At 44.5% G+C, this 144,179-nt stretch overlaps 3 protein-coding genes across 5 annotated transcripts in view; 2 read left to right on the top strand and 1 right to left on the bottom strand.

The window, feature by feature from the left end:
• The first annotated feature begins 7,000 nt into the window (after positions 1–7,000).
• Positions 7,001–9,693, top strand: LOC112245082 (protein BTG3). Of its 3 annotated transcripts, none has more exons than XM_024413022.1 (5): positions 7,001–7,105; positions 7,786–7,992; positions 8,166–8,303; positions 8,531–8,720; positions 8,823–9,693. In XM_024413022.1, exons 2-5 carry the CDS (start codon positions 7,820–7,822, stop codon positions 9,036–9,038), a joined length of 717 nt encoding a protein of 238 aa, XP_024268790.1. In that variant the 5' UTR covers positions 7,001–7,105; positions 7,786–7,819; the 3' UTR covers positions 9,039–9,693. The 3 variants fall into 3 exon arrangements, with proteins under 3 accessions (XP_024268790.1, XP_024268792.1, XP_024268791.1); XM_024413024.2 differs by lacking the exon at positions 7,001–7,105 and adding an exon at positions 7,381–7,665; XM_024413023.2 differs by lacking the exon at positions 7,001–7,105 and adding an exon at positions 7,381–7,598.
• An 810-nt stretch (positions 9,694–10,503) lies between these two features.
• LOC112245075 (coxsackievirus and adenovirus receptor homolog) lies at positions 10,504–121,393 on the top strand. The gene is made up of 7 exons (XM_024413013.2): positions 10,504–10,685; positions 70,148–70,317; positions 99,451–99,655; positions 116,209–116,364; positions 116,526–116,648; positions 116,799–116,937; positions 119,340–121,393. The coding sequence occupies exons 1-7, from the start codon at positions 10,634–10,636 to the stop codon at positions 119,623–119,625; spliced, it is 1,131 nt and encodes a 376-aa protein (XP_024268781.1). The 5' UTR covers positions 10,504–10,633; the 3' UTR covers positions 119,626–121,393.
• A 20,318-nt stretch (positions 121,394–141,711) lies between these two features.
• LOC112233389 (autism susceptibility gene 2 protein) overlaps positions 141,712–144,179 on the bottom strand; it is a 461,350-nt gene continuing 458,882 nt past the window's right edge. Inside the window, 1 exon segment of the mRNA XM_042309687.1 lies at positions 141,712–144,179. This exon segment is cut by the window's right edge and continues 398 nt beyond it. Coding sequence (XP_042165621.1) covers positions 143,278–144,179 — 902 coding nt within the window. The 3' untranslated portion in view covers positions 141,712–143,277.

A 144,179-nucleotide genomic window follows, 5' to 3' on the forward strand; every position in this document is an offset into this window, starting at 1 on the left:
ATGATCTTTGTCCCCGTGTGCAGTTTCAAACTGTAGTCTGGCTTTTTTATGGCGGTTGTGGAGCAGTGGCTTCTTCCTTGCTGAGCGGCCTTTCAGGTTATGTCGATTATAGGACGCGTTTTACTGTGGATATAGATACTTGTTTCCTCCAGCATCTTCACAAGGTCCTTTGCTGTTGTTCTGGGATTGATTTGCTCTTTTCGCACCAAAGTACATTCATCTCTAGGAGACAGAACGCGGCTCCTTCCTGAGCGGTATGACTGCTGCGTGGTCCCATGGTGTTTTTACTTGCATGCTATTGTTTGTAGAGATGAATGTGGTACCTTCAGGCATTTGGAAATTGCTCCCAAGGATGAACCAGACTTTGTCAAGCAAAGAGGCACTGAGTTTGAAGGTAGGTTTTGAAATACATCCATAGGTACACCTCCAATTGACTCAAATTATGTCAATTAGCCTATCAGAAGCTTCTAAAGCCATGACATTTTCTGGAATTGTCCAAGCTGTTCAAAGGCACAGTCAACTTAGTGAATGTAAACTTCTGACCCACTGGAATTGTGATACAGTGAAATAATCTAAACAATTGTTGGAAAAATTACTTGTTTCATGCACAAAGTAGTCCTAACTCACTTGCCAAAACAGTACTTTGATGAAGCATCTTTGGCAGCAATTAAAGCCTTGAGTCTTCTTGGGTATGACGCTACAAGCTTGGCAAACCTGTATTTGGAGAGTTTCTCCCATTTTATTCTCTGCAGATCCTCTCAAGCTCTGTCAGGTTGGATGGGGAGCTTTGCTGCACAGCTATTTTCATGTCCCTTTAGAGATCTTCGATAAGTGGCCCAGCCACAACCTGGTCTTGAAACCTAAGGACATTCAGAGACTTGTCCTGAAGCCACGCCTGCATTGTCTTGGCTGTGTGCTTAGGCTCGTTGTCCTGTTGGACGGTGAACCTTCACCCCAGTCTGAAATCCTGTGTGCTCTGGAGCAGGTTTTCATCAAGGATCTCTTTGTACTTTGCTAATTTTTCATGGCAGGGACTGGAGACTAGTCAGAATTGAGGCAAAGATGAACAGAGCAAAGTAGAAAGAGATCCTTGATGAAAACCTGCTCCAGAGCACTCAGGACCTCAGACTGGGGAGAAGGTTCACCTTCCAACAGGACAACGACCCTAAGCACAGCCAAGACGACGCAAGAGTGGCTTCGGGACAAGGCTCTGAATGTTCTTGAGTGGCCCATCCAGAGCCCAGACTTGAACTCAATCGAACATCTCTGGAGAGACCTGAAAATAGCTGTGTAGCAATGCTCCCCATTTAACCTGACAGAGCTTGAGAGTATCTGAAGAGAAGAATGGGAGAAACTCCCCAATTACAGTTATGCCAAGCTTATAGCGTCATACCCAAGAAGACTTTCGGCTGTAATCGCTGCAAAGGTGCTTCAAGAAAGTACTGAGAAAAGGGTCTGAATACTTATGTAAATTATATTTCAGTTTAAATTTGAATCATTAGAGAAATCTGAAGTCCTGTCATTGCGGGGTATTGTGTGTAAATTGATGAGAGAAAAAAAGTGATCTATTTTAAAATGAGGCTGTAACCTAACAAAATGTGGAAAAAGTCAAGGGGTCCCAATACTTTCCGAAGGCACTGTATATAAACCCTGGATTGCTGATGCTATGTATTGGCCAATGAGGGGCTTCAAAGCCACCGGTCGGCCATATTGGCACTCCCCAGAAGAGGCAGTCCTCCATAGGAATGTTTCAAGGACAAAATTACATTTTTTTTGTTGTATTGGGGACAGTAACAGTACATTATACTTTAAGGAAAATGTTTTATTTGTAAACTCCCCTTTTCAGGACCCTGTCTTTCAACGATTAATTTGTAAAAATCCAAATAACTTCACAGATCTTCAATGTAAATGGTTTAAACACTGTTTAAACACTGTTTCCCATGCTTGTTCAATGAACCATGAACAATTAATGAACATGCACCTGTGGAACAGTCATTAAGACACTAAACGTTTACAGACAGTAGGCAATTAAGGCCACAGTTAGGACACTAAAGAGGCCTTTCTACTGGCTCTGAAAAACACCAAAAGAAAGATGCCCAGGGTCCCTTCTCATCTGCGTGAACGTGCTTTAGGCATGCTGCAAGGTGGCATGAGGACTGCAGATGTGGCCAGGGCAATAAATTGCAATGTACATACTATGAGAAACCTAAGACAGCACTACAGGGAGACGGGACGCACAGCTGATCGTCCTCACAGTGGCAGACCACGTGTAACAACAACTGCACAGGATCGGTACATCCGAACATCACACCTGCGGGACAGGTACAGGATTGCAACAACAACTGCCCGAGTTACACCAGGAATGCACAATCCCTCCATCAGTGCTTAGACTGTCGGCAATAGGCTGAGAGAGGCTGGACTGAGGGCTTGTAAGGCCTATTGTAAGGCAGGTCTTCACCAGACATCACCGGCAACAATGTTGCCTATGGGCACAAACACACTGGACCAGACAGGACTGGCAAAAAGTGCTCTTCACTGACGAGTCGCGGTTCTGTCTCATCAGGGGTGAGGGTCGGATTCTCGTTTATCGTCGAAGGAAAGAGTGTTACACCAAGGCCTGTACTCTGGAGCAGGATTGATTGGTCTGGGACTGTGTGTCACAGCATCATCGGACTGAACTTGTCATTGCAGGCAATCTCAAAACTGCGTTACAGGGAAGACATCCTCCTCCCTCATGTGGTACCCTTCCTGCAGGCTCATCTTCACATGACCCTCCAGCAAGACAATGCCACCAGCCATACTGATCGTTCTGTGTGTGATTTCCTGCAAGACAGGAATGTAAGTGTTCTGCCATGGCCAGCGAAGAGGCCAGATCTCATTCCCATTGAGCACATCTGGGACCTGTTGGATCAGAGGGTGAGGGCTAGGGCCATTCCCGACAGAAATTTCTGGGAACTTGCAGGTGGGTAACATCTCACAGCAAAAACAGGCAAATCTGGTGCAGTCCATGAGGAGGCGATGCACTGCAGTACTTAATGCAGCTGGTGGCCACAACAGATACTAACTGTTAGTTTTGATTTTGAACCCCCATAAGGGACACATTAATTTATGTTAGTCACATGTCTGTGGAACTTGTTCAGCTTATGTCTGTTGTTGAATCATATGTTCATACAAATATTTACACATGTTAAGTTTGCTGAAAATAAACGCAGTTGACAGTGAGAGGACGTTTCTTTTTTTGTTTAGTTTATGGTTAGCTCACATAAAATTATGTATTAAGGTGTCTGTAAAGGAGTGAATGTGGGTAAACAAATGTGGACAAATGCATTGACAGCTTCCAAAATATTTTTTACAATGCTGGGGGAGTGCCAAGATGGTGTGTAGGCTTCAAAACAACACCCCCAAAATGTAATCTAGTGTATATATAAATGTTTGGATTCTACCACTCTAATTTGATACATACCTGCCAGTGATTTAGATGGAGGTTGATCACCGCCCTGTGGAGAAAGATTGTAACTGTGTTTTGGTTCACAGTGCTCTCTCTCCCTTATTCTTTTTTTGTTTCCGCATTAGCACAGTATACACATGATCACAATTCTAGTTCCAAGACCGCGGCAATTTGAAACATGATTTTTATGCACATCGAACCAGGCCGCGCGCCGTAGTTAAAAAGTTGGTGCTCAGACTTCACATCTGAATTCCGGAAATAGCTAATTATAAGTGTTTGTCAAAATGGAACTTGTCTAATACTTGTTTTGTGTCACCCTGCTGTTTACTTTTTGGGGCGTATTTTGTTATGTGTGATATTTCTATATTGTTTTGTACATTGTTCGTGATGCCCTCTTATTTTGCGTGAATTGAATTCGGAAAACTGAAAGAATGCATCTTAAGAGTTTTCACACAAACGTTATGTACGGACCAAAAAGGAACATGGTCACTGTGGTATAACTTTTAATTTGATTGTAGATTTTCTGCATTTATTGAAAGTCCCATCAGTGGCCTAATTTCAGTGTGTCCATGTAAACAAGATTGATTAGGTTAATCTTTGTTGCAAAGCATGTACACCTTTTTAAAGTATTATATTAATCTGACTATCCACAATCGTATTACTGTGTGCGTGTAACCATGCTCAATGAGCCAGATGTTTCACCGGATGTAAATCTGAAGCTTCCAGTTGGACAGCAAGTCGGAGAAGACCGAGCGAGATGGATTTTGGCCATAGTATGGTGCGCTCGTAAATGTAATGCGTCTATCTACTACAATTTCAGTACACTCTCTTATGAGTGTGCCGGAGCGCAGTATAACTGATGAATTTACTAACGCGCAACACCCCGTTGAATATTACCGGTGTCAGTAAAGGTGCGAAAAAACTTAATGAAATTGTTGGTGCTTAACTGCTGTTGTGAGGTCAAAACGCTCGGATCAACCCTATTCCCCAGCCAGAGCGTTCAGTGTGCGCCCGATGGGCGAACCGCTTTGAATTTACAAATGGACAATCTGACAACGCTCTGAATTTTCGAACGCCCAGAGATCACTCCTAAAACTAAAAAAAATCACTCCTCTTCTGCTAATTCTGTACTTCCGAATCCGACAGAGATGACCGCCTCGCTTCGCGTTCCTAGGAAACTAGGCAGTATTTTGTTTTGTTTTTGTGTTATTTCTTACATTGTTACCCCGTGAAATGTTAGGTTTTATTACATACAGTCGGGAAGAACTTACAAAAAACATTTCGCTACACTCGTATTAACATCTGCTAACCATGTGTATGTGACAAATACATTTGATTTGATTATTCTATGATGTCATGGCGGTCCGCAAACAAACGTTTAAATTGCACACCTACTGTGCTGGAATGTATGATCAATCATGGTGTGCCCAATTCTGTACTAACATGAAAATAAAATCCCTACTAACTTCTACCCCCCTACCCCATTAAACTTGATCTATATCATTCTGAAACACTCCACCCTTAGGATTGTTCAGCATGTCAACAACCATTTAAACAGTAACGTCTGTTAACCCCAATGTCTATTTTGCCGTCTCCACAATAACCTTCAAACTGGCATTTTTGCTTTCCACAACCCGTGTCATTATTGCTAACCTTACCAATAAAAGCGTCCTTTGATACCGCACATTCATGAGCACAAGATTTTTGAACAGGCATTAAAACCATGCCAGGACCATCAGAAGCACGAGTCCCGACAGTAGGATCCACTTACTACAGGTACATCCGCGTAAGCTCCATCAGTCCGCACTGTAGTTCTACCAATCTGTTTTACAGCCTCTGCATATGATACAGCATGACGGATCCTATATCTCTGAGCCTCTGTCTGCACCTGGCATCGACCAAATATTGGACTGTGCTCTCCTCCACAATTACAGCACTTAACCTTTACATTGCTTCCAAACTCACCGTAATCATTATCCCCTCCACACTTGGCACATCTTTCCTTTACACTGAGTGTTGTCAGCTACATGTCCCATGCTTTGGCATTTAAAATACCACAGTGCAAATGGGACAAATTCTCTAACATTGAAACTAAGGAATCCTTTCTGTACTTTTCCCAGCAAAACTTTCTCAAACCTCAGCATCACTGATAAACTTTCACTTCTTTGACCCACTTTCCTACTGATCAACATGTTTTTATTTTATTTGCTTTTGCCCTTGTTGAAGCACCTTTGGCAGTGAATACAGCATTGAGTCTTCTTGGGTGTGACGCTACAAGCTTGGCACACTTATATTTCAGGAGTTTCTCACATTCTTCTCTGCAGATCCTCTTAAGCTCTGTCAGGTTGGATGGGGAGTGTTGCTGCACAACTATTTTCAGGTCTCTCCAGAGATGTTTAATCGGGTTTAAGTTCGGGCTCTGGCTGGGCCACTCAAGGACATTCAGAGACTTGTCCCGAAGCCACTCTTGCGTTGTCTTGGCTGTGTGCTCAGGGTTATTGTCCTGTGGGAAGGTGAACCTTCATCCCAGTCTGAGGTCCTGAGCAGGTTTTCATCAAGGAGCTCTGTACTTTGCTCGGTCTCCCAGTCCCTGCCGCTGAAAAACATCCCAACAGCATGATGCTGCCAACACGCTTCACGTAGGGATGGTATTGGCCAGGTGATGAGCAGTGCCTGGTTTCCTCCAGACGAGACGCTTTGCATTTAGGCCAGAGTTCAATCTTGGTTTCATCAGACCAGATAATCTTGTTGCTCATGGTCTGAGAGTCTTTAGGTGTCTTTTGGCTAACTCCAAGCTGGCTGTCATGTGCCTTTTACTGAGGCAGGATTTCCGTCTGGCAACTCTACCATAGAGGCTTGATTGGTGGAGTGCTGCAGAGATTGTTGTCCTTTTGGAAGGTTCTCCTGTCTCCACAGAGGAACTCTGGAGCTCTGTCAGAGTGACCATTGGGTTCTTGACCAAGGTCCTTCTCCCCCGATTGCTCAGTTTGGCCAGGCGGCCAGCTCTAGGAAGAGTCTTGGTGGTTCCAAACTTCTTCCATTTAAGAATTATGGTGGCCACTGTGTTCTTGGGGACCTTCAATGCTGCAGACGTTTTTTGGCACCCTTCCCCAGATCTGTGCCTTGACCCAATCCTAACTGTGGGACCTTATAGTGACAGGTGTGTGCTTTTTCAAATCATGTCCAATCAATTGAATTTGGCACAGGTGGACTCCAATGTAGTTGTAGAAACATCTCAAGGATGATCAATGGAAACAGGATGCACCTGATCTCAATTTTGAGTCTCATAGCAAATGGTCTGAATACTTATGTAAAGAATGTATTTTATTTATTTTTTATACATTTGCAGTGAAGGGGTCTGAATACTTTCCGAATGCACTGTAATTGTATGTGTGGGGTACAGAGATTATTTTTGAATGACTCATGTTAAACACTATTATTGCACAAGGAGTAAATCCATGCAATTTATTATATGACTTGTTATGCTTATTTCTACTCCTGAACTTATTTAGGCTTGCCATAACAAAGGGGTTAAATACTTATTGCCACACGGAAGTGACGTCATCGGTTGTGGCGCTGGCAGAATACTAATGAGGTTCAAACATTCATGAGTCGAGCTGGCAACAGTTGTCCACATGTTGATGAGCAGCAAATACGGTATATGATTGCTTTTTTTTGTTGTTGTAATTTTGTGAAATTGGACAACTTTTGCCATGTAGTTTACAAAGTTTGCTTCTTTAACATTATTTATAACTTGCTCGTTTTTTTTTTTAGCTAGATAATATAGCTAGCGACAGTAAGGTTAGTCTAGTAGTTAAATTAGCTATCACAAATCAAGTTTTTCAATCATGCTGTTTGTGAACTTTTGTCTAAGCTAGCTTCACCTGAAAAGTTGTCGCCAAAATGTCTCCAATTAATACATACATAATGCATGTCCAACTACATAATTTGTAAAGGTTTAGTTGTGCGCTAGCCAGCTATGACTCACGGGCAGTCACATGGCTAAACTGGATTTATGCGTCACAGCGCGCCTTTCTGGACGAAGACCCGCCAGACTGTAATGCCCTTTGGCTTTAACAATAGTTAACCTGCTAAATTAGCTTAATGTTTACATGCAACGAGTTCTTGGCAGGCTGTTTTGTGTTGTAAGGTAGGCTTTGCTTGCTACATACTTCAAGGGCATTGAGATTCATTGATGGATGAAACCACTCATGGGGGTAACATGTTGCTTCCTATTATAGCTAGGCTAGCTTGTGTATAGGCTAAAGTTGATTGTTTGTTGTCAAATGTGGTAGCTAGCTACTAATCTGACAAAAGACACGCTCTTATATCTTTAGAATTTGGACCATCATTACAGCACATCAGTGAAACATGAAAAAAGAGATTGCAGCAGTGGTGTTGTTCCTGAAAAGACTGATCAAAAAGGTGGAAAAGTTGGACACCCAGAAAGTGGACATGTTTGTGGAGCAGTTGACTGTTGCCCTGCAGGAGAAGTTCAGGGGGCATTGGTACCCTGACAACCCCAGCAAAGGACAGGCCTTCAGGTAACTTAACTACTGATATGACCCCAGTCTGTTGCCTTGCTCTCACTATTTTGACATTCATACCAGTAGTTTTATGAACCTCCAGTCTAGGGTATCATGAGTAAGGTGTGTTTTTGATATGCAGTGATTTGTATGATTGGAGTTATCAATGTATTGTATACTCTACTTCGTAGGTGTATTCGGCTGAACAGGTTGCAGAAGGAGGATCCAGAGTTGCTGCGGGCCTGCCAGGAGAGTGGGGTTCAGTACAAGGACCTTGGCCTGCCCAGAGAACTCACTCTGTGGGTAGACCCTGGAGAGGTGTGCTGCAGGTCAGTCTGTCTTATTTAAAAGCATTGGATTTGTGTAACTATTGTCTGGAAGGCGTTAAATCATTTACAGGAGAGTGTGCAAGTTCACACTTTGGGAGATGGGTAGACAATTGGTATGCAGCCTCAGTTGTTACATTGTTTACCAGTCAAGTAACTAAATTGTTGATATACATTCAGTGATCGAGCATCACAAGTCTTGTTGGCTTCTTCCTTTCATTATCGCGCAGGTATGGAGAGAAGAACCATGCTTTCACGGTGGCCAGTTTCTTTGGTGATGAGACTGTGACTAAGAAGGTGACCAGTGCCGTGGAGAGGGTGACGTCTGACTACCACTCCGGTTCATCTTCAGAGGAGGATAGTGGCCTCAGGGAAACCCGTCCATCCACTACCTGCCCCCAAAATCACCACACATACCAGGTACAACCAGTAATGTAGTGTTTCCATACAGAATACCTCCTTGGTCAGCACTGACAATGGGCCAATTTAAATTATATTTCCCACATGTTTTATTGTTCAAAGGTGATCTACCCAGCTGCTCCTCTGTGGTGTCAAGTGCCCAAGCAAAAGAAGATGGGGCCTGGTAAAGGATATAACGTCCCTCCACGTCCTCCTCACTATGGCTTCAGACCTCAAGGCAGACCCACCCAGCCCTTCAGACACAAAGGTTTGGCTCTGCCTGGCCAGAGAGGGGGGCTCGGATACTGGGGTGGCACTCCAGGCTTGTCTTACTGTTAGGGACCACTGTAGCAAGTGTTGACGTTAGTATTAGCCTGTTCCAGGTTCCCTGAGCTGTTGAGGGTAACCACTAGAGCAAGCAATAGTTCATGGGTGACAGGTAGCCTTGCGGTTAAGAGTGTTGGGTCAGTAACTGAAAGGTTGCTGGTTTGAATCTCCGAGCCGACTAGGTACAACATCTGTCGATGCGCCATTGAGCAAGGCACTTAACCCTTAGTGCTCCTGGAAGCCGCTCTGGAGAAGTGTCTGCTAAGTGACTGAAATGTTAGAGGGAAGGGGGAGGAAGTGGCAAACAAAGTCCACCAAGATGTCTGACCACATTTTTTTAATGTAATTTTGTAGTGAGCTAGTCACTGGAATTTGTTATTTTTATGGTAAGAACATTAACTCTTTACACTTGAGAGAATTTGTATTCGTGTGAGTAAAATAATTAGTTGTAATGGATAAGGAATATAGGAATTTGATGTATTTTATTTATAGCTATGAAGATATATGTACCGTATTTATTTTTGATGGGTTAATTGTATGTTACCTCCTACTGTCCTGTCCATCAGTTATGTTCCAATGAGAAATTTTTTATTTATTCAGTGTATTAGTATTATGAATTGCGCTTACCACTTAAATTCTGAGACATTAAACACATTTTCTAATCCTACCTCAATGCTGTTTTGATTTGACTATTCTGTAATTGTAATACTTATTGCCTTCACACCATCAGAGGGCATATCTGGTAAATATTAAATAACTTAATATTTTAACAACCTGTAGGCCTACATTACACACACTCAAAAGAAACATGTAGGTATATGGATGACACCTGTTCAATACAGTCTTTCTGATTGATGCTGTTCAAAAGCATGTTTGCAATGGCTACTTTTTAAAGCTTTTCCAAACATTCTTATAGCTTGTCTGGTTTATAGTATTTCAAATGGTTGAACATTAAAATGACAATTTAACTATTGGGAAGCTGTGTTCATTGTTGTATTGCTGGCTTCACGTGCTCGGGCGAAATATTGTAGGAAACTGGGAAGAGGTAAGTCCAACATGATTGTGTTCAAGCCGTTGGAAATGAAATTACTATTCAACCAATACGATTTTAGCTAGCTTGAAAAGCTTGCTAACATTGCTAATAATAAAGTTAGCTGGCTTATTAAACATTCACAATATGGTCAGACTAGCTACATTATCCATATTGATAATGTTGTAATTGTCAAGCGGATTCATTTTGGGGTAAAAGGTCTGGTGAAACGTCGCAACTCGGCTAACATTTTCTCCGAGTAGTATCCCTCCTGTAATTCAGATTTGGGTCATTCACAAGTGACATTTGCCACTGGGAACTAGGAGTTTCCGACAGCACGTGAACGCGGCATAATAGCCTAATACGGTAGGGGGCGTGAAAGTATCTTGGTACACTCGACTTTGTTACCCTCCGGAAATCACGTGTCTAGACTCCTGCTCTCCTATGCACCTGCTGAGGCGAAAAAGGATCGGAGAGTTTTGATGCTTCGGGAGAGTGGTCTGTCTGTCAGGAGCGCCGCAGAAGTTATTTTTTCAACCGAGTTTTAAAGGAAAAGTATTGGAATAGACAGAAAGGAATGGATTTCTCGATATCCCACATCTGCTCTGTATTGATTATTCTCATTGCAGGTAAGTTTGGCTTCCATCGGGTACTTTTTTTAAAATCCGCAATTTTAAAAAGAGCGATCGAAAATTGAGTGGTGAGTATGCAACGTTACACAGGGTCGTCTCACTCGTTGCGCTGGCGAGCAACATGCTAAAAAGTTAACTTTTAGATGTTTGCGACTAAAATGACGATCTGGTAGGCTGCTCTATGGAATTACATGTGATTTAACTTTACTTCAGATTATACTCGGTTACTCCTGTTTTCACTGAAAGAATATTGAAAATAGCTTTAACAGTTTTGCAAGCTAGCGTTAGCTGAGAATTGCAAATTGCATCACTGGTCAAAACGTGTGATCACCCCAAATTCCATATGCAGGAATTCTGAAATTCCATACTAGAGCCTATTATTCTTCAATTGACTGGAAATTATTTTTACTTCAAGAATGTACTTTTTCGAACACATGGTTTATTTTATTTTATGGTTATTTCATGTGCCTGAGCTAGCTGTTACGTCGTGGGAGAAATTGGTTCATTTCTGCACCTCATTTTTGAACGCTACCTATCAAGCGATGTTTTTGTTTTGCATTAGTTAGTGCATAACGTTAGTTAACACACAATAGTCTGATCTGCCTTAGAACCTGTAAAGGGCTTCAAAGTGCTGCAGTTTCTGTCAGCCATCTGCCAATTACCATGTAAACTTTATCCCCCTCCCGCGCCAAGGGTGTTTTTTTAAACCCAGAGAGAAATTAATGACATGTTAGCTGATTATCGACCAGATTTATGTCCATGAAATATGTTAATGTTACTGTGAGTGTGTCATTTCAACCTTTAGGCCTATATTTAGTGTAGCCCGTTTTAGTATTTCCTTTAGCCTTATAGATAGAGAACAGAGCCTAATTAGCTTTGATTCACAATCCTTCACCAGTAAATATATGAGGGATTTGTTGAGGTCCATTTTCTTCTGATTGACTGCCTGTTAATAATTTCTCACACTCCTGTCACTATCACCCTCCCCCCTCCAAAGTAATCTGCCGAGCAACACCATGTCCAAATTTCCTGCTCTAGTTAATAAATAGTAGTGAACAAAGATTGGGGCTAGAGATATGTAGATTTGGTATGGTAGACACTGGTATCATGCAGCTGGAACTCTCTGGGACCTGTTGAAATGGGTATTGGCTCTCACGACATCTAGTTTGGAGGGAAATTACCCTCGTTATTAGCAGGTCAGGCGATGCAGATGGGTTATCATTGATTACCTATAAAATAAAAATACATGTTTTTCATCTGGGATGCCCATTATACAGATTGTATTATTGCCGGTGGGTAGCTCAGTGCTGGAGGGTATTTAGCACTCTTATTATTTGTGTCCTTGTTGCTGTCCTGGAATTTACACTGAAATCAGCCCATTCCTCCTCCTCTCTCACCACAGAAATGAAACCATGGTACTGTAGGTCAGTTGGTTCTCAAACCTTTTGATCCACAACCCCTAAAAAGAAGTGGTTCAAAGCTTTTGACCTCGCACACAATCCCTGAACAAATGTAGCCTGCCATTGATGCATTTAAAAAAGCAAGATACAGATATTAACTGTTTTACTCCTGCATTTTGAGCTTAGTAATTAATGTTAGCAGTCAATATCATCTAGGGATATCATGTCACTTCTCTGGAGTCCACAGAAAGCAGGATCATACGGCCTACCTGTATGCAGCGGTTGCATGATTGGATGGAAAGCATGATCTGTCTAACCTTTTTCTTGCTCACAAATATCGTAATTACTTTGTCAGAATGTTAAATCTTCATCCCATAAGTATGGAAGGCATTACGATGTTACAGCTATCTTTAGACATAGCCAGTAGGCCTAGATACTGGGGTATATAATTGACCCACCCAAACTAGACCTATCTGAAATATGAAAATGATCAATGAAGTCGCCAGGTAGCCTATTCTTCTGGCAAAGATGCGTCCGTAGCAGATTGCTAAACTGTATTCTACATCTTCCATGGGGTTTAACGGCAGTTGGCATCCAATGTTAATGGTGCGTTACCGCCAGCAGCTGGACGGAGTATTGAATAAGAAACTAAAAAAATATTGTTCTGACCGTGAAGAGCCACGGGCAGAGCAATGTCGTTCCTCTCCACTGGTTACAGATAAAAGCCCTGCAATAATGAAGTGCTTTGTTTACACAGGCAGGCACATCTCTTTCTGCAGTGTTAAAGGTTTGGTTAGGGGTGTTATACTCGCCCAACAATGTGGTTTTTGTTCATGCTGTACATTGTTGTACATTTAGTGGAGAGGCTCATTACTATTATAATGGCTTCATGAGCTCATCATTTGGGGCACTGTCCCACTTCAGCAGAGTATACAAGCATGGCATTTTTACCAGACTTATCATGGCATTCATCTGACATGGCACAATGATGCATAGGCAGCCTCTTCACAATTGGGATTCAATGCAACTTTGGGCATTTCTTCAAATGAAGTATGCCTAGTCTAGCCTGTAAGTTAGGCTTAATGAAGATTATATTATTGTATAAGGCCTAGGCCTACATGAGTGCTTCACAAATAATTTGCAAGAATATAAAGTAAAGGGTGTCGAGGGTTATAGTTGGATTTCTGAGATGTAACAGTTTTCATATAGGCTAGCTTTGCCAACTGAAACAAATTAGCTTTTACAGGGAGCTCAACGTCAAAGGTGATTCTCCTCTTTCTGGGGCTTGTGTCAAGGCTGTGTCTAGGCTGTGTCTAAGGCGCTTTCTGTGTTTGTTCTGTCAGAGGTACGTTCTCAATATCTTCTCCACGGTCCTGGCTACAATAAGCAGATGCCAGTAAACATCCTCCAGCCAGTCAGCACTTGACTGTGTTGGTTTAAGTTGTGGGGCCTGGCCAGTTATTTTCACAGAAACCTGATGAGGTCTCCTGTAGAGCTGGCTGTGGACTGGTCAGTGCTGAGTGAAGCTGGGGACCTAGGGTAAGGTAAACGCAGAGAGACTAAGGGTGCAGCAGACCTTGGATGTTGTTACCTGATAAGCATGCTGCACTCCACTGTGCCAGCTGGAAGCTTGTTGCTAGGATACCTTGTGAAAACAAGCAAGTAGATCCTGGGAGTGTGATTGGGTTTGGGTCTCATTCAAATGAAGCCTTTCTCTATTGTATTGGTGGGTCTGAAAGAACTCCTTTGAGTCAATCTCATAAACTAAATTCTTTCACAAATGTTTTTATTTGTTCACTTAAGCAATAATACATTAGAAGCAATAATACATTAGAGGCCATGTGAAATCTTTATCATGACTGTGACATGGTATAATAAAAATGTCATAACACATGGACTCAAGTGTATCATTGATTTTATACCGTGAGTTACCAGCATTAAAAAGCTAAGTTATTCCCAAACAATCCATTTTTCAACAAACCGCGATGCTACATTCACTAACACTGGTTATCAAGTGCAATTTTAGGTGTTCTCTGGTCATTAGTTCTATTCATTTTGACTGTCAGGTAAAGCAAAACTACCCGAGCACTGGTTGATAGTTCCATAACTTGTGGCAAACAAAACCCCCCTGAGTAGCTAGCCAACTACTCAGCTCATCACTTCAATCACTTCAGATTGAAGCTGGAAAGATGGCAAACTAGCTGCATTTCTTTGCATATATCCTTAACAATTATGCTGATTTATGATTTCGACTGACTGAGAAAAGCCTTACATCTTTCTCTTCCCGACTCCCAACATGTTCTTTATTATGGGACACAGTGGAGATCAAATTTCAATATTGCAACATTGTTTGCAAATGTCAGATGTCTATATGCTTTTTACAGTGGCGCTCATGTTTGTAAGTTTCATGGCTTGGAAGACGAGGCAGTTAATCTGTAAAAGTAGTGGTAGTGCATTGCTAGGTAACGATGTAAACGATGGCACTTTTTATGAACGTGACCATGTGTATGTTGTCGAGTATAAAATGGGCGGGATAGACTCTAACAATGGGAATTCCAAACCACCCGTTGTATAATTAAGCAATAAGGCCCGGAGGAGGTGTGGTATATAGCCAATATGGAGTGCCTGGATACAGCCTTTAGCCGTGGTATATTGGTCATATACCACAGAACCCAGAGGTGCCTTATTGCTATTATAAACTGGTTACCAACGTAATTAGAACAGTAAAAATTTTGTTTAGTCATACCCACAGCTTTCAGCCAATCAGCATTCAGGGCTCGCACCACCTGGTTTATAAATGGTCTTAGGCTATTGTTAGCTGATCACGGCCAGGGTGAGGTTCTTTTGTCCTGTCTTAAACGCACCCTTTTGACTCAAACAAGAATATCATATTGTAGTATCTCAAAGTAGAGTGGTGTTTCAGGCAGCCAGTCAGCCTAGTTTTCAGTTACCCTGTTTGAAATAAATCGAGATTTATTTGCTCAGGTGATAATCCATATTGCACTAGAACATATCAGTTTATTTCTATATTTCACTGTTTGGAAAGTCTGCCCTTTTATCTAGAAACTGACACAAAGCAAGAGCAATAAGAGAAGGCATCATGAACTGTTCAACCTGAGCTATTGTCATGCATGGGCCCAATGTAGACGGGCAGTGTTGGCTTGAGGTCATCATTTCAAATTCAGTTCTCGTGACATGGCTGCAACAGTTGCATCCCTCCTCTCATTCTGGCAGCAGCAAGCTTCACCTCCAACCCAACATCCGCCCGCTCGGCCCCACTCACTCACTTACTCACTCTGCCCGAGGCCCCGTTTCGTCCTTGGAATATAAAGCAAGAACATGTAGAATTGGATTACACTCCGGGGACGATGCTGCTGTGTCCTTCACAATCTCATGATGATGAGGACGACAGCCCATGAATATTCAGAGACCCAGGCGGACCTTAAATATTTTAACATGCTGGAGTCATACAGGCCCTGCGTCGAGTGACGCCTTGTTCCCTCGTCTGCCCGAGAGTGCGAAACGACGCTGATCCCTAACCCGAAACACACTCCCTAACCCCCTCCCTTTTTAAAAATGTCATCCTTTCATTTTCGGTTTGGAGAGTGAATGGACCATTAAGTCGTGCCGATTGCATTCCATTACGGCCAGTGATCATGATTAATAGTAGCTCTTGTTTTCAAGCCTCGTTTACAAGCTGGCGGGGATGCCACTGTATTCAGAGTTAATTCCTTATTTCACAAGTTTTATTTGACTAGGCAAGTCGGTTAAGAACAGTTTCTTATTTACAATGACGGCTTACCCCTGCCAAACCTTAAACCGGACGATGCTGGGATAATTTTGCGCTGCCCTATGGGACTCCCAATCACGGCTGGTTGTGATACAGCTTGGAATCGAACCAGGATCTGTAGTGCCGCCTCTAACACTGAGATGCAGTGCCAAAGCACTAGCCTACACAGGGAGGAGCTATTAGTAACCCTTTAATGCTGAAAGGCGGCCTGAGTTAAAACGTTTCTGAATCCCTGGGCTAGCCCATCAATGTTTTAATGAGGGAATAAAGTGAATTGTGACTGGTAAAGATATGTAAGGTGGGGTTGGTGCAGGCTTGTGTTCATTAGGAACCTGGGCTTGTCCAATACGAAATGTCATTTTTAATTTTACTCGTTGCACAACGTATGTTGCTTGCTTAATGATTACAATGCAGATGTGCCATAAAATATTGGTGGATGTGCACTATTGAATGGAATTTTCCCTGTGTTTGTGTGGTGTGTTTTAACCTTTCAATAACAAAAAAAAGGTTACGGTGCTGCTGATTCTCCCCTCCCATCAGTCATCAGGCCGACGGTCTGTTAAGATGATGAACACCCCACCAAATCCATCACTGGGTCACTCGATGATCACATACGCACAGCCCTGCAACGCCCTCCATCCCCAAATAAGGAATAATGGTCCCTGATGGATAAATGTGACAGAAACTGTGACGGAAATATAATTTTTCAAATTCACCTGTTTGATCGCTCAACTGCCCTGCTCCTGTAGAAGAATGACTAGGCTAAAGGACCCACGGAGCGTTTATCATGCATGGTATGAGGGATTCCTTTGCCAAATTTGGGCCATCTTTTGTTATCCACTTATCTCTTATTAAATTAAATAAAACATTTAAATCAAAACTTTCATTTGGATTTACAGTCAATGGCAGAATCTTAAGGTCAAGTGTGCCAGAGGTCGCGTTAGAGTTAAGAAATCTGCATTTTCAAAACGCGGGCCATCCAAAAATTTGCGTTGTAAACCATTCCACCTGCGTTTGATATTGAAAGTCAAGGTCCGCAGCTAGATTTTTTTCACAGAAAATACATTAGTGCAAAACATTCGGTAGGAAATAACTTCATTTTCATCTGAAGTGCAACACTATTTGGCAAGCAGCCACACCAGGAAATGTGCCTACAATGAAAAAGCAAGGTCTTTTTTAGCAAAAAAAGGGGGGTTTGGATCACATTACTGGCTGTAAGCGAACGAGTGATGCACGTTTGGAGCAATACTGGCTGTAACTAAGGCTCAGCCAATCATTCACATAACAGAATGCAGCAGGCGATTGAAGAGAGAGGAGACAACCAATTTGCTATTTGCAGCATTAGCGCATGCTCTAGAAAGACAGCAGAGAGTAGAAAGGCTGTTTGCCAGTTACAGCAGCGCGTCCCCTGAACGATAACAGAGGTTGGTGAGAAGCCTGACCACGGAGACGGGGGTGAGAAGGTGACGAAAGCGTACTTCATGAGCTGTAACCGAAAAACAAACTGGCATTTGGAAAGTTTTGAGTTGAGGGAGAAAGTGTGGTGGAACAAGTAACGTTAATTTTAGTGTTAAGTATCTTGCTAGCTGGATCGAATTCGCCGTTAGCTAGCCAGAGAAATGTTGAGCAACATTAGCAAACAATGTTGCTCAACATGATCAAACAATTGAGTTTATGGTGTGAAAATTAGCTGGCTAATGAAGGCAGACTGCTAACTTTAGCTAGCTAACGGTACAACATCAGATGAGCTAACGTTAGCAATCTAACCAATTAGCTATAGTATTAATTGGTATAACGTTACGACTCCTTGCTGTTCCGCAAATTATAACGCTTTAGTTGCTGCTTACTGGACCCTGGCAATCGGTTTGAAATGTTGACTAGTTAACTAATGTTTTCCCTCTACAATATGTGGTTAATTTTCAGAATGAAAGAATTAGGTGAAAATGAGGCATTGCTTGTGAAACAAGTGGATTCAGGGATCAAGTGTAGCTGGAGCTGGGCCTGGCTTAAACTGAAGGCCACAGAGTTGAAAGCAACACCACACACTTTCCATATTTCTCACTTTTTCAATAGAGTGGATGAATGTTATTTTTGCACACATGTAGCCTTGTGCACATGATCAATGTCTACTATAGTGGCCACTATAATAGAGCAAAAATAGAATTCCTGTTTCATTCTATTTCTACTTTAAGATGTTTTTTTCCCAAGTGCAGAGTGTGTGTAGTCACAAGTGTTCTATTATAAAGGCTGTCATGGCTAACTGCAATATTAGTGTATTGTTTTTTTTTAAACTCGTGAGTCATTTGCAGTTTAGTCTAGGCAATAAATAATTGGATTGCTTTCTTTTACATCTTTTAGCTGTGAATTAGGTTCACATTAACCACCTTGTATTTTACACACAGACTGATCATGTAGATCATATTATTTGGTTTAATTAGTTAACCTGCATTTCCCCCTAGCAGGAATTTTTAAAATTTGTGTTTCTGTGCAAAAAAAAGTGTCACCTTTTTAGGTCCTCACCAGTTTGCATTCCTGTACATGACCTAATGTTATGCTTGAAATTAATCTTACATTTTACTAGAGAAAATTAGGCTACACCAAGACAATCACTGGAGGAAATTAACTACACATTAGTCTGATGCCGAGCAGAAATGACAAAAAAAATTGCATTTTAAATCTGCATTTACAAAACACAACACGTATTATATATATATTTTTTCCTGCGTGAAAAACACTGAATTCTGCGTTAACGCTACTCCTGGTGTGCAGGTCTCTAAAAACCTTAAGTCTGCCTCTTTTTTTCTTTCTCACAAATGAGTCCTAAGCAATGGATCTGAAACTTAAAGATGCACCATGCAGAAATCGCTCCCCCATTATCTGTTTGCTAAAATTGGAATAGTTCGCATAATTTAAATTTGTGACACAACAAGCAACTATACTATACTATATACTATATGTAGTGAATGATTGTACCATCTACACCGCTGTGAAATGTTTTCCATAAACAATATTTTGTTTACAGCTGTTTGAAGTTGATGTACAAAAGTAAAAGATGCAAGAATGAAATTTTAAGAATGAGAAGTAGTGATGCACCGATATGACATTTTTGGCCGATACCGATATCCATTATTTTCCTTGCCAACAAAACTGACAACGATAAACCGATATTTACAATTTTAGCGGCCTTTTAAGTGTTCTAGTATAGTTAACACACACACATGGATGCAGGCGTCTAAGGCACTGCATCTCAGTGCAAGAGGTGTCACTACAGTCCCGGTTTGAATCCAGGTTCTATCACATCCGGCTGTGATTGGGAGTATCATAGGGCGGTGCACAATTGGCCCAGTGTCGTCCGGCCATCATTATAAATAAGAATTTGTTCTTAACTGACTTGCCTAGTTAAATAAAGTTTATGCACACCACACTGACCAAAAATGTATTTTGTTGGCATTTATGTATGTCCCCCTTACCAGTAAAATATAATCTAAAGCTATTTCTTACACTTACTTGCTGTTATGTTTCGTTGTTAATTTGTTAAGTCGTTTCATTCTCATCCAGGATTTCTATGGAACGCCGTTTGGGTCTTTGCGTGTCAAAGATGCATGTCAAATAAGACTTTGACGTGTCAAATTACACAACATCTGTTTCAGTTACTATAGTTAGCTAGGTGTCACCTAAAATAACCCTAATTTATAAAACGGTTCTTATTTGACTAATGGTGGGGTGACCCATCTATGTGAAGCTAGCACAATAAGGACTACAACCACAATAGTGGACTTTGCACAATTCTGCCACCCACGTGCTATTCATTTGCATCACTGTCAATGACGTACTTTTATCTTGAAGGCAAACAGCAAATTCCACTATTGTGCCTAATCCTTATTGTGCCTAGCTTCACAACACAACCCGCTTCAGTCGAGTCTCACTAGCCAGATGAAACTAGCTGGCTGCTTATAACATTAGCTTTGTGCAACAGGGTTATTTGGAATTTTGGATGAAAAGCATACCCAAATTAAACTACCTTCTACTTAGTCCCAGAAGATAGGATATGCATATAATTGGTACATTTGGATAGAAAACACTCTAAAGTTAACAAAACTGTTAAAATAGTATTTGTGAGTATAACAGAACTGATTTTGGCAGGCGAAAACCTGTAAAAAATCCATTCAGGAAGTAGGATTTTTGATGTTGTAGTTTTCTATTCAATGCCATTACAGTATCCATTGACTTAGGACTCAAATTGCAGTTCCTATGCCTTCCACTAGATGTCAACAATTTTTAGAAATTGTTTCAGGCTTGTATTCTGAAAAAGGAGGGAGTAAGAGCAGTCGGAATGAGTGGACCCTGCCGTGTCAGAGCTTTTTCATGCTCGCGACCGAGAGTGCCTTTTCTTGTTTACCTTTTACATTGACAACGTTATTGTCCGGTTGAAATATTATTTAGGCTAAAAACAACCTGAGGATTGAATATAAACATCGTTTGACATGTTTCTATGAACTTTATGGATACAATTTTTTTTTTGTCAGCCTGTTGTGACTTTGTTTGAGCCTGTGGAGTACTGAAGAAAACACACAAACAAAACTGAGGTTTTTGGATATAAAAAGAGACTATCGAACAAAAGGAACATTTATTGACTAAATGTCTTCTGGGTGCAACCATATGAATATCATCGAAGGTAAGTGATTCATTTTATCTCTATTTCTGACTTGTGTAACTCTTCTACAGTTTCTAAAACTGTGAGTATAACATAACTCAAATGTCAGGCAAAAACCTGAGAAAAATCCAACCAGGAAGTGGGAAATCTGAGGTTTGTAGTTTGTCAACTCTTTGCCTATCGAATATACAGTGTCTTTGGGGTCAAATTGCACTTCCTAAGGCTTCCACTAGATGTCAAGTCTTTTAAACCTTGTTTGATGCTTCTACTGTGAAGGAGGGGGAATGGGTGCTGAATGAGTAGTGGTCTGGCAGAGTACCACGAGCTTGTCACGTGCGTTCACGTGAGAGTTAGCTTGCGTTACATTGCATTTCTGAAGACAAAGGAGTTCTCCAGTTGGAACATTATTGAAGATTTACGATAAAAACATCCTAAAGATTGATTCTATACTTTGTTTGACATGTTTCTACGAACTGTAATACGACTTTATTTCTGAACTTATTTATTTCTGACTTTATTTCTGAAGATTATTACATGGTTTGCTTTTTTCGTAAATTGTTTTTGAAATCTGATAGAGCGGTTGCGTTAAGTTTTTATGGCTGCAGGGGCAGTATTGAGTAACTTGGATGAAAAGGTGCCCATTGTAAACGGCCAGCTCCTCAGTCGCTAATATATGCATATTATTATTAGTATTGGATAGAAAACACTCTAAACTTTCCAAAACTGTCAAAATATTGTCTGTGAGTATAACAGAGCTGATATTGCAGGCAAAACCCTGAGGAAAATCAAAACAGGAAGTGACTTCTATTTTGAAAACTCCATGTTCCATAGCCTCCCTTTGCTGGATTTAAAGGGATATGAACCAGATTCCTTTTCCTATCGCTTCATCAAGGTGTCAACAATCTTCAGACATAGTTTCAGGCTTTTATTTTTAAAAATGAGCCAGAACATCGTGTCAAGTGGTCACATGAGTTTTGCTCGCGCAACAGAATTTGGACAGCCATTGTTTTCCCCTCTCCTACTGTGAAAGACATTTGCGGTTGATATATTATCGATTATATATTTTAAAAACAACCTGAGGATTGATTATAAAAAAACTTTGACATGTTTCTGTGGACATTATGGAAACTATTTGGAATTTTCGTCTGTGTTGTTGTGACCGCTCTTTCCTGTGGATTTCTGAACATACGCGACAAACAGGTATTTTGGATCTAAAAATAATCTTTATGGAACTAAACGAACATTTGTTGGGTAACTGGGAGTCTCGTGAGTGAAAACATCCGAAGATCATCAAAGGTAAACGATTAATTTGATTGTTTTTCTGATTTTCGTGACCGAGCTGCCTGATGCTAAGTATACTTAATGTTTTATCGTGCGATCGATAAACTTACACAAATGCTTGGATTGCGTTTGCTGTAAAGCATCATTTCAAAATCTGACACGACAGGTGGATTAACAAAAGGCTAAGCTGTGTTTTCCTATATTGCCCTTGTGATTTCATGAATATAAATATTTATTGTATGTAGCGCTATGCTATTCAGCGCTTGTTGATGACACCTATCCCAATATCGGGATTGCAGCCATAACAAGTTAAGGAGAAGTATATCTCTAATTCTGTGCATAACACTTGTATCTTATATTAAAGTTTATGATGACTATTTCTGTAAATTGATGTGGCTGTCTGCAAAATCACCAGATGTTTTGGAAGCAAAACATTACTGAACGTAACGCTCCAATGTAAACTGAGATTTTTGGATATAAATATGCACTTTATCGGACAAAACACTCATAGGACTTCATGTTACACAATACATGTATGTCATCTGATGAAGATCATCAAAGGTTAGTGATAAATTAATCTCTTTCTGCTTTTTGTGACTCCTCTCTTTGGCTGGAAAAATGGCTGTTTTTCTGTGACTAGGTGCTGACCTAACATAATCGTTTGGTGTGCTTTTTGCTGTAAAGCCTTTTTGAAATCGGACACTGGTGGGATTAACAAGTTTATCTTTAAAATGGTGTAAAATACTTATATATTTGAGCAATTTTAATTATGAGATTTCTGTTTTGAATTTGGCGCCCTGCACTTTCACTGGGTGTTGTCATATCGATCCCGTTAGCGGGATCTAAGCCATAAGAAGTAGCTGGCTAGCTATTTATTTTCATGAACTGAAGTTCAATTTCAATAGGTGAACAACAAGTTGGTACCTAGCTAATATTTACTCTCAGAGATTCCCCCAAATCATTGCTAAGAATAAGGCAAATGACTACAGTTTCTACAGGTTGTTTTCAGGCTCTTTGTATTGGCACTAGCTAGGTACTAAGCTAAAGCTACCCCAGAAGTTGCTGTTGAACAAATTATGATTTATTACCAACACTGTATTGTAAACACATCGTTCGTGGCCTGTGTTTGCATGTTTGTACAGCTTGACAGTGCTACTGTATTATTTTTGACACGCAAAGACCCAAACGTTCCATAGGATGTACAGTTGAAGTCGGAAGTTTACATACACCTTAGCCAAATACTTCAGTTTTACACAATTACTGACATTTAATCCTAGTAAAAATGTCATGTCTTGGTCAGTTAGGATCACCACTTTACTTTAAGAATGTGAAATGTCAGAATAATAGTAGAGATATATTTCAGCTTTTATTTATTTCATCACATTCCCGGTGGGTCAGAAGTTTACATACACTCAATTAGTATTTTGTAGCATTGCCTTTACATTGTTTAACTTGGGTCAAACGGTTCGGGTTGCCTTCCACAAGCTTCCCACAATAAGTTGGGTGGATTTTGGCCCATTTCCTCCTGACAAAGCTGGTGTAACTGAGTCAGGTTTGTAGGCCTCCTTGCTCGCACATGCTTTTTCAGTTCTGCCCACAATTTTCCTATGGGATTGAGGTTAGTGCTTTGTGATGGCCACTCCAATACCTTGACTTTGTTGCCCTTAAGCCATTTTGCCACAACTTTGGAAGTATGCTTGGTGTCATTGTCCATTTGGAAGACCCATTTGCGACCAAGCTTTTAACTTCCTGACTGATGTCTTGAGATGTTGCATCAATATATCCACAAAATGTTCCATCCTCATGATGCTCTCTCTTTTGTGAAGTGCACCAGTCCCTCCTGCAGTAAAGCACTCCCACAACGTGATGCTGCCACCCACGTGCTACATGGTTGCGATGGTATTCATCGGCAGTTGCTTCTTCCTTGCTGAGCGGCCTTTCAGGTTATGTCGAAATAGGACTCGTTTTACTGTGGATGGAGGTACTTTTGTACCGGTTTCCTCCAGCATCTTCACAAGGTCCTTTGCTGCTGTTCTGGGATTAATTTGCTCTTTTTACATCAAAGTACATTCATCTCTAGGAGACAGAACCTGTTTATACTTGCGTACTATTGTCGGTACAGATGAACGTGCTACCTTCAGGCTTTTGGAAATTGCTCCCAAGGATGAACCAGACTTGTGGAGGTCTACCATTTTTTTTAATGAGGTCTTGGCTGATTTCTTTTGATTTTCCCATGATGTCAAGCAGAGAGGCACTGAGTTTGAAGGTAGGCCTTGAAATACATCCACCGGTACACCTCCAATTGACTCAAATGATGTCAATCAGAAGCTTCTAAAGCCATGACATAATTTTGTGGAATTTTCCAAGCTGTTTAAAGGCACCGTGAACTTAGTGTATGTAAACTTCTGACCCACTGGAATTGTGATACATAAGTGAAATAATCTGTCTGTAAACTGTTTGTTGGAAAAATTACTTGTGTCATTCACAAAGTATATGTCCTAACCGACTTCCCAAAACCTATAGGTTGTTAACAAGAATTTTGTGCAGTGGTTGAAACACTTAGGTAGGAGTCATTAGAACTTGTTTTTGTAAACTTCCGACTTCAACTGTATGTTAAGTCAATTGCAGTGACACTTACTGTTTAACTCCGGTAGGGCAACATCTGAAAAATACCGCTCTTGCTAGTGTGTACCAGTGCTCGACCAGTCTGCAAAAGCCAACATCGCCCACGACAGAGAACAGTTGATTGTCAAGGGCAATGAATTCCATTATCTTGGCTTTAATGGATTTCGCCTTTTTGAGTTGTCTCGCTGATATTTTGTTACTCTTTCAAATGACTGCTCGATCCACACAGCAGACATTGTGGGCTGTGTTGTAAGTATAGTGCAACATTTTGCGTGGCGTCATTACGTCATGTACCTACTTTATATAGGTATGCACGTCAGCTTTGACATCGGTTTTGCACATATGGGCGTTAAACTAGACTTTTTTTAAAGCTAATATCGTGTGATTCCGATATGTTCCCCAATATATCGCGCGTCCCCTAATGAGAAGCATAGAAATAACCGCTTTTTGGACTTGTTTTCCATGAGAATGACAGATCTATAACTCACATTTCTGTGTGAATTTGGTCAGATTGCCTGAAGTTACATATTGCACCTTTCCCTATACATTCCATTAATGGCTTGTGGAATGAGAGGAACATAAATCTTTACAAATTATGGGTGCTAAGTCTGAGACAATACGTCAAACATCAATACAACTTGAAATGTACTTTATTCCTGCCTAAGAAGTGATTTTACAAGCCAACAGATAAATAAGGCTTCCAGCTATCTGTCATTTTACGGCTCTTGAGTTTGTTTGATCCTCTCTCAGGGAATGTTGCTCCTCTGAAGTTTTTGATGTTAAACAGTCTGGATGAAGTGTCTTCAGATGAGGAAAGGGATCAGGACTCACTGTTTTGGGCAGGGTTAATTTGTAAACATACCTTCGGCCCAAAAGCTTAAACGTTTTATTTCCTTGATCCGAACCTGTTTAAGATTGTTCTCCTTATTATGTAAACCATATTTCTCTTTTGTTTAACTCAGGTTATTCAGCTTATCAAGGACATGAATGTCCATAATTCTAGAATTCTAAGCTAATACATGCCTCTTCCTTCGCTGTGCATGTTGGACCACCACAGTGCGATGGTACACAATGTGACAGGCCTGGCCACAGGGTTCTGCATCTGCAGGTGTGTGTATGCAGTCAGCTTTGTCCTACCTGCCAGCTAGATCCTGACTCTCTTGCACAATAATTTTGTTTTTTGTTGAAAAAGTAAGGTGGAATAAAATGGGAACCCATCTATTCCCTGGTATACTCAAAGCAAGAATCCCTGCCATGCAGTCATTTGAGCAGAGTCCGTCTGCCTTGAGGCGATTGCAACACCCACAATATTTCAATAGAGATGTCAGCTTGATCAATTATGTGTATTGTTACAGGCATTGGTACCGGCTATTAGAATATGATAATACTCTGTCTCTTCCAGCATTAAGCCCCCCACCCCCTCTCACTAAGAACATTAGTTAATCTTAAAAAATATTATGGCTCAGAAAATAAGAAGCACAGGCAGAAGGTGGGGCTGGATTTAGGAGGGGAGTTGAAGCAGCTGTTGGAGAAGCCATTTTTAGAGCCTTTATCTCATTGAGAAATATTACGCATCGTCGACTGCCAGCACGCACGTGGGGGGAAAAGCAAACATGCACAGACTGTAGCCTGAACTATTTCCTTGATTTAAAGCTCCCCCTCTGCTAGCCTCTGGCGTAGTTATTCCTTGTCTAGTGTTAAATCAAGGCACATTATAATTGCGTGTATACCAGGATTTCTGTTAGTTAGTAATAGCCGGCTTTTGGCCGATTTAAAATAAATAAATAGAAGCGATAATGTATAAAATTGTCCCTGGCATTTATCCAGGAGAAGAAAAAATCCCATTGCGAAATAATGCTAGCTATTCATTGATTTAAATAATAGTCGATGTGAATACATTTGTCTGGTCATGCTTATCGGTCTATTGGTTAATTTGCATAATTTAGTGGAATTAAATTTGCTCGTGTACAGTATATATTAGTTATGTACCTTATCGCATACAGAGCCTTTGAGTGGAAAATCTGTCAGACAACATGAGAGCTGCTGCTACAGCATCTCAAACACCAAATGCATAGGCAACGGAAGGCAGGCTTCATCAGTTCGGCACACCACTTTGCAGTAAACTGGAGGCAGTATGCATTTTTGAAAACATTCTTAATTGTTTGAAAATTGAACATTTGTACTACATATTGAGGCATGTGTTACCTTGCTTCAAAGTAGCCTCGCCAATATGAGACCATATAATTGTTTGGCTACTTGACAATGAAACAAAGTTAAGGGCACAATCCTAGTCATATTAATAACCCAAGCTAGTTGTTGCATGTTAGATCTTCCCTCTTTCTACATGTCTGTCATATGAAAACACTCACGCTTTTGACAGCATTGCTTTCCCGCTAATTGCATTACCGAACAAACCTTAGCGCGCAGCCTACTGCCTTGTGTGCATTGCTGCGCTTATAATGTGAAGAAATAATAGTTTAACAACATTTTAAGCTAATACTTATCTGTTGCATCAGACTCATTGCTTGTTAATGTTTTGTTATTTGTTTTATGTAGCCTAGGCCTACTGCTTGTATGTATTAGGGATCTGTCGTCCCTCAGCTGTCCCAGAGTCTGTTTGGAATAGGCCATTTCTTTCTCGACAAGCTGACCAATAGACGAAGTCAACTTTTCTACTACGGTGATAGTAGATTGACAGGCTAGGGATTTTGCTTTTTTGTTACTCGTGGTGTTGGAAAAGTAAATGTGGATGTTTGAATCAGAATTAGGTAAGAAGGGACCACACATCGTTGCATCCTCAACTTGTTCTGTTAATATGAATTACCAGAATCTAAATGTGAAAGGTAATTTTTTGTGGGTGGTCGCCCTGATCAGGTTACACACCCAATGCACATGGGTTCAGTACATTTCTGAAATGTCCGGTAAATTAAAATGATGCCGGTCAAATGTCCAGCGCCACATGGTGTATACATATGTAAATGAACCCTGTGTGCACGGAAAAGTGATTTGTTTTCCCAAGATGACTATGAATATGCATATGAATTAGTTTTTTTGTGTTATTTATGCTGAACACTCAACGAGTATGATTGAGTTCGCACTTTAGCTGTGAATGTCCAAAGCTGGTTAACACTCATGAATTTTGTTAAGACCGAATCTGTTGTGCCTTGGGAGTATAAATAAATCAGGCAGTGCTTTCATGTTCCGTTGTCAAAGGGCATTACATTTCAATTTCTGATTCCTTTAATTCAAGGAGGTTTGCTTTGCAGAGGAGCAGAGCGAGTATGGAAGTACACAGCCCTGGTATAAATGTTTAATTTCACCACATAATGGGTCTTTAGTGCATTTTAAATTATTTTCATTATTTCCCTGACTATGCCAACATCCAGCACATCAAGGTGTTTGAAAACATTTGCAATCTGCCACCAACACCTGCCCTCTCTCTTTGTCCTTAACCTTGAAGAGCAGGGCCCTCCTGCTGTTACACGCACACCTTTTTATGACCATGGGCTGATGGGTAAGGGGATGACGAACGAGACATCTGTGTCCTCTGTGGTGAGGGCTGAGTGCATGAACTACAGGAAGGTCAACAGGCCACATCAAACACTGATTTAATTACTGAAGTGCATCTCACAGCCACCGGCCGCCATGTGTGGGGATCAGCAGCTCATCCACGGCGGTCACTCTTGTGCGACAGGTTGGGTTATGGTGGTCAGGAGGAGGAACAGGTGTATGGTATATATTAGTACTGTATGACCTTAATCGCATGCATGTGCTCCTGTTTTGTAACATAATGATATTCCACATCGCAGACACAGGAAGCAGCTGTTAAGTGTCTTAATGAAGCCAGTGCATTTGTTAAGTATTCAGACCCCTTGACTTTTTCCACATTTTGTTACGTTACTGCCTTATTCTAAAATGCATTAAATAAATAAAAAATCCTGAGTCTACACACAGTACCCCATAATGACAAAGCGAAAACAGGTTTAAAAAAACTGCAAATTGTGTATTAAAAATAAAAACTGATACCTTATTTACATAAGTACTCAGACTCGAAATTGAGCTCAGGTGCATCGTGTTTGCATTGATCATCCTTGAGATATTTCTACAACGTGATTGGACTCCACCTGTGGTAAGTTCAATTGATTGGACATGATTTGGAAAGGTACACACCTGTCTACATAAGGTCCCACAGTTGACCGTGCATGTCAGAGCAAAAACCTAGCCATGAGGTCGAAGGAATTGTCCGTAGTGCTCCGAGACAGGATTGTTGAGGTCAAGGAGGTGACCAAGAACCTGATGGTCACTCTGACAGAGCTCCAGAGTTCCTCGGTGGAAATGGTTGTCCTTCCGGAAGGTTCTCCCATTTCTGCAGCACTCTACCAATCAGGCCTTTATGGTGGTGAGACGGAACCCACTCCTCAGTAAAAGGCACATGACAGCCCACTTAGAGTTTGTCAGAAGGCACCTAATGACTCCAAGACCATGAGAAACAAGATTCTCTGGTCTGATGAAACCAAGACAGATCTCTTTGGTCTGAATGCCAAGTGTCACGTCTGGAGAAAACCTGGCACCATCCCTACGGTGAAGCATGGTGGTGGCATCATGCTGTGGTGATGTTTTTCAGCAGCACGAACTGGAAGACTAGTCGGGAAAGATGAAAGGAGCAAAGTACAGCAAGATCCTTAATGAAAACTTGCTCTGGAGCGCTCAGGACTTCAGACTGGGGTGAAGGTTCACCTTCCAACAGGACAATGACCCTAAGCACAAAGCCAACGCAGGAGTGGCTTCGGAACAAGTCTCTGAATGTCCTTGAGTGGCCCAGCCAGAGCCCGCACTTGAACCTGATCGAACATCTCTGGAGAGACCTGAAAATAGCTGTGCAGTGACGCTCCCCATCCAATCTGACAGCTTGAGCGGATCTGCAGAGAAGAATGTGAGAAATTCCCGGAATATTGGTGTGCCAAGGTTGTAGCTCATACCCAAGAAGACTCGGCTGTAATCGCTGCCAAAGGTGCGTCAAGAAAGTTCTGAGCAAAGGGTCTGTACAGGTGATATTTTCAAGACTTGAAAGTAAGCATTTCGGCGCATGTGACACAAGATTTGATTTGATTTTGTTAACTTTTTTTGTGTGTGGTGAGGGGGAGAAACCATTTAATCCAAGGTTGTAACAAAATATGGATTAAGTCTGAATACTTTCCAAATGCGCTGTAATTCCTGGACACAGAGCTGGCTGCCATTAGAGGGAATTGCTGGAGCTAAAGTTGACTACAGGAGCAGTTCTTACAAAACAGCACAACGATTAGATGGAATTGTGCTCTGTCAAAACGAGCTCTATTCTGGATGGAAACATCTGACTCTGACGTTATGACATTGATCAGGTAGAAAAAAAGTCTCCCTTGGAAGTCCAAACTCAGAACAGCAGTTAGTAAATATTCCACAATGCTGGAGATCAAATGTTCACTTCCATAAAAATAGTTATTGGAATTCAGGGTGTTACTATCGCAACATGCAATACTGTTTATTATGGTAATATGCCCAACAATGAACAAGGAGTACCTGACAGATATTCCCTTGAGTAAATTCAGTGTATCACTTAAGTGGTAGAGACACTTTCTTTTAGAATGTTTTGCCCATATTTTTTTTTATTGCTGGGAGATGGAGCTGTGGGAAAATGGCCACGGTCAACACTAGGACAGCTGATTACATGTGCTGCACGTACATTACACATTTGACATTCGTATAACATTGATCAATTTAAATTTCCTACATGCTCTCATCTCTTGTATAATAGCCTTGTGTGTTAATGCTCCTTTGCTACCTGACAACAGACTTAGTTCTGTCTTATGAGATCCTCTGCCTGCTTTCTAAGTTTACATCACTTTCCCTGGGATTATGTGCTTGTCAGACTGACTTTTTTTGTTGCCATGTGCTGCAACCTAATGAAGTGGGTAGCCATGTCTGTCTGAGCCATGATTGATAAGTGGTAGGCTAACATTGTTGAATTGTGATGAACACCAACGGCCGTGCATGTTCCCTGGGTCTTTGACATTATTTGGCTAGTAGTAATTCAGGTCATGTCGGTGGTATTTTTAGTGAGTAATATTTCATTGTGAGGCTGTGAAAGGTCAAGCTTGTTTTCCTTGTCTGTCTTGGATTCTGCAGCTTTGTCAGGCTTGGCATAGCCTATCCATAGGTATGTAGTCACTGTTTGACCCAGTGTGAGGCAATGTTCTGGACTAGAGGAATTGAATCCAGAACTGCTGACAACTGTTCACCTAGAGAATATTGTAGCCTTCGCTTTGACACTGTAACCTTTCTTTCCAAAGTATTGTCAGCTGTTGAAGCTGAAGATGACATCACAATCCAGGAGGCTAACACGGAACCCAAACCAGCTGTGCGTGTGTGCCTTCGTGCATAAATATATTTTGTCCCCCTACACCAAACGTGATCATGATACGCAGGTTAAAATATCAAAACAAACTCTGAACCAATGACATTAATTTGGGACCGGTTGAAAAGTATTAAACATTTATGGCAATTTAGCCAGCTAGCTTGCACTTGCTAGCTAATTTGTCCTATTTAGCTAGCTTGCTGTTGCTAGCTAATTTGTCCTGGGATATAAACACAAGGTTGTTATTTTACCTGAAATGCACAAGGTCCTCTACTCCGACAATTAATCCACACATAAAAATGGTCAACCGAATCCTTTCTAGGCATCTCTCCTCCTTCCAGGCCTTTTCATCGTTTAACTTATATGGTGATTGGCATCTAAACTTTCATAGTATTACCACGACAACCGGCAACAGTTCGTCTTTCAATCACCCACGTGGGTATAACCAATGAGATGGCACGTGGGTACCTGCTTCTATAAACCAATGAGGAGATGGGAGGCAGGACTTGCAGTGCAATCTGCATCAGAAATAGGAATGACTTCTATTTTAGCCCTTGGCAACGCAGAAGCTCGTTGGTGCGCGCAATAATTGAATCATATAGATTTCTAAATGTATTTTTGCAATACTCGCATGCACACGTGACACGAGTGGTGTGGTCAGCCTATAAGAGTGAGTTGGAAAGAGGTCATAGATTTTCCCAACTGTCTTGTGCAGAGACTCATGCCCAGACAGTGGTGCACTTTCAAATGTATCAGACTTTTTTGGGCTCGGGTGCTTCGCCATTTCCTCCCTCATCTATCCACTAGTGTCAGTTCCGCTTTGCTATTATAAATCACAAAATAGCATTGCTACAGCTCCTCATTTCAAAGGCAATTCAAAGCAAATTTCATGCTCTGGGTCCGTTTGAAATGTCTTCTGTACATTATTTTGCAGAATATTATTTTCTGTGTATTTGTCATTGAATATGTTGCCTCTGCAGCTAAAGGGTAATGGCCAGCCTTTAACAGTATTTCCACAGGCGATTTGAGCCGCTGAGATTGGACCTGCTGACTAAGGGTTGTGAAGACTGGGATCAAGACCATGTAACCATTCACCGGTCATACCCTGGACTCCTGTGCTCCCTTCAGGCTCTGGGTTCTGCAGCTTTAAGGGGTTTACAGCATTTATCCCGACAATTCAGACTCTCTCCCAGCTCCTCTTTATATCAGTCTGACAAGCCTCATCTCAGACACACTAATACAAGCAACATCAAGAATAAATACCTCCTCCAAGACTAAAGATGTTATGTCAGTATCGTGAAGAGAGGGGAGAGCGGGTCAATCTTTTGCAATATCGTCTCTTTGTGCGAGATTCCATAACTTAAACTCTAGCTGTTGAGATGTATTTTCTTTCTCTATTCCCGATCACTTCTTGTCACTCATTTATTGAATAGGCCTGGCAAGGATTAGCGGGTGGGGGGTGGTCCATTCGGGCTTTCTCATGTTCAGGCTGACTGTGAGAACTGGAGGAGGGATGAATATACCCAGTAGTCTCAGCTTAGCTGTAATAGTAACTGATAGACTGCAGCTCTACCTAACAAGCCTGAACACGCCGGTGTGTTTAGTCCACCTGGCTGGCTGCTGCCTTTGAGTCCTCCGAGTGATGATACTATTGTACTCAACAGGGGGCTTGGGTTTCCTTGCCTCAGAAGAGAGAACAGGGATGCTGCTGAGGTCAAACAATGATTATCAGGAGGGCATAAAGCAGGCCTGTTATCTTTTGACAGAGACCTTGATGTCCTGCTGTACGTTGCCTCCACAGAGGACAGGAAGACTTCTCTGTGTTAGTCCAGGTCCACAAAGAATGTATTCTCCCTGGTGGAGAGAGACGGGCTGAGTGGGCTTTGAAAGGGAACCAGGGCCATGTTGAACTGATATTAATCTTTTCTGCTTAGAATGTACTTTATCAATACTCTATTTGCCAATGTCCCTAAAGCCCTATCATTGGAAACACAATCATTTTAAATATAATTGTGTTGCCCATACCAGTCATGGACCACCTACCTAGCCTACATCACATGGACACACACATTCATGATGTGTATTTTGTCTGAATGTGTCCAGAGGACCACCATGCAACAACCTGGGGTGTGGACCTATATTTAGACCAGAACCTGGGATGAGGAAGCATGAGTAAGACGGATTCATCATCAACTGCTCCTAGTCAAACTAGCTGACAGTAATACACGCTCCTGTGCAGTGTAAAAATAGGTTACCATGTAAAAAATGCATAAAATACATGTTAGTACCTTGATCTGCGTGTAAGGAGAGATTCTCACAAAAACAATTGTGTTCTCCGTTTTGCTCTAGGACCCACACGAGTATCACAGGACTCCTCTGAAGGTAACTGGTACCTGTAAAAATGAAACTAAGAAAAAAATACCCCAAAAAGGGGTTAAACGTGTAAAAAAAAATATATTTCCAGAGGTTAGTTTTAATTTTTAAATATATCTCCTAGATATAGGACAGACACTTCAAAAACTTGTTTCTCATTTGACATTTTTTTGACTTTGTTTTGCCATTTGTTATTCAATGTGTTACTATGGGCTATAGTAGTGAAGGACAAAATCTAAAATATACCTTTTATACCTAAAGGCTGGTAAATTTCAAAATAAAAAACTAAATGATCCATAGAATGACCATCTTAAAACAATTCCATATGTCAGTTTAGCACCCCCCATCCTCCAACGTCTTAGACTCTAAAAAATGAATTACTTAATCTGCATGAAATATACGCATGTGTGTGTCTGAACATGAAACAAATGTGATTTCTGTTGCCCTAAATCCTGTTACAAATTTAAACAATTTAGATTTGTCCTGGAAAACTGACAGTTCCATAGATATGTTTTCTTAAAAAATAATGTTAGATGGAAGAGGAAGATTCTGTTGTAGTCTCTAGTTAATTCCTCGTCTCTTCCCTTAGGTTAGGGAGTATCCCAGTTTCCTAGTACACAGAGGGAACCATTTGTGCTTAATACATCAGAAGCTAACTCTGTACTGTCTGGGCACCGCCTCCCACACTTCCTTTGAGTGTTTGGCATCCAGCCACCAGTCTTTATCCCTCCTGTGTGTTGACTTCCTCATAACTCTGGGCTTAAGTCAAACTGTAGGGTCTTCTGGACATATAACCTGAAAGCCCTGTCTCTAAGTATGGGTCATCTAGACAGAAACTGGGCCATACCCGCACTGTTTATCATGTCAGGTATTTGTGCCTGGTGTACAAGGAAGAAACTGATCTCAAAAACTGAACAATTGCCTTTTTGCTGCTTTGTCTATCAGAGCAAATAGTACATTAATTTGGCTCATTTCAGACATGGCTGACCTGTTTGAGCTGCGAAGAAGTCTGTCTGTCTCTGTCTGTCTGAGCTGCGAAGATGTCTGTCTGTCTCTGTCTGTCTGTCTGTCTGTCTCTGTCTGTCTGAGCTGCGAAGATGTCTGTCTCTGTCTGTCTGAGCTGCGAAGATGTCTGTCTCTGTCTGTCTGAGCTGCGAAGATGTCTGTCTGTCTCTGTCTGTCTGTCTGAGCTGCGAAGATCTCTGTCTGTCCGTCTCTGTCTGTCTGTCTGAGCTGCGAAGATGTCTGTCTGTCTGTCTGTCTGTCTGAGCTGCGAAGATGTCTGTCTGTCTGAGTCTGTCTGAGCTGCGAAGATGTCTGTCTGTCTGTCTCTGTCTGTCTGTCTGAGCTGCGAAGATGTCTGTCTGTCTCTGTCTGTCTGTCTGAGATGCTGCGAAGATGTCTGTCTGTCTGTCTGAGCTGCGAAGATGTCTGTCTGTCTGTCTGTCTGAGCTGCGAAGATGTCTGTCTGAGCTGCGAAGATGTCTGTCTGAGCTGCGAAGATGTCTGTCTGTCTGTCTCTGTCTGTCTGAGCTGCGAAGATGTCTGTCTGTCTGTCTCTGTCTGTCTGAGCTGCGAAGATGTCTGTCTGTCTGTCTCTGTCTGTCTGAGCTGCGAAGATGTCTGTCTGTCTGTCTCTGTCTGTCTGAGCTGCGAAGATGTCTGTCTGTCTGAGCTGCGAAGATGTCTGTCTGTCTGAGCTGCGAAGATGTCTGTCTGTCTCTGTCTGTCTGAGCTGCGAAGATGTCTGTCTGAGCTGCGAAGATGTCTGTCTGTCTGTCTCTGTCTGTCTGAGCTGCGAAGATGTCTGTCTGTCTGTCTGTCTGTCTGTCTGAGCTGCGAAGATGTCTGTCTGTCTGAGCTGCGAAGATGTCTGTCTGAGCTGCGAAAGATGTCTGTCTGAGCTGCGAAGATGTCTGTCTGTCTGAGCTGCGAAGATGTCTGTCTGTCTGTCTGAGCTGCGAAGATGTCTGTCTGTCTGTCTGAGCTGCGAAGATGTCTGTCTGTCTGTCTGAGCTGCGAAGATGTCTGTCTGTCTGTCTGAGCTGCGAAGATGTCTGTCTGTCTGTCTGAGCTGCGAAGATGTCTGTCTGTCTGTCTGAGCTACGAAGATGTCTGTCTGTCTGTCTGAGCTGCGAAGATGTCTGTCTGTCTGTCTGAGCTGCGAAGATGTCTGTCTGTCTGTCTGTCTGTCTGAGCTGCGAGAGATGTCTGTCTGTCTGTCTGAGCTGCGAAGATGTCTGTCTGTCTGTCTGAGCTGCGAAGATGTCTGTCTGTCTCTGTCTGTCTGAGCTGCGAAGATGTCTGTCTGTCTGTCTGAGCTGCGAAGATGTCTGTCTGTCTGTCTGAGCTGCGAAGATGTCTGTCTGTCTGTCTGAGCTGCGAAGATGTCTGTCTGTCTGTCTGAGCTGCGAAGATGTCTGTCTGTCTGTCTGAGCTGCGAAGATGTCTGTCTGTCTGTCTGAGCTGCGAAGATGTCTGTCTGTCTGTCTGAGCTGCGAAGATGTCTGTCTGTCTGTCTGAGCTGCGAAGATGTCTGTCTGTCTGTCTGTCTGTCTGTCTGAGCTGCGAAGATGTCTGTCTGTCTGTCTCTGTCTGTCTGAGCTGCGAAGATGTCTGTCTGTTTGTCTCTGTCTGTCTGAGCTGCGAAGATGTCTGTCTGTCTGTCTATCTCTGTCTGTCTGTCTGTCTGTCTGTCTGTCTCTGTCTGTCTGAGCTGCGAAGATGTCTGTCTGTCTGTGTCTGTCTGAGCTGCGAAGATGTCTGTGTCTGTCTGTCTGTCTGAGCTGCGAAGATGTCTGTGTCTGTCTGTCTGTCTGAGCTGCGAAGATGTCTGTGTCTGTCTGTCTGTCTGAGCTGCGAAGATGTCTGTGTCTGTCTGTCTGTCTGTCTGCTGCGAAGATGTCTGTGTCTGTCTGTCTGTCTGAGCTGCGAAGATGTCTGTGTCTGTCTGTCTGTCTGAGCTGCGAAGATGTCTGTCTGTCTGTCTGTCTGAGCTGCGAAGATGTCTGTCTGTCTCTGTCTGTCTGTCTGTCTGAGCTGCGAAGATGTCTGTCTGTCTGTCTGTCTGTCTGAGCTGCGAAGATGTCTGTCTGTCTGAGCTGCGAAGATGTCTGTCTGTCTGTCTGTCTGTCTGAGCTGCGAAGATGTCTGTCTGTCTGTGTCTGTCTGAGCTGCGAAGATGTCTGTCTGTCTGTGTCTGTCTGAGCTGCGAAGATGTCTGTGTCTGTCTGTCTGTCTGAGCTGCGAAGATGTCTGTGTCTGTCTGTCTGTCTGAGCTGCGAAGATGTCTGTGTCTGTCTGTCTGTCTGAGCTGCGAAGATGTCTGTGTCTGTCTGTCTGTCTGAGCTGCGAAGATGTCTGTCTGTCTGTCTGTCTGAGCTGCGAAGATGTCTGTCTGTCTGTCTGTCTGTCTGTCTGTCTGTCTGTCTGTCTGTCTGAGCTGCGAAGATGTCTGTCTGTCTGTCTGTCTGTCTGAGCTGCGAAGATGTCTGTCTGTCTGTCTGAGCTGCGAAGATGTCTCTGTCTGTCTGTCTGTCTGAGCTGCGAAGATGTCTCTGTCTGTCTGTCTGAGCTGCGAAGATGTGTCTGTGTCTGTCTGTCTGTCTGTCTGAGCTGCGAAGATGTGTCTGTCTGTCTGAGCTGCGAAGATGTCAGGCCAGCTATCCCTTCGGTCTGTTCACTTTTTATAAACTCCTGTTACTAATGAGTTTGAGAACCAAGCTTGTTAGGAGTGCTAGCGAGGAGTCTTAATCCTTAATTGAGCCCTGAATTTCAAGGGAGAATGTTCTGGTATGATATTCACGCTTCTCCAGTCTAAGCTGGCTACTTCTGGTGTGCCGCCTCCCTCGTCCTCTGACATCATTATGGACTGTCGTGAGAAAAGTTTTTCACTGCGTTCCATTTTCAAATTAACCCACAGACTATACACAACTTTCAAATAAAGGTCCACTTTCCCTATTCCTTTAAATTAAATTAAGCTTTTATTGAGCTATTATGACGCAAATCTGTAGCGGGGGCACCAATTCTCCCACTGTATGGGTGGGCAACTAGATCCAGCCGTGGGACGCTTTTTGTCAGAGTTGATGATCCGAGGGCCGGAACATAATTGTAGTAATTTTTTCCACTACAAATTGACCAAGTAAGCCCAAAAAGAGATTGTATTTGATTTTTTTTGTTTTAAACGAACTATACACACACACTACATTGCCAAAAGTGTAAGGACACCCCTTCAAATTTGTGGATTCGCTGATTTTCAGCCACACGCGTTACTGAAAGGTGTATAAAATCAAGCACACAGCCATGCAATATCTCTACACAAACATTGGTAGTAGAATGGCCCATAATGAAGAGCTGTGACTTGGCACCATCATAGGATGTCAAATTTCTGCCCTGCAAGAACTACCTGGTCAACTGTAAGTGCTGTTACTGTGAAGGGGAAACGTTTGGAAGCTACAACGGCTCCGCCGCGAAGTTGTAGGACACACAAGCTTAAAGAACGGGACTGCCGAGTGTTGAAGCGTGTAAAAATCGCCTGTCCTCGGTTGCAACACTCACTACGGAGTTCCAAACTGCCTCTGGAAGCAGCATCAGCACAAGAACTGTTCGTCGGGATCTTCATGAAATTATTTTCCATGGCTGAGCAAGCCTAAGATCACCATGCGCAATGCCAAGCAATGGCTGAAGTGGTGTAAAGCTCGCCACCATTGGACTCTGGAACAGTGGAAACGTGTTCTCTGGAGTGAGGAATCACGCTTTACCATCAGTCCGACAGACAAATATGGGTTTGGCGAATGCCAGGAGAAAGCTACCTGCCCGACTGCATAGTGCCAACTGTAAAGTTTAGTGCGGGAGGAATAATGGTCTGGGGCTGTTTTTCATGGTTTGGACTAGGCCCCTTAGTTCCAGTGAAGGGAAATCCTAACTCTACAGCATACAATGACATTCTAGACGATTCTGGAGGCTGTTATAGCAGGAAAGCGGGGACCAACTCCATATTAATGGCAATGATTTTGGAATGAGATGTTCGACGAGCAGGTGTCCACATACTTTTGGTCATGTAGTGTTTAAAAAAAAAACATATACATATATATAATCAATCAATCTCCGGGCCGATTCTGGCCTGTGGGCCACCTGTTTCTAACCCCTGTCCTACGGTGTTGTGTGCTTGTTTTTTTATGTGAATATGTGTAGGCTTTTCGTCAACTGTGCCTGTTATTTTCATCTCCCAAACGGCATGCGTTTCCCTACATAATGTAGGGTGATGGTGTGTGACTCCATTGGCTGTCTGTCTGAATGAAGTGACTGCACTCAGCAGTATGGCTCTCTGTGTTTGATCAGTGACGCTGCCCCCCGATCAACAGGGCATTGTGCCCTAAGGCCCGGCCGAAGGCTGGTGGATAGGGCTGGGGTATTTTACCCTGTCTATAGCTCTTCCTGCGTCTGAAGGGAGATATGGGGTACAGCCCAAAAGCCCATGTTGCATTTCTGCTCCAGTTTGAATTGTTAGAGCGTGAGTCTGTAGGTTCCATGGATTCTTTTTTATTTTGCTCACTGTCTTTTTCATTCCTTTTCTCTTTTTTTAAAAATCTCCAATTAAAAAAATGGATCCTTTATCAAATTGATATAAAAACATTTTTAAATCATTGGAATACGCTGCTTTAGCTCCGTCTTGACTTGTTTGGGAAGGTTGCTTATACTGTAGAGACTGTGGTACAGATGTGAAACCACAGGCTAGTGGTCTGCGTCAAGTGACCTTATACATCAGCAGACACGACGGGATTGAAGAATGACAGCCTATAAAACGGTGCCGTCATCCATGTTCGTGTGTGTGACTCCAACGCACTGCTCTCACAATGGCCCAGCTGACACAGGACACATTGTTGGTCTCATGAGATATCAAAGTTCCGATCAGTGACGCTGTCCACTACCAAATGTACTGTAGCCTGCCAACAAATGTTATTTTAACCCTGATGAGTTACAATTTAACTCGTACTGTTCCAAATCAAATATATTTTTATTTGTCACATGCTTTGCTAACAGCCGGTGTAAACTATCAAATGCTTACTTTCGGATCCTATTCCAACAATGCAGAGTTAAAGATACAAAATAGGAATGGTGATGGAAGAAATAAATACACAGTGAATAAAAATAACAGTACTATTTAAAAGAGAATGTTTTGACAAGTCCGTTAAGAAACATTCTTATTTGCCACACAGTTGTCCACTAGATGAGGTAAGGTTTAACTCCACACATTTCCTTTGACTTTAAATTACGTCATTGTGCCATGCTATCCAGTATCCAGGCTGTCGCATCCAGCCGTGATTGGGAGTCCCATAGGGCGGCACACATTTGGCCCAGTGTCGTCCGGGTTTGGCCAGTGTAGGCCGTCATTGTAAATAAGAATTTATTCTTAACTGATTTGCCTAGTTAAATAAAATTTAAAGAAATATCCACCAGCTTGAATTTTTTTTAAAAGTACATCGATTCAAATGTTACTTGCATCTCTCCCGTGTGTGTGTGTGTGTGTGTGTTGCCATCTTACAATCTGAGGCAGCAGACTTTGTGAAAATTTATATTTGTGTCATTCTCAACTTTTGGCCACGACTGTACATGTACAAATGACATTGACTAACTTTTTATTACATTTTGTTACTTTAGTTTATTGAGTAAATATTTTCTTAACTCTTTTTTTCTTGAACTGCATTGTTGGTTGAGGGCTTGTTAGTAATATTTTTTCACAGTAAGGTCTACAACTGTTGGTGCATGTGACAAATAACATTTGATTTGTACTGGAGTGTCCAGAGACCCCTCTGAATGCATTCAGCATTCAACACTCTGCTTTTAATTTCCTTCTGGCCCCAACTGGCTGTTTGTTCCCCATGGAGGTGTTATCAGGGCTCCCTGGGCTTGGCCTGGCCTGCTGCCTATCAGCAAGTCTCCAGAGACTGACTGACTGCCTCCCCCGTCTTGTCGTCAGCCAGCACACACTGTCCCTAAGGTGTGTGTGTTTGTCCACTGAGGGCACAGGGGAGTGGGGAGGAGAGACTTGAGGGGGCGTTGTTATCTGACTGTCCAGGGTGCTTGGATCATTTTCAAGGGATGGCAAGAGGAGAGAGGGGTGGAGGGAAGGGGTGTGGATGGAGAGAGAGGTTGGTGGTGGGGGTGTAGTAGTGGTCTGTCTCCAGACCAGAGATGGAGGTTTAGACAAGCAGCCACTGTTGAACGTCCACAGCTCTGATGCCTTGTAAGATGATAATGCAGTGCAGCCTGTAAATAAGCAGCAATTCTGCCTAATGCTGTGGTCTGAGAGACCAAGGAATAAGAAGTAATAAAGCCATTTCTCCTTTGATTAACGGATCATAAAGGAAACCAGGAAGTGAGAATATGTCCGTTGGGGGGGGGGTGTTGGTGAGACATCTTGTATTTTTCGTTGCTTATTTACTCAGCGTGTGGTGTCCATGTCTGATTTGCGTATTCCCCCATTACAGCAAATGTATTCTGAAGTGAAGTAGCTAGGCTACATACAGCTGTGCCCTTTAACAGAGCTGAAGCTGAGAGCTGAAGTGGTCCTGCTACTACTTCGTTAACTACTATGATCACACACACTTATTCCTTAGACAAGCTGTTGCTAGTAATAATTTCAGGCTCATTGTCAGCCCTGTAATGTAACTCTGGATAACAACGTCTGGATGTTTCCAAATGGTTGCTAATTCAAGCCAGTGGCACTAAATTCATACACTCCCATAGGCATGCATTCCTCAGTGCTCTGCTTACTGTACTGTAGTGGGGAAGTAAACTGCCTGTCATTTGTCACGCTTGTCTGTTAACGTTCAATTATGTCCAAACAGCCTTCAGGTCATTCAGCTCAGATAATTGATGACCATGCCATGTGGGAAGCTGATTGGTGAGCTTTCAGGCTGCATTATAGTGCATTGTGTATGGTTCAACAGCCAGCCAACCTCCTGCTCTCCACTCCGGAAAACAAACTGCAACCCGCTCACACTGAACACACTCTGGGGAGCTGGTTGTGTGTGTGTGTGTGTGTGTGTGTGTTCACCAGAATGGAGGTTGTGGGTTGGTGGAGCAGCGTTCACAGGAACATTTATTCTTTTTGAAACCGTTCTATTGCCATCAAGTCATCTCTGTAATGCACAGGCCAGGCAGCACAGCTTTAATGAAAGGTAAGTGTTATCAGTTGCTCGCTACAGGGGCCCCAGACTGTAATTTTCTAATGATGATCCACGAGAGCTTAATCCCACCAGCACAGAGCAGCGACACAGCAGACTCACAGCCCATCCATGAAAAATATTGTCCCGTCCACCACACTCGCTCTTCAAAAGCCCTGTTCTATTCAGCCAAGAAAGTTGCCTCCTTTTATATCGCGGCCCTAAAATAACTCCCTTTCTGTTTTGATGGATGTTTTGAAAATTGTTCTGTAAAAGAAGGAAGACAAACTGTTTTTGAGAAACTGAAGTGACATGCTGTCCTCCAACAGCAACGGGCTAATTAAAATGTCAGTGTGAGGCGCAGACGGTTGTCGTCCTGCCAGATCCACAAGCCTGTTCTCCTTCAAACACACACATCTTTGTTGTCAATCTGAAGATTTGTTGCTATCCATTTACACAGCAAGTCTTTTCTCTCAAACAAGGTAATAGGGCTTTAACTTGGAATTTGACCTAAACTGACAATTTTACTGAGATATTCAGGCTACCTCAACAAATCGACATCTCACACACTCACCCCGCCTGACATGCAACAATTCTCTACTTCTTGTTTACATTTTGCTGTTAGCCCCAGAGCCTGAAATAGCCTGGTCCTAGAAACATATAGCCTCCAGTCTATAACACACAGAGGCTCTTTGGGGTCAAAGGGCGTGTTGAGAAAGAGGCTTATAGTCTGCGGTGACCCTGGCCAGCCATGCAGCCAACGGTTGATCGGAGAGGTCAACCGCCAGAACAGAGTCAGGGGTTTGCACACGGATGCAGACTCTCTGTCATTGAGCTTGAGCCTTTAGGGTTTATTAGTATCTGTTGGGTCTTGTGTTTCTGCTGCACTGCTTAACCTCACATTCTGCTCTAAGACCTCTCAGGATCGAACCGGTTCAATTACTTAGATGCCAGCCAATACCATTATGAAATGTAAGTCGAAAAGGAGGATAAGACAACATTACACCACTGCTAGAATCTTTTCTGCTGTGAGGACCAGAGCCTAAAATCAACACCTGCCAAATGCGGGTAGATTTTAGCATTGGCGTGTAGGATGTCTATTTCACTTGCCACGTTGGCTGGTGGTCAAGGCTCCACAGTGTGAACATTTGTGAATAAAAATAAAGTATGATCACATATTAAAATAAATGATGCAGTCGCTGTTTTCAAAGTATTTCTGCTGTTTCGGTTTCACAGTGGGTAAATTTAATCACACAAAGTATAAGAACTACGAGTTCTATATAGCCGATCCCACCTCGCGCTGCATCCCTCCCTGGCTGGGGGCTGTGCGCACGTGAAGACCTGAGTGAAAGATTCCTTTTTAGAAGCGCTGCGCACAGGTATAAAAGTTGGTCTAATTTACTTGAAACGAAAGTCTACTTAAGTGTTTCTTGGCTGTTTACAGTGCCTTCAGAAAGTATTCAGACTTCTCACATTTTGTTGTTACAGCTTTATTCGAAAATGCATTTCCCCCTCATCAAGCTACGCACAATACCCGATAATGACAAAGCAAAGACAGGTTTTTAGTCATTTTTGCAAATGTATTACAGATCACATTTACATAAGTCAAAAAGGGTGCACCTCAGCCACGCTCAAGGTTCTAAACGTCATCATAACCGCCATCGATAAGAGACATTACTGTGCAGCCGTATTCATCGACCTGGCCAAGGCTTTCGACTCTGTCAATCACAACATTGTTATTGGCAGACTCGACAGCCTTGGTTTCTCAAATGATTGCCTCGCCTGGTTTACCAACTACTTATCTGATAGAGTTCAGTGTGTCAAATCGGAGGGCCTGTTGTTCGGACCTCTGACAGTCGCTATGGGTGTGCCACAGGGTTCAATTCTCGGGCCGACTCTCTTTTCTGTATACATCAATGATGTTGCTCTTGCTGCTGGCGATTCTCTGATCCACCTACGCAGACGACACCATTCTGTATACTTCTGGCCCCTCCTTGGACACTGTGTTAACTAACCTCTAGACGAGCTTCAATGCCATACAACTCTCCTTCCGTGGCCTCCAACTGCTCTTAAACGCAAGTAAAACTAAATGCATGTGATTCAATCGATCGCTGCCCGCACCTGCTCGCCCGTCCAGCATCATTACTCTGGACGGCTCTGACTTAGAAAACTGGTTAGACTGTAAACTCTCCTTCCAGACTCACATTAAGCATCTCCAATCAAAAATTAAATCTAGAATCGGCTTCCTATATCGCAACAAAGCATCCTTCACTCATGCTGCCAAACATACCCTCGTAAAACTGACCATCCTACCGATCCTCGACTTGATCAGATGCACCTGAGCTCAATTTCGAGTCTCATAGCAAATGGTCTGAATACTTCATCTGAATAAGGTATTTCTGTTTTTGTTTTTTAAAATTTAAATTAGCAAAAATGTCTCTACCTGTTTTTGCTTTTTTATTGCGGGGTATTGTGTGTAGATTTCTAAAATGTATTACATTAATACATTTCCCCAGCATAAGGCTGTAACGTAACAACATTTGGAAAAAGTCAAGGGGTCAATACTTTCCGAAGGCACAGTACATTGCGAACAAACCAATCTAGGTTGTTTTTCAATGTTTGTGCTTTCGTCTGCTTGAATGTTTTGGTATACCTACTGGAGAGCTTTGTCTAAACTCATTCAGCATCGTTCACACCCTCTTAAGCTTTAGCCCCACCCATCTCTAATGATTCACATGTGAAGTCATGTGCTAAACAGTGAGTATGGTAGTGTGCTAAACAACCAAAGATTAAGACTAAAGGCTGGTTTAATACTACGTATATTGACATGTCTGTAGACGGTTGTCGCAGTGACATCATGAATATTCTATTGTCGTCTGAAGAGAGCAGAAGACCAGTATAAACAAAAACGACAGGCTGCATGCCATCGGCAGCCTGGTGATCCAAGTGTGTGACGAAGTAAAAGCGGGGCATTCTACCGTATATTGTTTTTACTTGGACACCGTCTCGTTGGCCCAACGTTATATTCTTATTTGACTTTGGTGCAGGTCATATTGTTCATCTCTTGTAAACACACTATCAAATAAAATCAAAGTTTATATGTAACATGCACAGGATACAGAAGGTGTAAACAGTACAGTGAAATGGTTACTTGCATAGTGGAGTCTCTTTTGTTTAGAAATGCTAGCTAAACAATGAACCATAATCCCAACTCATAACGTTAGTACCCTGCATGAATATGCAGGTAGCTAACCAACTAGGTTAATGTTAGCTAGCTAACATCAGTCTATAACTAGCAATGCAAATGGCTCTGAGATACGAATAATATTGCTACATAGATCATACACGTAACGTTAGCTAGCTAGCCAACCAGCTAATGTTAGCTAGCTAACGTAAACTCAACCCATTCCGTACAAACCCGCGACATTCAAACGAGGCTGCAAATAACTAATGGGACTGTAGCGACTGTGTTGACCTCAAGATCTGGGGTATGAACTACGTTTCTATTCAAGCGTTGATTGACATGGTGATGGCTCTATAGTATTGGAGAAAAGTTGAAAAAACGGACCCTCTGTTACATCGTGACTTGTCATGCCGTAACGTACAGCACGCATTAAGCTACTATTTCTGTCTTACAATCAAATCAAATCAAATTTATTTATATAGCCCTTCGTACATCAGCTGATATCTCAAAGTGCTGTACAGAAACCCAGCCTAAAACCCCAAACAGCAAGCAATGCAGGTGTAGAAGCACGGTGGCTAGGAAAAACTCCCTAGAAAGGCCGAAACCTAGAGAGGAACCAGGCTATGTGGGGTGGCCAGTCCTCTTCTGGCTGTGCCGGGTGGAGATTATAACAGAACATGGCCAAGATGTTCAAATGTTCATAAATGACCAGCATGGTCGTATAATAATAAGGCAGAACAGTTGAAACTGGAGCAGCAGCACGGTCAGATGGACTGGGGACAGCAAGGAGTCATCATGTCAGGTAGTCCTGGGGCATGGTCCTAGGGCTCAGGTCCTCCGAGAGAGAAAAAAAGAGAGAATTAGAGAGAGCATATGTGGGGTGGCCAGTCCTCTTCTGGCCGTGCCGGGTGGAGATTATAACAGAACATGGCCAAGATGTTCATAAATGATCAGCATGTTCGAATAATAAGAAGGCAGAACAGTTGAAACTGGAGCAGCAGCACGGCCAGGTGGACTGGGGACAGCAAGGAGTCATCATGTCAGGTAATCCTGGGGCATGGTCCTAGGGCTCAGGTCCTCCGAGAGAGAGGAGAGAATTAGAGAACGCACACTTAGATTCACACAGGACACCAAATAGGACAAAACTGACAAACTGACCCTAGCCCCCCGACACAAACTACTGCAGCATAAATACTGGAGGCTGAGACAGGAGGGGTCAGGAGACACTGTGGACCCATCCGAGGACACCCCCGGACAGGGCCAAACAGGAAGGATATAACCCCACCCACTTTGCCAAAGCACAGCCCCCACACCACTAGAGGGATATCTTCAACCACCAACTTACCATCCTGAGACAGGGCCGAGTATAGCCCACAAAGATCTCCGCCATGGCACAACCCAAGGGGGGGGCGCCAACCCAGACAGGATGACCACATCAGTGAATCAACCCACTCAGGTGACGCACCCCTTCCAGGGACGGCATGAGAGAGCCCCAGTAAGCCAGTGACTCAGCCCCTGTAATAGGGTTAGAGGCAGAGAATCCCAGTGGAAAGAGGGGAACCGGCCAGGCAGAGACAGCAAGGGCGGTTCGTTGCTCCAGAGCCTTTCCGTTCACCTTCCCACTCCTGGGCCAGACTACACTCAATCATATGACCCACTGAAGAGATGAGTCTTCAGTAAAGACTTAAAGGTTGAGACCGAGTTTGCGTCTCTGACATGGGTAGTAGGCAGACCGTTCCATAAAAATGGAGCTCTATAGGAGAAAGCCCTGCCTCCAGCTGTTTGCTTAGAAATTCTAGGGACAATTAGGAGGCCTGCGTCTTGTGACCGTAGCGTACGTGTAGGTATGTACGGCAGGACCAAATCAGAGAGATAGGTAGGAGCAAGCCCATGTAATGCTTTGTAGGTTAGCAGTAAAACCTTGAAATCAGCCCTTGCTTTGACAGGAAGCCAGTGTAGAGAGGCTAGCACTGGAGTAATATGATCAAATTTTTTGGTTCTAGTCAGGATTCTAGCAGCCGTATTTAGCACCAACTGAAGTTTATTTAGTGCTTTATCCGGGTAGCCGGAAAGTAGAGCATTGCAGTAGTCTAACCTAGAAGTGACAAAAGCATGGATTAATTTTTCTGCATCATTTTTGGACAGAAAGTTTCTGATTTTTGCAATATTACGTAGATGGAAAAAAGCTGTCCTTGAAATGGTCTTGATATGTTCTTCAAAAGAGCGATCAGGGTCCAGAGTAATGCTGAGGTCCTTCACAGTTTTATTTGAGACGACTGTACAACCATTAAGATTAATTGTCAGATTCAACAGAAGATCTCTTTGTTTCTTGGGACCTAGAACAAGCATCTCTGTTTTGTCCGAGTTTAAAAGTAGAAAGTTTGCAGCCATCCACTTCCTTATGTCTGAAACACATGCTTCTAGCAAGGGCAATTTTGGGGCTTCACCATGTTTCATTGAAATGTACAGCTGTTTGTCATCCGCATAGCAGTGAAAGTTAACATTATGTTTTCGAATAACATCCCCAAGAGGTAAAATATATAGTGAAAACAATAGTGGTCCTAAAACGGAACCTTGAGGAACACCGAAAATTACAGTTGATTTGTCAGAGGACAAACCATTCACAGAGACAAACTGATATCTTTCCGACAGATAAGATCTAAACCAGGCCAGAACTTGTCCGTGTAGACCAATTTGGGTTTCCAATCTCTCCAAAAGAATGTGGTTATCGATCCAATCTCTCTCCACCAGGTGTAACACTTCTCTCATCGTTTAAAAACAAGAAATGGACAGTGACGGTGGTAAGGGGGGGATTTAATTATTATTATTTTTTTAATAACTAGGCAATTTAATTTTAATAACTAGGCAAGTCAGTTAAGAACAAATTCTTATTTTTAATGACGGCCTAGGAACAGTGGGTTAACTGCCTGTTCAGGGGCAGAACGACAGATTTGTACCTTGTCAGCTCGGGGGTTTGAACTGTCATTTTGCATCGTCACTGCAAGACACAAGACTCTCAAAAAAATGGTTTACTTCTGAAGATCACTTTAATTTTCCCACACATCTCTTCTCACTATCATGCATTAGTTTCGCTTTCCCACCCGCCATTTTTAAATAGACCCGACGGGGCTCACTGCCTTCTTGAATCATGCAGAAACGGGCAGCGTTTAGGTTATGTATTTTGTTGGAAAGGGGAGAAAGTGTGCTTTACAATGGTATTGATATTACAGTTGATCTGGAAGTATTACATTTTTGGGGCGCTAAAATAAGGTCATTTGTATGGACCAAGGCGATGTACAAAAGTGAGTGAGTTTACATTAGCTAACAGGGTGCTTTAACCTGCGATAAACATTTTGACAAACAAATTTAGTTGAAGTCGGGAGTTTACATAGTCTAAAGTTGGAGTCATTAAAACTCATTTTTCAACCACTCCACAAATTTCTTGTTAACAAACTATAGTTTTGACAAGTCGATAAGGACATCTACTTTGTACACGACACAAGTAATTTTTCCCACAATTGTTTACAGACAGACTAATTATATCACAATTCCAGTGGGTCAGAAGTTTACATACACTAAATTGACTGTGCCTTTAGACAGCTTGGAAAATTCCAGAAAATGATGTCATGGCTTTCGAAGCTTCTGATAGGCTAATTGACATAATTTGAGTCAATTGGAGATGTACGTATGGATTTATTTCAAGGCCTACCTTCAAACTCAGAGCCTCTTTGCTTGACATCATGGGAAAATCAAAAGGAATCAGCCAAGACCTCAGGAAAATAAATTTTGTAGACCTCCACAAGTCTAGATCTTCCTTGGGAGCAATTTCCAAACGCCTGAAGGAACCACGCTCCTCTGTACAAACGATAGTACGCCAGTATAAACACCATGGGACCACGCAGCTATCATACTGCTCAGGAAGGAGATGTTCATCCTAGAGATGAACATACTTTGGTGCGAGAAGTGCAAATCAATCCCAGAACCACAGCAATGGGCCTTGTGAAGATGCTGGACAAAACCGGTATTAAAGTATCTATATCCACAGTAAAACGAGTCCTATATCGACATAACCTGAAAGGCCGCTCAGCAAGGAAGAAGCCACTGCTCCAAAACCGCCATTAAAAAAGCCAGACTACGGTTTGCAACTGCACATGGGGACAAAGATCTTACTTTTTGGAGAAATGTCCGCTGGTCTGATGAAACAAAAATAGAACTGTTTGGCCATAATGACCATTGTTATGTTTGGAGTAAGACGTGTTTGGAGTTGAACTGGCTGGTAATAGGGGTTGCAACAATGGCGGCGGATAGTTTTAGAAAGAGAGGGTCCAGATTGTCTAGCCCAGCTGATTTGTATGGGACCAGGTTTTGCAGCTCTTTCAGAATATCTGCTGTCTGGATTTGGGTGAAGGAGAAGCTGGGGAGGCTTGGACGAGTAGCTGCGGGGGGGGGGGTGGAGCTGTTGGCTGGCTGGGGTTGGAGTAGCCAGGAGGAAGGCATGGCCGGCCGTTAAGAAATGCTTATTGAAATTTTAGATTTTTATGGATTTATCAGTGGTGACCATGTTACCTAGCCTCAGTGCAGTGGGCAGCTGGGAGGAGGTGCTCCTGTTCTCCATGGACTTTAGTGTCCCAAAACCTTTTGGAGTAAGAGCTACAGGACATGAATTTCTGCTTGAAAAAGCTAGCCTTTGCTTTCCTGACTTCCCTGAACAGTTGCATATCGTGGGGACTATTCGATGCTATTGCAGTCCGCCACAGGATGTTTTTGTGCTGGTCAAGGGCAGTCAGGTCTGGCGTGAACCAAGGGCTATATCTGTTCTTAGTTCTGCATTTTTTGAATGGGGCATGCTTATCTAAGATGGCGAGGAAATTACTTTTAAAGAATGACCAGGCATCCTCGACTGACGGGATGAGGTCAATATCCTTCCAGTATACCCGGGCCAAGTCGATTAGAAAGGCCTGCTCGCAGAAGTGTTTGAGGGAGTGTTTGACAGTGATGAGGGGTGGACGTTTAACCACGGACGCATAGTGGATACAGGCAATGAGCCAGTGATCGCTGAGATCCTGATTGAAAACAGCAGAGGTGTATTTGGAGGGCAAGTTGGTCAGGATAATGTCTATGAGGGTGCCCATGTTAACGGATTTAGGGTTGTACCTGGTGGGTTCCTTGATGATTTGTGTCAGATTGAGGGCATCTAGCTTAGATTGTAGGACTGCCGGGGTGTTAAGTATATCCCAGTTTAGGTCACCTAACAGAACGAACTCTGAAGCTAGATGGGGGGGCGATCAATTCACAAATGGTGTCCAGGGCACAGCTGGGGCCGGAGTGGGGAAATTCCAGAGAGCCACATCAATTTACAGAAATACTCATCATAAACTTTGATAAAAGATACAAGTGTTATGCACGGAATTAAAGATATACTTATCCTTAATGCAACAGGGTGTGTCAGATTTCAAAAAAGCTTTACCGAAAAAGCACACCATGCAATAATCTGAATACAGCGCTCAGAAACAAAAACAAGCCATACAGATACCCGCCGTGGAGTCAGTAAAAGTCAGAAATAGCTTTCAAAATATTCATTTACCTTTGATGATCTTCATCAGAATGCACTCCCAGGAATCCCAGTTCCACAATAAATGTTTGTTTTGTTCGATAAAGTCCATAATTTAGGTCCAAATACCTCCTTTTTTTTGCGCGTTTAGTTCACAAGTCCAAACTCACAAGGCGCGGGCAAGTCCAGGAGAAAGTTCAGACGAAAATTCCAAAAAGTTATTACAGTTTGCAGAAACATGTCAAACGATGTATAGAATCAATCTTTAAGCTGTTTTTAACATAAATATTCAATAATGTTTCAACCGGACAATTCCTTTGTCTTTAGAAATGCAGGTCGCTCTTACGGCCATGCGCGTGACCAGCTCATGGCCTTCTGCTAGAAACAGCTCTCATTCTCTCCCCCTTCACAGTAGAAGCCTGAAACAAGGTTATAAAGACTGTTGACATCTAGTGGAAGCCTTAGGGAGTGCAATATGACCCCATTTACACTGTATATTAGAAAGGCAACAAGTTGAAAAACTACAAACCTCAGATTTCCCACTTCCTGGTTGGAATTTTCTCAGGTTTTTCGCCTGCCATATGACTTCTGTTATACACACAGACATCATTCAAACAGTTTTAGAAACTTCAGTGTTTTCTATCCAAATCTACTAATATGCACATATTAGCTTCTGGGCCTGAGTAGGAGGAAGTTTACGTTTACTCTGGGCACACTTTTCATCTGAACGTGAAAATGCTGCCCCCTATCCCAAACAGGTTAACAGGGTGTAGTGCGTAGACGCAGAAAATGTTATCTGAAATGTGTGGGAAAGTATGCACTATTTGTACCCCTCCAAGCATAACCTCTCAACTGACGCTAACGTTCAGCATGGTTGTAGTTGAAGGACAACTGAAAACATGGTTTAGTTGTTGTCACCTAACGGTACTTAAATTTCTCTTTCATTGCACTCTATCTTCGAGGCCCTTGTTTAGGATGATGTCTGTCTTAATAGGCACCTCACTCCCTTGACTGGATTCTGTCTGATGACTGGTCCTTACTTTCCCACAAAAATATTAAACCTTTGAGCAACATGTAATTTCCCTCTTTCACAAATCCACATTTTTCTCCTGCTCAGCATTTCTCTGTCCTCTCCTTCCCCCTCTACTCTCATTATCTCAAGTGCTGTAGCAACAGCAGCATTCTCAGTAGGATCTGTTGCCAGGAGACGTGATTCTTTCCTCATTGTGCTCTGACAAAGGGGGTCTACAATCAGCACGACTGGGAAAAATCTGGGCCCCTGGGGACCCACACACCACAATTGGGTGTAGGTTGGAGGGCTGCTGGGGGGACATGGGCACATTGTGGAGTTGGAGGGCTCTGACACACACATTCCTATCAGACAGTGCTGGTCGCCAGGTAACAATGCTTGGATGTGCCATGTCAGACATACACAATTTGTGTGTAAGAGGAGCCAGTCATTCAATCACATGGAGCGAAGCAGGCATGAGTAGTCATTAGACTTTTTAAATAGCTAGTCAGTGTACCTCTGCTCTCACTGTTCACTCCCCTCCCCCTCAACACACACACTCAGCAAACACACATTTCAGGGAAGAAAACTAGTCACCTTTGGGCAAAATTCAAATAAAATATTATTTGTCACATGCCGAGTACAACCTTACAGTGAAATGCTTACTTACAATCCCTTAACCAACAATGCTTTAATAAGTTAATAAAATAGTGTTAAGTATATCATTGAAAATTAAAGTAACAAATAATTAACAGCAGCGCTAAAATAACAATACCGAGGATATATACAGGGGTTACCAGTAGAGTTAATGAGCGGGGGCACCGGTTAGTTGATGTAATATGTACATGTATATAGAGTTAAAGTGACTATGCATAGATAATAGAGTAGCAGCAGCGTAAAAGAGGGGTCTGCGGAGCCATTTGATTAGCTGTTCAGGAGTCTTATGGCTTGGGGGTAGAAGCTGTTAATAAGCCTTTGGGACCTAGACTTGGCGTTCTGGTACTGCTTGCCGTGTGGTAGCAGAGAGAACAGTCCATTACTGGGGTGGCTGGAGTCTTTGACAATTTTTAGGGCCTTCCTCTGACACCAAGCTTGGCCCCATCAACGTACTATGCCATATGCACTACCCTCTGTACTGTCTTGCGGTCGGAGGCCGAGCAGAGTGTGATGCAACCAGTCAGGATGCTCTCAGTGGTGCAGATGTAGAACCTTTTGATAATCTGAGGACCCATGCCAAATCTTTTCAGTCTTCTGAGGGAGAATATGCTTTGTTGTGCCCTCTTCACAACTGTGTTTGGACCATGTTAGTTTGTTGGTGGAACTTGAAGCTCTCATCCTGCTCCACTGCAGCACTGCCGACGAGAATGGGGGCGTGCTCGGTCATCCTTTTCCTGTAGTCCACAATCATCTCCTTTGTCTTGATCACGTTGAGGTAGAGGTTGTTGTCTCATTGTTGTCGGTGATCAGGCCTACCACTGTTGTGTCGTCTGCAAACTTAATGGTGTTGGAGTCGTTCCTGGCCATGCAGTCATGGGTGAACAGGGAGTACAGGAGGGGACTGAGCACTCACCCTTGAGGGGCCCCCGTGTTGAGGAACAGCGTGGTGGATGTATTACCTATCCTTACCACCTGGGGGTGGCCCGTCAGGAAGTCCAGGATCCATTTGCAGAGGGAGGAGTTTAGTCCCAATGTCCTTAGCTCAGTGATGAGGTTTGAGGGCACTATGATGTTGAACACTGAGCTGTCGTCAATGAATAGTATTCTCACATTGGTGTTCCTTTTGTCCAGGTGGGAAATGGCAGCGTGGAGTGCAATAGAGATTGGATCATCTGTGGATCTGTTTGGGCGGTATGCAAATTGGAGTGTGTCTAGGGTTTCTGGGATGATGGTGTTGCTGTGAGCCATGACCAGCCTTTCAAAGCACTTCAAGTTGTCAGACGTGAGTGCTACGGGTCGGTAGTCATATTTAGGCAGGTTACCTTAGTGTTCTGGGGCACAGGGACGTCCCCTGAACGATAACAAAGGGGTCGGTGAGAAACCCGACGACGGAGACTTGGGTGAGAAGGTGAAGAAGCGTACTTCATGAGCTGTAACACGAAAACAACTGGCATTTGGAAAGTTTGAGGTGAGGGAGAAAGTGTGGTGGAACAAGTATTGTTAGTGTTAAGTATCTTGCTAGCTGGATCGAATTCTCCGTTAGCTAGCCTGAGAAATGTTGAGCAACATTAGCAAACTTAACTGATCAAACAATTGAGTTTATGGTGTGAAAATTAGCTGGCAAATAAATGCAGATGGCTAACATTAGCTAGCTTACGTTACGAAATCAGATGAGCTAACGTTAACCAAACCAACTGGTATAACATTACAGCTCCTTGCTGTTACTCAAGTTATACGTGTTAGTTGCTTACTGGACCCTGGCAATCAGTGTGAAATGTACGTTTGTTAGCTAGTTAACTGCTATCTGTGAACTAATGTTTTCCCTCTACAGTATGTGGTTCATTTTCAAAAGGGAGAATTAGGTGAAAATGAGGAGTTTCTTGTTTAAACAAGTGGATTCAGGCATCAAGTGTGGGCCTGGCTTAAGCTGGATGCCAATATGGTGAAAGGAACAGCACACACTTCCCTCTTTCTCACTTATTCAATAGAGTGGATATAATGGGGTATGCCAGGTGTACTCTCTGCCTGAAAGAGATCAATTATGTCCACGAAGGGTATCATGCTCTGCTGGCATATTGTAGAACAGATGTCCACAGGCAGAAAGTGTACAATGTAATAATGTGCAGTGTAGCCCAAATATATTGTTGTGTTGAATTTGAAGGTGTAGTGTGTGTGTGTGTGTGTGACAGAGGGATTTTTAAAATTTTTTACTCTGAGTGTTATTTTTGCACACATATAATTTCCACTATAATAGAGCAAAAATAGAATGCCTGTTTCATTCTATTTCTACTTTAAGATGTTTATTTAGATGTGTGGTCACAAGCGTTCTATTATAAAGGCTGTCATGGCTAACTGCAATATTAGTGTATTGTTTTTTTCTCAATACTTGAGTGTCATTTTCAGTTTAGTCTAGGCAATAAATAACATTGGATTGCTTTCTTTACATGTTTTACCTGTGAGTTAGGTTCACATTAACCACTTTATTTTACACACAGACTGATCATGTAGATCATATTATTTGGTTTAATTAGTTAAAACCTGCATTTCCCCCTAGCAGGGATTTGTTTTGCATGTTTTCAGTGCACACAAAAAAGTGTCACCTTTTTTGCATCCCTGACATCTGTTTTGACACCTTTTGGTAGACGCTCTTATCCAGAGAGACTTACAGGAGCAATTAGTGCTAAGTGCCTTGCTCAAGGACACAGATTTTTCATCTAGTCGGCTCTGGCATTCAAACCAGTGACCTTGAATGGCCAACGTTAACCGCAAGGCTACCGTCCCCACTCCACACACTCAACACACTGCAACAGGAGGTAGACGGGCAGTTACCCACTAACATGGTCAAACATTTTTCAAGGATAGTACAGTGTGCGCATGTGTGCGCATTTACCCACATTGACCAGCAGGTTAATCATATTTGTGGTCCTTTTCCTGGGACCATAACCTATTATCTTATCACCCTCTATTTTCTGTTAGCGGTGCCATTTTCCTGAGCCAGGCTGACATGACTCTGGATAAAGACTAAAGGGACATCCCATAATATAACAACGTGATTACACACACACAGCTCGATCTCACCGAGTGCCCAGTAACAGCACGTAGAATAAAGGCCATTTCCCAATCACTTGCGTGTGTGAATCTAGCAACCTCCCTGTCTGTCAGGGCTACACAGGGTTGCGTTTTGTTAGTCTGCTATAAGTGAGTGTAGTAGCGAGGTGATTTATAGCATTGACTAATTATGTTCCACATCAAAGAATATAGCTCTCTGGCAGCACTGGGTTCCACCTATTTAATCTGATTTGTTGTCCTTGATTTTTAAGGCTCTAGTTGTCGTGTGAAAGGATCTAGCATAATCTATCCACCACCACTTCCATTGTTCTTAAATATACAGGTTCATTTATTCAAGGGTTTTAACTTTATTTTGACTATTTCAACATTGTAGAATAATAGTGAAGACAAACTATGGAATCATGTAGCAACCAAAAAAAGTGTTAAACAAATCAAAATATATTTGAGGTTCTTCAAATAGCCACCCTTTGCCTTGATGACAGCTTTGCACACTCTTGACATTCTCTCAACCAGCTTCATGAGGAATGCTTTTCCAACAGTCTTGAAGGAGTTCCCACATATGCTGAACACTTGTTGGCTGCTTTTCCTTCAGTCTGCGGTCCAACTCATCCCAAACGATCTCAATTGGGTTGAGGTCGGGTGATTGATGCAGGTCATCTGATGCAGCCCTCAATCACTCACCTTCTTGGTCAAATAGTCATTACACAGCCTGGAGGTGTTGGGTCATTGTCCTGTTGAAGAATAAATAGTCCCACTAAGCGCAAACCGGATGGGATGGCGTGTCGCTGCAGAATGCCGTGGTAGCCATGCTGGTTAAAGTGCCTTGAATTGTAAATAAATCACTGACAGTATCACCAGCAAAACACCATTACACCGCCATGCTTCACGGCGGGAACCACACATGCAGAGGCCAGCCGTTCACCTACTCTCACAAAGCCACAGCGGTTGGAACCAAAAGTCTCTTTTTCTTATTGGTGTCCTTTTAATGGTGGTTTCTTTGCAGCAATTCGACCATGAAGGCCTGATTTACGTCTCCTCTGAACAGTTGATGTTGGACACGTCTCGACATCAACTGTTCGAGGAGACTGCGTGAAGCAGGCCTTCATGGTCGAATTGCTGCAAAGAAACCACTACCCAAGCACACCAGATGTGTCTGTTATTTGAACTCTATGAAGCATTTATTTGGGCTGCAATTTCTGAGGCTGGTAACTCTAATAAACATATCCTCTGCAGCAGAGGTTACTCTGGGTTTTCCTTTCCTGTGGTGGTCCTCATGAGAGCCAGTTTCATCATAGTGCTTGATGGTTTTTGTGACTGCACTTGAAGATACTTTCAGAGTTCTTGAAATGTTCTGCATTGACTGACCTTCATGTCTTAAAGTAATGATGGACTGTCGTTTCTCTTTGCTTATTTGAGCTATTCTTGCCATAGTATGGACTTGGTCTTTTACCAAATGGGGTGATCTTCTGTATACCACCCCTACCTTCTCACAACACAACTGATTGGCTCAAATTAATTAAGAAGGAAATCAATTCCACAAAGTAACTTTTAACAAGGCACACCTGTTAATTGAAATGCATTCCAGGTGACTACCTCATGAAGCTGGTTGAGAGAATGCCAAGAGTGTGCGAAGTCATCAAGGAAAAGGGTGGCTATTTGAAGAATCTCAAATCTATTTTGATTTGTTGAACACTTTTTTTTTTGGTTACTACATGATTCCATATGTGTTATTTCATAGTTTTGATGTCTACACTATTATTCTACTATGTAGAAAATAGTACAAATAAAGAAACCCTGGAATGAGTAGGTATCCAGACTTTTGACTGGTACTGTATATTTTTTCCATTTTGTGTTTCATCATTATTTACTTCCCAGCAATTGATTTACCATTGGCCTATCTAGCAGATCATATTTTGTCCGAACTCCTTTTCATGCTATTTTTTTTTTAAATGACTGTAATTATTATTTTTGTGTACTCATCTCCAATATGCTCCGTGTTCACTAGCAAGCGGTGCTGTGCGGTGAAACACTGCTTCCCATTCATTTTCAATGGAAGGAAAGCGGTGAGAGAGTGCAGGGGGCCTTTAGGCGGTGGTGGAAAAAGTTCATATTTTCCCAACCTTATGCAAATCGTCATAGCGATTGGTTCCCATGACGAGTTTGACGCTATGCGACCCAAGGCTGGAGATGGTCTTCAGTAAAGACGTCTGACAAAAATACTAGGATGGATCAAATGTAAGTTATGACGTTATAAATCAATCATGCAAAAATATTTACATTTGAGAGTAATATGTTAATGTAAAGACAAACGATTCGGTGCTATTTTCTCTGAGCCTCTTTATTGTGTTGCCACCATGCTCGATACTAGTTACAAGGACCGCTACTTCGATGCCGACAAACAGGGTTTACGTGAAATGTTAGACACAGCTGGACAAGATGAAAACGGACACAGTGACAGTGGAAGAGAGGCCACGGACAGACAGCTGAAACTTCACTTTTTGACATGTATGATGAAATCCTGGTTGAGAATGAAACTACTGAACAAATTAACAATGAAAGAGCACAGCAAGTAAGTGAAAGAAATAGGTTTTGATTATGTTTTACTGGTAATGGGGACATAGGTAAATGCCAACAAAATACATTTTTGGTCAGTGTAGTGTGTGTGTGTGTGTGTGTAACCTTTATTTAACTAGGCAATGTCAGTTAAGAACATTTTAAAGGACAAAATCTTATTTACTATGACGGACTACCCCGGCCAAACCCTGATGACGCTGGGCCAATTGTGCGCCACCCTATGGGACTCCCAATCACGGCCGGATGTGAGAGCTTAGATTCAAACCAGAGACTGTAGTGACGCCTCTTGCAGTGCCTTAGACCGCTGTGTGTTAACTATTTAACTGTACTAGAATGGCCGCTCAAATGTTAAATATCAGGTATATGTATTGTTTTTTTGCCAAAGAAAATATTGGATATCGATATTGGCCAAAAATGTCATGTTGGTGCATCCCTAGTGTTGTGACATGAGTCTGAAATTGTAATTCTGATTGTTAGGGACTCCTGAAACAACCAGCAAACCAGGCTGCTGTCTTGTGAAACAGTGGATGTAAAGAATCAAGCTAGCTAAGGCATTTACTGCAAATTGAATGTTACATTTTGTAAGGTTGCCTTGCTAATATTTGACATGCAATGCAGATGAAGTAACATAGCTAACTTTCCTTATTGTGCAGTGGAGGATTAAAAAATACCTGTGGATGTGTAGCTATCTATGTAGCCGATCTGTGTATGGATCCTAAAACATTTGGAATACATATTAGTTCAGAACCTAGCTATGAACCTCTGCTGTATCAACTTCAAAACGGTCTGAATGACATTAATGAAGCCTATGGATTGAGTAGAATATATTTTGTGCCAAGGATGCAAGTCGTATATACATTTAGTTATTACCATGCATGAGATCCCCACATTGTAGCTTGTACATTTTTTATATATTCGCTGATCATGTACTCTACCTTGGCAAATATAGGTGCAGTTCAGGTATGAACATCTTTCAGATAATTTTTCAGTCATTCAATACCAGGAGTATCAAATTCCAGTTTTTGAATGATGCTCGGTCTGCATGTGTGTATTACAATTATACACTTCAACAGTGTTTACCAATCTTGGTCCTGGGACATCAATGGTTACACATTGTATCTATGCGATAGACTAGAAACATGATTAAACTAGTTAAAGGCTGATTTAAGAAACCGTACCCTACACTTCCTATGCATCATGTAAAACCGGTTCATCTGCACTGATCTGGTAAACACAGGATAGGTGTAGTATTTCATCAAATGAGACTTACTTTCAACCAGTAGAGAATGTGAAACACTTTATTGACAAGTTCATTATCCAAGTGTTTATAAATATGTAATATATTATAAATGCAAGTGCATTGAAGTACAAATTGAACATCTGGTGTGCATTATAAAAACAGAGAAAGAGGTATACGAATGAGAATTTGTTCTCAACTAGCCTACCTGGTTAAAGGTGGGGGGAGGAAAAAAAGACTGTGATTAGAACAGAGGAGCAGGGAAGGTTGCATATGATTAATGAATCACAGTGCTACCTTAATACTCTCTCAGTTCATCACAATTACATAAGTGTGTCTCCTAACCAGCCTTGGGCTCCCAGTTGGCCCAAAGATAATCTTAAGAGCGGATGAGGTGGCGATGACAGGACTGGGGGATGACAACCTCTCTCACATCAACATACCTGCAGATGAGGGAGAGCCTGTTTAAGCCTCTCTTTTTTTAACACTGTCAGTCATCATCAGGAGGTGAAATGCAAAACTGACCTTGGATCATTAACTCTGGGACTACTACATCTCTATCTGTATTTCAATGTAAAGCATCTCTTTAATAATACTTCCTGTTGGCCTGACCAAGTGACTTCTCACTTCTGATCATGCTGTGCCCTCTGTAGCCAGTTCAGATGTGGGAGGGATTCACCGACACAGCTGATATAACCTAGAGGATTTCTGGAGAAGGGGAGAGAGGGATGAAGTGAAGGACAGAGACTGTTATTCAGAAAATAAGGTTGTTAAATAGACAGTGTTTAACAGGAATCTGTGCGTTTGGCCTCACCCGGTGTCCAGCCTTAAGGGGCTGCAGAGTACTTTATGCTGAAAAAGATGCACAGACACAAACAATATGGCGTAACTATAGAAATAATGAAGTGTCTTACTATTCTTCATAGTTGGCCCTCTTGCTTCTTCTTGGAAGGTGGAAGGAGCCACCGTTATACACCTGAGCCTGCTTAGTGCACAATCCATCAATCATATTGATACATGAGTGTGTTGGTGTGGCTTATAGGGTGTCTAATTGTTCTACCTTTTTTCAATATGGGTGACTTAAAATAGCCTGTTTTTGTACAGACATCACACCCATACCTCAACAGGACCCTCATCTGAGAAGTAGAAATCAAAGGGATAGAAACTGGGAAGTGAGTAACTGCAGTTGACATGGCTAGGTAAATAGAAGATTACTCTAATTGCAATCTGGGTGGCTCTTAAAAGAGCCTTTGGTTGTGCATAGTATAGTCTGGTGTTGCCATCTCCCGCACACTGATTGCTCCTCTTGCTGCATTGTTGGAACCCATCCTTGAAACATCCTGCAGAGCAGCAGACTTCGCTCGCACACGGCAGCGAGCTGCAGATCCCCCTCCTGGTCCTCGTGTCCATCCTCATGAAGTTATGCAGGACACAGGTAGCCTTCACACGCCTGAATTCCTCCAGGAGGCAGTCCCAGATGGACCTGGTCACCCAATCTTCCAGTGCCCTACACGGTAACTGGAGGCAATCGTTTTGAAAAATCTCCAGTTACAAGGTATCTGTAGGAATATGGATGATAATATCATTATTAGACTTTTACATCACAAGGTCATTGTGGATTACTGAAGTATAATATCCCTTATAATTGATGCATGTGACAATAGCAGGATCATAAGTATAGCATCACAAATGAATATATAAAAAACACTTGAAGCTTGATGATGAGTTGATCATTTGAATCAGCTGTGCAGTGCTAAGGCAAAAACAACAATGTACACCCCTTTGCGTCCACAGGACCAGGATTGAGACCCACTGCTCTTCATTGGGACCTCTTCATCTGCAGACAGGCTTTCACAGCTCTATATCTGAGGACAGAAAACCTCACATGAAACAGACTGCATTATACTCTAAGTAGACAGCACTGAATGTTATGTTACTATCTCTGTCCTCACTTCTAGGGACTGGAACTACACAAAGTACCTGCCATATCCAGAATAGCCTACTTTCTCACTTTGACAGTTGGGGCTCCTATCCTTTCACCATCCTCCATGGCTGTTAGCTAGCTACCTACGAATGCATTTTTTTTTACAGTGATAAATCCTTTAAGATAGCTAGCTAATATGACATTGGGTAGCTGGTGATATGTAATTCACTTCGCTAGCTTTCTATACGCTATGTAAAGTTTGCTAGCTAGCAGCTCATTTGAGTTAGCCAGCACTGTAGCTAGTTCGCTAATAATATATATATATTTTTTAAAAATATATTTACTTACTTGAATAAGTTCTCCCAGCCATATGGATGATTTGGAAACAAGACAGCAAAGTTTGTCACCAGAGAGTTTTAGAGAATTACTATTTACCCATTTAATAACCAGACCTTCATACAAACCTGCTATACTGAATTCTTGACACACAATTGAATGTGCTGCCAGCACTCCCACAAGCGAGCTACTCTCGGCGGCCTAAGCGTCACGCGGTAATTTACCGTGTGCTAGTGAACACGAGCCATTACAGTAATGTGCATGGTGTATAAAAGCCACAGCCATCTGGGTGTTTTTATACAGTATGTAGTGTTAAAGTGTGGCGGATATCCTCAATATCCCTTCACTACATTCATTACCAAGGGACAGTGGAGAATACAGAGTAATGGCTCAGATGCCATTAGCTTCACTTTCATTTTTATGTGGCTATTACTGGCTAATCAAAAATCTGAGGCAGAGCAGCATTTTTTTAAAGGACCGTTGACTACTTTTATCAATATTTTTTTTTATATTTGTGGGTACTGTTTAGGAAATTTTCCGAGCACTCGGAGGATTGGCCTACCCAAGAATGAGGGGAGGAGAGAAGGGGAGAGGTAGTTGAGGGTAAGGAGGTAGTGGTCATAAATTCTACTTAGTTGTAATGTTGAATTAACCTTAAATCACACAGAACACTGCTATCCTCTTTTCAGAGCTGCGTGCTTGTGCTGTTCTCATCTGAACCCTCATTACACGCACTGCAGGATGCTTAAATGTGACTAGATGAGAGCATGAAATAGTACTTCTCCCTTTGTGTGTGTGTGTGGTTGTGGAGAGAGGGAGAGACGTCAGTGAGTATCAACTGTAATAAAGACAAAAGCAGCCCAAGGTCATTGAGGTCCCATCATTTAGATAGAAAACATCTTGCCTCCTGATAAAACGTCAAGGGAAACAATTCCCTCAAACAGTTCCAGCTGAATGTAATGTGTTTCGAAAATGTAATCTTCGTTTTTTGTATGTAGGCTGTTTCTCTGCTATTTACCAGCGCCTGATGAATTGATACATAGCTCTTTGTCACAAAGACGTCAGGCTCTCTGTCAGTGTTGACTTTAATAGGCATTCATCTCACTTCATTTCTATTACTCTGATTTCACTGGTGTTGTCTGCTGCTCAGGGCTGTGACTGAGTTGCTGTGAACAAGGACGTCTGTCAGATCCAATGGACAACAGAATCAGCTGCCGCAGCAATGTGGGGTACATAGTGGTTAGAGCTTAGTGTTTCGTGACCATATAAAATGCTCTAAGGTCCTCCTCGCTCTCTCCAATTCAAAGAGCTTCATTGGCATGGGTAACATATGTTTACATTGTTTATTCCATTTGCTTTGGCAAAGGGGAAATCAACAATGGAAATGATCAGTAAACATTACTTACAAAAGTATTCAAAGAAAATTATAGACATTTCAAATGTTATTATTGGCTATGTACAGTGTTGTAAGTATAGAAGGGGGAAAAAAATGATAAATATAGATTGTATTGACAATGTTTGTGCTCCACTGGTTGCCCTTTTTCTCATGGCAATGGGCCACAAATCATGCTGATGTGAATACTCACTGAGGTATTTCACCTAACAGATATGGAAGTTTATCAATGCTAGATTAGTTTTCAAATTCTTTGTAGGTCTGTAGGAACTGCGTGCGTGACAGAGCTGCAGGAGTTGTGACCCGTTTTTGTTGTTGGTTATGTTGTAGTAGTTGTTTCTCGGGGGTCATATGGGGGATGGAATGCTGTCACCTCCGTGGACTTCAGGAAACAGCAGAGGGTGCACCCCCCCCTTATCCACATCGACGGGACAGTAGTGGGGAAGGTGGAAAGTTTTAAGTTCCTCGGCGTACACATCACGGACAAACTGAAATGGTCCACCCACACAGACAGCGTGGTGAAGAAGGCGCAACAGTGATTGACCCCTCCTAGGATGGAGAAGCTATCTGCTTCCATCACGTATCTTCATTAAAGTATGCGGTTCCAGTGGAGGGGATGGATATACAGTTGATCATTAAAACTAGTTTTTCAACCACTCCACAAATATCTTGTTAAAAGAAACTATAGTTTTGGAAAGTCTGTTAGGACATCTACTTTGTGCATTTTTCAAACAATTGTTTACAGACAGGTTATTTCACTTATAATTCACTGTATCACAATTCCAGTGGGTCAGAAGTTTACATACACTAAGTTGACTGTGCCTTTTAGACGGCTTGGAAAATTCCAGAAAATGTTATGGCATTAGAAGCTTCTCATGGGCTAATTGACATAATTTGAGTCAATTGGAGGTGTACCTGTGGATGTATTTCAAGGCCTACCTTCAAACTCAGTGCGTCTTTGCTTGACATCATGGGAACATCAAAAGAAATCAGCCAAAAAAATGGTAGACTGTTTCATCCTTGGGAGCAATTTCCAGACTCCTGAAGGTACCACGTTCATCTGTACAAACAATAGTGCGCAAGTATAACCACCATGGGACCACGCAGCCATCATACCGCTCAGGAAGGAGACGCGTTCTGTCTCCTAGAGATGACTGTACTTTGGTGCAAAAAGTGCAAATCAATCCCAGAACAACAACAAAGACCTTGTGAAGATGCTGGAGGAAACCGGTACAAGAGTATATATATCCAGATTAAAACAAGTTCTATATCGACATAACCTGATAGGCCGCTCAAAACCGCCATAAAAAAGCCAGACTACGGTTTGCAACTGCACATGGGGACAAAGACTTTACTTTTTGGAGAAATGTCCTCTGGTCTGATGAAACAAAAATAGAACTGTTTGGCCATAAAGACCATCGTTATGTTTGGAGGAAAAAGGAGGAGGATTGCAAGCCGAAGAACAACTTATTGTGGGAAGCTTGTAGAAGGCTACGCAAAACGTTTGACCCAAGTTAAACAATTTAACGGCTATGCTACCAAATACGAATTGAGTGTAAACTTCAGACCCACTGGGAGTGTGATGAAAGAAATAAAAGCTGAAATAAATCAAATAAATCATTCTCCTATTATTCTGACATTTCACATTCTTAATATAAAGTGGTGATCCTAACTGACATATGACAGGGAATTTTTACGAGGATTTACATGTCAAGAATTGTGAAAAACTGAGTTTAAATGTATTTGGCTAAGGTGTATGTAAACTTCCGACTTCATCTGTAGGTAGCACACACAAGGACATTTTTCAGATAATTTATTTTAGAATATCTAGCCAAAAGTAAAATGTTCCTGTTTTGATTCATTTAAGATGTGCTCTATACCAAATTAGCATACTCCCTTTCCTGTTTCACACCTGGTAGTTTAGTGGATGGGACAACCAGCTCTCTGTAACCTAAAGGACAACCAGTGGGTCCATCTCCTCAATACCATGTTTTTGAATTTCTAATTCATTTGGTCCAGTCTAGGTTCCTACTATTTCAGCCAAAGGCAGATGACCTCAGGTCTTGTATATTCTGGGATGAGAGAGTGATGGTTTTGTGTTCCATGACGTGTCTAATATTAGTCGTGTGGTTTTACCTCAGACCAGTAAGTGAGAGCACAGCCTGCTGAGCATCAGATTACATGCCATTGGCTTGGGCTTGTGTGAGAGTGGGGGTTGGGCCTGTTTGCCTGCTCACAGCCACAATAGCATGTGACTGAGACTGGGCTGTGTGTGTTTGGTGTGTGTGTGTTTCATCGCAGTCTGTTATGCTCCAGAGGGAGAGGAGGTGGTTGGAGACCGATGAGCAGTGAGGGTGGTGCACCTGTATCACTAACTAATGTTACCTCCAGGTCCAGACAAACAGGTTCTAGGAGTTTCTACCTGTCGGTCAGGCAGCAGCATTGTGCCGATGACACTCACTTAGAACTGAGTCATCACAAACAGAATGTGTATTCAATTCAAAGATTGACAAAAGGGATGTTTCAAGTGTAATTGAAAGGAATTCCACTCCTAAACTCTAAACAAAAAAATAAACGGCCCTTTTTCAGGACCCTGTCTTTCAAAGATAATTCATAAAAATCCAAATAACTTTACAGATCTTCATTGTGAAGGTTTTAAACACTGTTTCCCATGCTTGTTCAATGAACCATAAACAATTAACAACCGTTCCACAGATGCATGTTCATTAAGACACTAACAACTTACAGATGGTAGGCAATTGAGGTCACTTATGAAAACTTAGGACACGAAAGAGGCCTTTCTACTGACTCTGAAAAACACCAAAAGATAGATGCCCAGGGTCCATGCACATCTGCATGAATGTTCCTTAGGCATGCTGCAAGGAGGCATGAGGACTGCAGATGTGGCCAGGGCAATAAATTGCAATGTCCGTACTGTGAGACGCCTAAGACAGCGCTACAGGGAGACGGGACAGACAACTGATCGTCCTCGCAGTGGCGGGACACATGATTCACATGTCTGTGGAACTTGTTCAGTTTGTCTGTTGTTGAATCTTATGTTAATTTAAATATTTACACATGTTGAGTTTGCTGAAAATAAACGCATTTGACAGTGAAAGGACTTCTTTTTTTGCTGAGTTTATTTGCATTGTTGTGCTTTTCATTCTTATTCAACATGCCTATTGTTTGTGAACCATTATGTATTGCTGGATATTGGCGGGAACTGAAACGCTCCATTGTACATGTCGATCCAGAGCATCTCAAACATGCTCAATGGGTGACATGTCTTGTGAGTATGCAGGTCCTTGTGACATGAGGCCGTGCACTATCATGCTGAAATATGAGGTGATGGCACGACAATGGGCCTCAGGATCTCGTCACGGTATCTCTGTGCATTGAAATTGCCATCGATAAAAGCAATTATGTTGTCTGTAGCTTATGCCTGCACATACCATAACCGCCGCCTTCGTGGGGCACTCTGTTCACAACGTTGACATCAGCAAACCGCTCGCCCACACAACGCCATACACACTGTCTGCCTTCTGTCCGGTACAGTTCAAACCGGGATTAATCCGTGAAGAAGACACTTCAAAAGGCTATTAAAAGTGAGCATTTGCCCACTGAAATCGGTTCTGGGCTAGCGGTCCTGGGCTAGCATGGTTACACGTGTTTGTGAGGCCGGTTGGATGTACTGCCAAATTCTCTAAAACGACTTTGGAGAGGTGGCTTATGGTAGCGAAATGAACATTAAATTCTCTGGCAACAGCTCTGGTGGACATTCCTGCAGTCAGCATGTCAATTGCACACTCCCTCAACTTGAGACATCTGTGGCATTGTGTGACACAACTGCATATTTTTGAGTTGCCTCTTATTGTCCCCAGCACAAGATGCAGGTGTGTAATGATCATGCTATTTAATAATCTTCTTGATATGCCACACCTTTCAGGTGGATGGATTATCTTGGCAATGGAGAAATGCTCACTAACAGGGATGTAAACAAATGTGTGCACAATTTGATGGTAATAAGCTTTTTGTGCGTATGGAACATTTCTGGAATCTTTTATTTCATCTCAAGAAACATGGGACCAACACTTTACATGTTGCGTTTTATATTAGTGTATAATTGGAGAGGTTGTGTATGTTATATGATATCCCCTGGCTGTCTAGGGTGGAGAAACAATTGCAACATATAGAATATCCCACCACACTACCGACTGAACAGACAAATGAGGTGAGAACAGAAGACTTTCAGCGTATAGATGTATGTTCTGTGGAAGTTCGGTCTTCTGTGGGGGATCTTGGGTGCCGAGTGCGCCCCAGCTAGGGTTTCTGTACCATATCAGGGTACACGGTATTACCGAAAGTGCACACAAGGGTTGCTATTCACCCCCCAAAGAAAACGCTCTAAACAATTTAAGCAACAGGGATCTTGAATGTCTCTAGTCTGGGTACCAGTATGTTTAGCTAACATTCAACTCCTTGCCACTCCATGTCATTGCCAAAGAGACTGACCTTAAGGCAATCTCAACATTCAATATGCAGCTGGATTTACGGCAGAGTTTCTCATTGGTTGTTGGAAATAACATTTTCCATGTGGCGCCTCAAATAGAACTAGAATGATAAAGTCAAAAATATTTTTTTTGCTGTTAACAAGTTGTTGTATTTTGAGGCTTAATCTTGATTCTAGCCATCCCGGATCCGGGATCGTGAATACAGCCTCAAGCTCATTACCATAACGCAACGTTAACTATTCATGAAAATCGCAAATGAAATGAAATAAATATGCTAGCTCTCAAGCTTAGCCTTTTGTTAACAACACTGTCATCTCAGATTTTCAAAATATGCTTTTCAACCATAGCAAAACAACCATTGGTGTAAGATTATTGATAGCTAGCGTAGCATTTAGCGTAGCATTCAGCATGCAACATTTTCACAAAAACAAGAAAAGCATTCAAATAAAATAATTTACCTTTTGAAGAACTTTAGATGTTTTCAATGAGGAGACTCTCAGTTAGATAGCAAATGTTCAGTTTTTCCAAAAAGATTATTTGTTTAGGACAAATTGCTCTGTTTTGTTCATCACGTTTAGCTACGACAAAAACCTGGATCCAGGAGTGTAATTATCCCCGCAGCTCATTAGCATAACACAACGTTAACTATTCATGAAAATCGCAAATGAAATGAAATTAATATGCTAGCTCTCAAGCTTAGCCTTTTGTTAACAACACTGTCATCTCAGATGTTCAAAATATGCTTCTCAACCATAGCAAAACAAGCATTTGTGTAACAGTATTGATAGCTAGCGCAGCTAGCATAGCATTTAGCGTTAGCATCAGCAGGCAACATTTTCACAAAAACCAGAAAAACATTCAAATAAATCATTTACCTTTTGAAGAACTTCGGATGTTTTCAATGAGGAGACTCTCAGTTAGATAGCAAATGTTCAGTTTTTCCTGAAAGATTATTTGTTTAGGAGAAATCGCTCTGTTTGGTGCGTCACGTTTGGCTACCCAAAAAAAACTAAAATTCAGTCATCAAAACGTTGACCTTTTTTCCAAATTAACTCCATAATATCGACTGAAACACGGTAAACGTTGTTTAGAATCAATCCTCAACGTGTTTTTCACATATCTCTTCGATGATATATCGTTCGTGGAAGTGTGCGTTCTCCTCTGAATCTCAATGGAAAATGCCTCCAGTTGAAGATTACGCACCAATTTAGACAAAGGACACCGGGCGGACCCCTGGCAAATGTAGTCTCTTATGGCCAATCTTCCAATGATATGCCTACAAATACGTCACAATGCTGCAGACACCTTGGAGAAACGATAGAAAGGGCAGGCTCATTCCCGGCGCATTCACAGCCATATAAGGAGACAATGGAAAACAGAGCCTCAAAAATTCTGCCCATTTCCTGGTTGAAGTTTCATCTTGGTTTCGCCTGTAGCATGAGTTCTGTGGCACTCACAGATAATATCTTTGCAGTTTTGGAAACGTTAGTGTTTTCTTTCCAAAGCTGCCAATTATATGCATAGTCCAGCATCTTTTCGTGACAAAATATTGCGCTTAAAACGGGCACGTTTTTTTATCCATAAATTAAAAGAGCGCCCCCTATATCCAAGAAGTTAAAATCAAAGCAGTGGTTTCTTGATTTGGAATTGCAGTATGTATTTAGTTTGTGTATTTAGACATGAGCCAGCAACTTTTGACCGGCTGGTTTCTTCTGGGAAAACAAACTGTTGCTTAGCAACCGGATACCAACATGTTCTGTGGGGAGAAAAAAAAGTGATAGATCCAATATTTGGATAATTGTTGTGATTGGAGGATAGCTGTGAGGCTTTTCGAATCAGGATCATCTCCTCTGTTCTCCGCAAGCTCATTATGGTAATGTTCATATTTGGAGATGGCAGAAAGGCTAGTCCCTGGCAATGACAAGGAGTGGAATGTTAGCTAAAGAGACTGGTACTCAGGCTAGAATGTCTCTGCTGTAACCAAGAAGTTTGATCTAGACATCTAGCTGCTTAGCTAGCAATTTAAGAAACCAAATGCAAAGCTGGAGTCCTGAGCTGATATAATTTATTTGTCACATCTTAGACTTCAAAATTATACTTTTTTAAACAGTATTGAAAATCTTGCGGTCTGTATTTAAAAATACCCCGTTATACGGTATATCGCTCAAGCCTACCCCCAGTACGACAGGCCCCGACCATCAAATTACACACGAGCAGATTACTTTAAAATATTGGGCTGGCAGAACATGCAGCAGAGGGGTTCGTTTGATGTAGCTCAGTGGGTCTGAGAACTGCCCATATGGCCAACCTGCTCCAGCCTCTGCTTACTTTAGATTACAGAATGCAGTTTCAGCCCAGGCTCTTGTCTCTCGTGTGTGTGTGTGTGTGTGTGTGTGTGTGTGTGTGTGTGTGTGTGTGTGCGTGTGCGTGTGCGTGTGCGTGTGCGTGTGCGTGCGCGCCCACTGTATGTATGGTTTTTAATTTTGTTCCATATAATTCAGATCGTTTCATCTTGGCTTTCATGGATTTCCATGTGTTGGTACAACCAGGCTGTAGTAAACCATATAGATCATTTCAGTGGTATTGCATTTTACACATAGTCGTCTGAGAGGATTTTGAACACTTGCCTCAGCACACAATGCTACATCAAGGGGATATAGCCTGGCAGCCTAGTTTAAAAATATATTTTTTTTAAAGCAGCATTTTTCTTTGACGGCAAGGCGACTGACTGTCAAAAGGATTTTTCTGTGGCGGCAGCATGTGACAACTCCATTCTCTATGGACTGTAGTTCCATGCGGAGGCTTAAAGCGCTTATTGAATTGAATGGAGAGAATCTTTAGCTCTGTTGATGTCACAAGAAAATTATGTTTATTCGTTCTAAGAATAACTCCTTGAGAATATGATGCTCCAGTTGGATGATGAGCAGAGCAACAGTGTCAGTTTTTTACGTGTCAACCTATTCTTTCTGCAGTTTTTTTCTCTGTGGTTCACATTTTACTGATGTGTAGCACTTGACCTCCTAAAAATGTGTAGTTTTATGAAGGCTCTATTTCGAAGATTTGAAATGCTGCTTCCATAATCCTGTTTAACCAAAACACTGTTTAAAACCTTAACTGAAATCTCCAACTGCTAATGTACCAGTGTGAACAGAGGCACTGTCAGATGAAATCCTGATTTTCATTTTAGAAATAACATTCGACTTAGAATTAGACATTCTAATTCTATGAGTAGCCCCTAGGTGCTCATGAAGGGAATGCTATGCAATCAGTGTGCGCTATTAGGCTAGTGGACTTCATCTCTCTCTCTCTCTCTCCTCCCTCTGTGTGTCCAGGTGTAGCCCATTGCCTGGAGATCACGTCCCAGGGGCCCACGTCCATAGAGAAGGCCAGCAGTGAGAGCGTCAAGCTGGACTGCCAGTTCTCTCTGGCCCCCGAGGACTCTGGCCCCCTGGACATCGAATGGAGCCTGCTGGCCTCTGACAACCAGAAAGAGGATAAAGTGGTGAGTGGGTGGTTATATGTGGTCCCTCCAAGTGGTTTGTATGTGGGGGGGGGGGGTTTCATCCCTGAAAAAGTTTTTGGGGTTATTCCTGCTCTCGTATGTCAGAAGTCATGCTCTGTCAGAACTAGTCAATGTTATCCATTGTTACAACAGAAGTGTTTTGCCAGTCTTCGTGTCGTGTCAGAAGCAGCAACCGGAACTGGTTAACCAGAGGCAAAGAGAGAGCCATGCTTAAAGGTCTGTCTGCTTTGATACAGTACCTGCCATTTGAGAAGTAAAAGGAGAAGTCAGGTTTTTCCCACAGTTCTCTTTCACACAACCCCCAAACATGACTAAAAATAGGTTAATGTTTTACTTGTTCCATCTTTTAAAGCTCTATAAAATATCCCACGTGTGTGTGTGTGTGTGTGTGTGTGTGTGTGTGTGTGTGTGTGTGTGTGTGTGTGTGTGTGTGTGTGTGTGTGTGTGTGTGTGTGTGTGTGTGTGTGTGTGTGTGTGTGTGTGGGGCACGGAGCTCTTTCAGTGTGTGTGCAAGCATGCACTGTCCACACCCATTAGCGTGTGACAAGGAGTATGTGGGTGCATTAGTTGGCTCTCGTAACCTCAACCACCTGCTCTCTGCATGGTGCCTCTATTGAGTGGAATGCCACCTCACAGCCATGCTGCGGGAACCCAGCAGCTCCCTGTGTACAGGCCATGTCATCCCTCTATAGCTTGGAGGTATGGGGTGCACCAAGCTGCTGATAATAGATAGATCCACATAGCCCATGCACTGCCAGAGGGCATGTAGCTAGAAGCCTAGAGATGGATAAGGTAACTGAGCTAAACGACTACCGCCCCGTAGCACTCACTTCCGTCATCATGAAGTGCTTTGAGAGACTAGTCAAGGACTATATCACCTCCACCCTACCTAACACCCTAGACCCACTCCAATTTGCTTACCGCAACAATTAGGTCCACAGACGATGCAATCTCAACCACACTGCACACTGCCCTAACCCATCTGGACAAGAGGAATACCTATGTGAGAATGCTGTTCATCGACTACAGCTCAGCATTTAACACCATAGTATCCTCCAAACTCGTCATCAAGCTCGAGACTCTGGGCCCCGCCCTGTGCAACTGGGTACTGGACTTCCTGAAGGGCCGCCCCAGGTGGTGAGGGTAGGTAACATTTCCACCCCGCTGATCCTGAACACTGGGGCCCCACAAGGGTGCGTTATGTACTCCCTGTTCACCCACGACTGCGTGGCCACGCACCGCTCCAACTCAATCATCAAGTTTGCGGACGACACTACAGTGGTAGGCTTGATTACCAACAACGACGAGACGGCCTACAGGGAGGAAGTGAGGGCCCTCGGAGTGTGGTGTCAGGAAAATAACCTCACACTCAACGTCAACAAAACTAAGGAGATGATTGTGGACTTCAGGAAACAGCAGAGGGAACATCCCCCTATCCACATCGATGGAACAGTAGTGGAGAGGGTAGTAAGTTTTAAGTTCCTCGGCGTACACATCACAGACAAACTGAATTGGTCCACCCACACAGACAGCATCGTGAAGAAGGCGCAGCAGCGCCTCTTCAACCTCAGGAGGCTGAAGAAATTCGGCTTGTCACCAAAAGCACTCACAAACTTCTACAGATGCACAATCGAGAGCATCCTGTCGGACTGTATCACCGCCTGGTATGGCAACTGCTCCGCCCACAACCGTAAGGCTCTCCAGAGGGTAGTGAGGTCTGCACAACGCATCACCGGGGGAAAACTACCTGCCCTCCACCTACACCTACACCACCCGATGTCACAGGAAGGCCATAAAGATCATCAAGGACAACAACCACCCGAGCCACTGCCTGTTCACCCCGCTATCATCCAGAAGGCGAGGTCAGTACAGGTGCATCAAAGCTGGGACCGAGAGACTGAAAAACAGCTTCTATCCCAAGGCCATCAGACTGTTAAACAGCCACCACTAACATTGAGTGGCTGCTGCCAACATACTGACTCAACTCCAGCCACTTTAATAATGGGAATTGATGTAAAATATATCACTAGCCACTTTAAACAATGCTACTTAATATAATGTTTACATACCCTACATTATTTATCTCATATGTATACGTATATACTGTACTCTATATGATCTACTGCATCTTTATGTAATACATGTATTACTAGCCACTTTAAACTATGCCACTTTGTCTACATACTCATCTCATATGTACAGTGCCTTGCGAAGGTATTCGGCCCCCTTGAACTTTGCGACCTTTTGCCACATTTCAGGCTTTTTTGATTTGAAAACTGTATTTTTTTGTGAAGAATCAACAACAAATGGGACACAATCATGAAGTGGAACGACATTTATTGGATATTTCAAACTTTTTTAACAAATCAAAAACTGAAAAATTGGGCGTGCAAAATTATTCAGCCCCTTTACTTTCAGTGCAGGCTGACTACCTGTTACGCGAGTGCAGCAAGAAGCCAAGGTAAGTTGCTAGCTAGCATTAAACTTATCTTATAAAAAACAATCAATCTTAACATAATCACTAGTTAACTACACATGGTTGATATTACTAGTTTACCTAGCTTGTCCTGCATTGAATATAATCGAAGCGGTGCCTGTTAATTTATCATCGAATCGCAGCCTACTTCGCCAAACAGGTGATGTTTTAACAAGCGCATTCGCAAAAACAGCACTGTCCTTGCACCAATGTGTACCTAAACATCAATGCCTTTCTTTAAAATCAATACACAAGTATATACTTTTAAACCTGCATATTTAGTTAATATTGCCTGCTAACATGAATTTCTTTTAACTAGGGAAATTGTGTCAATTCTCCGTGCAAGCAGAGTCAGGGTATTTGCAGCAGTTTAGACTTATGGATGCCGCCCGTTAGATAAAACACAGAACGGTTCCGTATTTCACTGAAAGAATAAATGTGATTTTCGAAATTATAGTTTCCAGATTTGACCACATTAATGACCTACTGGCTCGTATTTCTGTGTGTTTATTATAATTAAGTCTATGAATTGATATTTGATAGAGTGGTTGGCAGCAGCAGGCTCGTAAGCATTCATTCAAACAGCACTTTCGTGCATTTGCCAGCAGCTCTTCGCTGTGCTTCAAGCATTGAGCTGTTTATGACTTCAAGCCTATCAACTCCTGAGATTAGGCTTGTGTAACCAATGTGAAATGGCTAGCTAGTTAGCAGGGTGCGCGCTAATAGTGTTTCAATCGGTGACGTCACACGCTCTGAGACCTTGAAGTAGTTGTTCCCCTTGCTCTGCAAGGGCCACGGCTTTTGTGGAGCAATGGGTAACGATGCTTCGAGGGTGGCTTGTCGATTGTGTCCCTGGTTCTAGCCCAGGTAGGGGCGAGGAGAGGGACGGAAGCTATACTGTTACACTGGCAATACTATAGTGCCTATAACATTAAATAGTCAAAGGTATATGACATACAAATGGTATAGAAATAAATAGTCCGATAATTCCTATAATAACTACAACCTAAAACTTCTTACCTGGGGATATTGAAGACCCATGTTAAAAGGAACCACCAGCTTTCATATGTTCTCATGTTCTGAGCAAGGAACTTAAACGTTAGCTTTTTTACATAGCACATATTTGCACTTTACTTTCTTCAACACTGTGTTTTAGCATTGTTTCAACCAAATTTTATACATTTCATTATTTATTTGAGACTAAATTGATTTTTACTTATGTATTATATTAAGTTCAAATAAAAGTGTTCATTCAGTATTGTTGTAGTTATCATTATTACAAATAAATAAATTCATCGGACAATTAATCGGTATCGGCTTTTTTGGTCCTCCAATAATCGGTATCGGCGTTGAAAAATCATAATCATTCGACCTGTAATAGAGACTGCCAGAGGTCCGGACAACAGGCCCTCCGATTTGACACACTGAACTCTATCTGAGAAGTAGTTGGTGAACCAGGCGAGGCAGTCATTTGAGAAGCCAAGGCTATTTAGTCTGCCGATAAGAATGCGGTGATTGGACTTTATGGAGAATCTTCCCCCACATCACATTGATTGAATCTCTATATAATCCTCACATAATGTTTCACACGTAATGTATAATATGTAGCCTACGGCAGGTGACCCATGTCTCCATGATCCAATGTCTCATTATTTTTTTTATTATATGTTTGTATATATAATTATAATTATTTTTTTGTTACGCTCGTCTGTTACTGTCACTTTGTCCTATCGTTATCTAATATCTTTTCACTTTTGTTTTTAATGTTCTTAATTGGAAAATGCAAAAAAATAAAATAAAAGAATGCAGTGATTGACAGAGTCGAAAGCCTTGGCCAGGTCGATGAAGACGGCTGCACAGTAATGTCTTTTATCGATAGCGGTTATGATATCGTTTAAGACCTTGAGCATGGCTGAGGTGCACCCATGACCAGCTCGGAAGATTGCATAGTGGAGAAGGTTCTTTGGGCTCTAAATGGTCGGTGATCTGTTTGTTAACTTGGCTTTCAAAGATTTTAGAAAGGCAGGGCTGGATGGATATAGGTCTGTAACAGTTTGGGTCTAGAGTGACTCCCCCTTTTAAGAGGGGGATGACCGCGGCAGCTTTCCAGTCTTTGGGAATCTCAAACGATACAAAAGATAGGTTGAACAGGCTAGTAATAGGGGTTGCATCAATTTTGGAGGATATTTTTACAAACAAGAGGGTCCAGATTGTCTAGCCCAGCTGATTTGTAGGGATCCAGATTTTGCAGCTGTTACAGAACATCAGCTGTCTGGATTTGGGTGAAGGAGAAGCAGGGGGGCTTGGGCAAGTTGCTGCAGGGGGTGCTGAGATGTTGGCCGGGGTAGAGGTAGCCAGGTGGAAAGCATGGCCAGCCGTAGAAAAATGCTTATTGAAATAATCGATTATCGTAGATTTATTGGTGGTGACAGTGTTTCCCTTCCTCAGTGCAGTTGGCAGCTGGGAGGAGGTGCTCTTATTCTCCATGGTCTTTAGTGTCCCAAAACGTTTGGGAATTAGTGCTACAGGAAGCAAATGTCTGTTTCATAAAGCTAGCCTTAGCTTTCCTAACTGAGTACATTGGTTCCTGACTTCCCTGAAAAGTTGCATTTCGCGGGGGCTATTCGATGCTAATGCAACGCCACAGGATGTTTTTGTGCTGGTCAAGGGCAGTCAAGTCTGGGGTGAACCAAGGGCTATATCTGTTCTTAGTTCTACATTTTTTTTGAATGGGGCATGCTTATTTAAGAAGCACTTTTGAAGAACAACCAGGCATCCTCTACTGACGGGATGAGGTCAGTATCCTTCCAGGATACCCGGGTCAGGTCGATTAGAAAGGCCTGTTCACTGAAGTGTGTTAGCGAGTGTTTGTCAGTGATGAGGGGTGGTCATTTAACTGCGGACCCATTTCGCACGCAGGCAATGAGGCAGTGATCGCTGAGATCCTGGTTGAAGACAGCAGAGGTGTATTTAGAGGGCAAGTTGGTCAGGGTGATATCTAAGAGGGTGCCCATGATTACGGATTTAGGGTTGTACCTGGTAGGTTCCTTGATAATATGTGTGAGTTTGAGGGCATCTAGTTTAGATTGTAGGATGGCCGGGGTGTTAAGCATGTCCCAGTTTAGGTCACCTAACAGTACGAACTCTGAAGATAGATGGGGGGCGATCAATTCACATATGGTGTCCAGGGCACAGCTGGGGGCCGAAGGGGGTCTATAACAAGCGGCAACGGTGTCTTGGGGGTAGAAGCTGTTTAGAAGCCTCTTGGACCTAGACTTGGCGCTCCGGTATTGCCTGCCGTGCGGTAGCAGAGAGAACAGTCTATGACTTGGGTGGCTGGAGTTTTTGCAAAATTTAGAGGTCCTGGATGGCAGGAAGCTTGGCCCCGGTGATGTACTGGGCCGTACGCACTACCCACTGTTGTGCCTTGTGGTCGGAGGCCGAGCAGTTGCCATACCAGGCAGTCATGCAACATGTCAGGATGCTCTCTGGTGCAGCTGTAGAACCTTTTGAGGATCTTAGCACCCATGCCAAATCTTTTCTCCTGAGGGGGAATAGGTTTTGTCATGCCTTCTTCACGACTGTTTTGGTGTGTTTGGACCATGTTAGTTTGTTGGTGATGTGGACAACAAGGAATTTGAAGCTCTCGACTTACTCCACTACAGCCCTGTCGATGAGAATGGGGGCGTGCTCGGTCCTCCTTTTCCTGTAGTCCACAATCATCTCCTTTTGTCTTGATCACGTTGAGGGAGAGGTTGTTGTTCTGGCACCACATGGCCAGGTCTCTGACCTCCTTCCTATTGGCTGTCTCATTTTTGTCAGTGATCGGCCTTCCACTGTTGTGTCATTGGCAAATTTAATGATGGTGTTAGAGTCGTGCCTGGCCATGCAGTCATGAGTGAACAGTGAGTACAAGAGGGGACTGAGCACCCACCCCTGAGGGGCCCCCGTGTTGAGGATCAGTGTGGTAGATGTGTTGTTACCTACCCTTACCACATGGGGGCGGCCCGTCAGGAGGTCCAGGAACCAGTTACAGAGGGAAGTGTTTAGTCTCAGGGTCCTTAGCTTCATGAGGAGCTTTGAGGGCACTATGATGTTGAACTCTGAACTGTAGTCAATGAATAGCATTCCAGGTGTGAAAAGGGCAGTGTGGAGTGTAATATAGATTGCATGATCTGTTGGTGTGGAATGCAAATTGTGGGTCTAGGGTAGACTAGGGTAGACGTCGACCGATTATGATTTTTCATCTCCGATACCGCTTAATCGGACGTTTTAAAAAAATAAAATTTAAAAAAAGTATTTATTTTGTACATTTTAATTTTATATATATATATTTTATATATGTAATAATGACAATTACAACAATACTGAATGAACACTTTTATTTGAACTTAATATAATACATAAGTAAAATCAATTTAGTCTCAAATAAATAATAAAACTTATAAAATTTGGTTTAAATAATGCAAAAACACAGTGTTGGAGAAGAAAGTAAAAGTGCAATATGTGCCATGTAAAAAAGCTACCATATGAAAGCTGGTGGTTCCTTTTAACATGAGTTTTCAATATTCCCAGTTAAGAAGTTTTAAGTTGTAGTTATTATAGGACTATTTCTCGCTCTACCATGTGTATTTAAATACCTTTGACTTTTGGATGTTCTTATAGGCACCATAGTATTGCCAACTTATCTCGGTCGTTGATAGGCTTGAAGTCAAACAGCGCCATGCCGATTAATCGGTCAAACTCTGGTCTAGGGTTTCTGGGATAATAGTGTTGATGTGAGCCATGACCGGCCTTACAAAGCGGTTCATGACTACAGACGTGAGTGCTACAGGTCGGTCGTCATTTAGACAGGCTACCTTAGTCCCTGTGCCCAAGAACACTATGGTGGTCTGCTTGAAACATGTTGGTATTACAGACTCAGACAGGGAGAGGTTGAAAATGTCAGTGAAGACACTTGTCAGTTGGTCAGCGCATGCTCGGAGTACACGTCCTGGTAATCCTTCTGGCCCAGCGGCCTTACTTACATCGGCTGCGGAGAGTGTGATCACACAGTGGTCCGGAACAGCTAATGCCTTCAGGCATGTTTCCGTGTTACTTGCCTCGAAGCGAGCATAGAAGTTATTTAGCTCGTCTGGTAGGCTCATGTCACTGGGCAGCTTGCGGCTGTGCTTCTCCTTGTAGTCTGTAATAGTTTGCATTCCTTGCCACATCCGACGAGTGTCTCAGTCGGTGTAGTACGATTTGATCTTAGTGCTGTATTGACGATTTGCCTGTTTGATGGTACATTATAGGGCATATTGGGATTTCTTATAAGCTTCCGCTTTAGAGTCCCGCTCCTTGAAACCGGCAGCTCATCCCTTTAGCTCAATGCGAATGTTGACTGTAATCCATGGTTTCTGGTTGGGGTATGTACGTACAGTCACTATGAGGACGACATCCTCGACGCACTCTCTCTCTTTGTCCCCCAGGGCCTCAGTTTTTGGCCAGGGCTAGAAGTGGGTCAGTAGGAGCCCTTCCTTAGCTGTTCCTCACCCCATTCCTCTCTCCCTCCATCCCTGCCTCCCACTTCAGTCCACCCAGCCCAGCCAAGGCTCCAGCCCCTGCCCTGCTCTCTCCTCTCCCTCTATTGTCTATGCTAGACTGGGGAGCAGTGCCTCAAGAGACCCCTGTTTTTGTTTTTGACCTACTTCATTGATTTAGAATGGGAACCACCAATAATTAACTGGTGGAAGTGGCAGATGAAAAAAAAACCTGTTATTAAAATAGAGCCATCATTGTTATCCCATGTTTGGCGTGCTCATGTGGATATACATGTAACTATAGAATCCTGTGTGGTTGATTTTCTCATTGTGGTCGCCCTCCCCCTCTCAGCTGTAGACATCATGTTGTAGTCTCCCTCCTCTCTAGCGAGGCTACATTCAGCTGTAGACATTATGTTGTAGTCTCCCTCCTCTCTAGCTAGGCTACATTCAGCTGTAGACATCATGTTGTAGTCTCCCTCCTCTCTAGCTAGGCTACATTCAGCTGTAGACATATTGTAGTCTCCTTCCTCTCTAGCTAGGCTACATTCAGCTGTAGACATATTGTAGTCTCCTTCCTCTCTAGCGAGGCTACATTCAGCTGTAGACATTGTTGTAGTCTCCCTCCTCTCTAGCTAGGCTACATTCAGCTGTAGACATCATGTTGTAGTCTCCCTCCTCTCTAGCTAGGCTACATTCAACTGTAGACATGTTGTAGTCTCCCTCCTCTCTAGCTAGGCTACATCCAGCTGTAGACGTCATGTTGTAGTCTCCCTCCAGCTCTAGCTAGGCTACATTCAGCTGTAGTCATCATGTTGTAGTCTCCCTCCTCTTTAGCTAGGCTACATTCAGCTGTAGACATCATGTTGTAGTCTCCCTCCTCTTTAGCTAGGCTACATTCAGCTGTAGACATCATGTTGTAGTCTTCCTCCTCTTTAGCTAGGCTACATTCAGCTGTAGACATCATGTTGTAGTCTCCCTCCTCTCTAGCTAGGCTACATTCAACTGTAGACATGTTGTAGTCTCCCTCCTCTCTAGCTAGGCTACATTCAACTGTAGACATGTTGTAGTCTCCCTCCTCTCTAGCTAGGCTACATTCAGCTGTAGACGTCATGTTGTAGTCTCCCTCCTCTTTAGCTAGGCTACATTCAGCTGTAGTCATCATGTTGTAGTCTCCCTCCTCTTTAGCTAGGCTACATTCAGCTGTAGACATCATGTTGTAGTCTCCCTCCTCTTTAGCTAGGCTACATTCAGCTGTAGACATCATGTTGTAGTCTCCCTCCTCTCTAGCTAGGCTACAGTCAGCTGTAGACGTCATGTTGTAGTCTCCCTCCTCTCAAGCTAGGCTACATTCAGCTGTAGACGTCATGTTGTAGTCTCCCTCCTCTCTAGCTAGGCTACATTCAGCTGTAGTCATCATGTTGTAGTCTCCCTCCTCTTTAGCTAGGCTACATTCAGCTGTAGACATCATGTTGTAGTCTCCCTCCTCTTTAGCTAGGCTACATTCAGCTGTAGACATCATGTTGTAGTCTCCCTCCTCTTTAGCTAGGCTACATTCAGCTGTAGACGTCATGTTGTAGTCTCCCTCCTCTCTAGCTAGGCTACATTCAGCTGTAGACATTATGTTGTAGTCTCCCTCCTCTTTAGCTAGGCTACATTCAACTGTAGACATGTTGTAGTCTCCCTCCTCTTTAGCTAGGCTACATTCAACTGTAGACATGTTGTAGTCTCCTTCCTCTCTTGCTAGGCTACATTCAGCTGTAGACATATTGTAGTCTCCTTCCTCTCTAGCTAGGCTACATTCAGCTGTAGACATATTGTAGTCTCCTTCCTCTCTAGCGAGGCTACATTCAGCTGTAGACATTATGTTATAGTCTCCCTCTTCTCTAGCTAGGCTACATTCAGCTGTAGACATCATGTTGTAGTCTCCTTCCTCTTTAGCTAGGCTACATTCAGCTGTAGACATGTTGTAGTCTCCCTCCTCTCTAGCTAGGCTACATTCAGCTGTAGACATCATGTTGTACTCTCCCTCCTCTTTAGCTAGGCTACATTCAGCTGTAGACATCATGTTGTAGTCTCCCTCCTCTTTAGCTAGGCTACATTCAGCTGTAGACGTCATGTTGTAGTCTCCTTCCTCTCTAGCTAGGCTACATTCAGCTGTAGTCTCCTTCCTCTCTAGCTAGGCTACATTCAGCTGTACGTCATGTTGTAGTTTCCCTCTCTAGCTAGGCTACATTCAGCTGTAGACATGTTGCAGTCTCCCTCCTCTTTAGCTAGGCTACATTCAGCTGTAGACATCATGTTGTAGTCTCCCTCCTCTCAAGCTAGGCTACATTCAGCTGTAGACATCATGCTGTAGTCTCCCTCCTCTTTAGCTAGGCTACATTCAGCTGTAGACATGTTGTAGTCTCCCTCCTCTTTAGCTAGGCTACAGTCAGCTGCAGACATGTTGTAGTCTCCTTCCTCTCTAGCTAGGCTACATTCAGCTGTAGACATTATGTTGTAGTCTCCCCCTCTCTAGCTAGGCTACATTCAGCTGTATACATCATGTTGTAGTCTCCCTCCTCTCAAGCTAGGCTACATTCAGCTGTAGACGTCATGTTGTAGTCTCCCTCCTCTCAAGCTAGGCTACATTCAGCTGTAGACATCATATTGTAGTCTCCCTCCTCTTTAGCTAGGCTACATTCAGCTGTAGACATCATGCTGTAGTCTCCCTCCTCTCTAGTTAGGCTACATTCAGCTGTAGACGTCATGTTGTAGTCTCCCTCCTCTCTAGCTAGGCTACATTCAACTGTAGACATGTTGTAGTCTCCCTCCTCTCTAGCTAGGCTACATCCAGCTGTAGACGTCATGTTGTAGTCTCCCTCCTCTCTAGCTAGGCTACATTCAGCTGTAGACATCATGCTGTAGTCTCCCTCCTCTTTAGCTAGGCTACATTCAGCTGTAGACGTCATGTTGTAGTCTCCCTCCTCTTTAGCTAGGCTACATTCAGCTGTAGACATCATGTTGTAGTCTCCCTGTCTCTAGCTAGGCTACAGTCAGCTGTAGACATCATGTTGTAGTCTCCCTCCTCTCTAGCTAGGCTACATTCAACTGTAGACATGTTGTAGTCTCCCTCCTCTCTAGCTAGGCTACATTCAACTGTAGACGTCATGTTGTAGTCTCCCTCCTCTCTAGCTAGGCTACATTCAGCTGTAGACGTCATGTTGTAGTCTCCCTCCTCTCTAGCTAGGCTACATTCAGCTGTATTCATCATGTTGTAGTCTCCCTCCTCTTTAGCTAGGCTGCATTCAGCTGTAGACATCATGTTGTAGTCTCCCTCCTCTTTAGCTAGGCTACATTCAGCTGTAGACATCATGTTGTAGTCTCCCTCCTCTTTAGCTAGGCTACATTCAGCTGTAGACATGTTGTAGTCTCCCTCCTCTTTAGCTAGGCTACATTCAGCTGTAGACGTCATGTTGTAGTCTCCCTCCTCTTTAGCTAGGCTACATTCAGCTGTAGTCATCATGTTGTAGTCTCCCTCCTCTTTAGCTAGGCTACATTCAGCTGTAGACATCATGTTGTAGTCTCCCTCCTCTTTAGCTAGGCTACATTCAGCTGTAGACGTCATGTTGTAGTCTCCTCCTCTCTAGCTAGGCTACAGTCAGCTGTAGACGTCATGTTGTAGTCTCCCTCCTCTCAAGCTAGGCTACATTCAGCTGTAGACTTCATGTTGTAGTCTCCCTCCTCTCTAGCTAGGCTACATTCAGCTGTAGTCATCATGTTGTAGTCTCCCTCCTCTCTAGCTAGGCTACATTCAGCTGTAGACATGTTGTAGTCTCCCTCCTCTTTAGCTAGGCTACATTCAGCTGTAGACGTCATGTTGTAGTCTCCCTCCTCTCTAGCTAGGCTACATTCAGCTGTAGTCATCATGTTGTAGTCTCCCTCCTCTTTAGCTAGGCTACATTCAGCTGTAGTCATCATGTTGTAGTCTCCCTCCTCTTTAGCTAGGCTACATTCAGCTGTAGACGTCATGTTGTAGTCTCCCTCCTCTCTAGCTAGGCTACAGTCAGCTGTAGACGTCATGTTGTAGTCTCCCTCCTCTTTAGCTAGGCTACATTCAGCTGTAGTCGTCATGTTGTAGTCTCCCTCCTCTTTAGCTAGGCTACATTCAGCTGTAGTCATCATGTTGTAGTCTCCCTCCTCTTTAGCTAGGCTACATTCAGCTGTAGACGTCATGTTGTAGTCTCCCTCCTCTCTAGCTAGGCTACAGTCAGCTGTAGTCATCATGTTGTAGTCTCCCTCCTCTCTAGCTAGGCTACATTCAGCTGTAGACATCATGTTGTAGTCTCCTCCTCCTCTTTAGCTAGGCTACATTCAGCTGTAGACATCATGTTGTAGACTCCCTCCTCTCTAGCTAGGCTACATTCAGCTGTAGACATCATGTTGTAGTCTCCCTCCTCTCAAGCTAGGCTACATTCAGCTGTAGACGTCATGTTGTAGTCTCCCTCCTCTCAAGCTAGGCTACATTCAGCTGTAGACGTCATGTTGTAGTCTCCCTCCTCTCTAGCTAGGCTACATTCAGCTGTAGACATGTTGTAGTCTCCCTCCTCTCTAGCTAGGCTACATTCAACTGTAGACATGTTGTAGTCTCCCTCCTCTCTAGCTAGGCTACATTCAGCTGTAGACGTCATGTTGTAGTCTCCCTCCTCTCTAGCTAGGCTACATTCAGCTGTAGACGTCATGTTGTAGTCTCCCTCCTCTCTAGCTAGGCTACATTCAGCTGTAGTCGTCATGTTGTAGTCTCCCTCCTCTTTAGCTAGGCTACATTCAGCTGTAGTCATCATGTTGTAGTCTCCCTCCTCTTTAGCTAGGCTACATTCAGCTGTAGACGTCATGTTGTAGTCTCCCTCCTCTCTAGCTAGGCTACATTCAGCTGTAGTCATCATGTTGTAGTCTCCCTCCTCTCTAGCTAGGCTACAGTCAGCTGTAGACGTCATGTTGTAGTCTCCCTCCTCTCAAGCTAGGCTACATTCAGCTGTAGACATGTTGTAGTCTCCCTCCTCTCTAGCTAGGCTACATTCAACTGTAGACATGTTGTAGTCTCCCTCCTCTCTAGCTAGGCTACATTCAGCTGTAGACGTCATGTTGTAGTCTCCCTCCTCTTTAGCTAGGCTACATTCAGCTGTAGTCATCATGTTGTAGTCTCCCTCCTCTTTAGCTAGGCTACATTCAGCTGCTAGCTACATTCATCATGTTGTAGTCTCCCTCCTCTTTAGCTAGGCTACATTCAGCTGTAGACGTCATGTTGTAGTCTCCCTCCTCTCTAGCTAGGCTACATTCAGCTGTAGACGTCATGTTGTAGTCTCCCTCCTCTCAAGCTAGGCTACATTCAGCTGTAGACATCATGTTGTAGTCTCCCTCCTCTCTAGCTAGGCTACATTCAGCTGTAGTCATCATGTTGTAGTCTCCCTCCTCTTTAGCTAGGCTACATTCAGCTGTAGACATCATGTTGTAGTCTCCCTCCTCTTTAGCTAGGCTACATTCAGCTGTAGACATCATGTTGTAGTCTCCCTCCTCTTTAGCTAGGCTACATTCAGCTGTAGACGTCATGTTGTAGTCTCCCTCCTCTCTAGCTAGGCTACATTCAGCTGTAGACATTATGTTGTAGTCTCCCTCCTCTTTAGCTAGGCTACATTCAACTGTAGACATGTTGTAGTCTCCCTCCTCTTTAGCTAGGCTACATTCAACTGTAGACATGTTGTAGTCTCCTTCCTCTCTTGCTAGGCTACATTCAGCTGTAGACATATTGTAGTCTCCTTCCTCTCTAGCTAGGCTACATTCAGCTGTAGACATATTGTAGTCTCCTTCCTCTCTAGCGAGGCTACATTCAGCTGTAGACATTATGTTATAGTCTCCCTCTTCTCTAGCTAGGCTACATTCAGCTGTAGACATCATGTTGTAGTCTCCTTCCTCTTTAGCTAGGCTACATTCAGCTGTAGACATGTTGTAGTCTCCCTCCTCTCTAGCTAGGCTACATTCAGCTGTAGACATCATGTTGTACTCTCCCTCCTCTTTAGCTAGGCTACATTCAGCTGTAGACATCATGTTGTAGTCTCCCTCCTCTTTAGCTAGGCTACATTCAGCTGTAGACGTCATGTTGTAGTCTCCTTCCTCTCTAGCTAGGCTACATTCAGCTGTAGACGTCATGTTGTAGTTTCCCTCTCTAGCTAGGCTACATTCAGCTGTAGACATGTTGCAGTCTCCCTCCTCTTTAGCTAGGCTACATTCAGCTGTAGACATCATGTTGTAGTCTCCCTCCTCTCAAGCTAGGCTACATTCAGCTGTAGACATCATGCTGTAGTCTCCCTCCTCTTTAGCTAGGCTACATTCAGCTGTAGACATGTTGTAGTCTCCCTCCTCTTTAGCTAGGCTACAGTCAGCTGCAGACATGTTGTAGTCTCCTTCCTCTCTAGCTAGGCTACATTCAGCTGTAGACATTATGTTGTAGTCTCCCCCTCTCTAGCTAGGCTACATTCAGCTGTATACATCATGTTGTAGTCTCCCTCCTCTCAAGCTAGGCTACATTCAGCTGTAGACGTCATGTTGTAGTCTCCCTCCTCTCAAGCTAGGCTACATTCAGCTGTAGACATCATATTGTAGTCTCCCTCCTCTTTAGCTAGGCTACATTCAGCTGTAGACATGTTGTAGTCTCCCTCCTCTCTAGCTAGGCTACATTCAACTGTAGACATGTTGTAGTCTCCCTCCTCTCTAGCTAGGCTACATTCAGCTGTAGACGTCATGTTGTAGTCTCCCTCCTCTTTAGCTAGGCTACATTCAGCTGTAGTCATCATGTTGTAGTCTCCCTCCTCTTTAGCTAGGCTACATTCAGCTGTAGACATCATGTTGTAGTCTCCCTCCTCTTTAGCTAGGCTACATTCAGCTGTACACGTCATGTTGTAGTCTCCCTCCTCTCTAGCTAGGCTACAGTCAGCTGTAGACGTCATGTTGTAGTCTCCCTCCTCTCAAGCTAGGCTACATTCAGCTGTAGACGTCATGTTGTAGTCTCCCTCCTCTCTAGCTAGGCTACATTCAGCTGTAGTCATCATGTTGTAGTCTCCCTCCTCTTTAGCTAGGCTACATTCAGCTGTAGACATCATGTTGTAGTCTCCCTCCTCTTTAGCTAGGCTACATTCAGCTGTAGACATCATGTTGTAGTCTCCCTCCTCTTTAGCTAGGCTACATTCAGCTGTAGACGTCATGTTGTAGTCTCCCTCCTCTCTAGCTAGGCTACATTCAGCTGTAGACATTATGTTGTAGTCTCCCTCCTCTTTAGCTAGGCTACATTCAACTGTAGACATGTTGTAGTCTCCCTCCTCTTTAGCTAGGCTACATTCAACTGTAGACATGTTGTAGTCTCCTTCCTCTCTTGCTAGGCTACATTCAGCTGTAGACATATTGTAGTCTCCTTCCTCTCTAGCTAGGCTACATTCAGCTGTAGACATCATGTTGTAGTCTCCTTCCTCTCTAGCTAGGCTACATTCAGCTGTAGACATTATGTTATAGTCTCCCTCTTCTCTAGCTAGGCTACATTCAGCTGTAGACATCATGTTGTAGTCTCCTTCCTCTTTAGCTAGGCTACATTCAGCTGTAGACATGTTGTAGTCTCCCTCCTCTCTAGCTAGGCTACATTCAGCTGTAGACATCATGTTGTAGTCTCCTCCTCTTTAGCTAGGCTACATTCAGCTGTAGACGTCATGTTGTAGTCTCCTTCCTCTCTAGCTAGGCTACATTCAGCTGTAGACGTCATGTTGTAGTCTCCCTCCTCTTTAGCTAGGCTACATTCAGCTGTAGACATCATGTTGTAGTCTCCCTCCTCTCAAGCTAGGCTACATTCAGCTGTAGACATCATGCTGTAGTCTCCCTCCTCTTTAGCTAGGCTACATTCAGCTGTAGACATGTTGTAGTCTCCCTCCTCTTTAGCTAGGCTACAGTCAGCTGCAGACATGTTGTAGTCTCCTTCCTCTCTAGCTAGGCTACATTCAGCTGTAGACATTATGTTGTAGTCTCCCCCTCTCTAGCTAGGCTACATTCAGCTGTACATCATGTTGTAGTCTCCCTCCTCTCAAGCTAGGCTACATTCAGCTGTAGACGTCATGTTGTAGTCTCCCTCCTCTCAAGCTAGGCTACATTCAGCTGTAGACATCATATTGTAGTCTCCCTCCTCTTTAGCTAGGCTACATTCAGCTGTAGACATCATGCTGTAGTCTCCCTCCTCTCTAGTTAGGCTACATTCAGCTGTAGACGTCATGTTGTAGTCTCCCTCCTCTCTAGCTAGGCTACATTCAACTGTAGACATGTTGTAGTCTCCCTCCTCTCTAGCTAGGCTACATCCAGCTGTAGACGTCATGTTGTAGTCTCCCTCCTCTCTAGCTAGGCTACATTCAGCTGTAGTCATCATGTTGTAGTCTCCCTCCTCTTTAGCTAGGCTACATTCAGCTGTAGACATCATGTTGTAGTCTCCCTCCTCTTTAGCTAGGCTACATTCAGCTGTAGACATCATGTTGTAGTCTCCCTCCTCTCTAGCTAGGCTACATTCAGCTGTAGACATCATGTTGTAGTCTCCCTGTCTCTAGCTAGGCTACAGTCAGCTGTAGACATCATGTTGTAGTCTCCCTCCTCTCTAGCTAGGCTACATTCAACTGTAGACATGTTGTAGTCTCCCTCCTCTCTAGCTAGGCTACATTCAACTGTAGACGTCATGTTGTAGTCTCCCTCCTCTCTAGCTAGGCTACATTCAGCTGTAGACGTCATGTTGTAGTCTCCCTCCTCTCTAGCTAGGCTACATTCAGCTGTATTCATCATGTTGTAGTCTCCCTCCTCTTTAGCTAGGCTGCATTCAGCTGTAGACATCATGTTGTAGTCTCCCTCCTCTTTAGCTAGGCTACATTCAGCTGTAGACATCATGTTGTAGTCTCCCTCCTCTTTAGCTAGGCTACATTCAGCTGTAGACATGTTGTAGTCTCCCTCCTCTCTAGCTAGGCTACATTCAGCTGTAGACGTCATGTTGTAGTCTCCCTCCTCTTTAGCTAGGCTACATTCAGCTGTAGTCATCATGTTGTAGTCTCCCTCCTCTTTAGCTAGGCTACATTCAGCTGTAGACATCATGTTGTAGTCTCCCTCCTCTTTAGCTAGGCTACATTCAGCTGTAGACGTCATGTTGTAGTCTCCTCCTCTCTAGCTAGGCTACATTCAGCTGTAGACATCATGTTGTAGTCTCCCTCCTCTCTAGCTAGGCTACATTCAGCTGTAGACATCATGTTGTAGTCTCCCTGTCTCTAGCTAGGCTACAGTCAGCTGTAGACATCATGTTGTAGTCTCCCTCCTCTCTAGCTAGGCTACATTCAACTGTAGACATGTTGTAGTCTCCCTCCTCTCTAGCTAGGCTACATTCAACTGTAGACGTCATGTTGTAGTCTCCCTCCTCTCTAGCTAGGCTACATTCAGCTGTATTCATCATGTTGTAGTCTCCCTCCTCTTTAGCTAGGCTGCATTCAGCTGTAGACATCATGTTGTAGTCTCCCTCCTCTTTAGCTAGGCTACATTCAGCTGTAGACATCATGTTGTAGTCTCCCTCCTCTTTAGCTAGGCTACATTCAGCTGTAGACGTCATGTTGTAGTCTCCCTCCTCTCTAGCTAGGCTACAGTCAGCTGTAGACGTCATGTTGCTGTAGACATCATGTTGTAGTCTCCCTCCTCTCAAGCTAGGCTACATTCAGCTGTAGACTTCATGTTGTAGTCTCCCTCCTCTCTAGCTAGGCTACATTCAGCTGTAGTCATCATGTTGTAGTCTCCCTCCTCTCTAGCTAGGCTACATTCAGCTGTAGACATGTTGTAGTCTCCCTCCTCTTTAGCTAGGCTACATTCAGCTGTAGACGTCATGTTGTAGTCTCCCTCCTCTCTAGCTAGGCTACATTCAACTGTAGACATGTTGTAGTCTCCCTCCTCTCTAGCTAGGCTACATCCAGCTGTAGACGTCATGTTGTAGTCTCCCTCCTCTCTAGCTAGGCTACATTCAGCTGTAGTCATCATGTTGTAGTCTCCCTCCTCTTTAGCTAGGCTACATTCAGCTGTAGACATCATGTTGTAGTCTCCCTCCTCTTTAGCTAGGCTACATTCAGCTGTAGACATCATGTTGTAGTCTCCCTCCTCTCTAGCTAGGCTACATTCAGCTGTAGATATCATGTTGTAGTCTCCCTGTCTCTAGCTAGGCTACAGTCAGCTGTAGACATCATGTTGTAGTCTCCCTCCTCTCTAGCTAGGCTACATTCAACTGTAGACATGTTGTAGTCTCCCTCCTCTCTAGCTAGGCTACATTCAGCTGTAGACGTCATGTTGTAGTCTCCCTCCTCTCTAGCTAGGCTACATTCAGCTGTAGACGTCATGTTGTAGTCTCCCTCCTCTCTAGCTAGGCTACATTCAGCTGTATTCATCATGTTGTAGTCTCCCTCCTCTTTAGCTAGGCTGCATTCAGCTGTAGACATCATGTTGTAGTCTCCCTCCTCTTTAGCTAGGCTACATTCAGCTGTAGACATCATGTTGTAGTCTCCCTCCTCTTTAGCTAGGCTACATTCAGCTGTAGACATGTTGTAGTCTCCCTCCTCTCTAGCTAGGCTACATTCAGCTGTAGACGTCATGTTGTAGTCTCCCTCCTCTTTAGCTAGGCTACATTCAGCTGTAGTCATCATGTTGTAGTCTCCCTCCTCTTTAGCTAGGCTACATTCAGCTGTAGACATCATGTTGTAGTCTCCCTCCTCTTTAGCTAGGCTACATTCAGCTGTAGACGTCATGTTGTAGTCTCCCTCCTCTCTAGCTAGGCTACATTCAGCTGTAGACATCATGTTGTAGTCTCCCTCCTCTCTAGCTAGGCTACATTCAGCTGTAGACATCATGTTGTAGTCTCCCTGTCTCTAGCTAGGCTACAGTCAGCTGTAGACATCATGTTGTAGTCTCCCTCCTCTCTAGCTAGGCTACATTCAGCTGTAGACATGTTGTAGTCTCCCTCCTCTCTAGCTAGGCTACATTCAACTGTAGACGTCATGTTGTAGTCTCCCTCCTCTCTAGCTAGGCTACATTCAGCTGTAGACGTCATGTTGTAGTCTCCCTCCTCTCTAGCTAGGCTACATTCAGCTGTATTCATCATGTTGTAGTCTCCCTCCTCTTTAGCTAGGCTACATTCAGCTGTAGACATCATGTTGTAGTCTCCCTCCTCTTTAGCTAGGCTACATTCAGCTGTAGACATCATGTTGTAGTCTCCCTCCTCTTTAGCTAGGCTACATTCAGCTGTAGACGTCATGTTGTAGTCTCCCTCCTCTTTAGCTAGGCTACATTCAGCTGTAGTCATCATGTTGTAGTCTCCCTCCTCTTTAGCTAGGCTACATTCAGCTGTAGACATCATGTTGTAGTCTCCCTCCTCTTTAGCTAGGCTACATTCAGCTGTAGACGTCATGTTGTAGTCTCCCTCCTCTCTAGCTAGGCTACAGTCAGCTGTAGACGTCATGTTGTAGTCTCCCTCCTCTCAAGCTAGGCTACATTCAGCTGTAGACTTCATGTTGTAGTCTCCCTCCTCTCTAGCTAGGCTACATTCAGCTGTAGTCATCATGTTGTAGTCTCCCTCCTCTCTAGCTAGGCTACATTCAGCTGTAGACATCATGTTGTAGTCTCCCTCCTCTCTAGCTAGGCTACATTCAGCTGTAGTCATCATGTTGTAGTCTCCCTCCTCTTTAGCTAGGCTACATTCAGCTGTAGACGTCATGTTGTAGTCTCCCTCCTCTCTAGCTAGGCTACAGTCAGCTGTAGACGTCATGTTGTAGTCTCCCTCCTCTTTAGCTAGGCTACATTCAGCTGTAGACGTCATGTTGTAGTCTCCCTCCTCTCTAGCTAGGCTACAGTCAGCTGTAGTCATCATGTTGTAGTCTCCCTCTTTAGCTAGGCTACATTCAGCTGTAGACGTCATGTTGTAGACTCCCTCCTCTCTAGCTAGGCTACAGTCAGCTGTAGACGTCATGTTGTAGTCTCCCTCCTCTTTAGCTAGGCTACATTCAGCTGTAGTCGTCATGTTGTAGTCTCCCTCCTCTTTAGCTAGGCTACATTCAGCTGTAGTCATCATGTTGTAGTCTCCCTCCTCTTTAGCTAGGCTACATTCAGCTGTAGACGTCATGTTGTAGTCTCCCTCCTCTCTAGCTAGGCTACATTCAGCTGTAGACATCATGTTGTAGTCTCCCTCTTTAGCTAGGCTACATTCAGCTGTAGACGTCATGTTGTAGACTCCCTCCTCTCTAGCTAGGCTACAGTCAGCTGTAGACGTCATGTTGTAGTCTCCCTCCTCTCAAGCTAGGCTACATTCAGCTGTAGACGTCATGTTGTAGTCTCCCTCCTCTCAAGCTAGGCTACATTCAGCTGTAGACGTCATGTTGTAGTCTCCCTCCTCTCTAGCTAGGCTACATTCAGCTGTAGACATGTTGTAGTCTCCCTCCTCTCTAGCTAGGCTACATTCAACTGTAGACATGTTGTAGTCTCCCTCCTCTCTAGCTAGGCTACATTCAGCTGTAGACGTCATGTTGTAGTCTCCCTCCTCTCTAGCTAGGCTACATTCAGCTGTAGACGTCATGTTGTAGTCTCCCTCCTCTCTAGCTAGGCTACATTCAGCTGTAGTCGTCATGTTGTAGTCTCCCTCCTCTTTAGCTAGGCTACATTCAGCTGTAGTCATCATGTTGTAGTCTCCCTCCTCTTTAGCTAGGCTACATTCAGCTGTAGACGTCATGTTGTAGTCTCCCTCCTCTCTAGCTAGGCTACAGTCAGCTGTAGTCATCATGTTGTAGTCTCCCTCCTCTCTAGCTAGGCTACAGTCAGCTGTAGACGTCATGTTGTAGTCTCCCTCCTCTCAAGCTAGGCTACATTCAGCTGTAGACGTCATGTTGTAGTCTCCCTCCTCTCAAGCTAGGCTACATTCAGCTGTAGACGTCATGTTGTAGTCTCCCTCCTCTCTAGCTAGGCTACATTCAGCTGTAGACGTCATGTTGTAGTCTCCCTCCTCTCTAGGTAGGCTACATTCAGCTGTAGACATCATGTTATAGTCTCCCTCCTCTTTAGCTAGGCTACATTCAGCTGTAGACATCATGTTGTAGTCTCCCTCCTCTTTAGCTAGGCTACATTCAGCTGTAGACATGTTGTAGTCTCCTTCCTCTCTAGCTAGGCTACATTCAACTGTCGACATGTTGTAGTCTCCTTCCTCTCTAGCTAGGCTACATTCAACTGTAGACATCATGTTGTCGTCTCCCTCCTCTTTAGCTAGGCTACATTCAGCTGTAGACGTCATGTTGTAGTCTCCCTCCTCTTTAGCTAGGCTACATTCAGCTGTAGACATGTTGTAGTCTCCTTCCTCTCTAGCTAGGCTACATTCAGCTGTTGACATCATGTTGTAGTCTCCCTCCTCTCTAGCTAGGCTACATTCAGCTGTTGACATCATGTTGTAGTCTCCCTCCTCTCTAGCTAGGCTACATTCAGCTGTTGACATCATGTTGTAGTCTCCCTCCTCTTTAGCTAGGCTACATTCAGCTGTAGACATGTTGTAGTCTCCCTCCTCTTTAGCTAGGCTACATTCAACTGTAGACATGTTGTCGTCTCCTTCCTCTCTAGCTAGGCTACATTCAACTGTAGACATCATGTTGTCGTCTCCCTCCTCTTTAGCTAGGCTACATTCAGCTGTAGACATGTTGTAGTCTCCTTCCTCTCTAGCTAGGCTACATTCAGCTGTTGACATCATGTTGTAGTCTCCCTCCTCTCTAGCTAGGCTACATTCAGCTGTTGACATCATGTTGTAGTCTCCCTCCTCTTTAGCTAGGCTACATTCAGCTGTAGACATGTTGTAGTCTCCTTCCTCTCTAGCTAGGCTACATTCAGCTGTTGACATCATGTTGTAGTCTCCCTCCTCTCTAGCTAGGCTACATGGAGCTTTATGGAGCCAGTGAAGCATAGCTAATGCACTTCTTACATGCCTACTGTAATAGTTCATTAGCATTTGGCTCTCATTGCGGGAATACACTACAGATAGGCTGGAAGCAGGGTGACTACAATCATGATAAAAATTAATGAATGGTAGTTGCATACATAGTGCTTTAGTCTTGAGAGGAGTTGGGAGAATAGAACACCATATAGCTGCTTCAAATTCCTGGAGGGCTGATATAAACGTTGTGTCCTTGAAAGCACTAGAGCTTTGTTTACTAAAGAAAGTCCAAGTGTAGTGGTTCAGGTTTAACCTTGAGAATACATTTGGAGTGGAGGTACTTTTCTGAAACAGACTATAGAGGCATGGCTGAGTCAGGAGAAAAGCTTGTCTTTACCAAAGACACAACAACACTGTTGCTGGAGTAAGACCCAGGGGAATTGAATGTACACAGGTGATGCCCCTCCCCTCACACATGATGATGACATCGTCTTTAAATGGCCCCATGTAAATAACCTAACATGTGTCTTATTCCTGATGCTGCCACAGCTGTTGCAAGTATACTAGAGGTATTTTCACTTCTGCACTTTTTGATATTTTCTTTAATAGTTTATTACTATGTAAGGTGACTAAGTGTCCATTACAAGTGCAAAATAAAGTTGTCCACAGATACTTTATCTGACCTCACCATATGGATACTGTAATACTGGTCAACCTGTTCTGAATCAGCACTCGGGAATGAATGTGTCCTTGTTTTCAACTTCAGTTGTCTGGTTTTCCCTCATGTCTGCCCTTCGATTTCTTGGAGTTTTTCTAGGATTTGTTTTATTGAGACACATTCTTACATGCAATGACTAACTTCTTGTAGCAGCGTTATAGAAAATTAACAAGCACAAGTCCACATGCTGGTGAGTAGCCCACTAATCTTTACATTTAAAGTCTAGCCAACTTGGATCTATTTGCTTGCTAACAAGGTAGAACAGTTGAACTGTTATGAATACACCCTCCAGTCCGTCTCCAACTGTTTGAACAACAGCTTGTTCACCTTGTTAAGATATTGTTCATGTGACCTACCTGAATAGAAATTGTACTTATTTCTCAGAATGAGAACAAGTTGCCAATTTCTTATGAATGTGGATTTTTATGCTCATTGCTCAATTATAAAACAGAAACTGAACAGCTAGCACATACGTCTATGGCTAAAATGCTGCTAGCGGTAGGCCTACGTGGTACCGCAATGCCGCGTTCGACAAACGTTAGTTTTTTTGTTCATTGTCTTGGGGTTTCAGTTCAATTATATTTAAAAAATGATCACAGTTTTCTGTTTCAAAAAAACGTTAAATGCACTATGCATTATGTGAGTTGAATGCTGGAACACTGAATAAAACATTTAATCAAAGTCCCATGATGGTAGTGACTGTCCATTACTGTTTATCACTTATTGACCATCATTTATTCACATTACTTTAATAAAATTATTTTATTTAACTTTCAAGTCATCTCATCTCTATACAGCTGCTGCCTATGCTGTCTGACAAAATCACTATTTTAGTAGTTCTTCAAAGTAAATAAGGCGTACCTTTATGAATACCAACTATCAATCAGGTATCAGCTATTTTCAGGCTTGCGAAGCAACTGCTTTCTATCCTCGATTGCGGCTTCTATTCTCTCAGTCTCGGTGTCTGCTCCGCACAGACCGGACAAGTTTATGCAGGTGCGCAATGGGTTATGGTCAATGTAGTTAGTTTAGCACAGAAAATGTGGTAATTATGTAGAGTATTGGCCTGTAGGAAACTACAACTCCCACCCCTCCTTCCCATGTCAACTCCCACATCGCACTGTTCCGGCTTCATCTGATTTATCTGGACAAACTGTACATCGAGCTCACAGGAAAAACTGAACAAAATGAATTAAAATAATTGAACCAATGTCAGAAAACCGCTCAGCACTAATAGTGAGATGTGCAATGTCATTTTGTTCCGATATTTTATTTATTAAAATAAGATACCTAGACTAGCTTTTAAGAGTCAATTAAGATAAAATGCCAAAATGGCATGCATAAATGTATTCCAACACATTAATCTTCAGGGGGCATTTTTCCCCATAGAGGGTGTTTTGCAGACAGTGGGGCAAAACACTTCTGTTTATATTGAATAACCACAACAAAATATTCTGCCCACTTATTTCTCTTAAAATGAGTTTGTCTAAAGATAGCCAGTATTCACATATCTAAATCTTACCAAACGTTGCTTTTGTCTGTCCGTAAATAGACGATTTCCTCAGTTACCCTACTCTCGTTTTAGTAGGGTCGTTTTGGTTCGGTCGTTTTAGTAGGGTCGTTTTGGTTGGGTCGTTTTGCTTGGGTCGTTTTAATAGGGTCTGCTCTTTTGGGAGATGAGACATAAAAACGGTATCGTTAGAAAGGGTACGTTTTCATCTAGTACAGTAAAATAATGTCTCTAAGAGTTTCGGTGTCCATATGACCATTTTTATTTTATTTATTATTATTTTTTATTCTATTGGGCCAAACCTGAAATGCAGGAGGAGAGTTGAAACTGCTTGCCAAAGAGGAAGAAGTGATCTTTAGTCTTTGTTGTTGTGAGCGGTAGGGTGAGAGGCTTGGTGTCTGTGTGATTGGCAAGGTGCACACAGCGCATAAGGAGTGAAGAGAAAAAGACCAAAAAGACAGAGCACTCATAAAAACAAAATCGTATTTTCTTTCGATAGTCATTTGGAACATTGTACTAAAATATTACATTCTGATGAATCTAATCAATGCAATATATTGCCCAGCCCTACATGCAGTGTGTGTCAGTGTGAGACTGAGTGCTTTGTTGCCTGTCTCTACCTCAATGCCTCGGGCAATTTAATTTCCTCCCCTCCACCTTTTCATCTTGTTTTTACTGCTGATGCTCTGATCCCAGTGTTAGTTTGAGGTCTCCGTGTCTCTCCTGGGATCCAGATGTTCTGCATTACAGGTTTAGTGCCTAATACAGTATGTTCAAGATGTATTCTAGCTACACAGCCTTGGCTTGGCAGTCATGGGCTCTACACAAGGATCCCCAGCCGAGCTGCTAGACGATTCGCAGTCCATCTGGTTCTCTGTTTTTCTCTTCTTTCACTGCCTCCCAGCCCACCGCCCTCTGTTCTGTTTGTCTATCTTTTTCTTCTCTTCTCCAGCCTGGGTTGTCAGTACGTGTGTATGATTAGGATCACGGCACACACCATGAGCTCCTGTATCTGACAATCTCCATGGAAAATGGAGAATGATGTGCCTGTTGTCTGCCTGCAGTGTGAGAGAATTACAATTGGAATCCTTTCATTTTTAGTTTGGCCCTCCCTCCCAATCCTTGTTTACTCTGCCTCTGTGCTTCTCCTGTGCGGCTAGTTGTCCGTTGGCTCCACCTTGACTCCATCTCCTGCCTTCTCCTCGTCGCTCTGTGTCGGAGGGAAGGGGGAGAGACAGACGGGGGGTAGGGGAGGTGCTGGAAGGTAGCGCTGGGGGCTGTTGCTGAGCCCAGGGCAGAGCTCTCTCTTGGTCTGTGTTGACACAGCAGGTGTTGATTTGACTCCACAGTAGGGCTTTGTTTGTTCCATGCTATACCACAGCTCAGCAGCATGGACATGAAAGGGCAAAAACAAGCCAGAGCCAGGCACTGCAGGTTGTTAGTGAGATAAGAATGTTACAAACTGACTCACTCTCCCTCAGTATCGGTTGTTTTAGTGAACAAAGACAGGGTGCCCGTTTGCAGTCTCACTCAAATAACAGCTTGGATTATTTTTCCAGGCTTGATTTCTTGTACATGTAGCTGCCTCACTAATTCTCTTTCTCTTCCTTGATTTATTTCTCCCTCCCTCCTTCCCATCTCTCTCCCTCCTTCCCATCTCTCTCCCTCCTTCCCATCTCTCTCCCTCCTTCCCATCTCTCTCCCTCCTTCCCATCTCTCTCCCCTTCCTTCCCATGTCTCTCTCCCTCCTTCCCATCTCCCTCCTTCCCATCTCTCTCCCTCCTTCCCATCTCTCTCCCTCCTTCCCATCTCTCTCTCCCTCCTTCCCATCTCTCTCTCCCTCCTTCCCATGTCTCTCTCTCCCTCCTTCCCATGTCTCTCTCTCCCTCCTTCCCATGTCTCTCTCTCCCTCCTTCCCATCTCTCTCTCCCTCCTTCCCATCTCCCTCCTTCCCATCTCTCTCCCTCCTTCCCATCTCTCTCCCTCCTTCCCATCTCTCTCCCTCCTTCCCATCTCTCTCCCTCCTTCCCATCTCTCTCTCCCTCCTTCCCATCTCTCTCCCTCCTTCCCATCTCTCTCCCTTCCTTCCCATCTCTCTCCCTCCTTCCCATCTCTCCCTCCTTCCCATCTCTCTCCCTCCTTCCCATCTCTCTCTCCATCTCTCTCCCTCCTTCCCATGTCTCTCTCTCCCTCCTTCCCATCTCTCTCCGTCCTTCCCTTCTCCCTCCTTCCCATGTTTCTCCCCTCCTTCCCATGTTTCTCCCCATCCTTCCCATCTCTCTCTCCCTCCTTCCCATGTCTCTCTCTCCCTCCTTCCCATGTCTCTCTCTCCCTCCTTCCCATGTCTCTCTCTCCCTCCTTCCCATGTCTCTCTCCTCCTTCCCATGTCTCTCTCCCTCCTTCCCATGTTTCTCCCCATCCTTCCCATGTTTCTCCCCCATCCTTCCCATGTCTCTCTCTCCCCCTCCTTCCCATGTCCCTCTCTCTCCCCCTCCTTCCCATGTCCCTCTCTCCCCCTCCTTCCCATGTCCCTCTCCCCCCTCCTTCCCATGTCCTCTCTCCCCCTCCTTCCCATGTCCCCCTCCCCCTCCTTCCCATGTCCCTCTCTCCCCCCCTCCTTCCCATGTCCCTCTCTCCCCCTCCTTCCCATGTCTCTCTCTCCCCCTCCTTCCCATGTCCCTCTCTCCCCCTCCTTCCCATGTCCCTCTCTCCCCCTCCTTCCCATGTCCTCTCTCCCCCTCCTTCCCATGTCCCTCTCTCCCCCTCCTTCCCATGTCCCTCTCTCTCTCCCCCTCCTTCCCATGTCTCTCTCCCCCTCCTTCCCATGTCCCCCTCCTTCCCATGTCTCTCTCCCCCCCTTCCCATGTGTCTCTCTCTCTCTCTCTCCCCCTCCTTCCCATGTCTCTCTCTCTCTCTCCCCCTCCTTCCCATGTGTGTCTCTCTCTCCCTCCCTTCCATGTGTGTGTCTCTCTCTCCCCCCTCCTTCCCATGTGTCTCTCTCTCTCTCCCCCTCCTTCCCATGTGTCTCTCTCTCTCTCCCTCCCTCCTTCCCATGTGTGTCTCTCTCTCTCCCCCTCCTTCCCATGTGTGTCTCTCTCTCTCCCCCCCCCTCCTTCCCATGTGTGTCTCTCTCTCCCCCCCTCCTTCCCATGTGTCTCTCTCTCCCCCTCCTTCCCATGTGTCTCTCTCTCCCCCCTCCTTCCCATGTGTCTCTCTCTCTCCCCCCTCCTTCCCATGTGTCTCTCTCTCTCTCCCCCTCCTTCCCATGTGTCTCTCTCTCCCCCTCCTTCCCATGTCTCTCTCTCCCTCCTTCCCATGTCTCTCTCTCCCTCCTTCCCATGTCTCTCTCTCCCTCCTTCCCATCTCCCTCCTTCCCATCTCTCTCCCTCCTTCCCATCTCTCTCCCTCCTTCCCATCTCTCTCCCTCCTTCCCATCTCTCTCCCTCCTTCCCATCTCTCTCCCTCCTTCCCATCTCTCTCCCTCCTTCCCATCTCTCTCCCTCCTTCCCATCTCTCTCTCCCTCCTTCCCATCTCTCTCTCCCTCCTTCCCATGTCTCTCTCTCCCTCCTTCCCATGTCTCTCTCTCCCTCCTTCCCATGTCTCTCTCTCCGTCCTTCCCATGTCTCTCTCCCTCCTTCCCATGTTTCTCCCCCATCCTTCCCATGTTTCTCCCCCATCCTTCCCATCTCTCTCTCCCTCCTTCCCATGTCTCTCTCTCTCCCTCCTTCCCATGTCTCTCTCCCTCCTTCCCATGTCTCTCTCTCCCTCCTTCCCATGTCTCTCTCCGTCCTTCCCATGTCTCTCTCCCTCCTTCCCATGTTTCTCCCCATCCTTCCCATGTTTCTCCCCCATCCTTCCCATGTCTCTCTCTCCCCCTCCTTCCCATGTCCTCTCCCCCCCTCCTTCCCATGTGTCTCTCTCCCCCTCCTTCCCATGTCCCTCTCTCCCCCTCCTTCCCATGTCCCTCTCTCCCCCCTCCTTCCCATGTCCCCCCCCCCTCCTTCCCATGTCCCCCCTCCCCCTCCTTCCCATGTCCCCCTCCCCCTCCTTCCCATGTCCCTGTCTCTCCCCCCACCTTCCCATGTCCCTCTCTCCCCCTCCTTCCCATGTCCCTCTCTCCCCCCTCCTTCCCATGTCCCTCTCTCCCCCTCCTTCCCATGTCCCTCTCTCCCCCTCCTTCCCATGTCCCTCTCTCCCCCTCCTTCCCATGTCCCTCTCTCCCCCTCCTTCCCATGTCCCTCTCTCCCCCTCCTTCCCATGTCTCTCTCCCCCTCCTTCCCATGTCCCCCCTCCTTCCCATGTGTTCTCTCTCTCTCTCTCTCCCCCTCCTTCCCATGTGTCTCTCTCTCTCTCTCCCCCTCCTTCCCATGTGTGTCTCTCTCTCTCCCTCCCTCCTTTCCATGTGTGTGTCTCTCTCCCCCCCCCTCCCCATGTGTCTCTCTCTCTCTCCCCCTCCTTCCCATGTGTCTCTCTCTCTCTCCCTCCCTCCTTCCCATGTGTGTCTCTCTCTCTCCCCCTCCTTCCCATGTGTGTCTCTCTCTCTCCCCCTCCTTCCCATGTGTGTCTCTCTCTCTCCCCCTCCTTCCCATGTGTGTCTCTCTCTCCCCCCTCCTTCCCATGTGTCTCTCTCTCTCTCCCCCTCCTTCCCATGTGTCTCTCTCTCTCTCCCCCTCCTTCCCTCTCTCTCTCTCCCCCTCCTTCCCATGTGTCTCTCTCTCTCTCCCCCTCCTTCCCATGTGTCTCTCTCTCTCTCCCCCTCCTTCCCATGTGTGTCTCTCTCTCTCTCCCCCTCCTTCCCATGTGTCTCTCTCTCTCCCCCTCCTTCCCATGTGTCTCTCTCTCTCCCCCTCCTTCCCATGTGTCTCTCTCTCTCCCCCTCCTTCCCATGTGTCTCTCTCCAGGTGATCCTATACTCTGGGGACAGGGCCTATGAGGACTACTACCCTGCAGTGAAGGGGCGAGCCCACTTCAACTCAGCCGACCCGAAGAATGGTGACGCTTCCATCAACTTGACGGGTCTGAAGTCTAGCGACACTGGGACCTACCAGTGCAAGGTGAAGAAGGCCCCGGGCATCCGCAGCAGGAAGATGCTGCTGACTGTCATGGGTGAGTGAGACACCACGGGTGACATTTTAAATCTTAAACAGCCACTACTTTACCTATCTATCTATTGTGTAAAAACTCCAAACACAATGCCCTTTTAAAGGGTACATGTGGCTGACTAGATGCAATGCCCCCCTCTAAAATGGTGCGGTGCAGTAGAGGTTGGTGGGGGATGTATAGGAAGACAGGCTCATTGTAATGGCTGGACTGGAATTAATGGAATGGTATCAAATGTATAGAAACCACATTTGACACCATTCTATTAATTCCATTCTAGCCATTACAATGAGCCTGTCCTCATATAGCTCCTCCCACCAACCTCCCCTGGTATGGTGGTATGTTTAACCTTCCTAGTGGGGTCATAGATTGCAGTCCCATTCAATCCATAGACTGATAGGAAAGAGCTATGTCACTATTATCAGATGACATCAAAACGCCCAAGAGCCTACTAATTGCCAATTTAATATAGCTAATTGACTATAGTCTTGTGAAATGTACAATGCGTACATGACTGATTTGTCATCACTAGGATGTGAGATAAGCAGAACATTCATAGTGATGATTATACTAATCCAGCTGCTATATACTCACACACTTCCCTGTGCAACCAGACTTGAGGTGTGTGGCTTGCCTGACGACTCAAACTGAATCCTTCCACTGCTCTGTTTGATACCCACACTAAACTACATGACCAAAAGTATGTGGACATGGTCGTCTTTCCAAAATTATGGGCATTAATATGGAGTTTGTCCCCCCCTTGCTGCTATAACATCCTCCACTCTTCTGAGAAGACTTTCCACTAGATGTTGGAACATTGCTGCCGGGTCTTGATTCCATTCAGCCATGAGCGTAAGGGAGGTCGGGCTATGATGTTGGCGATTAGGCCTGGTTCGCAGTCGGCGTTCCAATTCATCCCCAAGGTGTTCAATGGGGTTGAGGTCAGGACTCTGTACAGGCCAGTCAAGTTCTTCCACACCGATCTCGACAAGCCATTTTTGTATGGACCTCGCTTTGTGCACGTTGGCATTGTCATGCTGAAACAGGAAAGGGCCACAAAGTTAAAGCAAAGAATCATCTAGAATGTCATTGCTGTAGCGTTAAGATTTCCTTTCACTGGAACCAAGGGGCCGAGCTCGAACCATGAAAAACAGCCCCAGACTATTATTCCTCCTCCACCAAACTTAACAGTTGGCACTATGCATTCGGGCAGGTAGCTTTCTCCTGCCATCTGCCGAACCAAGATTTGTCCGTCGGACTGCCAGATGGTGAAGCGTGATTTGTCACACCAGAGAACCCGTTTCCACTGCTCCAGAGTCCAGTGGAGGTGAGCTTTACACCTCTCCGGCTGCTCGCTCGGCCATGGAAACCCATTTTATAAAGCTCCTGACAAACACTTCTTGTGCTGACGTTGCTTCCACAGGCAGTTTGGAACTTGGTCGATCTTTACGCTCTGTGCTTCACCACTCTGTGGTCCCGGTCTGTGAGTTTGTGTGGCCTACCACTGAGCCGTAGTTCCTTCTAGACGTTTCCACTTTACTATAACAGTGGTCTTGCCACACAAACTCACACAAAATCCCCTGGTCAACTAAGCTCTAGCAGCGCGGAAATTTGACAAACTGACTTGTTGGAAATGTGGTATCCTATGACGTACCATATTGAAAGTCACTGAGCTCTTCAGTAAGGCCGCTCTTCAGTAAGGCCATTCTACTGCCAGTGTTTGTCTATGGAGACTTGCATGACTATGTGTTTGATTTTTACACCTGTCAGCAATGGGTGTCGCTGAAAAAGCAGAATCCACTCATTTGAAGGGGTGTCTACATACTTTTGTATATATTGTGTACTTCAGTCTGACTGCCATCGTTGAAGTCATTTGTGGTGAAGTCAAAACGAGGTGTGTTGTACAAAAGAAAGTTATCAGCGATTGGATCATCTCGAATCAAATCACATTTTATTGGTCACATACACGTGATTAGCAGATGTTATTGCGGGTGTACGAAATTCTTGTGCTTCTAGCTCTGACAGTGCAGTAATATCTAACAAATTACACAACATATACCCAATACACACACATCTAAGTAAGAATTGAGACAATTTACATATGGACGAGCGATGTCAGAGCGGAAAAGACTAAGATACTGTAGAATAGTATAGAAAATCTGTATATACATATGAGATGAGTAATGTAAGGTATGTAAACATTAAGTGAATGAGATACCGTAGAATAGTATAGAAAACAGTATATACAGTTGAAGTCGGAAGTTTACATACACCTTAGTCAAATACATTTAAACTCAGTTTTTCACAATTCCGGACATTTAATCCTAGTAACAATTCCTGACACGGCCTGTTACCAAAACCTGCGGACTCTGTTTCACTGCAGCCGACGTGAGTAAAACATCTAAACGTGTTAACCCTCGCAAGGCTGCAGGCCCAGACGGCATCCTCAGAGCATGCGCAGACCAGCTGGCTGATGCGTTTACGGACATATTCAATCGATCCTTATCCCAGTCTGCTGTCCCCTCATGCTTCAAGAGGGCCACCATTGTTCCTGTTCCCAAGAAAGCTAAAGGTAACTGAGCTAAACGACTACCACCCCGTAGCACTCACTTCCGTCATCTTGAAATGCTTTGAGAGACTAGTCAAGGACCATATCACCTCCACCCTACCTGACACCCTAGACCCACTCCAATTTGCTTACCGCCCCAATAGGTCCACAGATGACGCAATCGCAAGCACACTGCCCTAACCCATCTGGACAAGAGGAATACCTATGTGAGAATGCTGTTCATCAACTACAGCTCAGCATTTAACACCATAGTACCCTCCAAACTCATCATCAAGCTCAAGACCCTGGGTCTCGACCCCGCCCTGTGCAACTGGGTACTGGACTTCCTGACGTACCGCCCCCAGGTGGTGAGGGTAGGTAACAACATCTCCACCCCGCTGATCCTCAACACTTGGGCCCCACAAGGGTGCGTTCTGAGCCCTCTCCTGTAGTCCCGGTTCACCATTGACTGCATGGCCATGCACGCCTCCAACTCAATCATCAAGTTTGCGGACGACACTACAGTGGGAGGCTTGATTACCAACTATGACGAGACGGCCTACAGGGAGGAGCTGAAGTCCCTCGGAATGTGGTGTCGGGAAAATAACCTCACACTCAACAAAACAAAGGAGATGATCGTGGACTTCAGGAAACAGCAGAGGGAACACCCCCCTATCCACATCGACGGGACAGTAGTGGAGAGGCTAGTAAGTTTTAAGTTCCTCGGCGTACACATCACGGACAAACTGGATTGGTCCACCCACACAGACAGCGATGTGAAGAAGGTGCAGCAGCGCCTCTTCAACCTCAGGGAGCTGAAGAAATTCGGCTTGTCACCAAAAGCACTCACAAACTTTTACAGATGCACAATCGAGAGCATCCTGTTGGGCTGTATCACCGCCGGGTACGGCAACTGCTCCGCCCTCAACCGTAAGGCTCTACAGAGGGTAGTGAGGTCTGCACAACGCATCACCGGGGGCAAACTACCTGCCCTCCAGGACACCTACACCACCCGATGTCACAGGAAGGCCATAAAGATCATCAAGGACAACAACCACCTGAGCCACTGCCTGTTTGCAGTGTATCATCCAGAAGGCGAGGTCAGTACAGGTGCATCAAAGCAGGGACCGAGAGACTGAAAAACAGTTTCTATCTGTTAAACAGCCACCACTAACATTGAGTGGTTGCTGCCAACATACTGACTCAACTCCAGCCACTTTAATAATGGAAAGTGATGTAAAAAATGTATCACTAGCCACTTTAAACAATGCTACTTAATATAATGTTTACATACCCTACATTACTCATCTCATATGTATATACTGTACTCGATACCATCTACTGCATCTTGCCTATGCCGTTCTGTACCATCACTCATTCATACATCTTTATGTACATATTCTTTATCCTTTTACACTTGTGTGTATAAGGTAGCAGTTGTGGAATTGTTAGGTTAGATTACTCGTTGGTTACTACTGCATTGTCGGGACTAGAAGCACAAACATTTCGCTACACTCGCATTAGCATCTGCTAACCATGTGTATGTGACAAATAAAATTTGATTTGATATAGTAAAAATACCCTGTCGTAGATCAGTTAGGATCATCACTTTATTTTAAGAATGTGAAATGTCAGAATAATAGTAGAGATATATTTCAGCTTTTATTTATTTTATCACATTCCCAGTGGGCCAGAAGTTTACATACACTCAATTAGTATTTGGTAGCATTGCCTTTAAATTATTTAACTTGGGTCAAACGTTTCGGGTAGCCTTCCACAAGCTTCCCACAATAAGTTGGGTGAATTTTGGCCCATTCCTCCTGACTTGGCTGGTGTAACTGAGTCAGGTTTGTAGGTCTCCTTGCTCACACAGGCTTTTTCAACTCTGCCAACAAATGTTCTATGGGATTGAGGTCAGGGCTTTGTGATGGCCACTCCAAAACCTTGAATTTGTTGTCCTTAAGCCATTTTGCCACAACTTTGGAAGTATGCTTTGGGTCATTTGTGACCAAGTTTTAACTTCCTAACGGATGACTTGAAATTCTGCTTCAATATATCCACATCATTTTCCTTCCTCATGATGCCATCTATTTTGTGAAGTGCACCAGTCCCTCCTGCAGCGAAGCACCCCCACATCATGATGCTGCCACCTCCGTGCTTTACGGTTGGGATGGTGTTCTTGGACTTGCAACCCTCCCCCTTTTTCCTCCAAACATAACAATGGTCCTTATGGCCAAACAACAGTTCTATTTTTGTTTCATCAGACCAGAGGACATTTGTTCAAAAGGTATGATCTGGTATCTGGTATGATCTGGATTTTTCATGGTGGTTTTGGAGCAGTGGCTTCTTCCTTGCTGAGTGGCCTTTCAGGTTATGTCGATATAGGACTTGTTTTACTTTAAATGTATTTTGCCTCCTCAGGTTGAAGAGGCTCTGTTGCGCCGTCTTTACCATGCTGTCTGTGTGGGTGGTCCATTTCAGTTTGTCAGTGATGTGTACGCCAAGGAACTTGAAGCTTTCCACCTCCTCCACTGCAGTCCCGTCAATGTAGATAATGGGATGCACTCTCTGCTTTTTCTTGAAGTCCACGATCATCTCCTTTGTTTTGTTGACTTTGAGTGAGAGGTTGTTTTCCAGGCACCACACTCCCAGAGCCCTCGCCACCTCCCTATAGGTTGTCACGTCATCATTGGTAATCAAGCCTACTACTGTTGTTATCTGCAAACTTGATGATTGAGTTGGAGGCATGCTTGGCCACGCAGTCAATGGTGAACAGGGACTACAGGGGGGGGCTGAGCACGCACCCTTGTGAGGCCCCAGTGTTGAGGATCAGTGGAGTGGAGTTCGTTTCCTACCTTCACCACCTGGGGGAGGCCCGTCAGGAAGTCCAGTACCCAGTTGCACAGGGCAGGGTTCAGACCCAGGGCTTCAAGCTTAATGATGAGCTTGGAGGGTACTATGGTATTGACTACTGAGCTATAGTCAATAAACAGCATTCTTACATAGGTATTCCTCTTGTCCAGATGGGATAGGGAAGTGTGCAGAGTGATGGCGATTGCATCGTCTGTGGATCTATTGGGGCAATAAGCAAATTGAAGTGGGTCTAGGGTGGCAGGTAAGGTAGTCTCTCAAAGCACTTCATGGTGACAGAGGTTAGTGCTATGGGGCGATAGTCATGTTCAGTTACCTTTGCCTTCTTGGGTACAGGAACAATGGTGGCCGTCTTGAAACGTGATGACAGCAGACTGGGATAGGGAGGGATTGAAATTGCCTGTAAACACACCAGCCAGCTGGTCTGCGCATGCTCTGAGGACACTGCTAGGGATGCCATCTGGTCCGGTAGCCTTACGAGGGTTAACGCGCTTAAATATCTTACTCACGTTGGCCACGGAGAGCCCAAAGTCCTTTGTAGCGGGCCTCGTCGGTGGCACTGCGTTATCCTCAAAGCGTGCCAAGAATATGTTTAGCCTGTCCGGAAGCAAGACGTCGGTCTCGGCGACGTGGCTGGTTTTCCTTTTGTAGTCTGTGATTGTCTGTAGTCCCTGCCACATACGTCTGGCATCTGAGCCGTTGAATTGCGACTCCACTTTATCTCTATACTGACGTTTAGCTTTGTTTCTTCGCGTTGCAGAGTGAATAACTACACTGTTTATATTCTGCCATGTTATCAGTTGCCTTGCCATGGTTAAATGCAGTGGTTTGCGCAAATGCTATCATCTATCCACGGTTTCTGGTTAGGGTAGTTTTTAATAGTCAGAGGGTACTACATCTCCTATACACTTCCTTATAAACTCAGTCACTGCATCCATGTTTGCATCAAGATTATTTTCACAAGCTACCTGGAACATATCCCAGTCCACGTAATTAAAACGATCCTGAAGCATGGATTCTGATTGGTCAGACCAGCATTGAATAGTACAAAGCACAGGCACTTCCTGTTTGAGTTTCTGCCTATAGGACGGGAGGAGAAAGATGGAGTCGTGGTCAGATTTGCCGATAGGAGTGCGGGAGAGGGCCTTGTAAGCATTCTGGAAGTTTGAATAGCAATGGTCAGGAGTCTTAGTAACACGAGTAGGACAGTCGATGTGTTCATAGAACTTCGACCGCCTAGTCCTCAGATTTGCTTTGTTGAAATCCCCAGTGACAATAAATGCAGCCTCAGGATACGTGGTTTCTGGTTTGCATAAAGTCCAGTGAAGTTCTTTGAGGACAGTCAAGGTTTCGGCTTGAGGTGATATGTAAACGGCCATGGCGGAGGAGAATTCTCTTGGGTGATAATATGGTCGGCATTTAATTGCGAGGTATTCTAGGTCAGGTGAACAAAAGCACTTGAGTTCCTGTATGTTCCTAGAATTACACCATTATTCCTTAATCATGAAACACCCCCCTCCGCCCTTCTGCTTCCCGGAGAGATATTTTTTCCTGTCTGCGCGATGTACTGAGAATCTTGCGTATCCCGAGAGAGCCATGTTTCCGAGTATCAAAGCCAAATGCCGAATTTTCAAAACACCACTTTACCCATGTGTGTTCTGACTCTGGCCCAACCCATCGATATCTAGTCCCAATCAGAACCATTAGAATGTGTTTGTGTTCTAGAAATTGTCGGGGAGGTATTCAGATCCAGACTCATTGCGGAGAACAAACTAACATCTGTGGGTGTGGCGTATTGTTTGGCCGAATCAAGGAGTCTGGGTAGCCAGGCAAGTGTATGGCTGTTCCTGTGTCAACTTTACTCTGAAACTCCCCCAGTCACTCAACCATTCAGCATATGTACATACTGTATGAAAAGTGGTGTGGGCTGACTGATGTGGTCAAACAACATAGGAACTATTACTAAGGCCCTGCACACTTTATCGTAAATACTGCCAGTGCCTGGATAAAGTATGATTAGGACTCTGTTGTTTTCCTGGTTAACAACATCTCTCTTTTGAGAAATTGGTGTTGTGACACAATTCGTTGGTGTTATATTTAACTGCCTTAACCAGGAAGTTGTGTCCAAAACAAACTGGTTTCTAGTCATTCATTTACACCAGTAAGTCTGGCTCGAAGCCTCTCTCTCTCAGTTCTACAGGGAGGAAGATAAATTGATTCAGTAATGTCCAATGATTACCTGAGCCAGCTGAGAGATGGGCTTGAGTTGACTAGAGCAAATACAATGCAGAGGCATTTCTCCTAAGTTGGCCACAGAGCTGATGATGTAGTGTCTGTCGATACTTACTTGCTGCTGCCCGGTAGTGGGTCTGACAGGCCTAAAGCCATTGACCCCTGGGGCAGAGCTGTTCCTATTCTCTAGGGGAGCAGTGTGACAAGGAGACCTCTTGCCTGCTCCCCAGTATATCTTCAGTCCTCCTTTTTTTTATTAACAATAATAAATTAATACAAAGTTAAATGGGAAACATAAGTATTCATAAAGAGTATACAAAGGACTGTTGGGCTCGAGGGTACAATAACACATTACACAAGGACCTTAACATGCTGACCACACTGCTCGTCCGTTTCAACAAGAGTCTGCTTAGCCAGACGCTAAAATATAACTTGGTTAGATTTGTGACGCTAGATGCGCTGCAAGTCTCGCCTCACCTTATTGGTTTTTAGGAGCATATATCCACGTGGGTGATTGAAAGATGAACTGAGGTTCACACAGTCTCGTCGGTATTGGTAATGCACCTTGAAGTGAGTTGCGAACCGCCATGTAAAGTCCGAAGAAGAAGCCTGAACGAGACGAGATTACTGGAATCAAACTTGGTTTACCCTTTTTATCAGTGGGATTAATTGTCGGAGTAGAGGACCTTGTGCATTTCGGGTAAAATAACAACCTAAAGTTTATCCCAGGACAAAGTAGCTAGCAACAGCAAGCTAGCTAGCTAAATTGCCATAAATGTTTAATGCTTCTGGACCTCTCCCCAAATTAATATAGTTGGTTCAGAGTTTGTTTTGATATTTAAAACCTGTTAAGCCTCCCCCCTACTTTTTCGGAAATTCTGTTAAAAATCGCGCAACATTTTGGCGTCCTGCTACTCAGGCCAGGAATATAGTATATGCATATGATTAGTATGTGTGGATAGAAAACACTCAGAAGTTTCCAAAACTGTTTAAATCACGGCTGTGACTATAACAGAACGTCTGTTTCATCGAAAAGCGCAGGAAAATCTGATCACTGGAGATGGAAAAAAATATCCATGCGCCACTTCAACCCATTGTTAAAGGTGAACCGTATTAAATGAGGCCGAGGATGCAGTACCTACAGCTTCCACAGGATGTATAGAGTCTTCTCATTTGATTCTGATTTGATTCTTGGTAGATCCGACCAAAGGGAACCGATTCCCTCCGACCACCAACTTGAGGCATTGTCTCTGTGTTTTTCCGGACATTTTTTCCACACGACCAGCTATCGAATTTACATCGCCTCCTGATGATTTTTATAGCTTATTAACGTGTAGTAATACCTAAAGTTGTATTAGAAAGGTATTTCGAAGTGTTTTGTGAAAGTTTATCGTCGACTTTTTAACTTTTAAAAAATGACGTTACGTTATGAAACGCTATTTTTTTCCGTTTATCACACAGTCTTCATAGATCGATATCTAGGCTATATATGGACCGATTTAATCCAAAAAAAGACCCAGTATTGATTATGGGACATCAAGGTGTGCCAAGAAAGAAGATGGTCAAAGGTAATGAATGTTTTATATTTTATTGTGCGGTTTGTGTAGCGCAGATAACAATATTGACACTATGCTAATTCTTTTGTTTACATCCCCTACGGGTCTTTTGGGGTGTTGCATGCTATCAGATAATAGCTTCTCATGCTTTCGCCGAAAAGCATTTTAAAAATCTGACTCGGTGGCTAGATTCACAACGACTGTAGCTTTATTTCAATACCAAGCATGTGTATTTTAATGAACGTTTGCGTTTTAACTAATACTATTAGCGTTTAGCGTAGCGCATTTGCATTTCCAGAGCTCTAGGTGGGACGTCTGCGTCTCAAGTAGGATCAAGAGGTTTTAAACCTGTGTGTCCTGATCACGTCTGGTGTGGGTGGACAAAATCAACATGCGCGCGATGGCAGACGCACGCACGCCAGCGGTCTAATCAGCATGTAAGGGATATACACACATTTGATAATTTTTTTGTCGGTGGAGTTTTTGTAAATATACATTTGAATCTGAATTTTGTCCAAAATAATAATACAATGAATTCCCATCAGGTCACAATGTAAATGCTCCAGAGAACTTTGGCAGACATGGCACACAGTCACACACACTCTCAGATGTACACGTGCGCACACACACACTAGGCCGCCTCGCTTCGCGTTCCTGGGAAACTATACAGTTTTTTGTTTTTTTACGTGTTATTTCTTACATTAGTACCCCAGGTCATCTTAGGTTTCATTACATACAGTCGAGAAGAACTACTGAATATAAGATCAGCGTCAACTCACCATCAGTACGACCAAGAATATGTTTTTCGCGACGCGGATCCTGTGTTCTGCCTTACAAACAGGACAACGGAGTGGATCCCATGCAGCGACCCAAAAAAACGACTCCGAAAAAGAGGGAAACGAGGCGGTCTTCTGGTCAGACTCCGGAGAGTCTGACAGCTTCTATCTCAAGGCCATCAGACTGTTAAACAGCCACCACTAACATTGAGTGGCTACTGCCAACACACTGTCAATGACACTGACTCTACTCCAGCCACTGGAACTATCTCATATGTATATACTGTACTCGATACCATCTACTGTATCTTGCCTATGCTGCTCTGTACCATCACTCATTCATATATCCTTATGTACATATTCTTTATCCCCTTACACTGTGTATAAGACAGTAGTTTTGGAATTGTTAGTTAGATTACTTGTTGGTTATTACTGCATTGTCGGAACTAGAAGCACAAGCATTTCGCTACACTCGCATTAACATCTGCTAACCATGTGTATGTGACAAATAAAATTTGATTTGATTTAAGAGATTATTACTTTTTGAGGACGGTTTGGTTTCGGTTCAATTATAAAAACATTATGGTTTTGATTTATTTTTTTTACATTAAATGGACTATGCATTATGTGAGTTGAATTCTGTAACACTGAATAAAACAATCAAAGACCCATGATGGTAATGACTGCCCATTACTGCTCATCACTTATTAACCATCATTCACATTACTTTAATCAAATATTACATTTCTTTTATGACTTTTATAATTCAAGTCCTCATCTCATCTCTATAGAGCTGCTGCCTATGCGATCTGACAAAATCACTATTTTAGTAGTTCTTCAAAGTAAATAAGACACACTTTTATAAATACCAAATATCAATCACTTAGGTCATGTATTTTCAGGTAGAGCTACCTCACGCGTTCTTCTCTCATTTCTCTGTGTCTGCCCCACACCGACCAGACAAATAGGAGCGCAATGGATTATGGTCATTGTAGTTAATTACCACGTTTTCTGCACTATGTTGAATATTGTCCTGTTAGAAACTACAACCCTCTACTACATCACACTGTTTGGGTTTGATCTGATGTGTCTCTAGAGAAACTGTGCATTGAGCCAACTAAAAACCAACTAAATGGAATTAAAATAATTGAACCAACGTCGGTCCATTAGTTGTTTAAAAACAAAAAATAACATACATTTTGGACACACACACACACACACAGAGGCATCTTCCCTGAGTGCAGGTAACGTTGTGAGCTATGTGTTGTCTCCGCTAGTTTAAAGATGGACAGTGACGTTAACAGGAGGAGAGAGCACCTGCAGTCAGTACAGCACACCGGACAGGCACATCAGCAACCCTCACAACCATTCACCATCTCTGCCTAGACCTCACATCAACCATTCACCATCTCTGCCTAGACTTCACATCAACCCTCACAACCATTCACCATCTCTGCCTAGACTTCACATCAACCATTCACCATCTCTGCCTAGACTTCACATCAACCATTCACCATCTCTGCCTAGACTTCACATCAACCATTCACCATCTCTGCCTAGACTTCACATCAACCATTCACCATCTCTGCCTAGACTTCACATCAACCATTCACCATCTCTGCCTAGACTTCACATCAACCCTCACAACCATTCACCATCTCTGCCTAGACTTCACATCAACCATTCACCATCTCTGCCTAGACTTCACATCAACCCTCACAACCATTCACCATCTCTGCCTAGACTTCACATCAACCCTCACAACCATTCACCATCTCTGCCTAGACTTCACATCAACCATTCACCATCTCTGCCTAGACTTCACATCAACCCTCACAACCATTCACCATCTCTGCCTAGACCTCACATCAACCATTCACCATCTCTGCCTAGACTTCACATCAACCCTCACAACCATTCACCATCTCTGCCTAGACCTCACATCAACCATTCACCATCTCTGCCTAGACTTCACATCAACCCTCACAACCATTCACCATCTCTGCCTAGACCTCACATCAACCATTCACCATCTCTGCCTAGACTTCACATCAACCCTCACAACCATTCACCATCTCTGCCTAGACTTCACATCAACCATTCACCATCTCTGCCTAGACTTCACATCAACCCTCACAACCATTCACCATCTCTGCCTAGACTTCACATCAACCCTCACAACCATTCACCATCTCTGCCTAGACCTCACATCAACCATTCACCATCTCTGCCTAGACTTCACATCAACCCTCACAACCATTCACCATCTCTGCCTAGACTTCACATCAACCCTCACAACCATTCACCATCTCTGCCTAGACCTCACATCAACCATTCACCATCTCTGCCTAGACTTCACATCAACCCTCACAACCATTCACCATCTCTGCCTAGACTTCACATCAACCATTCACCATCTCTGCCTAGACTTCACATCAACCCTCACAACCATTCACCATCTCTGCCTAGACCTCACATCAACCATTCACCATCTCTGCCTAGACTTCACATCAACCCTCACAACCATTCACCATCTCTGCCTAGACTTCACATCAACCATTCACCATCTCTGCCTAGACCTCACGTGAACCATTCACCATCTCTGCCTAGACTTCACATCAACCATTCACCATCTCTGCCTAGACTTCACATCAACCCTCACAACCATTCACCATCTCTGCCTAGACTTCACATTAACCATTCACCATCTCTGCCTAGACCTCACGTGAACCATTCACCATCTCTGCCTAGACTTCACATCAACCATTCACCATCTCTGCCTAGACTTCACATCAACCATTCACCATCTCTGCCTAGACTTCACATCAACCCTCACAACCATTCACCATCTCTGCCTAGACCTCACATCAACCATTCACCATCTCTGCCTAGACTTCACATCAACCCTCACAACCATTCACCATCTCTGCCTAGACCTCACATCAACCATTCACCATCTCTGCCTAGACTTCACATCAACCCTCACAACCATTCACCATCTCTGCCTAGACCTCACATCAACCATTCACCATCTCTGCCTAGACTTCACATCAACCCTCACAACCATTCACCATCTCTGCCTAGACTTCACATCAACCATTCACCATCTCTGCCTAGACTTCACATCAACCCTCACAACCATTCACCATCTCTGCCTAGACTTCACATCAACCCTCACAACCATTCACCATCTCTGCCTAGACCTCACATCAACCATTCACCATCTCTGCCTAGACTTCACATCAACCCTCACAACCATTCACCATCTCTGCCTAGACTTCACATCAACCATTCACCATCTCTGCCTAGACCTCACGTGAACCATTCACCATCTCTGCCTAGACTTCACATCAACCATTCACCATCTCTGCCTAGACTTCACATCAACCCTCACAACCATTCACCATCTCTGCCTAGACTTCACATCAACCATTCACCATCTCTGCCTAGACCTCACGTGAACCATTCACCATCTCTGCCTAGACTTCACATCAACCATTCACCATCTCTGCCTAGACTTCACATCAACCATTCACCATCTCTGCCTAGACTTCACATCAACCTTCAACAGCCATTCACTTTCATTCTGTCACCTTGGCCTCAGTCTCATGTATCACGCTCACTTTCTCCATATATACTCTACTGTACCCTATCTGTGCCTCAATGTAGCCCAGTACAGCAATAAATCACCTTATCCTTAGCCCTTCATATTACACCACATCCATATAGTCCACCACAACCAATCACGGTCTCCCTCTAGTCTCTACAGTATTTCTCTAAAGACCAGTCTCTTTCTTCTTCCTTTGACCTCATCTCTCGCTCATATCACACATAAAAATCTGCTCTGATGAAGCTTCTACCCATTTCCAAGAGGAACATCTACATGTTGAGCTATATGTAGCCCTTGATATGTCAAGCTGACTTTGAGCTTTTAATGTGAATTCAAAATGTCATTGCTGTATTACATTGTAAGACACACACGTGGACAGCCGACCTCCAAGTCAGGAGAGCGAGCAGCCTTGGCCCCCGTCATCCCTCCAACCGTCCATCAGTACTCGTTTCATTTCTCTCATGTTCTCTCATTCCTCCCCTCCCTCGTTCTGCCCGTCCTGACCCCTGCCTATTAGATTAGATGGGCTGGGGTGCTGCACTATGTGCTGTAGTGTCCCACAGGGCTGTCTGGTGTTAATCCACATGGTTCTGTCCTCCCCTCTCGCCGGGCTTTGTTGTTACAACGCCCATTACCAAACCATGTCAGTGCTCCAGCACAACGCTCAGACGCACAGAGAGAGAGAAAGAGAGGCAGTCGCACATACACACATGACTACACACATGACTACACACACAGCGCCAATCAGGCTTCCTAAATGTCTCCCCACCTCCCATCCCTAGCATAGTACCCCCTACCTCACCTCACCTCCCATCCCTAGCATAGTACCCTCTACCTCACCTCACCTCCCATCCCTAGCATAGTACCCCCTACCTCACCTCACCTCCCATCCCTAGCATAGTACCCCCTACCTCACCTCCCATCCCTAGCATAGTACCCCCTACCTCACCTCACCTCCCATCCCTAGCATAGTACCCCCTACCTCACCTCCCATCCCTAGCATAGTACCCCCTACCTCACCTCCCATCCCTAGCATAGTACCCCCTCACCTCACCCCACCTCCCATCCCTAGCATAGTACCCCCTACCTCACCTCACCTCCCATCCCTAGCATAGTGCCCCCTACCTCACCCCACCTCCCATCCCTAGCATAGTACCCCCTACCTCACCTATCACCTCCCATCCCTAGCATAGTACCCCTACCTCACCTCACCTCCCATCCCTAGCATAGTACCCCCTACCTCACCTCCCATCCCTCATAGTACCCCCTACCTCACCTCCCATCCCTAGCATAGTACCCCCTACCTCACCTCACCTCCCATCCCTAGCATAGTACCCCCTACCTCACCTCACCCCACCTCCCATCCCTAGCATAGTACCCCTACCTCACCTCACCCCATCCCTAGCATAGTACCCCCTACCTCACCTCACCCCATCCCTAACATAGTACCCCCCTACCTCACCTCACCTCCCATCCCTAGCATAGCCCCCTACCTCACCTCCCATCCCTAGCATAGTACCCCCTACCTCACCTCCCATCCCTAGCATAGTACCCCCTACCTCACCTCCCATCCCTAGCATAGTACCCCCTACCTCACCTCCCATCCCTAGCATAGTACCCCCTACCTCACCCCACCTCCCATCCCTAGCATAGTACCCCCTACCTCACCTCCCATCCCTAGCATAGTACCCCCTACCTCACCCCACCTCCCATCCCTAGCATAGTACCCCCTACCTCACCTCACCTCCCATCCCTAGCATAGTACCCCCTACCTCACCTCACCTCCCATCCCTAGCATAGTACCCCTACCTCACCTCCCATCCCTAGCATAGTACCCCCTACCTCACCTCACCTCCATCCCTAGCATAGTACCCCTACCTCACCTCACCCCACCTCCCATCCCTAGCATAGTACCCCCTACCTCACCTCACCCCATCCCTAGCATAGTACCCCTACCTCACCTCACCCCATCCCTAACATAGTACCCCTACCTCACCTCACCCCATCCCTAGCATAGTGCCCCCTACCTCACCTCACCCCATCCCTAGCATAGTACCCCCTACCTCACCTCACCCCATCCCTAGCATAGTACCCCTACCTCACCCCACCTCCCATCCCTAGCATAGTACCCCCTACCTCACCTCCCATCCCTAGCATAGTACCCCCCTACCTCACCTCACCCCCATCTCTAGCATAGCGCCCCCACCTCACCTCACCCCACCTCCCATCCCTAGCATAGTACCCCCTACCTCACCTCACCCCCCATCCCTAGCATAGTACCCCTACCTCGCCTCACCCCACCTCCCATCCCTAGCATAGTACCCCTACCTCACCTCACCCCCCATCCCTAGCATAGTACCCCCTACCTCACCTCACCCCACCCCCATCCCTAGCATAGTACCCCCCTACCTCACCTCACCCCCATCCCTAGCATAGTACCCCCTACCTCACCTCACGCCCCATCCCTAGCATAGTACCCCCTACCTCGCCTCACCCCACCTCCCATCCCTAGCATAGTACCCCCTACCTCGCCTCACCCCACCTCCCATCCCTAGCATAGTACCCCCTACCTCACCTCACCCCACCGCTCCAGCAGACAGACAGACAGTTGGTCTGTTCATCTTTGCCTTGCACTGGATCTGGCCTGCTTTCAATTTGGAGTTTTGTTTGCTTTTGAATTCTCGTCTCCTGTCAACAGACTGAAACTATGTCTGGCTTCCGCAGATGCCCCCACCGTTTGTGTGTGTGTCACGCTCTGATCGTAATTATCTTGAGTGACAGCACCTGTAATGACAGCAGCTGTATCACTGACCCTGATTACTGCTCTCATTACGCTGATGACTGCTGCTATGAGACACAGACACACAGCGTGGCAACCTGCCCAGAGGGGTGTGCAATAGAAAATTTCCGCCATGTCTGCCATCTCTAATAGCTTATTCTCCCCCCCTCCCCCTCTCTCCTGGTAGTGAGACCGTCCAAGCCCAGATGCTCTGCCGACGGCCCCACCCTGGAGGGTACGGATGTGGTCCTGAGGTGTACGTCCAGTGAGGGGACCAACCCCCTGCAGTACACCTGGGAGAAGACCAGCGACAACAAACTGCTGCCTGCCTCCGCCGTGCTAGGTAAGACACATAATATTTATGGAAGCCAGGTTTCACCATCCCCAGATGGAGCAGATGCTTTGAAACAGAATGGTTATTCACTGCCAAATGGACAGAAGGGTCTCTGAAAAGTTTTGGCTTCCTGAACGTGCCTCTGTCAACCCCTCCCCCTCTGTCTGTAGACCCTGTGGGAGGCACCATGAATGTAAGGAACGCGTCCACCAGCTCCTCAGGAACCTACCGCTGCACAGCTAAGAACCACGTGGGCATGGAGGAGTGTATTCTACAGCTTGGCATCACTCCCCGTGAGTCCCTCAACGCCCCCTGATTCACCTTTATGTGATTATTTTAATCGGGTGGGCATTTGTGCTGAGACCTGTATGGCTGTATAGAGTCAAAATGGTGGGATTGTGTAGGATGAGTGTTTTTAATGATTTTCTCTGTATGTGGTCTAGCCCCCAACACTGCTGGTATCATAGCTGGAGCCATCATCGCTGTTCTGCTGGCCCTCATCATCATCGCCATCATCCTCTTCTGCTGCTGCCGCGCCCGCAACAGGAAGAAGTACGAGAAGGAGATCTCCTACGAGATCAGGTACGGGCAACGCATTATTACACCCTCAATACTGTGTAGGATCCCCCAAATACACTTCATTGAACAGACACTGGTACATACTGCATCAAACTGATATAGCAGTGTAGTATGTATTATCTAACTATCTGTATGTGGTTTATTTGGCTGCTACAGCCTGAGATAAAGCAACGACAACTGTGCCAGTAGGTATGGGTCATTGTGAACGTCCAACATTCTCTGGCCCCAGCTCCTCCCGGCCCAGTCTCACTCACTCACTCACTCTCTCACTCTCTCACTCACACACACACACACACTCACTCACTCACTCACACACACACACACACACACACACACACACACACACACAGAAAAAAGGTTGTCGCCCCATCAGTGTTCTTTTTTTCCCCTTCCTAAAATAAATGGCTTTGGTAATCAGTTTGGGGGTTTTGTTTGTTCTGTGGATCCTGTCTGTCCTGCCCAGCCCCCTCTGGACACAGTATTCCATCCAGAAAGCACAGGGCCTCCCTCCCTCTGTCTCTGGATCTGCTAGCTTCAGCCTGGACACTGTCTGGCTATCTGCCTGGCAACTCAGTGGAGCACAAAAAAGATTAGCCCAATGAGCACTGTGTCTGGGTACCCAGCCCTGACACACACACACACACGAAGGCACGCATACAGACAGGAATGCACACTTGCACACACAGAAAAACACTTGTGCGCATACACACACTATGCATGCACACACACACATATTTACTAACATGTTCAAAGCCAAGGGCCCCTCAGGCTCAGTTTGATTGAGCTCTTTAATGGATTATTGCCGGTTATTAGTTTTGAATTGTGTTACTCTGGGAGCTGAAGGGGGTTGCTCTGTTACCACTGTTGAGAATCCTCATTCTTACTGTAGCTGACCAGAGCTGGCACAGTTCGAACTACATTCCATCCCCACTGGCTATCATCGCTGTCTCTTTCTCTCCCTTCATCCTCTTTTTCAGTCTGTCCCACTCTGTCTGTCTGTCTTATTCACCCTCTATCTTTCTGTCTGTCCCACTCTGTCTGTCTGTCTTATTCACCCTCTATCTTTCTGTCTGTCCCACCCTCTGTCTGTCTGTCCCACCCTCTGTCTGTCTGTCCCACCCTCTGTCTGTCTGTCCCACCCTGTCCCACCCTCTTTCTCGGTCTGTCTGTCTGTCCCACTCTGCTGTCCCACCCTCTCTCTCTGTATGTCTGTCCCACCCTCTCTCTCTCTCTGTCCCACCCTCTCTCTCTCTCTGTCCCACCCTCTCTCTCTCTCTGTCCCACTCTCTCTCTCTCTGTCCCACCCTCTCTCTCTCTCTCTCTGTCCCACCCTCTCTCTCTCTCTCTGTCCCACTCTCTCTGTCTCTCTGTCCCACTCTCTCTCTCTGTCTCTGTCCCACCCTCTCTCTCTCTCTGTCCCACCCTCTCTCTCTCTCTGTCCCACCCTCTCTCTCTCTCTGTCCCACCCTCTCTCTCTCTCTGTCCCACCCACTCTCTCTCTCTCTGTCCCACCCCTCTCTCTCTCTCTCTCTGTCCCACCCTCTCTCTCTCTCTCTGTCCCACCCCTCTCTCTCTCTCTCTCTCTCTCTGTCCCACCCTCTCTCTCTCTCTGTCCCACCCTCTCTCTCTCTCTCTGTCCCACCCTCTCTCTCTCTCTCTGTCCCACCCTCTCTCTCTCTCTCTGTCCCACCCCCTCTCTCTCTCTCTCTCTGTCCCACCCTCTCTCTCTCTCTCTCTGTCCCACCCCCTCCTCTCTCTCTCTCTCTGTCCCACCCCTCTCTCTCTCTCTGTCCCACCCTCTCTCTCTCTCTCTCTGTCCCTCTCTCTCTCTCTCTCTCTCTCTCTCTCTGTCCCACCCTCTCTCTCTCTCTGTCCCACCCTCTCTCTCTCTCTCTGTCCCACCCTCTCTCTCTCTCTCTGTCCCACCCTCTCTCTCTCTCTCTGTCCCACCCCTCTCTCTCTCTCTCTCTGTCCCACCCTCTCTCTCTCTCTCTCTGTCCCACCCTCTCTCTCTCTCTCTCTGTCCCACCCTCTCTCTCTCTCTCTCTCTGTCCCACCCCTCTCTCTCTCTCTCTCTGTCCCACCCCTCTCTCTCTCTCTCTGTCCCACCCCTCTCTCTCTCTCTGTCCCACCCTCTCTCTCTCTCTGTCCCACCCTCTCTCTCTCTGTCCCACCCTCTCTCTCTCTGTCCCACCCTCTCTCTCTCTGTCCCAGCCGCTCTCCTTGTCTGTCTGTACCACCCTCTCTCCTTGTCTGTGTGTCTCTCCATTATCTTTATTGTTTATCTTTCACTTTCTTTCTCTGTCTGGACCCCTGGGGGAAAATCCAAACCCAAGTGAATGTGAAAGGGAGTGAATAAGCTTGTGTTTTTTACATAACCATCTCACCCCCCTTCTCTCCTTCAGAGAGGACGTCCCCCCTCCGAAGAGCCGCGTATCGACGGCCCGCTCCTTCACCAGCGTGGGCAGCCAGCGCTCCTCCCTAGGCTCCATGTCCCCCTCCAACCTACACGAGTACGCCCTCAAGCCCCAGTACGACAAAATCCCCTCCGTGGAGGAGTATGAGAGGCCCCCCAGCCACGCACCCCTGCCCCCACCCGTCGCCAGCAAGATGGCCGGCCCCAACCTCAGCCGCATGGGCGCCATCGCCGTCATGATCCCCGCCCAGAACAGGGACGGCTCCATTGTGTAGTGGAAAGAAACAGAAAGATGGAGGGAGAGACCGGGGGACACTAGCCAGAGAGGTGGGGTGGCTGGGCTGGGGGACTGTGCTGGGCAGCCAGATTCTACCCTCTACCACGCACCACCAACTGGAACCCCCACTCTGCTCTGCTTTATGGAGGTTTGGGTGTGGTGTTGTACTGAGGAGAAAAGAGAAGCAGTATTGTACCATGTCACCCACTATGAACTATTTACTGTTGACAAAAAAACAGATGCTTTTATGAATTTTACTTCCTGAACTTTCTCACACATGACAATTATGAATTCTAGGCTGGGTACATTTTAATGGTCAATTCACACAGGTTTCTTTGTACATAGTTGAATGCATGATGTTTTTTTTTTATCTAGCCGGCCCTGTGCATAGAGAGTTGTGTTCAGAGCGGACCAAGGTCTCTGATTGGCCTGTTGTGTACCATGTAGAGTATTACAGCTTGACGTGTATGTTTCTGGGAAATGTACAGTTCTACTCTACTTTCTTTGGATGAAATACCCATGGAGTGATCAGACATGTTTGATCAATTCACTTCTGTAACACACAGCTTATCTCAAGAATAGGGGTTGCCGAAGGGATTTTAGAGTTCTGCTTTTCAAAATAATGATTTGTCAAGTAGTTACCTTTTTTAAAGATGTTCATTCCACTGGTTGGACTGTGGCTGATGTCATGGCCATGTTTGCCAGCCCTGAGAGAAATTGGGTCAGCTGGTTATTTCGACAGTTGACCGTTTTGAAATGTCCAGCTTGGTCTGGAGGGGACGGGTGGACAGGGTTGGCTAATGACACGGAAGGGGGAGTTCAGACCTCCACATGGTGTGATTAGTGTATTGTCTCTTTGCTGGGTTTACAGCCCACCCTTCAAGTTCCTACAACAGGCAGTGTTTTGGGAGGTGCGGGGTGAGGTTCACTGAACAATCATATTTGATTGTGTTTGACTGCCACCAGCCCCTCTGACCCCACCAGTACACCCCTTCCTATCCCCTACACTGTATGGTATTATTAACCCGCTCTGGTGTTTAACCATCAAACCCCTGAACAAAATGGTACATTTAACTGCACACTCAGGATTCAATATCTCGATGAAACAAATTTTTCAATTGTCATTATGAAGTCAAAAATGTTTAGTGGTTCATTCATGCACCTCTATTCATGAAGGATGAAGTATGTACAGTATAGTAATTTACATGATATATGGAAGGAAGTGAGTGTTGAGGGGAAGAAGAAGATATTAGGGTGTTAGGTGTCTGCTGCACCAACAGCACAGTAACTCTGTTTTCCAGGGTGTCTATAATGCACCCATGCTCTCTCACTCTGTCACATACTCACAGCCCCCCAGTCAGTGCTTCTGCTCAGCCCAGATGGAGTGTTTCTGTGATTCACATCAGTGTTCTTGTGCCTTGTCTGTACTGACTTGTATCACATACATACTGTTACAGCCACAGGCCTCTAGGTGTGTGTGTGTGTGTGTGTGTGTGTGTGTGTACCCAGGCTGGGCTCTAGTCTTCTACCGTTGCTATGCACTGTACATGTATGTTTTGTAGCCAGCTGTCGTTGTATGGTACATGACACAATAGTTGGCTACAGAACATGCAGTATGTCTGTAGTACGAGACTCACATCGGCATGACAACTAGTCCACTTTTCACGGTTCTGGATCCTGTGTAAATCCACATCAACTGAGTGGAGGTTGGTTACATTAGCTCTATATTCGAACATTAGCAATGTAAAAAACAACAACAAAAACAGTTGACTCACAGTTGTTACTTCTTTTTTTAGTTTTAAATGCATTATTTTAGTGTTTTTTTTTAAACATTTTATTATGAAGGCTTTGTTTGTATGTGTAAATAGTGTAACTTTTACAGTATATCTCTAGAACTAATCCCACCACACTTCCTCTAATGCCCTGTATGTATGATGATGCTCTGCCGTGCTTTGCTTGGTTAATGTGCATCTAAAACATGATCGATGGGTCTTGTAAATAACAGTGGAGGGTGAAAGCCCACTAATGTTAATTCAAGTGGGCACCACTGGAATTCTACTGCAGCCATGTTTCAATATCCACATTAGCGTATTAATTCTGAGGAAGCAATAGCATGCATTGTAAATAGTATACTAGTATGGTTAATGAAACACACACAGACTCTGTGTGTATGAAATAGAAAGTAGTAGATTTGAGGTGGATGAAGTGGAGGAGACCGGTGAAGACCTCTCGGAGTTGTGTCCTTACGCCTCTCCGTGTTGTGGCAGGTGTAACCTCACACATGGGGACAGCAGCCACATCCGAGACAGGACGTAAAGTGAAACACACCCCGTACATTACCCCGAAGTGAAAAACCTGTCAGCTCTCTCGAAGCCCAGGGAACTGTGTGTTGGTGTGTGTCTTTACTGTCTGGATTTGTCCCCAATATAGTATTTTAGTAGACCCCCAACTGCTGACAAACTACAGAGCCATTAGAGAGGTAGTCATGTTGTACAGTCCCTCTCAACTCAGAAAACGAATAAGTACTACTAACATGGTATTAACTGTAGCTTTTAAAACTAGTGTACTAATATTGTATGAAGATTTTATTTGGTGGTTTGATTGCACATTGTGTGATCATACCTGGTTTTATTTTTGTGCGTGTATTTTTTTGTGCTGTATTTTTAAATAATAAAGGACACAAAATGAAAGAAATAATAACATTATTTTGCCTTTCTTTCCCATAGCAGCAGCTTTTGACTGTCTTAAATCAAAGTGTTTTTCTCTCTGCAAGTATCAGCAGCCTGCCTGTCTATCCTCTGTGACATGGCTGGCCCTCCTCCAGGCTTCCTCTGTGACATGGCTGGCCCTCCTCCAGGCTTCCTCTGTGACATGGCTGGCCCTCCTCCAGGCTTCCTCTGTGACATGGCTGGCCCTCCTCCAGGCTTCCTCTGTGACATGGCTGGCCCTCCTCCAGGCTTCCTCTGTGACATGGCTGGCTTCCAGGCTTCTGTGACATGGCTGGCCCTCCTCCAGGCTTCCTCTGTGACATGGCTGGCCCTCCTCCATGGCTGGCTTCAGGCTTCTGTGACATGGCTGGCCCTGCTCCAAGGTTTCAACTGTGACATGGCTGGCCCTCCTCCAGGCTTCCTCTGTGACATGGCTGGCCCTCCTCCAGGCTTCCTCTGTGACATGGCTGGCCCTCCTCCAGGCTTCCTCTGTGACATGGCTGGCCCTCCTCCAGGCTTCCACTGTGACATGGGACATGGCTGGCCCTCCTCCAGGCTTCCACTGTGACATGGCTGGCCCTCCTCCAGGCTTCTGTGACATGGCTGGCTTCCTCTGTGACATGGCTGGCCCTCCTCCAGGCTTCCTCTGTGACATGGCTGGCCCTCCTCCAGGCTTCCTCTGTGACATGGCTGGCCCTCCTCCAGGCTTCCACTGTGACATGGCTGGACATGGCCCTCCTCCAGGCTTCCACTTTGACATGGCTGGCCCTCCTCCAGGCTTCCTCTGTGACATGGCTGGCCCTCCTCCAGGCTTCCTCTGTGACATGGCTGGCCCTCCTCCAGGCTTCCACTGTGATTCATTTGAATCAGGCAGTGATTTTCAACATTAATGCCAGGTGAGGTTACTTTCTATCCACTTAATGATTATAATTAATCAATGAAGCACAAAGGCACGATGATCAGAATCCGCCCAGTGAAAATCCACAGCTCCGTTGAAACAGGCAGCACTAGAACCTTACATATACTAGCATAATTCACACCATAGGGCCGAGCTTTACTGGGCTGGCCTGATGACACATCCACCAGAGTTGCTGGAAAGGACAATGTGAAAAGAAAATAACCGAGCCAGCACAGTATGGTTGGGTTCAGCCCTGTAGTGTGAATCAGAAAACTACTGCCCTGGTTTGACTTGAGGGAACAGGGGGGTAATGTCTTTCCTGTGTGTTTCACCCACTGATACTTGTCCTTTATCCCTACTGAGTCATTATCCTCGTGCTGCAGTGTAGCACTTCTCTCACAACACGTCATCACTGCCTCTGTAATGACTGAGGGAGAACTAAAGTCAGCGTGTACCTAGGGCTCGAATCAATATGTATCGCTGAAGTTCAGTGCTATAACGCGCTTGAAATGTAGAGGTCATTTTCGATTGAGCCAACATATGCAGCGTTTACCCTTGGCTGGTTTCAATTGTAGACAATTTCCTGCCTTAGCAAATGTTGTTGCTAATTAACTGCATGACGACTCCCAGCTAATTAGCAGTGTGGTACAAATGAGCTCCTATAGCAGCTCAACTGAGCTGGATACATTGGAGTGACTAAGGTTAATGGTTATTGGATAGATCAGCCATGTTAGGGATTGTACCACATGTTTAACCTCAACGTCTTTAGGCCAGCTATGAAGAAAAATAAGTCTACACTTTTTTTTCTTTTTTTTTAATCCCCTAGAGTCGATGTCCGTGGCTCCGCAGAAATCAAATTAGCATCATTTTTTAAAAAGCTGTCAATTTAAGCTAGAGAGAAGTCTTTTCTGCGTTGGATGCGTCTCAATCCACCGCATCTATGGTGACAGGTGACAGCTAGAGCGGTGTTTGTCAGACCAGGAGAGATTCCATCTACGGTGACAGGTGACAGCTAGAGTGGTGTTTGTCAGACCAGGAGAGATTCCATCTACGGTGACAGGTGACAGCTAGAGTGGTGTTTGTCAGACCAGGAGAGATTCCATCTATGGTGACAGGTGACAGATAGTGGTGTTTGTCAGACCAGGAGAGATTCCATCTACGGTGACAGGTGACAGCTAGAGCGGTGTTTGTCAGGCCAGGAGAGATTCCATCTACGGTGACAGGTGACAGCTAGAGCGGTGTTTGTCAGACCAGGAGAGATTCCATCTACGGTGACAGGTGACAGCTAGAGCGGTGTTTGTCAGACCAGGAGAGATTCCATCTATGGTGAAAGGTGACAGATAGTGGTGTTTGTCAGACCAGGAGAGATTCCATCTACGGTGACAGGTGACAGCTAGAGCGGTGTTTGTCAGACCAGGAGAGATTCCATCTACGGTGACAGGTGACAGCTAGAGCGGTGTTTGTCAGACCAGGAGAGATTCCATCTACGGTGACAGGTGACAGCTAGAGCGGTGTTTGTCAGACCAGGAGAGATTCCATCTACGGTGACAGGTGACAGCTAGAGTGGTGTTTGTCAGACCAGGAGAGATTCCATCTACGGTGACAGGTGACAGCTAGAGCGGTGTTTGTCAGACCAGGAGAGATTCCATCTATGGTGAAAGGTGACAGATAGTGGTGTTTGTCAGACCAGGAGAGATTCCATCTATGGTGAAAGGTGACAGCTAGAGCGGTGTTTGTCAGACCAGGAGAGATTCCATCTACGGTGACAGGTGACAGCTAGAGCAGTGTTTGTCAGACCAGGAGAGATTCCATCTACGGTGAAAGGTGACAGCTAGAGCGGTGTTTGTCAGACCAGGAGAGATTCCATCTACGGTGACAGGTGACAGCTAGAGCGGTGTTTGTCAGACCAGGAGAGATTCCATCTATGGTGAAAGGTGACAGATAGTGGTGTTTGTCAGACCAGGAGAGATTCCATCTACGGTGAAAGGTGACAGCTAGAGCGGTGTTTGTCAGACCAGGAGAGATTCCATCTACGGTGAAAGGTGACAGCTAGAGCGGTGTTTGTCAGACCAGGAGAGATTCCATCTACGGTGACAGGTGACAGCTAGAGCGGTGTTTGTCAGGCCAGGAGAGATTCCATCTACGGTGAAAGGTGACAGCTAGAGCGGTGTTTGTCAGGCCAGGAGAGATTCCATCTACGGTGACAGGTGACAGCTAGAGCGGTGTTTGTCAGACCAGGAGAGATTCCATCTACGGTGAAAGGTGACAGCTAGAGCGGTGTTTGTCAGGCCAGGAGAGATTCCATCTACGGTGACAGGTGACAGCTAGAGCGGTGTTTGTCAGACCAGGAGAGATTCCATCTACGGTGAAAGGTGACAGCTAGAGCGGTGTTTGTCAGGCCATGAGACAACACAAAAATCTGTCTTCTCACAAAATTGCCTTTAGCATCCGAACGGTTTTGCTCTGACTCCCACAAGCATCTTGGGACTCATCTGAATTCGGTAGAGCTGATCTGCCAACTACTGTCTCTCCGAACAGTTTGGACCCCTCCTGGAAAGGTGAGATTCAAGACTCGTCTGAAGGTCCCCCGGCACCAGTTGAAAAAATGTATGGAAGTGTATATGGAGTCTGTTTCGTGCCAAAAATAAGGGGTTAAATGTTTTTTTTTTTTTTATGTGTCCCAATCTTTCTTATATCTCTCAGATATAACTTCCTTTTGATTTTTTTAAAATCTGTTTCATGTAGTGAATCTGTTGTTCAATGCGTTTGTATGGGTTAATAGCCAAATAAAATATTTAATCAAATATGTTTTGTATATATTTTTTTAGATCAATAAATCAAATGTATTTTTAAAGCCCTTCTTACATCAGCTGATCTCACAAAGTGCTGTACAGAAACCCAGCCTAAAACGCCAAACAGCAAGTAATGCAGGTGTAGAAGCATGGTGGCTAGGAAAAACTCCCTAGAAAGGCCAGAACCTAGGAAGAAACCCAGAGAGGAAGAAACCCAGAGAGGAACCAGGCTATGAGGGGTGGCCAGTCCTCTTCTGGCTGTGCCAGGTGGAGATAATAACAGAACATGACCAAGATGTTCAAATGTTCATAATGACCAGCATGGTCAAATAATAATAATGACAGTAGTTGTCGAGGGTGCAGCAAGTCTGCACCTCAGGAGTAAATGTCAGTTGGCTTTTCATAGCAGATCATTAAAAGTATCTCTACCACTCCTGCTGTCTCTAGAGAGTTGAAAACAGCAGGTCTGGGACAGGTAGCACGTCCGGTGAACAGGTCAGGATTCCGTAGCCGCAAGCAGAACAGTTGAAACTGGAGCAGCAGCACGGCCAGGTGGACTGGGGACAGCAAGGAGTCATCATGCCAGGTAGGCCTGAGGCATGGTCCTAGGGCTCAGGTCCTCAGAGAGAGAGAGAAAGAAAGAGAGAAAGAGAATTAGAGAGAGCATTCTTAAATTCACACAGGACAACGGATAAGACAGGAGAAGTACTACAGATATAACAAACTGACGCCAGCCCCCCGACACAAACTATTGCAGCATAAATACTGGAGGCTGAGACAGGAGGGGTCGTGAGACACTGTGGCCCAGTCTGACGATACCCACGGACAGGGCCAAACAGGCAGGATATAACCCCACCCACTTTGCCAAAGCACAGGCCCCACACCACTAGAGGGATATCTTCAACCACCAACTTACTATCTTGAGATAAGGCCGAGTTTTGCCCACGAAGATCTCCCCCACGGCACAAACCCGAGGACAGGAAAATGCCTCCTAGGGACGGCATGGAAGAGGACCAGTAAGCCAGTGACTCAGCCCCCGTAATAGGGTTTGAGGCAGAGAATCACAGTGGAGAAAGAGGAACCAGCCAGGCAGAGACAGCAAGAACGGTTCATTGCTTCAGTGCCTTTCCGTTCACCTTCACACTCCTGGGCTAGACTACACTCAATCATAGGACCAACTGAAGAGATGAGTCGTCAATAAAGACTTAAAGGTTGAGACCGAGTCGGCGTCTCGCACATAGATAGGCAGACCATTCCATCAAAATTGAGCTCTATAAGAGAAAGCAGTTCCTCCAGCTGTTTGCGTGGAAATTCTAGCGACAGTAAGGAGGCCTGTGTGCGTGTAGTGTACGTGTAGGTATGTACGGCAGGACTAAATCGGAAAGATGGGTAGGAACAAGCCCATGGAATGCTTTGTAGGTTAGCAGTAAAAGGCCCTAGCCTTAACAGGAAGCCAGTGTAGGCCCTAGCCTTAACAGGAAGCCAGTGTAGAGAGGCTAGCACTGGAGTAATATGATCACATTTTGGGATTCTTGTCAAGAGTGCTAAACACGGCTGTTAGAATAACTGAAGTTCTTTTAGTGCTTTATCTGGGTAGCCGGAAAGTAACGCATTGCAGTAGTCTAATCTAGAGGTGACAAAAGTGTGGATACATTTTTCTGCATAATCTTTGGACAGAAAGTTTCAGATTTTTGCAATGTTACATAGGTGGGAAAAAACAGTCTAGAGCCGCGAGCTGCCCAGTGACACGAGGCCTACCAGACGAGCTAAACCACTTCTATGCTCGCTTCGAGGCAAGCAACACTGAGGCATGCATGAGAGCATCAGCTGTTCCCGGACGACTGTGTGATCTCGCTCTCCATAGCCGAGGCCAGGCTGCAGGGCCAGGACGTGTGCGCCGGGCATGTGCTGACCAACTGGCAGGTGTCTTCACTGACATTTTCAACATGTCCCTAATTGAGTCTGTAATACCAACATGTTTCAAGCAGACCACCATAGTCCCTGTGCCCAAGAACACAAAGGCAACCTGCCTAAATGACAACCGACCCGTAGCACTCACGTCAGTAGCCATGAAGTGCTTTGAAAGGTTGGTAATGGCTCACATCAACATCATTATCCCAGAAACACTAGACCCACTCAAATTTGCATACCGCCCCAACAGATCCACAGATGACGCAATCTCTATTGCACTCCACACTGCCATTTCCCACCTGGACAAAAGGAACACTTATGTGAGAATGCTATTCATTGACTACGGCTCAGCGTTCAACACCATAGTAAAAGCTCATCACTAAGCTAAGGATCATGGGATTAAACACCTCCCTCAGCAAATGGATCCTGGATTTCCTGACGGGCCGTCCCCAGGTGGTGAAGGTAGGTAGCAACACATCTGCCACGCTGACCCTCAACACTGGAGCTCCCCAAGGGGGCGTGCTCAGTCCACTCCTGTACTCCCTGTTCACCCATGACTGCATGGCCAGGCACGACCCCAACACCATCATTAAGTTTGCAGACGACACAACAGTGGTAGGCCTGATCACCGACAACGACGAGACAGCCTATAGGGAGGAGGTCAGAGACCTGGCCGGGTGGTGCCAGAATAACAACCTATCCCTCAACATAACCAAGACTAAGGATATGATTGTGGACTACAGGAAAAGCAGGACAGAGCACGCCCCCATTCTCATCAACGGGGATGTAGAGGAGCAGGTTGAGAGCTTCAAGTTACTTGGTGTCCACATCAACAACAAACTAGAATGGTCCAAACACGCCAAGACAGTCGTGAAGAGGGCACGACAAAGCCTATTCCCCCTCAGGAAACGTGGCATGGGTCCTGAGATCCTCAAAAGGTTCTACAGCTGCAATATCGACTGGTTGCATCACTGCCTGGGACAGCAATTGCCTGGCCTCTGACCGCAAGGCGGCCCAGTACATCACTGGGGCAAAGCTGCCTGCCATTCAAGACCTCTACACTAGGTGGTGTCAGAGGAAGGCCCTTAAAATTGTCAAAGACCCCAGCCACCCCAGTCATAGACTGTTCTTGGCACTGCAACCACATTGCAAGTGGTACCAGAGTGTCAAGTCTAGAACAAAAAGGCTTCTCAACAGTTTTTACCCCCAAGCCATAAGACTCCTGAACAGTTAAACAAATGGCTACCCGAACTATTTGCAATGTGTACCCCCCTCCAACCCCTATTTTTTTACGCTGCTGCTATATATGCATAGTCACTTTAACTATACATTCATGAACATACTACCTCAATTGGGCCGACCAACCAGTGCTCCCGCACATTGGCTAACCAGGCTATCTGCATTGTGTCCCGCCAACCCCTCTTTTACACTACTGCTACTCTCTGTTCATCATTTATGCATAGTCACTTTAACCATATCTGCATGTACATACTACCTCAATCAGCCTGACAAACCGGTGTCTGTATGTAGCCTCACTACTTTTATAGCCTCGCTACTGTATACAGCCTGTCTTTTTACTGTTGTTTTATTTCTTTACTTACCTATTGTTCACCTAATACCTTTTTGCACTGTTGGTTAGAGCCTGTAAGTAAGCATTTCACTGTAAGGTCTACCTACACCTGTTGTATTCGGCGCACGTGACAAATAAACTTTGATTTGATTTGAAACAGTGTGCGATTCATTCTAAGTCTAATATTACCCCAATGACTAGGGTTTTCAATTTGTCAGAGCTGATGGTGGGAGTTTTCGGTGTCTCAGACCCCGTAACGGGAGGAGGAAAGACCAGAGAAGGCTCGGCCTCTGACTCCGACCCGTTGCTTAATGGGAAGAACCGGTTGAAAGTTTCTGTCGGCTGAATGAGCGACACCGGTTGAGCATTCCTACAGCATTTCCCTCCAGAAGCCATGAGAAAAGTTTCCGGCTGCGGGGACTGTGCGAGGGGATTTATACTACTATCTGTACTTACTGGTGGCACAGACGCGGTTTCATCCTTTCCTATACTTAACTTAGCCTTGCCTAATGATTGCGTCTGAAGCTGGGCTTGCAGCACGGCTATCCTCGCCATAAGGCGATCAATCTCCTATATTATTATGAGTACAGCGACTGCAATTAGCAGGCATAATGTTAACGTTACTACTTAGCTTCGGCTGGTGGAGGACCTGACGAACCACGTTCAGATAAAGCGTCCGGGATGAAAAAGTCAAGCAAGGGGAAAAAATAAATATATAAACCGGTAATTAAAAAGTAAAAACCATAAAGTTGGCAGGTAGCAAAGTAAGGTTAGCAACAAATCGCACAGCAGCATGTAAACAAGTCTACAAGTAGATACTTCAAAGGGTCTTACAATTCAAAATCAGATAGCAAAATGATCCTTGGTTTGACCTTAAAACAATTCGATATAGCTTAGTAGAACCCCCCCGGCTTAGGCAGGACTTAGACTCTTATGGGTTAATGAAATGGCATTGCACATCTCACTAATGTTATCCTCACTATGACGAGGTTTGGATATAAGGTCCCTCTTTTCCAGAAGTACCTACAAAATGACTGGGGGGGGTTACGCGTTGGGTCCCATTTTTAAGTCTTTGGTATGATTCGGCCAGGGATCGAACTACGAACCTTCCAATATCAGGGCTTACACTAACCTCAAGGCCACTGAGTTGGTGTGTACAGACTTTGTTTTTACCCTCTTGCTCATGATCTATGGATGACTGGATCAATAGCTGATGATTTGTCAATAGCTCTGAGTTTCTGTTGTCTGTCTTGGCAGCCAGGCAGAGTGTTTGACTGGTGGCCAATAAACCAACTACAGTAGAGCACTTAGCTGTGAAGCAGAAAGTCCATAGCTATAATTGGGTGTCTGATAATGGATAGGACCCCAGAGCATTGATCTGGGGTCAGTGTTGAAATCAATCATGGACCCTAATAACTGGCTCGCTAATCACCAGCATCCCAGCAGCATACCACCCAGCATCCCACTGCTGGCTTGCTTCTGAAGCTAAGCAGGGTTGTCCTGGATGGGAGACCAGATGCTGCTGGAAGTGGTGTTGGAGGTTCAGTAGGAGGCAACCTTTCCTCTGATCAAAAATATCCCAATGCGCCAGGGCAGTGATTGGGGACATTGCCCTGTATAAGTTGCCATCTTTCACATGGGTAGTTAAACGGGTGTCCTGGCTCTCTGTGGTCACTAAAGATCCCATGTCACTTATAGTAAGAGTAGGGGTGTTAACCCCGGTGTCCTGGCTAAATTCCCAATCTGGCCCTCATACAGTACAATCACGGTCACCTAATCATCCCCAGCTTACATTTGGCACATCCATCGCCCTGCCTCTCCCCTGTAACTATTCCCCGGGTCGTTGCTGTAAATGAGAATGTGTTCTCAGTCAACTTACCTGATAAAATAAGGGTTAAATAAAAAATTAAAAAATCACAGGCACGGATGCACACACACAATTGGGCTATGCACTGGGTTTGTTTAGCTGCCCTTCAATTATCACAGTCAACATCATAATAGTCCCTATGGATGTGTCTACTGGCATGATAATGACACTTTTGACGGCTGTAAAAATACATTCTCCTATATTGCATATGGATTGGACTTATTGGGTTATGTAGCTTGTGCCATTCTATTCTCATTGAATTAATGTACAATTAATAATGCATTCCCTCGTCCCATTCTGTCTTTAATATATTTTATTGAAATGTATTTTCTGGTTCCATTCTCAATATGTGACAAATTCTACCTCACACAGAGGGAAAGGACTAGAATTTGTTAAGCACCTGGGGAATTGTGCATCCTACCTCTCCAGATCCCTTCCATTTGCCTGCTCAAGTTATTAATTGTTTACACAGATTGGGGGTGGGCTTAGGAGGGTAAGAGAGGGAGAGTGCTTATTGGTTTTTCAAGAGGGTTTCCTTGGCAACGTTATCTGGTTGTACACAGTCTAAGCCGGCTGCGTAGCTGGATGATTTATCTTGTAAGCGTAATATGTTCCCTCCTAAGAAAAGGACCGTCTAAAAGCATTGGTATAATCAAACCTACTCTCCTCTAACGTGTTGCTGCCTCTCCTGCTGCCACAGCAAAACAGTGCTGTTCTTAGCAACAGTAATGAGGGAGGAAACTATTCTACACTTTGTAATGTCTGTAGAAAACCTTATATTTTAGCACAGACAGTCACTGTGGTAGAATGAGGGAGTGTACAACACCACCCACTCCCAACATATTTCATTTAGAATGCCAGACTGACAGTAAAGGATTCTGAGGTGGAGGTGATGTCCCAGCTGCTGAACTCTCTTTAGGCATATCATCCCTTTTCCCAGTCATTCCTATTTCATCTCGTAATCCCAGTGGGAGAGCACCCCCACCCTACTACCATTTATCTACTAGGATCTTCTAGCTTAGCTAGGTCAAGGGTCATGTGTTATTAGCTGACCCTGAAGCTCATACTCTGTCACCTCTGACATCACCTGTGGTGACGAGACATTTTAGTGACAAATATGTGACGTAAAAATGGCACCCAGGCTGCTTTTACAGTTGTTTCCTGTAGTTAGTGTATGCAGGACTATGTTAATGGGTGAGTAGGATGTTATAGTCACCCCCCAAGGTCATCATCACGAGAGCCAGCCAGCCAGCAGCACTTTGTTACATACCACAGGAATGCAGAATGCATTGCGTGAGGGGAATTATATTCAGAGAGCTGATCTTCAGTTCTGTTCCATATGGTGGTGAAGAGGAAAAGAGTATTTAAGAATGCAGCGAGGAGAGGTCAGCGGCTGACAGGCTGGGAAGTGAGGGGGGTGGGCTGGTTTAATATCCTCTCAGCGGTGTGGATCACAGCAGACATGCAGGGAGAGAGCACACTCTCTGATCTCCTGTCAGTGAGACAAGGCTGCTATCTCTACATCTACATCAAATCAAATGTTTAAATACAACAGGTAGACCTTACAGTGAAATGCTTACTTACAAGCCCTTAACCAACAATGCAGTTTTAAGAAAAATAAGTGTTAAGTAAAAAAAATAGATAACTAAAAAATCGAAGTAAAAAATAATTAAAGAGCAGCAGTAAAAAAACAATATCGAGGCTAAATAGAGGGGGTACCGGTACAGAGTCAATGTGCGCTTGCGGATCTGAGGACCCATGCCATATCTTTTCAGTCTCCTGAGGGGGAATAGGCTTTGTCGTGCCCTCTTCACAACCGTCTTGGTGTGTTTGAACCATGATAGTTTGTTAGTGATGTGGACAACAAGGAACTTGAAGTTCTCAACCTGCTCCACTACAGCCCCGTCGATGAGAATGGGGGTGTGCTCAGTCCTTTTCCTGTAGTCCACAATCATCTTATTTGTCTTAATCACATTGAGGGAGAGGTTGTTGTCCTAGCACCACACGGCCAGACACATTGTTGTCAGTGATCAGGCCTACCACTGTTGTCATCGGTAACTTAATGATGGTGTTGGAGTCGTTCCTGGCCATGCAGTCATGAGTGAACAGGGAGTACAGGAGTGGACTAAGCACACACCCCTGAGGGGCCCCCCGTGTTGAGGATCAGCTTGGGGGATGCATTGTTACCTACCCTTACCACCTGGGGACGGCCCGTCAGGAAGTCCAGGATCCAGTTGCAGAGGGAGGTGTGTAGTCCCAGGATCCTTAGCTTAGTGATGAGCTTTGGGGGCACTATGTTGTTGAACGCTGAGCTGTAGTCAATGAATAGCATTCTCACATAGGTGTTCCTTCTGTCCAGATGGGAAAGGACAGTGTGGAGTGCAATAGAGATTGGATCATCTGTGGATCTGTTGTGGCGGTATGTGAAATGGAGTGGGTCTAGGGTGTCTGGGATAATGGTGTTGATGTAAGTCATGACCAGCTTTTCAAAGCACTTCATTGGCTATAGACGTGAGTGCTACGGGTCTGTAGTCATTTAGGCAGGTTACCGTAGTGTTCTTTGGCACAGGGACTGGTGTTCTGCTTGAAACATTTTGGTATCACACACGCCGTCAGGGACAGGTTGAAAATGTCAGTGTAGACACTTGCCTGTTGGTCAGCGCATGCTCAGAGTACACGTCCTGGTAATCCGTCTGGCCCTGCGGCCTTGTGAATGTTACCTGTTTAAAGGTCTTACTCACATCGGCTAAGGAGAGCGTGATCACACAGTTGTCCGGAACAGCTGATGCTCTCATGCATGTTTCAGTGTTATTTGCCTCGAAGCGAGCATAGAACTAATTTAGCTCGTCTGGTAGGCTCGTGTCACTGGGCAGCTCGAGGCTGTGCTTCCCTTTGTAGTCTGTAATAGATTCCACTGCAGCTCAGCCTCTCATAAACTGGAAACTCAAATTAGCCCTGGCTGGCTACTCACCCTGCAGATCACAGACCCAGACACCAGACCTGCTGGGTTAAAATAGTATTAGTTTTCTTTCAATTGCTTTGATATTTTAATTGACTGAGCCTGTCTGGCCAGGCTGGGTGGGTTTGTTCTTTTGGCATCTATTTCATTGCTGCCATTGTGCCCAGGCAAGGTCATTCAAACTCAGATAAAGTATTTGAAAGAAATCAAATCCTCTTTGGATCCAGGTTTCCTGAACCCTGCAGACAGTGCACTTACTATTGCAGTCTTTTACATAGTGATTTGTGCTCTTAATCTGCACCTCTGCTCGACTCCATTACAAGTGATCAACCTCCAACAACATGTAATCAGGAGGGTACGATGGCGATGGGACAAAAAAAACATCCTTGGCGACGTAATGTGATGCGTTTACTTTTTCCTCATTGAGATTGGATTCATATCTGTTATTACCATGGTGATGTCAGTGATAAATCTGGGTTTGTACATGCGTGTGTGTGTGTGCATGCATGTGGGCTTGTCCATGTGTGTCTATACTCTGTGTAGTATCATCACCCTGAGGCGCCACAGTATGGGTCGCAGGTCAGGGTAGTGATGGAGGGCCATCCCTCTCCCTCCAAGGCCCCCTGGATATGACAGCAGCCCACCCCAGGCTATTTCAAACCAGGCAATTAGAGTGCCCTGTCTTTCCTTCCCTCTCCATGCCGCACACATACTTCTGTCCAGCACCACAGATTGAGACCTCCCTGGTCCCGCAGGCCTACCCATCATGTCTACTCTAAGTTGGTTCGATCGGGCTGCAATATGAAGGGTGATGGGAGGTTGGTTTTCCTGGGTGATTTTGCTGACCTCAGGAGAAAGATTGTATAAATAGTTTTCATGTAGGAACCAGTGAGTCCAGGGGACAGAGAGGGGTCAGAGAGTAGACATGATCAGAGAGATGAGACTGTGGGGCACTAGACCATTAGATCTGACAGACAGAGAATTGGATGGGGTGAAGTGCTCAAAGTCACTCTGAAGGAATCTGCACTGTATACAAATAATCCTGTGGAAACCTGTTAGGAATCTGTGTCATATTTATTTGCCAGGCATACATAGGTAATTGAACCCAAGTGGTGTTAGAGGCCAACCCATGTACACACATCCACGTCACAACCCTATTTCAAGGATAAAGGATTAGGAAAGCATACAGTTGTGACAAAAATAAAAAATACAGATGTAGGATTTTAATTTGACCAGTATTGTTGCCGCAAAATAATCTTGCACCAACAGGGTTTGAATGTGTCCATAATGTTGCTTGATCGGTGGTTAGTCTATAAGATGGCCAAAATAATGTTAATAATATGTGTGTCAGTGTGGGTTTTCGGTGAATTTATGTAAATTACGAAGCTCATCTGCATTTCCTGCAGCACAGGAACATTCTCAGCAACAACAGTGATCAAATTAAGATCATACATCTCTATATAGTAGGAAGGCTAGCCAGACTTGAAAAGGATTTAATGATTTAATCTAATTGTTTTGAGGAGTGGAATCTAGCATCTGCACCCAATAACCAGTACACTAATGATTTACCTGCCTCTGTGTTTTGTGTGAAAATGTTATTATCTGGTCTGGAATCTCCCCTGTACATGCTAGAACCAGTACATAGAAAAACAAGTATCTTAATAATTGTTTTCACAGATGGAAAATAATTGAATCTGAGACCAAAATGCTAATTCCTACTTCGGAATTACAGTCACACACACAGTTGACATGCAAGCTGTCACAATATGCACAGGTTAGTGTTCCACCTGGTAGAAAAAGGCTCTGCTATTCATTAACCTTTTTGAGGAACTCATAACAGGTAAGAAAATATAAATTTTTGCAAAAACTAGACACATTTTCCCCCTCTACCTGTTTTTACATGACCACTTTCTCCAACTTCATGAATAAAGAATTGTTTGCTTGGCACGGCTGATGAGGTGTCGTACAAATGAATGTGCCTGGCAACGATAAATCATTTATAATTAAAGCCCCTCATCTCGTCAATGATGGAATGAGTCTATCTGCTTAGTATTGGCTAGCTGTAAACTCAGCAAAAAAAGAAACATCCTTTCACTTTCAACTGCGTTTATTTTCAGCAAACTTAACATTTGTATGAACATAAGATTCAACCAGACTACCCTCTGTAAGCTGTCGGTGTCTTAATGACCGGGCCATTAATTTTTTTGCTGAGTTTATAACGACCAACTACTGCAGCTAAGTTTATTCCTCAAGCAGGAATGTCATTTCAAGACCTGCAAGTCTACCACCGTAATAAATGTTGTTGTTGTACGCCAATGTGGTCTGTTATTTCCAAAATGACTTCCAGTAGAACATAACAATATAGCAGTCTTTCTGATGACCTTGTAGGCCTGCAGAGAATCAGGAATGTGTTTAGACAGGCAGCCCAATTCAATTTCTGAAAAGATCTCATTTCAAAAGATCTAATGTGATTGGTCAAAAGAGAAATGCGTAAACGCAGCCGGGAGGCTGAATGGAAATACTAGCAGATCTGTGTACATTTGACCATCAGATGGATATGTTAGGTATCAGGATAATTTAGGTTCAAACAAGAAATCACTTCCAGTACTACATGTTCATACCTTGTGGGGTATGTGTAAATAAAGGGGACATGGAATTACAGGAACAATATCTCCCCCTGGTACCTTATGTTTAATATGTTTTAGGAAATAATACAAAGGAATCCCTATTGTTTTAAACTTTGGGCCAGATTCCAACTGAACCTCCCCCAGCTATGTTTATGCAGTGTTTGTTTGCTCAACAACTGTTCACATAGCCATTTGTCCATGCCTTAGTTCTGAAAACTGGAGGCATTTAGTTGTAGTGTGAAGTGAGTTTGGTATAAAGTAACACTTCTGTGATTTATATTTGAAAATATGACCTATAGCAACAAGGTAGGTTGACTACAGCTCCTATAGGGAAAAAGTATGTTATATGCTATTGTGCGAACACTGAAATGCATGTTTGATTGAATATTATCTTACAATCTGCTATGCATATTAAGGTATAAATGCACACAACCCCATGCCTCTCCTCTCACTAATCATTTAAGAACTCTGTATGAAATTAAAGTTTTTTTCTGCTGCGATTCCTAGCATCACTCATTTTAATAGCTGGAGCTCCAGCAGAGCTCAGATGAATGACAGCGTTCTGTTTTTAGCTCGCTTCTCTGAGGGTTGAACAAACATCAGGTGAACATTACCATGGAGACTGCCAGTGAAAATGTCCCATTTATGAGAAGGGAAGTACACTGCTCAAAAAAATAAAGGGAACACTAAAATAACACATCCTAGATCTGAATGAATGAAATATTCTTTTCTTTACATAGTTGAATGTGCTGACAACAAAATCACACACAAATTATCAATGGAAATAAAATGTATCAACCCATGGAGGTCTGGATTTGGAGTCACACTCAAAATTAAAGTGGAAAACCACACTACAGGCTGATCCAACTTTGATGTAATGTCCTTAAAACAAGTCAAAATGAGGCTCAGTAGTGTGTGTGTGGCCTCCACGTGCCTGTATGACCTCCCTACAACGCCTGGGCATGCTACTGATGAGGTGGCGGATGGTCTCCTGAGGGATCTCCTCCCAGACCTGGACTAAAGCATCCACCAACTCCTGGACAGTCTGTGGTGCAACGTGGCGTTGGTGGATGGAGCGAGACATGATGTCCCAGATGTGCTCAATTGGATTCTGGTCTGGGGAACGGGCGGGCCAGTCCATAGCATCAATGCCTTCCTCTTGCAGGAACTGCTGACACACTCCAGCCACATGAGGTCTAGCATTGTTTTGCATTAGGAGGAACCCAGGGCCAACCGCACCAGCATATGGTCTCACAAGGGGTCTGAGGATCTCATCTCGGTACCTAATGGCAGTCAGGCTACCTCTGGCGAGCACATGGAGGGCAGTGCGTCCCCCCAAAGAAATGCCACCCACACCATGACTGACCCACCACACTGTGCTCAGTGTGAAACTGCTTTCATCTGTGAAGAGCACAAGGCGCCAGTGGCGAATTTGCCAATCTTGGTGTTCTCTGGCAAATGTCAAACGTCCTGCACGGTGTTGGGCTGTAAGCACAACCCCCACCTGTGGACGTCGGGCCCTCATACCACCCTCATGGAGTCTGTTTCTGACCATTTGAGCAGACACATGCACATTTGTGGCCTGCTGGAGGTCATTTTGCAGGGCTCTGGCAGTGCTCCTCCTGCTCCTTCTTGCACAAAGGAGGAGGTAGCGGTCCTGCTGCTGGGTTGTTGCCCTCCTATGGCCTCCTCCACGTCTCCTGATGTACAGGCCTGTCTCCTGGTAGTGCCTCCATGCTCTGGACACTACGCTGACAGACACAGCAAACCTTCTTGCCACAGCTCGCATTGATGTGCCATCCTGGATGAGCTGCACTACCTGAGCCACTTGTGTGGGTTGTAGACTCCGTCTCATGCTACCACTAGAGTGAAAGCACTGCCAGCATTCAAAAGTGGCCAAAACATCAGCCGGGAAGCATAGGAACTGAGAAGTGGTCTGTGGTCACCACCTGCAGAACCACTCCTTTATTGGGGGTGTCTTGCTAATTGCCTATAATTTCCACCTGTTGTCTATTCCATTTGCACAACAGCATGTGACATTTATTGTCAATCAGTGTTGCTTCCTAAGTGGACAGTTTGATTTCACAGAAGTGTGATTGACTTGGAGTTACATTGTTATTTAAGTGTTCCCTTTATTTTTTTGAGCAGTGTATGTTTGTTTGGATGTGATTAGGATTGTTGTCAGAGGAAATATTCTGTCTATTCCCACCAAATCGCCTTTTCTAAAAGTCATGTATTTTTGCTGTTATGGCCAGTCTGAGCATTGTATAAGGATTGTTGTGGAGGAAGCAACACAAGCCTAGGAAAGGGACAAAAGTCATCTGCTATAAATTATGCATCCGATGGGTAGAGAGGTAGCACATTTTAAATCTAAGTTTTTAGGCTCTTCAGTAGTTCATATAGTTTTTTTCTGGGATCCTCCCCTGCCCCAGAATATCCCTGTGATAAGCTTCCCTAGGAGTTTGTGTTTTCCCTCCAACTATAGGGAAGCGTATCACAAGGACTGCCCACAAATGACTTGCTAGCTCTACTGGTGTACTACCAGTCTAGGGTTAGGGTTGAACCGGGGTGTGGACATGAATTTAGGGTTAGGATTAGGGTTTTGGTTAGGGTTGAACCGGGGTGTGGACGTGAAGTTAAGGATTAGGGTTTTGGTTAGGGTTAGGATTAGGGTTTTGGCTAGGGTTAGGGTTGAACCGGGGTGTGGACATGAGGTTAGGTTTAGGATTAGGGTTAGGGTTAGGGTTGAACCGGGGTGTGGACATGAAGTTAAGGGTTAGGATTAGGGTTTTGGCTAGGGTTAGGGCTGAATCAGGATTTGGATATTAAACTAGGGTTCTCTCTCTGGTAGTCCATCGGTTTTGACTATGGCGACTCGTGCACTAACTGGTTTATTGTGGGTTCTTGAATGACTCAGGAGTCTGAGTTTTGAAGCACATACTCTGAAGTATGAAGGACAGATGTGCTTCCATTGGTGTTGTTGGTCCGGTTGTGAGGGACGATTTTCTCTGGTTGCAGTGAAGGTTCTATTTTCTTTAACCTTGGTAGACATAATTTTTTTGTTAGGTTAACTTATTGGGTATATATTTAATCTGTACATATGAAAGTGTTGTGGACCAGGATAACGCTCAATAGTAAAATGTCAGTCTCCATATCTTTTCTCTTTGAATAATTTCTCTCTCGCTCTCTCTCTCTGTCTCTCTCTAGTGTACAATACACACAGGGCTAGGGTAATGCAGGGATATGCATATGATCCTAGATGGTGGTGTACAATTCCACCTCAACAAATAGCTGTGAGACTGGTTCAATCTGTTCATGTGACAGAGATGAGGAGAAAGGACATGAGCACAACACTACAGGAAGTTTTCTGTTCTGGGAGCTCTCTGCCTTACTGTCCCTCTGTCTGCAGTCTTGACCGATTTGTTTTTATTAGACTTTGTTTCCATCTAGTGTCAAAGAAAGAGAATACACATTTTCAATGAATTCTCTGAACTGTTCTCCATACATACTGTAGTCAACTTTACTGAACTCAATTTGCCCCCATTCAATGCTGCTTAAACAAATAATATATATGCATACAGTACCAGTGAAAAGTTTGGACACAGCTACTCGTTCAAGGGTTTTTCTTGATTTTTGCAATTTTCTTTGAATAATAGTGAAGACATCAAAACTATGAAAAAACACATACAGAATCATGTAGTAACCAAAAAACCTATGCAGACAATGTAGACCTGTGTTGGAGGCTGCAGCACTACTGCTAGACCAGCCAAGCCATGTAAATTACCTTTGAAAGTTAGGCCTAGATTCAATCAGATCGCGCGTTGGTTGTTTTGGCGGTGTTGGAGGTGTAATTGTGTGCTGACAAATTGGTGAGCGGCTGCTCTTGTGTGCCACCAACCACACTTACTTAGTATCCAAACCGCGTTCGTCCTTCAAAACGGCGATAGAATGTGTTGGCTAAATCCATTATAGAAATAATGACAGGCTAATACAGGTTTTCATGTTAATTTGGATGTGGAAGGGGGGTTGTTATTGCCTAACCGTCTTATCGAGGTGTAGACAATAGAACATCATGCATTCAAGAAGTTGCAAGAAGTTGCTTGTGGACCACCCCGACATCGCCAAAACAACCACTATAATACTTACTTATCAACCATGCACATTTAAATGAATCCTGGCCTGTATAGAGGCTTACAACGGGTAGCTCCTCTACTGAGAAAAAACACATTTGAATTGAGGGTGATGATAACAGTGTGGAAATTCACAGCTCAAATCTGGTGTCATCAAAACAACTGGGCAATCACAGGTCAATACATTTTTGTACATGCTCTTATCCAGAGCAACTAGGGTTCAGTGCCTTGCTCAAGGGCACATCGACCCATTTTTCACAAGTCGGCTTGGGGAGCAGAAACAATGACCTTTCGGTTACTGGCCCAACGCCATTAATCGCTAGGCTACCTGCCACCACCATATTAATGAATAAGAGATTATTGGCTATAGATATCTATCAAGAAGTCGTAATTCACTCCAGGAAATGTGAATACCATACAGTACTGTGTGTAATTGCTGATTTAGAGTGATGGAGATATTGATGGATTTTCAGTGCTCTCCAACCCTGCCCCTGAAAAATGCGAAGCATCATGCCCTTGAGTCCGACGTCTGCCCCGGCACAGGTAGATTTATGAGTTGGTCTAGTAATATCCGGGAACCGCCATTGTTTTCCTCTCATGGTCATAAAAAAGCCAGTAGACATTTTTAGTTCACATTTTTTAATAACATGGCACAATTGACATAACACACGTTTAAATGAGGAGCATGCTGAAGATTCAGTCGCATCGTTTGTTTTGTTTTGGTTTTTTTCTCATCTAGAAAGAGTTTTTTTTTTTTTACATACATGATAAACAGCAAAATTGTTTTTCTTGTTTACAATCTCTTTGCAATATGCATTGACTAACCACTACGGCTCCAGTGGACATTTTTAATGTGGGTTAAAAAAACACTGCACAACATCTGGCTCTCACAGAGTTTTTGAAGCGCACAACTAAACCTTCAGTGGACTACTAAAATAGATATCTGCTCTTTAGAAACAAACTGTCCATAGTTTAGACTGGCTTTTTTGTCTTTATTTTTTATTTTTGTAGATACAACAGCTTAGGATAGCACTTTAATACACTGTTAGACCAACATAACTTATTTCCAAACACATACTGTACACTCCTTTAGAGGGGAAAATGTGGGGTCTTTTTGTAAATGTGCTGTATTCTCTCCAAAACAAGAATGGTGGTAGGAGTTGAGTTGTTGGAGTAAGTGATCTCTCTCACTTTCTATCAACCTTTCTCTGTTAGGTCAGTGGTTCCCAACCAGACATACTAGGACCCCTGGGGATACTTGGCCTATCCAGGGGGTACTTGTGAAGACTCTTTAGACCATAGGCTTACTGGTAAAATGCACATGAGGGGGTACTCCGGGCAAAGCAAAATTCACTTGGTGGTACAGTAAGGGAAAAAAGTTGGGAACCACTGTGACTTCAGGCATTGGAATTCCTCTGCAAAATGAATAGCTCTATAATAGGAATTTTAAGGATTGTTACCACACTTTTGTATCATATTTAAGAAAATTGTTTAACGTTTGCACAACATTTTCTATGAGTACTGTGGGTTTGTGAGGTCTAGGTTGTGGAGAGAATACAGTTTTGTCAGAGTCCGTTGGGATGGTGACCAGGCTGGCTTTCAGAGTAGAAGCCAAGACATTTGTTGCATAGTTGAATGTGGGGCATGGTGGTACAATGTTAATCTTTTCAGCTGCGTCAAGCTAAAACCAATCAGCAAAAAGCACATTCTGAACTTCCTCCTCATTAATAATAGTCCTCTATTTACATTTGTTCAAAGTAAAGCTTTCAAAACACCCTTTTGCATATTTGTACCATGATTTGTTCCTTAAGGAGTGAGCATGTCGACTGTACACATATCTACACACTTTGCTGCCTGTCAATGCATTGAAGTACCTGTACATTCCAAAACGTCTTTGTGAGGGTGCCGTTTCCATTGCCCTACACACCTTCAGGGTAGTCCAGGACACGTTCTGTACAAGAGAAATAATACACACAAAAAGCAGGAGCAAACCGGAGCAACCCCCCACACCCCCCACACAACTTTTTTTTTTTTACAAAAACATAATCTGTGGGTGTTCTCCCCACATATTATTCACAGCTATGGTACAGTCTGCTGTTCCCAAAGCTAAGTGCTTGGTGTGAGGCAGAGGGCAGAGTATGCCTGTAGTCTGCCTCCAATCCAGGGTGAGGATCGCGCCCCACTCTGCTCACCGTGCCTCTATGTCTTTGTGGTTGTGTGCTGATGGTCTGTCTCTGATGTCTGTGGTGAGGGGCGTAGTCCGTCTGGGGGAGCCAGGCCTGGCACCCAGCGTGGGGATGAGGGGGGGCGGGGCACTCAGGGAGGCTGTGGGCGGGGTTTTGTTCAGGATACCGTTCTGGTGGGCGGCGTGAGCTGCAGCGGCGGCCGAAGGGCTGACCCTGGGGTAGTGCATGCTGGGTAATCCGGGGACCATGAGGCCAGCGTGGTGGTGTGGCAGGTGGCCGTCCAGGGCCGGGTGGTGCATGGCGGCATGCAGGCGGCCGTGCTCGTAGTCTTCTCTGAGCATGTGCAACCGCTCACGCTCCTCTAAGTGTGCCCGGGCCTCCTGCTCCCGGCGCTGCTCCAGGGCTAGAGGGTGGTGGTGGTCACGGTTAAAGTCATGAGCTTCTCGGTCCCTGTAGGAGCGTTCTGCCTCGTAGAGGCGCTGCCCGGCCAGCCGATGCAGGGGGTCGTTTCTCAGCAGCAGGTCCCTGGCCAGAGGGTCCCGTCTGTGGATGTCTAGGCCCCTGTAGGGGTCCCTCATGGGGTCCCAGTGGAAGGCTGGGTAGGGGAACCTCTCTGCCCCCGGAATGGGGCTGATGCCCAAGAAGGGGGCCACCATTCGAGTCCTCTCCAGGCCACTGATGTTGTTCATTGGGTGGACGCCCACCATGCCCATGGGCATTGCCATGGAGGAAGGGGGGTGGTGGTGGGTGTGGAGGCTGGGCGTGAGGGGCACCTGGGGCAGGTGTGGGTGGAGGTGAGGGTGAGAGGGGGGTCTGTCCCTGTCCGTAGGGCTGTCCTGCTCCTCTTTCCTCTCCTCCTTTACCTTCACCTCATTGTTGTTCTTCTTGTGGTGCTCATAGAGAG

The sequence above is a fragment of the Oncorhynchus tshawytscha genome, linkage group LG30, assembly GCF_018296145.1.
Source record: "Oncorhynchus tshawytscha isolate Ot180627B linkage group LG30, Otsh_v2.0, whole genome shotgun sequence".
In the NCBI taxonomy this organism is placed as follows: Eukaryota; Metazoa; Chordata; class Actinopteri; order Salmoniformes; family Salmonidae; genus Oncorhynchus; species Oncorhynchus tshawytscha.

Coding starts and splice junctions, on each gene's coding strand:
- LOC112245082 (XM_024413022.1), top strand. CDS start 7,820: ATGAAAAAAGAGATTGCAGCAGTGGTGTTGTTCCTGAAAAGACTGATC. Junction 8,304..8,530: donor CCTGGAGAGGTGTGCTGCAG/GTCAGTCTGTCT, acceptor ATTATCGCGCAG/GTATGGAGAGAAGAACCATG. Junction 8,721..8,822: donor AAAATCACCACACATACCAG/GTACAACCAGTA, acceptor TATTGTTCAAAG/GTGATCTACCCAGCTGCTCC.
- LOC112245075 (XM_024413013.2), top strand. CDS start 10,634: ATGGATTTCTCGATATCCCACATCTGCTCTGTATTGATTATTCTCATT. Junction 10,686..70,147: donor ATTGATTATTCTCATTGCAG/GTAAGTTTGGCT, acceptor CTGTGTGTCCAG/GTGTAGCCCATTGCCTGGAG. Junction 116,365..116,525: donor GCCTGCCTCCGCCGTGCTAG/GTAAGACACATA, acceptor CTCTGTCTGTAG/ACCCTGTGGGAGGCACCATG.